The sequence below is a fragment of the Coturnix japonica genome, chromosome 14 (assembly GCF_001577835.2).
Source record: "Coturnix japonica isolate 7356 chromosome 14, Coturnix japonica 2.1, whole genome shotgun sequence".
In the NCBI taxonomy this organism is placed as follows: domain Eukaryota; kingdom Metazoa; phylum Chordata; class Aves; order Galliformes; family Phasianidae; genus Coturnix; species Coturnix japonica.
The window spans coordinates 9,016,484-9,157,554 of record NC_029529.1 but is presented as its reverse complement, the minus strand read 5'-3'; the positions used below and the strand labels follow the sequence as shown (position 1 = coordinate 9,157,554).

General features: G+C 39.6%; 2 long non-coding RNA genes across 3 annotated transcripts; one reads left to right on the top strand and one right to left on the bottom strand.

Moving 5' to 3' along the window:
* The first annotated feature begins 52,497 nt into the window (after positions 1-52,497).
* Positions 52,498-102,733, top strand: LOC107320872. Its single transcript, XR_004308975.1, has 5 exons — positions 52,498-52,634; positions 90,646-90,750; positions 97,324-97,430; positions 97,538-98,499; positions 99,807-102,733. It is a non-coding gene; the product is annotated as an uncharacterized LOC107320872 (long non-coding RNA).
* On the bottom strand, positions 102,269-138,799 carry LOC107320873. Of its 2 annotated transcripts, none has more exons than XR_004308976.1 (8): positions 138,467-138,799; positions 121,808-121,876; positions 120,404-121,483; positions 117,732-118,002; positions 109,784-109,858; positions 107,266-107,349; positions 102,706-103,003; positions 102,269-102,364 (listed from the first exon to the last, which is right to left on the bottom strand). It is a non-coding gene; the product is annotated as an uncharacterized LOC107320873 (long non-coding RNA). The 2 variants fall into 2 exon arrangements; XR_001558409.2 differs by having other exon boundaries at positions 120,404-120,953; positions 138,467-138,798.
* Positions 138,800-141,071: the final 2,272 nt, after the last annotated feature.

Here is a 141,071-nt window from a genome sequence, read left to right as displayed (position 1 = left end):
AAAGAGACCATCCTACAGTAAAGCTTAATGACATGGGTGAAGTTGCTATTTGTGTTCTTCCTTTCATACTTGATAAGAAAATGGAGGCTTTTATTATTTTTTTTTAAGCGCTAAGGACCTCTCAGTCAAGATAAATGAAAGGTGGTCTTTAATGCTGTAACCACCAGCTGTGTTCAGAGCTGAACAACGGGAGTTCTAAATATTCTTGGACTCCTACACAAATGTTTGAGGGCTTAATCTTGTAATATAAATGTATATAAGCTATTACACACAAATCACTCTTTTTTTTTATCTCTTGTTTAAACATTTTTTCACATTTTTTTTTTCCACATTTATTGTCTACCTTATGTCAGTTTCCTCCATTCTTTTCACGATCCTGTAAGACTCCATCCAAGGCACCCTGACTCTCTCTTTTTTGAGAGGATAAGGGAAGTCACCATGTGCCCCCAGATCCACGTTTCCACCTGCTGAAGACAGATAGATTCTTGATTTAATTCAAGTGACTTCAGAAGAGTAAAAATAGATGTATCCAGATTTATTCCACCTCTGAGTACAATAAGCTTGCAAGTATACTGTACATAAACCATTACACCAAGGTATCCCCATGTCATGTCAAACATGATGGGATAAAGCTTTGCCTTGTAGTAAGAACTCCATACAAAATGTTTAGAATCCCCAGATTTCTGGCTTGTTGGTTTCAGTGCACTTCTCCATGTCCCAGTTATGTATGAAAAGTATTCGGAGATGGTTTCTCGTACCTGTTTCTCCTCTTTTTCATGTATTGATTGCTTTACACTTGCTTCAAAGAATCAATATTCCATTAGGGAGCAGAGGAATAGCACTATGGCAGAAAAGAGCCTCGCTGCTGCCAAAATGGAAAGCTCAGTGTCTAAAGACAAAAGTTTTTTCAAAAACAGAATAAAAATCTTTTGGTAACTGAGCAAGTGACAGTATAATTCTACAGACCTACTGGCAGGTTGCAGCTGTTATTGTCAAGAGAAATTGTCTCTACCAAATCTTCATTAATTCAAGAATGTATCTGATAAACGTGCTAAAGGAAACAATTTAGGAAGGTATTACCATGTAAGCATGTAATAGAATAGAATACAACAATGTTCTGTTCAACTTTGCTGGTACGTAGCACTTACAGAGGCGCAGGAGCTGGAGATCCCGTCTCACCTGATGCCTGTTTTATCCTGAAGCTTGCATTTCTCTGCTGTGAGATTCCTATAAGACCAGCACAATTAAGCTTTCTGAGTAGCTTAACTGTGTGGGGACAGACATGAAATCCTCTGCTTGTGTTTTTTATATAGCTGAAAGTGAGCCATGCCCTATGAATATGGCTTCTTAAGGCACTGTGACCAGGCTGCTTTGCTGTCTCACTTAAAAACCTAAAGAATTTTTCCAGGCACATATTCTTCCTTTGGTAAAGTCAAGGAAAGACGATGTCTACTTTGGTGTAAATGGCTTTCCTTAAGCTCTTATTCCAGCTGACCTTACAGGAGTGTCTTTGGGGACTAGTTTTGAGGCTGTATTATGTGAAGGTGGTTAGGCCCAGATGGGTAGCAGCTGATTCTAAGTGTGGGCAATATGATGCTTTCTCAGGAAAAGGATCTTGTGATGGAGCTTAAATGTATGATTCCAGCACTTGCACATCAAGACTCAACCCACCTGAAGTGGCATTGCAGGATTTTTTTTTTCCTTAAACTTAATATTTGTGTATGAAAAATGCAAAGCTAATATCCAGAGATTAAGCTGTGTATGGGCATTATTTTTATACGCATCTGGCAAAGTATTTCCAGAAGGAGTATAATTAATAATGTTTTGGTTCCACCTTGAGCCATTTTTCTAACTACATTATCATTAAAGTAATTCTCAGTGCTCCACTGCTTAGGAGTTAGCAAGATCCAATTAAAATTATTCAAATGGGCTATAAATCACTAGAAATCCATTGTCTTGCATTATTTGAAAGCTGGTGTTTATTTTCTACTAATGAAGTGACCACTGATCCTGTAATGCCGCTGGGCAGCAATGGTTTGGGTTCCTCTAGAGCAAAATTCATCATGAAAGCAACCTCTTGAAAAAAGAGGCTTTGACACTCTGCAAAACTTGTGACTCTGCCTGGAAGCAGGGAACAGCACTTATTACATTCATACTTTGCCAAGGCATTTGTTTCTTCCACCATGTTAAATGCTTCACAAAAAATCCAGCTGCACAACATAAATGAAGTTTAAGTAGAAACTGTGCACTTATCTAGGACAAAAGCTGCCCTTAATTATATAAGCTTTTAGTTCTAAAAGTAGGCTTCCCATGGCTGGTAAATGCTGGGGTTTTCTTAGCATTTCAAAAAGTTTATATTTTATATTCCTCTCTGTTGAAGAAGTGAAAAATATGGAACCTGTGCAACAAGGTAGAAGGTTGCTCCCAAAAGAACTGGGAAGCTGCTGATGCTTTTTAACTAAAACACTGGAAAGGGAGAAGAGATGCAAGAAAAAGAAGAGGGGTTTTGTAATGGCAAATGGAGCAACTTTTATTGTATAATGACGTAATTATGCATAATGTAATTATGTGTAATTAGTAATGATGATTCTTCTCAGTGCAGCTGCTGTATGCATGGGGAGATGGGTCGGATTTTATGTAGCTTTTGAAAACACTGAAGAAAAGTGGTGGAAGTACTTCTGCAAACTCAGCTGCATAGTGATGCACTAGCAGGTACCTGTGCCAGTAGAGTTTGGCTACAGAGCTTCTCCTTTCCTAGCAAGAAAAGAGAGCATTAGAGTTTTTTGGAAGCAACTTGTATTGCTGAGTCTGTTTTTCATATGTATTACTGCTTATAAATGTGTTTAATTGAATGTAATTTAGCTTGTAAACTCTCTGGTACTGGGGCTGCCTTTGGTACAATGCTTGTGTGGTGTTAGCCATTCTGTAATGTATCTGCCCAGATGGGAACGCAGATGTGAAGAGAGGAATACGTTCTAGCCCAGGAAACTTCAACCTGCTCTTAAAAGCGATGATTGTGGTCTCTTGCCTAAAAATGGCTGTGAATGAAAAACAGATTTTAGATTAGTTTTTCTAATTGGTGCTATTTAAGATTATCAGAATTTGAAATAAACTAATACTTTAGTTTGTCACTCTGGTGAATAACTTTTCCTTTAAAAACGTTTCCACTTTTCATCTTTTATTGTGAAATAAAATACATGAAACAGAACAAGTGTCTGTGATCTGATCACTCCTTGCCTCCCTCTCTACAGGGGGGAGACTCACCTGCAAGTGAGTGCAAGGTTTTGAATTAAAATATCCAGAATTAAATGCCTGCCTATTCTTTAAAATGGACATAATGTGTATCACATGACTTCAGATGATGTCAAATTGTAGTTTAGGAAGACAGGGGGAGAGCATCAGGAAGATATTTTGTCCAGAAGGTAGCGATTGATGAAATACGGAGCTCACAAACTTCATCCCCATTTGAATTGCTCAAATCTTGCTGAAATTTCATGGATTTTTTTTTTTTTCAATAAGTTATACAGTTACTTGTAATTACAGAACCTCTCAACGTCTGAAAAAGAGGAGCTAGGGGAAGGAACTGACTTAATTAACTATTATTCTTTGTTTTGATATGTTATCTTCTGTATTTCTATCATAGAAACGTTTTGTCTTATCCAGCATAAAATCAATGCTAGTTCTAAATCCCTTCATCATAGGTCTGCCAAATGCACGGAGGAATAGTTATCATTTCCTAAATAACCCAAAGGAAACGGAATTTTCCTATTGTTCATAGTCTTTCCAAAGTCATTAAAAAAAGCATCTCTCTCTAGCCATAGAAATTGTTCTCTTTTCTTTGTTTTTAATAAAAATGATAGGTTGGAGAATACATTTTCTTATCTGTTTGCTTTGTGTCTTAAGCACTGTCTCTTTTTAATAAAGTGTTGGAGATAGGCAAATAAAATACCCCATGAGAGATTTCTTCCAAGGATAACTGAGAAATTAAACATTTTCTATCATTCACACATATTCCTAGCTGACTATCCTTAAAGTTATGCAAAAATGCCTGAAAGCTTATGTGCATGTGTTACTTCTTTTTGTTTGTTTGTTTGTTAAAGATGCCTACAGACTCGAGGATCTTTCTTCCAGCTCTGCACTTGAAGGTTTGTTTCTCTTAGCTTGTATTCAGCATGCAGAACCCCCACCAAAGAGGCAGAACGGCTTCATTAGAAAATGGATGAATGCAATCCACAGACCAAATAAAGTGTCCCTGCTCCTTTTGACCTCTTTCCCAAAGAACAGTCCTTCTGCATCACTTTTCCTGTCTTGCTACTACCTGTGTAAGACTCTGTCACACCTTCTCTCTGGCAGGTGGTTGGATTGCTGTAGATGTTGGACATCCACTTTAGTTCTTGCTTAATGCCATTGTTCTAGCATAGAAGACCTGAGTGGAATCACATTTGAGAAATAAACATTCTGGCTTTAGGCACAAAGTATGTGATTTTTCCACCTGTTAGCACCCATATCATAGTGTTTTGCATAGAAACTATGCCATTAGCCTGTACAGACTACTGCCAAGTGTCTATAAACTGTGGCACAGGGTGATTTAACTTTCCATTGCAAAGAACCATCGCTGTTTTCTGTGGTGCCTGCACAGGGAGAGTTACTGGGGAATCTTTGTGTCCTGCACTGAGACAGGCCTTCCCATTAGTGCCCTCCCTCCATAACACCCTTATCTGCAGCCAGACAGATGCTACACTGGAGATTACTAGAAGTTAGGAATAGCTCATGTGGTAGTACTTGAGAGACAGTCTCTCCTGTGCCTGAAGTGTTCCAAAAGAGTTTAGGGACTTTAGTAATGTTAGGGTAGCACAGTGGCATAAAGGAGATATGGTGGAAGAGCTTCTGGCCATTTGGGGTTTCCATGGTGAATGCCACTCTGTCTACCACTGCATCTGCATCATGATGTGCTGTGTGTACCCAGTAAGAGAACTGTTTCTGTTTGGAGTTTCATTGTACCCTTTGTGTATTCTCAGACCTCTTATTCATTGTCTCATGTTGCCTAAAATATTTCTTTCTTTTTTTAATTACTAAGTTATCATACATTTTGTGAGCATCAGTTCTTTCCAAGGCAGTGCCTTATATTCATCTTGCCCATTGTACTGCAGCTGTAAATACTCATGTGTTATTATTATTTCCCTAGACCTTACACTGAAAGAGATGGAGTGGTTTCATTTCCTGTTTGCTTTCACCTTGACTCCCCTCTGAATGCTATTGGTAGATGTAATCATTAAGGATGCACTTGTAGGCAAATCTAAATAAATGATATGGAAAGAGACATCCATTCCCTGCTTCCAGAGAACAGCATTTCATATTCAGTGGCTGACCTCGCAGGACACTGAAAACCATTTTTTTTCTTACAAGTTTTAAATAAAATACCAAAACACAGAAAACCTGATTTGTTGGTAAGAGTTGTGAAAGCAGTTTATTCATTTTGCTGAATGCTGATGTCTTAATGTGCTCACTTTCAGAAGTGTTTGTGGATCCATTAAAACCTTCTCTCTCTTTTAGTTACTTAACAGTATCCTCAGTGAGGCACTTTCAAAGTGATAGGGAAAAAAGTTTATGAATAATAGTAAGGAAAACCATTGAGACTCTTGGTAGTAAAACAGTAATTGTTTTCAATGCTCTTTCATTCTGTGTCATCATCACACACATTTGCAGAAAAAAGATCATGTCAAAAACTTAAAAAATCCCCCACACAAAATCACATGAAATTCCAGCTGAGAAATCCTGTCTTATCTTTTAATAGCAGATTATGAAGATGATTGGATGATTAGCCATTTTCTAATTAGCATACTGAAGATAGTGTAAGTGTCTAGATATCAAAATATTTTATTTATTCTTTTACAACATAACCCACCATAAACAGCTTTCTTGAGTCCCAAAATCACATCCATTAACTCTAATATGATAAAAATGTTTATTGAGAACATAAACATGAAGCACAAAGCATGAAAACATTTCAGAGGGCTTTGTTGCAAGGACTAAACTGAGGTTCAACAGAGAAGTCCTAGCTACACAGACTTTATTGTGCGAGTTGGACTGTATACCAATGGACTTACACATCTGATATACACAAGTACACGACCTTTAAACTACTTCTCCAAGTTTACGCATATTGCCGAGCTGAGTAAAGAAAGGATGATATTTACACTCAGCAATTTTTTTGAAGAGACTTCTATTCTTCTCAAATCTCAATGACATGCATCTTTTTAGATGAATTAATTTCTGCAACTTTTATTGTCTAGCCTATTCCTGGCTGCAGAATGAAAGCACTGACCTTGACTGAAGAAATCCATAAAGATAGAAGGAATCAATTTAAAAAATAAAGTGCTTGTGAAGGAGGTAACTCTGCTCTGGCACTTTGAACTAGGTGGGCTTGCAGACCATTACTGCAAATACTGCAGTGCTTACTAACTCTGCAGGCACCTCTGCAGCGTTGACATTTTCATGATGAACTAAATCTATACAAAAAGAAGACTTGCTTGTTATTATCCATTAAAGACTGGTGCAATATGGCTGTGAAGTGGAAAGTCATCAGCCCTGCAAATAACTGTAATTTTTCTTGACTAATCAAAAGGCATATATCAGTCACAACTTCATCGGCGCTTCTTTTTCATTGTATTTCCATCCTCCTTTAACCTGTACTTCCCTGTTTCACTGTCAATTTTGCTTTAAAAGTGTGAGTTAATGAGGGAAAACTTTAATTTTAAAATAAGCCTGATGGATTAACCAAATAAAATAATCATTTAGGATTTTGTTGCATCAGAGCATTAGTTGGTAAATGTTGCCAGAGCACTCTTAGGACTTCCACAGAACTATAATGCATATGTTTCCAGAGAAATGATGTTAACAACCCAATGTCCTAGTGTTATAGGGACAGCTTGTATAGTGCCCTGAATTATTCAAAGTATAAATGTGTAAAAGTGCTTTTTCAGACTCCCCACAGGCTCAAATTTGGTGTTATTGCTACTGTTGCTGCTTCTCTTGTGTGTGTGTTTCTGCTTTGGTTTTGTTCTTCCCAGCAGAAACTGAATTTGTATTAACTTCATAGATCTCTCAGTGTATGCAGGAGCTGCATTTTGAGGTTGCACTGTATGTGCGGAAGATTTGGGGCACATAGACATTACTGGCTTGACCCTCTGGAGTAAATTCTGGGAAGTGAAATTGGCATCATATCCTAAAGGGAGATTGAATGTACACACTTAAGGATTGTTGCCTTGCATCCAAGTACCTGGGCCATAAACAGGTGATGGGAGGAGAGAGGACCACCAGATCCCCGAGGGTGTTGCATTTGCCATATCTTCTATATTAAGCCATACCAGGGAATCTTTCTTCCTTCTCTTGGCTCAGTCTGTTCTGTAATTAACCAAGCAACATCTCTTCTGTACGTGAATAATCACAAAGATCATGGAAGGATGAAGGCCACTGTGCTGGTGTCAAGCTCTTGATGGCAAGCAATTGTGGAGTGCTTGCCAGAACTGTAATCGTCTCAGTCATTTCAAAAGAGTTTAAAGTAGTTGTTAAAAGCAAAGCACCTCATCATCCCTGGAAGCAGAAGCATTCTTGGCCTTCAGTCAGGCATTCTTCTTCACAGCTAGCGACACATTTATGTGATTATAACACCAAATGACTTTTCTGTCCTTCTCTGTTTGTATAATAGATGAGATGTGTGAGTTTTTGAGGATGGAAGCCATAAGGGAGGATGGGACATTTACATGTCAAATACAGGAAATGGTACAACTCCTTCATTACTTAAAAAAATAAATAAATAAATAATCCGTGCCTAAAATGTGATTTTAATGCTAAATGTGTAAGTCTAAGACAGGTCATTGCATCAGAATTGGGTAGATGTATCTATCTGGTTTCTAAGTCCACCTGGAATATACCACTTCTATTGCTTGTGGCTAACAGAATTATGATTGAGTTGATGTTGCTACCAGAGTTGGTCATCCTGAATTGAGGCCCCAGATTTATCCAAAGTACTTTCATGAGAAGGAAAAAAAAAAAAAAAAAAAAAAAAAAAAAAAAAGAAGTGAAATACCATTGAAATACCATGATTCTGCAGTATGTATGTTTGTTAAGTGCTGAAACTTTTCAGTCAGTATCTGCCATCTGAAAACCTGCATAGGTTTTTGTCTTCTTGAAATGCCAACCGTGCGATTGTTTTTATTTAATTCATATTGTACAAGTTGTACTATTCTTGGCTACTCATTTGAAGATCAGATGGTCTGAAATGGAGAGGTCTTGTGTTGTAGTGATTTGAATAAGCATGCCAGCCTTGATGCATGGGCATGGGCAACCTGCTTTCACTGATCTTGCTTGGGCAGGATGGGACCCAATCTCCAGAGGAGCCTGCCAGCTTCAGCTGCTCTGTGATTCTCTGCATTTTGACAAGATTTACACCCTGTTTGTGCTTGGCCAGTGGACCAAATCAAATGAATACTCTAGCATAACGGTGTCCTTAACTGTATATTACAGGTTTATGAGTTAATATAAATACTTGCAAGGAAGAGAACAATTCATCTTCACCCCTTGCAAAAATGCAATATGCTAGAAATATGGTCGGTGTAGAATTAAGTTATTTCACAAATTGATACATAATTCATAGCATATATATTTTTTTCATCTTAAGATTGATTTCAGTGAGTTATGTTCAAATAGCTTTGTTTTTCAATTAATTCATAATTTATAGTACTTTTTATTTACTATTAAGGTCTCCTGGATTTTTATATACTAGGACTTCTGTGATCATGTTCAGTTGATACTGGATGATCATTTGGTCAATCCAGTTATCACAGGGCAGCATAAAACTAAAGAAGAAATAAGGGTCCATCCTTATGGTAGATTATATCAATTGTATTTAAGCAGTAGTAGTGACAAAGCAATACAACAATTAGAAGATCAAAAGGCAATGCTAACATCTGTTGTATTTGTATAAAAATGTATGTATATATTCATACAAAATGTTCTCCCAATGAATTTATCTTTCTCTGCTGAACTAATGACATTAAACAATCTTGATTACCAGTCTTGACTTGTAGCCAAACTACATACGTTGATCTTAGAGTCATAAAAAGTATTGGTATGGAAAATTACATGCATATGGGGAAGGACAAGGCCTCTTGCCTTCTAATTTTTCTACTTTATAACTTCTTACAGTGGATGTTATTCTTGTGTTCTTTCCAGTTTCTAACATAAAGAACCCCTTCTGTTATAGCAATGTATTAGTAATGTAGAATAACCTCTCCTTTCCCTGTCAGAAAAGAAATGCTAATTATAATTGCATCCATGCATTGATTTGTCATTGCTTTTTCAGTTATTCTAGCTGATAATAGGTCAAGTCTATGTTCTTTAATATGGAGGATGTATGGGAAAAGGCTGCAAAGATTGCTTCACTGCTTTTTATCAGTACAGCAATAAGCATTTGAGTAAAACCATCACGATGTATATTTTTTCCTGGACTGTGGGATGGCAGCAATCTGTGATGGATCCAGTGCCCTCAAATAATCTATTACCTTACAGATGAATACTCTAAGAGGTGGAGAGAAAGAACAGAGAAAAGCATATGTGACATGATATAAAGCAGCTTCCTGGATTAGAAAAATCCTACCTAGAGAGTTTCCTGAACAAAAGGAAACTTTCAAATATACTTGAAATCACTGATGAATTGTTCTGATATTCTACAAATGTTCCATCGTTTTCTGCAGAAGCATGCCTAAGGCTCCAGTAAAATGGAGTTATGCTGAGAGAGATTAAAAAAACAACAAAAAACGGTAGTTTTCCTTCTTGGTTTTGACTTATTCTATGTCTTGAGATAAAAAAAAATATATCAAGCTTTGCTATTAATACCATGAACAAAATCAGTAGGATTTTATGAATTTGTCATAGGAAAACATGTAGAATTAATGGTCGAAGTTTTCCTTAGCAAGACATAATTTGTATAACAGTTCAGGAATATTTTCAGAAACACTCATTTTATGAGTTCAAGGAAACATTAAGGAGACATGAACTGCAATTTCTTCCTTTATTGTATCATAGCTCAGCAAGGCAGGAAGAGACCTGCAGCTTTCCTTCTTTCAGTTACAAGGCCTTAGAAATGGTGAAACACCAAGGAAAATGGTGTTCATGCTTGGATTAGCAGTTCACAATGTCTGTGGAACACACACTTTCTTTTATCATGATTTAGATATAAAACTAGATAAAACAGATAAATGAACTGAAAACTGCAGAGTAAATATCAATTTAGAAACATAGAGATTGTGTTACATATATACTTCATTTATTTATTTATTTATTTATTTTCCCAGCCTTTTTAATCAGATAGTATCAGTTGAGGTCAAAAAAGTACTACTCCAAACAGTATATTGTTTTCAAACTGGCTTTGATTACAGAAGTTTAGCTTAGGTTTGACTGGTTTGTGTTTCATGTAGTTTCATGTGATTTCTGAAGTTAGGTGGTCTAAGGATCTATTTGTGAGCTGCATTTCAGACCTAGCTGGAATATTTTAAGAGTTTCTCTTATGAGAATTTAACTCAAAATGGTGGAAGAATTATGGCAGAGGCTGATCTCTTGCAAAACCAAGTATGATATGTTAAAGTCTTTAGAGCTTTTTGGTATTATTCATTCTGAATCCCAACCTAAATTTGGCTAATCTCTATTGTGATAATCATAATGCAAATTAGTGAATTAACAGAAGCATTGTTATATATCTGAGATAAGCATAATACCAATCCTGTATTTTTATATCTGTCTCAGAAAGGCTCCATAAATGTAGGAGTTGAAAGCATTAGGGATCATGAAGCTCTCAATTGAGCATAAGAATTCTTCTCAGTTGTAGTAGCTGCTGGAAGAAATTGTTCTGCATGGAAGAAAGGTAAACCGGCCTGCGGGAACATGAATTCATACCCTGACCAGCAGAGACTGCTCAGATTAAACAGGAATATTAACAAACTATTATATAAAGTATAGATCACACAGAATTAACTTCCACATTCATGAGTCCATTGCAATTTTCCTTTAGTGTTAATCGACTGCTTTGACCATGCATCAGTTGTAACTCTCCAGAACATTTATGATCTATAGTGTATTTACACAATGTCTACTGTAGTTTATCCCACCGAATGATGAGACCTTCAGCACTTCTGAATTGTGATACTGACTGGCAACTCCAGCAACCTAGTTTTTCAGGCTTTTTTAAATTTCAAACTATTTTTGTCTACAGAGACTAAAATTACTCCTGTGGAAATTTTCAAATTCAGTTAAGGAATAGCCTGCCAAAAATTATTTATTCATCTCATGATAGATGTGAACGTCTTGTGGGATTTCAGAAGGTGCCTGAGCAAGTTGGAACTAATGAGGTTTAAACATCTAATATGTTTAGGTTATCTTGAAAACTTTGTGCAGTGTTGGTGCAAATACAAACACACACACACACACGCAGACACATATATACACACACATTTAAACAGATTGAAGTAAATGATTTAGATCTCACCCTGTTTTCAAAACTGCCTTAGCAACATTTAACTGATAAAGTCAGAGAAAAGCATAACCTAATGTTCAAAACATGGAGTATAAATACACAGGAAAGTATTGTTCCATTTGTGAGTATTTAAGTTTACAAAAGAAAAAAAGTATGTAGGAAGACGTTGCTCATACATTTGAAAACTGGACAATTTTCCCCATCTTTTGATTGTTTCCCTTTTGTGCTCATGACAGCCCATTTCCTTTTCTCCGGTGGTAACAGGTAGTTTATTAAGATGTATTGCTTCGCCCAGGAAACGGTGCTTTTGAACACTAGTATTAATCTGTTAGTTATTAAAACAAAAGAGTCCTCGGTTTTGTGCTTTAGGAAAAAAGCTTAAAGCATGAAAAAAAGAGGAGTTTACCTCAGCTTTAAGGACAGTGGCAGTAACAATACAGGCTTCTTTAAGAACTGTTGCACCTTCCAAAGAACCAACTCTTTGTGGTCTGAAGGAGAGGAATAGCCAAACCAAAACTCTACTTACCGTTCTTCACAGATAGAAATCACAGCTCTTCACTATTCATGGGGCCAAAGCCCCTTGGGTATTTTGAGAATGATACTCTGTGCAGGAAATGCAGGAGGTTCATTTGTTGGAGGAATATGAAAACTTGTCCTGAGTTGGCTTTTGTGAGTGTTCTAGGCCTACTTAAAGGAGCTAGTAGTTAGCTATATCTCTCCTTTGCTTTGTCACCATCTCTTCAGGCCCTATTCATACTGGCTGAAAAGCCTGTTTGTTTCAGGTTTGGAATATTTCAGAATATGTTCTGAAGGAGAATTTGCCAGTTATGTCATTTCAATAAATTGTACATGCTTTGCTGTATTTTTACCTTCTGTTCAGTTTGCTTTTAAAGGCTTAGATGGAGAGTGAGGGCTGCCAAAATTGCAGCTGTGCGGTATTTCCTGGCCTGGCAAGACTGATATTTCTCCCTGACTGACAATGCCATGAATAGCTGCACAGTAATGTGGTTGTTGCTTTTTAAACCTTTCCCACACCTGATTTTGTTCATCTGAAGAGAATTTTTGTTCTCTCTAAATGACCAAAATGGGTGCATTTCCAAAATAATAGAAGGAAAATGTGTTCACAAAACTCTGACCTTTTCCTTTGTGCTTTGGATGAAGTACGGGACAATTAAAAGTAGTTTCTGCTTGAATTGTTCACAGCTCTTTAACAAAGGAAATGAATAATAATTTGTGTGTATAGGCAAGAGCTGAGATTAGGCTTGAGTTAGTGTAAAAGCTACAGGAAAACAGAAAAAATGTGGCAGTTCTGATACAGTGTTAGACGGGGAAGACACTTTGAAAACCGTGCAGTTCAATCATGTAATCATACAGTTGAAGCACTATGGCTCCATGCTATGCTCCTATCTCCCGAAGAATTTAATGGCAAACAAATATTTTGCCAGATGTGAACATTTTTTCCACCTTCTGAACTTAATGAGGAAGAGCACTGTGGCTTGTTTGAATACTAAGGTAAATAGACAAGAGGCTATTATAGATTGAGAAGATGTTGATGCCATTTCAGTGTTTCTGTATTGTCCCATTCGTTCATTGCGTAACTAGAGAAAAACACTGATAATAGTACTTGCACTTGTAAGTCCCCAGAGTGCCTTGCAGAGGGAGCAAATATCTCCCATGGAGAGCTCTGCACCTTGAAATATATGGTAGTAATTAAGCTGAGTTCAGTAATGCAAAGGCTCAAGCAGTAACCAGCTAAAGCAGGAAATAAGAAAAAGGGAAATGCCTTTTCTGAAACTTTTTATGTTCCTCGTCTCATAATTGCCTAACCTGTGCTGAGAATTGCTGTCACATCTCCCATCTCATTTGAATTTGTTATTCTCGGATTTCTTTTCCCTGGGGGCAATTTTGTTTGTAGATGCTGTTTGCTTACAGGATTGGGGAAAAAAAAATCACTGCCTGTCATAAAACAATTTACCTAAGAGAAAACAATAACACCACCAAGGAGATTGCACTGTTACATTTCTTGGTAAATACATACTTTTTAGTGATTGCTTTTATTTTCACAATGCCTCTCTCGCAGTCCTTGACAGCCTCTAATTCCAGAGAATAAATTCTCTCCTGCTCCAAAGCAAGTTACATCAGTTAGACTGATAAAGCCTGTTCTCATAGCAGTGAGTGATATCATAGAAGAGAGACAAATGAAGAATCAATAATAGTAATAATCCATCATCAATAAAATAATACTAAGACGGCAACAAATTTGTTCTTTTGCATTGTTTCCTTGGAGTCTTGAAACCATGATGTATTGGGTTTGTATGGTGAGCTCTCTTTATATGGTAACGTCTCTGAGGGCTGCAGGGGTGGCCTCTGTGAGTAGAGCCCAGTAGCTCTTGAAGAGCTGCAGCCTGCAGAAAACCCATGCAGAATCAGTTGGGGAAGAATGGCATCTTGTGGGAGGGACCCCATGCTGGAGCAGGGGCAGAGAGTGACCATGAAGGAGCAGCAGAGATGAAGTGCTATGGACTGACCAAACCCCCATTCCATGTTCTGTGCTGCTTGGATGAAGGAGGTGGAGAAGAGCAGATGATGAGAAAGGTGGTTTTTTGTTTGCTTTTAGTTCATACTGCCCCGCTGTGTAAGCAATGGACAACACATTCCATTAATCTCCCTTACTGCAGTCTGTTTGCCTGTGACGGTAATTGGTGACTGATCTCCCTCTCCTTATCTTCACCCACAAGCTGTTCTTCCTTCTTATTTTCTCCCTTCTGAGGAGAGGGAATGAGAGAGCAGCTGTGTGTTGCTCGGCTGCCCATTGTTAAAGCACCACAACTGGTTATGAGTTTTAAAAGCAAGCAGCTGAACTTGGTGTGTGTGTGGCACGTTTTAAAGACACATAGGAAAGTAGGGATGAAGAGAAGAATCTTATATCTCTAGGCACATAATTCTTTTGGAATACTGCAGAAGCTGTCCTCGATCAGCAGAACTAATGACGTTACTTTCAGAAGTGTTGAATATTCACCTGCTCCCTAAGTGCAGAACTAACAACTAAAACACTGAATTCAGTCCCTTAAATAAATAAAGACAAATTTGAACAAAGACTTAGTTCTTTTAGAAGTGATTTACATTCAACACATTTAAGTAAAAGACATCATTGTTTTTTGTTGCTCTGTATGTTTCTAAAAGCTCCTATTATTCTTAACTGTGTTTAACTGTCCCTCTCTCCCTTTTCTACTGCTTAATTTATATGTTCTACTATATATTTGTAATTTGTTGCATATTCGATTCATATTCCTGCACGGTTTCTTTCATCTCTACAATGACTCTTAAAATTGGTATGTTTCCTTGATTACTGTTTTGTAGCTCTTGGATAAATAATAACACTATAGGCTGTTCTTACTCAAGCTTTTATGCTAAATTCTTTCCAGCAATCAATCTTCTTTGTAATTGTTTTTAGCTTTATTTAATTGGTTCTTTAAAAGCACAGTGGTTCAGACTTTATATTGCTTGCACATAAAAATGCAGCAGGATGATTGGTTTTAACTCAGCTATCACAATTTTTAAGCTGAAGGGGGAATTAGTCTTTATCTCTCAAGGTAACGCTTAATATAGATTTCCTAAAACATCGATGCAAACCTTTTTGTGTAGGAAATTGTCCTCCAGAATAACACCAGTCTTTTAAGGCACACCTTTCATATTGTAGCCCTGAATGTTAACACAATATTTTTCCATCAGTAGAAACTATAAATTGATATTAAGAACACAGGCATCCTCTTCATTCTCTGACTTTGTGGTCTGAAAAAAAAAAGGACATTTATGCTCTCTTGCATGACATATCTGTTATCATACTGACTGTGACCACTCAAGATTACTTTCATACCTTTCTCCGATTGACTGAAAAATAGTATTTTGACTTTCAGTAGTTTTCACAAATGCAAGTAACGTGTTTCGAAAGCCTCTAATTTCTGCTTGTGAAATGGATGTGGAATGGAATCTGTCTCTGTGGTTGTTCTGTAATGCAATATCTTTCTCATATTGAAAGTTTTACCACAATACCTCTTGGACTTGATGAGGATGAGAAACAGTAGCTTACATCTAATAAATGTCAGGCAGAAGATAAGCCAGATTTTCAGTAGCAGACTACAGTGAAGTACACAGCCTAAAACCTGCAGTACACTGTTAGCATTTCACAGCTGGGGAGGACTGTTGGATGTGTTTTGATCCTTTTAAGGCAACAGTTCTGGAAGAAATCAAACTCTTCAGGTTAAACCAGGTAGCAGCCTGGTCAGCCATTCTCAGACACAGGCTGGTGTTTAAAAATTTATTTACAGTGCCCTTAGAATTATGAAATTTGAGCTTTGAGAGCTCTCTCCTGCTGCTCTGACAAAGGAAAACCAGTACAGACAAGAAATATTGTTTACTTATAGAGAAAATAAGAATTCATATCCCCTGAAAATAATATCCCTTTGTAGCCAAGAAATGGTGCTATCTATCTTCCAATGCAGGAGAAACATTGGAAGCTCAGAAACACGTATTTCTCATTTCTCTCCATATCAAAGCCAGAATGCCATGGTTTACATATGGGAACACATTTAGTGTGACACTGCTCAGGCCATTAAAGAATGGGGATGGAATTCAGGGTTGCCAGAAGGATATCTGAGGTGGCTTTGAGGAACTGCTCAGTTCAGCACTGCTCCTACTGTAGTTCCTATTTTTTTTCTCTTCGTGTTTTCATTTTAAAAGGCATCCTGGTCTGAAAATAACAATTTATTTTTCTTCGTTCCAAATCTGGACAGGGTTTTTTTTTTGTTATTTTTTTGGGTTTTTTTTGGCAGTTAGTGGGCTGCTTGATTTGATCAGATCCTGACTGCTTTTATTCTTTGCAGTAGACGATTTAAAAATGCAACTTAAAATCTGCCTGCACTTGGGAGAGATTATCAGACGTTAATTTGCTATGCTTGCTCTGCAGTGTTTAGTTGTTTTATTGCTTTTCACAACCTTTTTTAAATTCCAGAATTCGTAACACATTTCAGGAATGATCATCAGACGATATTAGTCCTTCCCATGAAGGACAGATGATACACAGTTTTTCATGGCTTATTAGGCTCCTAGATTTACCATAAATGCTGCTTAAAATACCATCCTCCTACACAGCTACACTGACATTGCTGGGTAGATGGTCCCACTGGGGTTCCTGTTTTGTACCCTGCGACTATTGAGATTCCGAGTGCCAATGAGGATCTTAATGATAGCTAAAATTCCTGAAACTTTTGGTTTTCATGGCAACCACGAAGCCTGTTGTACAAAACCTGCTTCTCTGTCACTTGTTTCAAGTTGAGTGTTGAAAACAATTGGCAGTTGAAAAGCACCCTTTGATGTCGTCTCTTGGAAGAGCCTGATATTTTGGGCTGGTGCATTTTGTTAGCACACAAGATACATCTCTTTCCATGAAATTAATTGGCAGGGGGCTTTCAGTGATATTAATGGCTATGCGATTAGCTTGCTGTTCTTAGCGCAATGCTAATGAGAGCTTCCTTCAGGGGAACACTCAGCTGATCCTCAACTTACGTGCTTTTCACCTCAGAGGCTTCAGTTGAAGATTATGAAGGTTATAGTTTTAGCGAGAGATGGAGAAGTGTAATGTCAGCAAGAAAAATACTCATTAGCTGCAAATATCCAATTAGGTACCAGCTAGGCAGGACTGAACAGTCATTTGTAGGGAATATTAGGAGGAGGAGAGATGTACAGATATACAGATATACTCTTCTCAAAGGTCTGCTGTTGCTCACAATTGCTCTGGACTGCGGTCCCAAAATGGTGCTGATGGCATAAACCAAACTCTGTGCCACCAATAGCCATCAGCTCAAATGAGACATTAGCTCAATTATAGTTCTGTTACCGCTCCACCACTCCTTGAATCTGGCTGCACGTTGCAGTGGGAACTCTTCCTTGGAGCTGCCTTTGAATGGTGCCCTTTTGCTTCTTGCAGTTGAGCTGACCTACACGTTTTCTTCTGTTTTGCTAAATGTAGGCGGTCTAAAGCTTTCAGCGAAATGAAGTAACTTATTCAGAGGCAAACTGCAGTGTAAAAGGGTGCATTTGCCTTTTAGCAAACATAAAAAGCATCAAATCAATTATCTCAACAAAGGCTAGATAGGATTTTACCCTACTGGCCAGGGAGCTGCAAGCTTCTATTGTCTCATGTAACTTTTTGTTGTTCTGAGAATGGCTTTTTGCATAACAGAATAGAGCGCTGATTGGGAGTTGTTTAGAATTAAAGCACTCAGCCAGGCTGGTGTTTTGGATGTCAAGTGCATTGAAGAAACAAGAGTAATCGGAACAGGAAAACTAATTTCAATCTTCGAAGTCTAATTTGAGCAATTAGGAAAGAATTAGACTGGCACGGACATAACCAAGAAATGTCAATAGGTAACAAATGTCAAGTAAAACAGTGTCATTTGGGCTAGTCTCTGTATGTGCCTGTGCTGTCCTCAGCTTCTTCAGGCATAAGCTACAGCATTGGTGGGATAAGGAGACACTGAGGCCGAGAGAGCTGGGGCTGAGAAGGGTGGAAGCCCCATCCCCGGAGATGCTCAAGGTCAGGCTGGACCAGGCTGTAAGCAACCTAATGGAGCTGTAGGTGTCCCTGTTCACTGCAGGGGAGTTGGGCTAAATGGCCTTTACAGTTCTATGATTCTGTGATGCAGACAAACTTTAGAAAAATAGGTTTGAATGACAAACTAGTCCAAGTATCTTTGTGATTCAGGAGGCCGGGTCCTGTTTGTTCTCCAGTGTCGTACACAATCACTGCTTCTGCTCTAGAAGATACACAGCCTTTATTGATGTGAAGGAAGTGGGAGGGAGGGAGCCAGGCGGTGTGTAGGAGTTAAAAGGGGATCGGAGCAGAAGCAGAAATAGATCTCATTTCTAGACAGTGTTATCTTTCAAGCCATAAGTTACAAGAGGAACTAAGAGGAGATCCAGATCCTCTTTTCAGTCTGAGTTTTTAGACCTGCTACTATCTGGGGTATTGCTTCCAAGGTTTGAATTCCTTAGAGGGGGCCATCTGGGTACTCATATCAGTTATTGTTTATTGTATATATTTGTCACGCATTTGCTTTGCACTTATCTTTCTAAATAGAAGAAATCCCATCCTTCATCCCCTTTCCATTCCAAGCCATAATTGTGCCACACTCATCATTTCAGATCAGTTCCAGTGTCATGATCAGCTTCAAACATGAGGTGAGCAGAGAAAAAGCATGCAGCTCAGTAGCTGTATGTGACATTTTCATTATGCTTCAAAACTTTAAAATATTCTACCCTGCCATACCCAGATATTTTCATTCAGAAAGAAGCTGATTTTACCAGATGGCTGTGACTGGATGGCCCAATATCCTCTAAAATAAGGCATGCTTGGTGAATGTTTGTTTTTGTACAGAAATAAACTATAGAGTAAATCTCAAGGGAAACAGAAGATATTTATGGGAGAACTTGTCTATACATTCTTAACCTTAGGACTTCCCTTACTCACTCCTGTGTGCACTGCATAGCAGGGCTTCAAAATAAAAATGTGCAGTGTCCCAGATTTCCTTTGGAATACAAGTCTAACTTAATTGCCTACAGAACTATCTCAAAGTCAGTGCAAGAAAGCAGAGAAAAATCTGCAGGATGTTTGTCTTATAGCTGTTTATTATTATTATTTTTTCCCATTAAAAGCAGTCTGCAATACTCTAGAACTTGGCTTAGGTCACGAGCAGGCAGTCCATTTATTTTAGACTGTCAAGATCAGTTTAACCTCAAGATGGTGCTAGATGGTTAAGTTGGCTGTCACAACAACTCTCATTTGTCATTTCAGTTTTCTGCAGATTGAAGAAGCGTCAATAATGAATAATTGGTTAACAACCAATAAGGAAGCATTCAGGATTTTTATTAATGTGGGTCACATGTTTAGATTAATATGTTTATCTACCTGAGCAGGGAATGAATTGATTTGAAAAGATACTGACTCTATCAGCATCTATGATAAATAGTGCTTGTAAAGAAGCAGATATGTATGAAGGTATTGAAATAAAGGGGATAGGAGATATACAGTATGCAGTGTGATATCTCACCAAGTTATGAGAACCAAACAGTAGCCCAGGAACAGTGGAAGTGTTATTTTGGCAAGTTGAATTAATTGAAATATATAGATAAGTGGTAAATAGTTAAAGCTGTATGTTTTGAAGAATTACATTCAAAACAAATGAAAAGCAGAAATGCATTAATTATGCCAGATGAAGTTGTTTTCCTCCTAGAAGATGGTTACCCAAATCATGGCCATAGTATTTCAGATACAACAGTGCTATGAAAGCGCTAAGACCCTGCTGGTGCAAACACAGGGTGCTTAATGTAATGTATCAGTGTGCTCATTCTCGGATCAACAGGGAAACGAGCTGCATTATTCTAATGACTTTCTTAGCTCAAGCTGTCATATAGATGATGTTACAGCAGAGCAGAAATTGCAGACTGCTGTTGGGGGCTTTCCCTTCACTTGCAGCACTGGGTCTGATCTTGTAGTGCAGTGGTCAGATAACCAGAAATTCATATTGCAGCTTCATTTCTTGTGAAAGAGTTAAGGCAAAGATTTTCAAAGCAGCTCTTGTCCATTGTTCTGTTACTGCTTATTGCAAAAACAAACAAACAAACAAACAAATAAACACAACAACCCAGGACGCTACTTTTGCATAAGCTGCTCATAAATCAATGTGTTGTCGCTGCTGTGGATCTGCTCACAGAAAGAGTGTTTTTCCAGCTTGAAATGTGAATGTACTTGAAGATCCCAGTTCCTGGGCAGACCCGTGGGTGTTGGAAAGCAGCAAGTCTGTCTCCTCACTCCCTCACTCGGTTATTTTTGTTGTTGTTTCCTTTTCTTTTGTCTTTTTTAATGCTCGCTATTTTGGCAACAAGATTTAATCTCTCAGAAAAGCCGCAAAATGGGAACAATTTATGTGTCAAGTCAATTCATTTTGCACTAGAAAGGCCTTTCAAGAAGATGTTTGTTTAATGTATAACCTGATAAATGAATCAGCAAAATAACATGGGCGCTTGGGGATGCGCAGTGACAGCTGGCTTTTTATTTCATTTTATTTTTAATTTTGAAATGTTTATTTTGACAGGCATTTGTCTTGATATCTTCCAATGTTTTGGTAATTGTTTAATGCAAGCAATTACTAATGAGGATGCTGAATCAGCCAAGACAACATTACAGAAATCTGAAAAGCTCTGGGATTGAAAAGAGCTGCTTGATCTCCTGAAATCCCTGGAAATTTGCCACCATGCCTTTGTATTTAAAAGAGAAGATTTTGCTGTCCCTCTCATTTATAAACCCGGAATGACACAAATGAACACACTGATGCCTATACTGCTCAAAAGGCTTAGGTCCTCTAAGGTTTATATAATGCATTTCTTGGAGAGAAAGAGTCAGCTAAGTGTAGTTGTTTGGTGTTCTTTATAAAGCAGATAAATGGAAGCTGAGTTGTGTCCTACCCTCAGATTCTTATCAGATACAGATAAAAGTATAAATAGCCCAGGAGACAGCGTTCTCTTAAATGACCATCCTAAGGTTGCTGGGGCTTTTGGAGAAGATTTTTCTTCCCTAGACAGTTATAAAGACCCTGAAAGTTGATTTAAGTTTATAACATAGGGAAATGTAATTCTACCTCTTACGTTCAGTATTAAAGCAGGGCAAATGTCTTATGTATAATATCAGAAAACTATTCAGAAGGAAATAACACACCGGGCATCTCAGTTATCCAAAAATTTATTATAAAAACTATGTCAAAAAGGAAATAAATGGCATTTTTTAGAGCAGCGGGGCAATGAACATACTATGATTTTATTTTCATTATATTCCAGCATGACATTCCAGCTGACAGAAGGAGAGAGCCAGTAATAAAATTCATGCTTACATGGTTCAGGATTAATCAAGGGGAGAGCGAGGGTAAGAGTATTTAGCTAAAAGTCATTTTAAGTCACAAGTGCATAAGGATAGATGATTAATTATGTTGTCCACTTTGGGCAATGACTGTGCAGGACAAATTGCATTTGAACTTGGCCATAAGACAGTTTAAAAACCAAAAGCACTGAGTGGCAGTTAAAAAGAAGATGTTATTTTTAATTCCTCGTAAGGAATTGTGTATTGATACAGAGAAATGTTTCCTTTTTGGTTTCATAGAGGAATTAAGCTGAAAGTTGTTTATAGATATTGATCCTGACACAGGATCCTCCCAGCAGCAGTATCAGAGGTGCATCTTGCTGAGAGATGGATGCTGAGTGTTTGCACCGACCTCTGCTGCACAAAGATGAGAGTCAGCATCTGGATCTCCATATGGAGGATAAAGGTTTTTACATTAAAAAAGGAAATCTTTCCAGCAACTCTTTTGGCAGGTACAATCATAAAGACAGTCTTTGAGCATCTTATTACACTGTTAATGTATTCCCATTGGGAAGTTAAACTAATTAACTTCTCTCTTATGCATACCTTGGTGATATTTTTACATTTCCCAGGGTACAAAACCAATCACAAGAACAGGAAAGTGTCACCTTCCAATAGATACTCCATGGCAGGCACTGGAGGTCGTTTTTCAAGGAAAATGTTTTGTTTGCTCTCCGGTTTCTTAACAATGTAGAGCAAGAAATTATATGGCCTTACCTGATAGCATTGCTTCAGCTTGGTGGCTTTCTCTTCTTTCTCTGTTTTTTAACTTTTCTTTGTGCTCTTAGTATCATCAGTGCCTATTCTTGTGTTCTGTGATATCCAGAAAAAGGAAAAAAAGAATGATGACAGCATTGAGAAATACAGGGCTACTGGAGAGACTACAACTAAGGACCCACTGAGATGCTTGAGGGGCTTGGAGCACCTTTCCTATGAAGAGAGGCTGAGAAAGGCAGGGCTGTTCAGCTGGAGAAGGCTCAGGGTGGTCTCATCCATGTCTGAAGGGAGGGGCAGAGAGGACACAGCCACTTGCAGAGGTGCCCATTGCCAGGAGCAGAGGCAGTGGGCATAGCCCAGAGCTCAGCAGTTCCTCCTGCCCATCAGGCAGCACTGCTGTGCTGTGCAGTGCTGGGCCCTGCTCTGGGTGGCTCTGCTGGGGGAATGCTGAGGCAGATGGAACCTGAGGTGCCTCCAACCTAAGCTGTAACTCTGTATGATTGCCATTCAGTGTTCTGATGTCATCTGTGTGTGTAATGTAACGATGTGAGAATAGCAGCCCTAGATCTCTTCAGTCCTGATCTAAACCTACTAACCTGATTACTTACCTTTTGTTAAGGTTTCATTGCTTTAATCTAAGTGGAAAACAAGGTCTTTGGAACATCCTTTAGAACAAAACAAATTTCAGCAGCAAATAGTGGTCAAGTGGAGCAGAACCTAATTTAGGTGAATAATGAAGGACAGACAGAACACAATACCAGTGCCTGTATGCAAACTCAGCCTCTGATGGAAACTTCTGTCATTCATAGTGTTCTTCCAACTACAAGGGAGTATATTCCTCTAAAAGCATTGTTGTCATGTGTTGTGGAAAACCACAGTAACACAGGACAAGGATCATTGTCTGCATCTGCCTAGTACTTCTAAATGGGATATTTTTAGTAGTTTGGAATTTAGAAGGGCTTTTGTGTCAGTCAAGGTCATTTTTTTTTTGAGCTTGTGTGAAGCAAAGCAGTGAGTATAAACTGCAATTCAGCATCATACCCCTAATTTAGAATGTAGACAATTATGACAGATTAACCAGAGATAATAGCTGTGAACTTTATTCGTTATTACCTGGATCAGCAATGTTGGAAAAATAAGTGGAAGGCATAAATGAAATAATTTGTTCCTGGGCAGCTGAAGAACACACTAAATCACCTTGTAGCTAAGAATGAAGACCATGTTCTTGAACAGACAAAAAAATCATGGTTAAGGTCACTCTAGATTTATTATCCCAAGGAATATTATTTTAAAAAAGGGTTTTCTTGACATTAAAATTAGCTTAAAGAAGCCACCATCTTCAGCTGGTTTGCTGTTGCAGGCCTAAGAGTTTGTTCAAGAATTCATTAGATGACAATGTTGTGTGAACAAATTGAGGGAAGTCTATTGAACTGCATGAAAATACATGTTTTCAAAAGCATGAGCAGCAGAGATGAGGTTGGCATCATTTTCTTGTATGGCTCTTAGGAAATTGCATAGTTGCACAGCTTTGTATTCCACAGGCACAATGAGCACAAGTTTTGTTACTTTTTTTTTCCCTAAAGCACATTTTGTGATGAGGAAAAGGGATCATGGGCAACTTAAATATAATCTCCTTTCTATTATAAAATGTCTAAAATGGAAAATAGATACTAACTTCAATGAACATTAGCATATATTTCATGAAATAAAAAAAAGATACATATTCTGAAATATATTTAAACCATTATCAGACCATTGTCATTTGTAAATGTGCTTTAATCAAAACCTACACTTAAAAGAAATTTCAATTCTTGGGAAGAAACAATTGCTACGGGAAAAGTTGGGATGAAAAAAATGCTGTCAGTCCTATTCAGAATTATTTGTCCCTTGAACATGATCATCCTGTGGGAAGCCACTTAGCAGAACATAGGCCTAGATTCATCCCATCTAACTTCATCTGTTTCCTTAACATGCTGAGCAAGGAGGCTCTTTGCTGAGATGGCCGATGTGGAAAGATGCTCAGCTGCATCCCAAATAGCAGTGCCTTTCCTCTCCATTAATGGAAGCAACAAGGCATTAAGGCTTCCAAGTGCTGAGAAGATACAGAAACCAGAGGTATTTGGGTTTTACACTGCAAAATTGTGTGGCATGAAACTGAATGCCTCTGGTTCAGCCTCTCCTCTGTGGATCCCTGGCAGCTGTAGAAACAACACAGAAGAAAAGGATTTCATACCAAATCCTTATACGTTCGGGATTACAGGGTAATAATTCCAAGCAGATTGAGGAGCTTCATGGATGTTATGAAGTTTAAATATATTGCCCACAGACTTTCAGCTCAGTGAATCTGAGTGTGTAATAGCCTGTGATGAAGCATGCAGGCCTATCAGTGCCCCTGGAGGAGACTCTGAAGTCATTTCACACCCTGTGCTGAGCGGAATCTATTAAGAGGACAACCTGCCAAGCCAAATCCAAACGAGTTAAATTCCCAACCAGGCTCTGAAGCTATTCAGGGTGTTACTAATAATGGAAACATCATTATCTGCAGCCAAACTCATTTACATGATATATTTTGAAAGAAGGGAATTGGGATTAGTGAGGAGAGGAGAGGACTGCTCTTCCTGCCAGCCAAAGGAGTAAGCACTGGTGTTACCCAGGAGACTTTTTGATTTGTTGTCCTCATGTTTATTGATTGTCAGCATACATGGTTGACATGAAGTTACAGACCTTTCCTTGAGATAAAGCTCTCCTTGAGAGTTTTGACAGCCTTGCATGTGTCGTGTTTAAATGTTAATAGTTTATTAGCCTTTTTCTGTGACCACAAGACAAAGATCAATGAGCATCAAGAAGGTAAGTGGTGAAGTTAGAACTGTGGCAACTAATCGGATACTCAAATGATATAGTAACATGCCATAACGGTCAGATGAACTGTACCTGTTAGGTATTTCTAGAACCAAGCCCATAGATGTTTCTAAAGGAGCTGACCTACTTTGAGTGGAGGTTATTGGGCTCAAAGTACATTGATTGGGTATGGTTTTGAGGTTTATATAATACTTAAGCTCACACTAGATGGCAATAACTGTCCCCTGAAGGCTTACAATAGGACCTACAGAAAATGGTTGTACATTTTCTACTCTGTAAAGTGAGAACCACCTTTTAATGTTCAACTCAGCTTTTCTCGCGGAAGTGAGTTTTGCCTCCTCCCCATCTTTTGTTAAGGGATGAATCCAAAGGCAGTGGTTTCATTTTCTCCAGGAGCACTGCTGAACGTGTTTTCTTCAAAGCACTGATGGGCGAACCAGCAGCCCTGTTAAATTCTTCTTCACATGCACTCCTCTCCTATCAGCGGAAATTAAGTCTTATTCTTGGGAAATATTTCAGTGGCCACTACTGTTCTGTCTGCTTTTGATGCCCCAGAGTGCCGGAATGATTTCAAATGCCATCCACAGTGGGCTAATAATGCCAAAGAGATTTCAAGTACCAGCCAGCCTTTGCTATTCACACCCGAGTAGTTTAAAATATCAGCACTGGAGTAGCCTCATAAATTAGCAGCGCATTACGTCTTTTCATTACAGATGTGGCAATGTCATCCAAGAAAGTTAATGACTCAGGCACCAGGAAATGGTCTTCTAGGTAGCAAATGTTCAGCAGATCACGGTATTCCATTTATAGCACAGAAGATGATCTAAATATCACCATTGCTCTGGAGAAAACAAACTACTTCATCCAAACACGCTGTGGGCTCTGTCCATAAGAAGTATTTCTCTTACTAGCTCAAGTAGTTAAGTCATGCTAATCTATCACACTACCTGTTGTCTTCAGTAATCTATGCCTCTGTGCAATAGTAATATATGGCAATATTCTCATGTTGGATATTGGTAGTCAGGACTAGATAAGTGCTTTATTTCTGATGTTCCAAAACACACTACCAATACTAGTAATTCTCACTGCTTCTCTGTGATACTGATTATTTCAGAGATACTTACACTGAGATAAAGAAAGAAGCCAACTGTCCAATGGTATCTCCATGGCAAACAGACAGGAGTGCCTCAGTTCTCAGCTCACTGACCTTGTTCCTACAAGGTAGGGCTCCATTTTGAACTAAATGATTTTACACACATCCCCATTTCTCTCACTAATGGAAGCTTCCCAGGAGTTAATTCTAAGTTGAGTTCTGGATGGAAATGACAAATTTTTACTTTTTTGGTTACTTAAATCCAGTTTTTAAAATGGTGAGGAAATATTTTTTTAGACTTAGTAAGGCAATTTCTTAGTAATTATTTATACTTAGTGTCCCCTTTCACCTGCTTACTTCAAATATATCATCAGTACACTTTCCACCTGGAGCAAAGGGAGAGGAAGAAAGGGAATATAATTCCTGAAGTCTCTTGAGTTGCTCTTACTAGTTTGGGCAATTCCCAAGAAGTACTTGGGACTCAAAGCCTGTCAGCAGCCACGGCTCATCCAACCTGCCTAAGAATTCTGCTTGCAGAGCCAGCGCACTTTGTGGCCAAAATTCAGTCTTTCCAGGACACCCGATAGATGCTGTAGCACATAATTTGCATGGGCAAAAGCAAAATGTCTAAAATGTTCCCAAAATTGCCCATAGAGAGTGTTGTCCAGCTGCCTCAATTCCCTTTGTGTCTCAGCCTCACACAGAATGTTCCTGGGCGCAGAAAAACGCAGACAGACAGACTTGAAAAAAGGGGTAGGAAAGGGGGGAATGCATTAGTCAGACTTTAACAGTTGCTTTCCAGGAATATGCCATGTTTTTTGCATGCTTGAAAGTTTTCCCTGGATACTGAGTCATTTCTGCACAGAGCTATTCTGGGCCATCCAGCCTATGATACTGTGTTGTATTCTTCACACAGTTGCATAACAAAAATAAGTCGATCCGAGTTCGTTCAGCATCTTGTGGATGATTTGGGAAAGCATTTGACAATAGCCAGGGGTCAGAATAGTTGAGAGTCAGATTACATTATTACCACTTGCCAGAAACCAGGCCAGGGGGTAACATTCAGCACAGCAAAATCCATTCCAGAGACTTTTTCATCACAGGTTTGTGTACCTGGTGTAGCAGCTGTTCTCACTTTTGTGGGGCACAGAAGAGAAATTGTTCTGGACAAGTTAAAATCAAAGACTTGAACTGTGAATAATCTTTTTGTTGGTAGCAGATTGGAGAGAATGGTTTAGATACATGGATATTATTGCACCTGCAGAGGGGAAGCAGCCTTGTTTCCAGCATGTGTAAATCCGCTTTGGTCTTTGTAGTGTGATGGTAGAATTGCAGAATGGAGAATCAGGTGTATGTGGCCTATAATTTTAGCAGAAAGTCACCCTCTCAGAAGAATAGCTTGGAGAATTCATGTCTTTGTATGAGGAGGGAAATGAAATCCCTGCACAGGGATACTCCCAGGTTGAGTGGTTTAGAAGCAGCTTTCTCACGTTTTCTGCAAAACTCACTGTATGAGCTTGCATTGTAAATGGCACCCAAGGATTCCCCAAATTATGCTGGGTGGATGTTGTTACCTTCTGTAGAAACTGTTATTCTATGTCAGTGCCTCAACGAACAAAGCAGATCTCCATCCTGCTGCCTCAGGAAAACAGCATTTAGGAAATGATAGAGGGGTGAGGAATGAAGGTGGAGAAGGTTTGGTGCCACCTCCTTGTGTTATGTCCTGCAGACAATTTCCTTCTTGTTTTGTCAATGACTCACAGGCAGTAGCCCATAAAGGGGGATTTATTAGGAGTCAGAAGGGAAGGTAACTCTGTCCTTCAGTATGTGATGTATTCATTTTGGGTCTTGTGATAAGAAAGCAGCTGTGCTCACACGCATTATATAACAAAACTGTTCTGGCATCCACAGTCAGATGATCTCAGTCACATCCAAATTTCCCCTTCCACTGCGTTAGAATGGGGCTGATATCTTGATTTGTAGAGATTTAAACTAGCCAGGGAGGCCTTTTCCTAGTGCAATTTTACACCCATTCAGTTTACTTGACGTCATGGAAGTGTACTACACTACTTTATGCGATGGAGGATATAAACCTTCTATTTTAGTGTTGAAAAACAGATAAAAGTTCGTAAGTAAATGTCATCTTGTTGTGTGGAAGTAACACATCAGGCGGTTCAATGGCAGCAGCTGCCATTCCCAGCGAGCTCTCAAGGTGTTTGTCAGAGTTTTTGAGAAACTTTTACTCCTCCCGAATTTCATTCTTGACAATTGTTCTCAAATGTGTGTACTGCTTAAATAACACCTATTGAATAAGGTGTGGCTGTGAAGTGAAGGTTATTTCTCTCTGCTAAGAGAGGTGTTGTGGAAGTCTGGTAAAGAGACACGATCAGATTGTAGCATTGAATGTCTGACTGAAGATCTACACATGCAGGGGATGTATTTGTATCGACTGGAAATGGTGCCACAGACATAAATTGATGGCAGTCTTGAAACTTATTCTCAAACTCCTTTATCAATCTGGAAAGCACCGCCGCATGTTCTACTTATTAAAACCTTGTTGTTTTGCTTTGCAGAGCATCCCTCCCTTGTGAGAGCCTTTCACGTGTGCTGTATTGATTGTGGTATCTGCACCAAGTGAAACGTTGTTATTAAACTTGTTTTCCCTAAACCTTTTGCAATGAAAAGTCAAATTACTTAATTCTGAGGAGAGGGACGTGCCAATGAGTGGCTCACACTCTTGCCCTTATATCATGTACTTTTTCCCTGACTAATCTACCTGTTCAGTGAATTGAAAATAATTAATGGAAGTGGTATGCCAAGTTTCAGTCAAATGCATTGGTTGCAAGTATTTTGGCACGATGTACAGGAGGGAGAATTGCAGTAACTGTAAGAAATTATATCAAATGTCAGTTTGCTTCTGTGAGGCTTCACACCAAATAGATGCTGTTCTCAGTAACAAAAGCCCTTAATCCTGTCCAGGGCAGAGATGCAGCTGGATGTGTTTGCGTGTGGGAGTGCACAGAGGCCACCAATGGGCTCACTCCTTTTTCAACAAGATGTAGTGCAGCAGCTGGATGTGGGGACCATCTTTTCACAGGGGAAGAAAAGAAAGATGCTGGGCAGTCCCCACTGGACTGTATTTCATGGCAGCCCATAAAATGCAGTGCCAACCCAAGTAGTGCTCTTTTTCTCCCATACTTCATGTTTCCAAGCATGAGAACACACTGACCCTGAGCTAAAAAACAAAAGTTTTGCTCAACGCTTCTTTAGTCTTCTGTTTTGTTTATGAGTGAGTATGATTTAGATCTGAAGGAATAATGGGTAATATTATTTCCCAAATAGTTTAGGCTTAAAATCATAAAATTTAACAAATGAATAATTCACTGTATATATTTGTGAATTATTTATCCGCTTCTGACTGCTGAATAAATGTAACCTGATGCAAAGCTTAGAAGAATCTGTGCCTTTCTAATGACATCAGCATATTCTGGATCAAGCCTTAAAAGGAAAAAGAAAATTAACAAATAATTTATGTGAAAGCAATTCCATAAAACCTCGACAAATTGTTCTCAAGTCGTGAGTTGTATAAATTGCATTCCAGCAGTGCCAAGTACGTTCTGAAAAGTGTGCTCTGTTCAAATGCAGTTTGTAAACAGAAAATTTCGGCCTCTCCACCCACCTGTATGTAGGTGTCACTTTTGGGCAATTCACACCATGGAGAAAATCAACATTTTTAAGTAATTGATTTAAATAGAAAAGGTGTGTTTCAGCAGAAAGACATTGATCTACTTTGTGTGCAATCTAGCCACGTTGTTATATTTTGGACGTTGTTTTTCTTGGCCTTGCTAATCATGTCTTCTGTACATAGACTGCATTTTAGCAAACACTGCCTTTACACAAAGAGGTGAATTGTTTTCGTCCCTGCGGAGCTATTCTGAGTATGGCTTTCTGCAGCACTGTTGGTGACAGTGCATGAGAGAGGTTCTGTTTGCACCTAATTAGGTCCATGTGGGACTTGCTTAGTGCTGGTTTTGCCATTGCATCTTGGGCACTTGCAATCAGAGTAAATTGTTCCAGAGTGCAGGAATACACAGTAATGCATCTGCAGAAGATGTAAAAATGCTGCTGCTGGCATGAATGCATGGCACGAAGTAAAGGGAATATATTTTGTAGGTATGCAAGTGAAAGAAAGGCAGCTACACAAGCAACATGTTGCTTGGAATACTGAAATAGCAATGACATTGGTGTTTTATCTAACATTATGACTTCCCATTACTGTGACTAATTAATTACATTTGATGACAAACAATAATTGCTTACTGTTGTGCTTCTATTTCTATGCATATCATTCCCTATTTAAAAATGTGGTTAATCCAACTGCTCTGAACAGCTAAGTATCAGTGTTTCCCATACTGACATTCCATTCCTCACATCCATCTTGGTCTCCAGCCTCCTTCCTCAATAAAACGTACCTGTTTCAGTACTGAAGGCAGTGCTGCTGCTGCATGCAGCCACTGAGCAAGGTGACTTTTGTGTCCTCTCAGCTTGCCTTTCTCACTTATATAAGGAAGACAAATCTGGCAGCTTTGCAGTGTGGTTTACTGCAGGCATCACTCGCTCTGGGTTCCTTCCTGAGAAAGTTTATTTAATGAATTCTATAGTTAATAGCAATCGCTATGGCATTGTAGAGAAGGTGGCTTGTTGAAATAACTTTCTTTTTTTTTTGGAAGAGTGCAAATTTGGCTGATACAGCAGAAAAGGTGACATCAAATGGGAGCCTGACTGATGGCCCACATTTCGCAGGTTTAAAAAGTAGACAGACACAAGGTCAGATAGACAGAAAGAAGGTTAAACATCTTCGGAATCGGGCGTTTTTCACCAAGCTCTGCAGTTCAAAGAGAAAAGAATGAAGGGCATTTCTGTCACCTTTTGTCATAAAAACGCCTGAATGGTTGATCACACTTCCTTGTGCCATCCTAACTGATGAATCTGATGGTAAAATCAAAAATAACTACCATCTGTGATGTCATTGACAATGTACTTAAGAGCTACCACTTTGAGTGCTTCTTTCCTGAGAGGGCTCTGTCTAATGACTGAGCAGTCATGGATAGAACTGGGATTTTAGAATTACTCTGAGGTTTTTGGGTGCCTTGTGTAGGAAACACATATTTTTGCCCTTATGCTTAATGAGAATGTTTTTGAGCTTTTGAGTGGCTAATTTACTACATCCAGATCAAAGGACATCTTTATTTTAAGGAAAGCCAGATTCTCAGCTGATGCAGTGGCACTGTTTTATTGGTTTCAGTGGGACTGTATTGATTACTGTAGGTCATATAACAGCCCCAGGACTGTGTGCTTTTTGTGAAGAGATGTTCACAAATAAGGTATTCTGAATTATATTCTCTCACATCAATTAATTTGTTTACAAGAGGCAGTAATTACATTTGTCCATGGAACCATACGGATCAGAGCACAATTTCATGCAATTAAGTTCTATTTTTGAAAATCACTGAATTATGGAACCTGAAGGTTCTTTCTTTTCTGATTTTGATGGATTAATTGGTTTGCCCTATTTTAATATTTATGTAAAACTATATTGATATTTACAGCTTTTTTGGTTGTGCTTTGATTACTCATCTAAGTATTCGTTCTGGTAAGTTGGAATCTGTTGCATTGAGATGAATGATTAGTTGTTATACCTATAGTTTACCTCTTGCCTTTGACATCAGATGCATCAGTTTTATCACAAGTGATGATGGTAAAATATCAAATCTAGAATTTCGACTTTTGAATTTACTGAATCTCAAAACTGCTGGTTATAATCCATTCAGAGGCTCAGCTGTGTCCATCAATACTGTTATTTGTTGATAGTAGCTATTTAGGACCTTTCAGATTGACTTCTCATCATAGGAAACACCATCCTCAGGCTCCCGTTCAACCCTACATGTGTTGAATAATACAACTAGGCAGGTATGTTAAAATTCTGATGCATCTGGTGCACCACAGTTTGATAGGAAAAACCCAGTCTTCCAAAGACAACAAATCATAAAATGTGACGCGCTTTCAGTGTGACTGAGTTCAAACCAGAAGCCCTTGAAGAGCTACGAGGACAACAGCTTGTTCACATTATTGCGTGACTCAGAGCTGGATGTCAATGTCAGTGTTCCTGTGTTTTGGCATGAAGAGGTGAAGGAAATATTTTGACAATGCAGTTGGCATGCCACTGTCTTTGTCCACTGTTGTAAGAGCTTTAAATAGCTGTTTTCATCCTCTGTCTCTTTGCAATTTAGCAAAGCAGAGAATACTAAACCCCAGCAAAGGTGGTTCGGTTGGCTGTGTCTTAAATTGTGTATTAGTGTGAATAGAATCAGTAAGAAGAAACAAAGTTTACTGTTGAATTCTAAAGTGGAGAAAGCAGGGAAAAGAACGGGCTAGGTCTGAATTGTATCTATGCTCAGAGAGTAATGCAGGCCACTTTATTGACTTGTGCACTCTCATAGAATCATAGAATGGCTTAGGTTGGAGAGGATCTTAAAGATCATCCAGTTCCAATCCCCCTGCCATTGACAGGGTTGCCAACCCTGCCCAGAGACTACCCTGATTTTCTGTCACACAAAATCAAACAAAAGTGTATTTAACACAATATTTTCTCTCTGCTGAAGACGAGCTGCTGATACCTTCATCAGAGGTCAGAAAGATCTCTCGGTTGTGAGGCTCACACTCACATATGGTATTTGAAAGGTCATGATGCCTGAAGAGGACAAAACTGTTTTGATAAATCTCAGGACTACCATCCCATTAGCACAGCCCTGTCACTAGCAGGATTAGTGAGATGAGCTAAGACCCACTATGCATCAGGGACTGTGTCTTTCTTAGCTGTGTCTGGGATTGTGCCAGCTATGCAACATGGAAGAGACTCTGTTATCCTACACATTATTTTCATTGCTTAATCAGCTGTAAAACCAAGCTGGCTTCAGATGGGGCTGGAATGACAGGACAGCCTCATATAAGCCCTTGGTGTGATAAATAAGGTTTTCACAAGGACAACACTGTCCAAACTGGAAAATACCCCCCAATGCTACTCATCTACAAATGAACATAAGACTGTGGAAGTGTTTTTAATGACAGTGGGCCATTTTGCCTGCACATGACTAGAAGTAGGACTGGAATGAACGGCCAACATTTGTAATGACTGTCAGAGTTCATTTAACTTATTTATCTGGGAAATGAGAGGTGACACCAACTATTTCAGCTTTTGTTGTTACTTCAGGAAAACACCATCTCTCCCCTGATTGCACTAGGGATGCTATTATCCATAAGGCATTTGTGCGTAATCCTGCCTCAAGGACAAAGTTGCATTTCTTGGAGGAAGAATATGTTGCCATGTGAAGTATCACAAGTTTTCTGTGTTTTCCTTTGTTTTTTTTTATGGTTCCATTTCACTTTCTCACTCATCTTATTCTCATTCAGCCTCAGGAGAGGCATGGTGTTGTATTTAGAGTGCAGATTTACATAGCAGCAATTTGTCAGTTAACCTAAACGAAGCAGGTGCTATGCTTCAGCTTACAATAAGAATGTGATTCCTAGCTGAACAAAGCCTGACACACTTTTAACTGGCTTGTTTACACCACCAGCACTGCTGTTTCAACAGCCGTGCTCTCCAGTATCTCATATTAATTGGGTACTGCAGCCAGAAGGTATCATGTGTCACTGTAAATTGTCAGTTGTTGAGTGATGCATGTGGAACTGAATCACTACCTTAAACGTGGCATAGTGACAAACAGCACTTAGCACTCAAACCTGTAATCCCTGCAACTCCAGCTATGAAGGGAAGACTATCGCCCATAAAACAGTGCACTTCTCTGCTTTCCCTGGGGATTTCTAAAGAGAAGCTGGGGATGTCGTGATTGAGTGGGTAATGGAAATGCACACTCCATTAAATACAGCACTACCAGCTGGTTACCATTTCTGTGTACTGCTTAACTAATAACTGTAGTGTTGCAAATTACCAACCCTTAGTTAATGGAAGCTCCTTGTGTACCTGATTAAAGGATTTGCTCCCTCCACTTCAGTTTGCTCCTTGTTGTCTTTCCCTTATTTTGCTCTCTACCTCTGGCTGCCTCTAATACCTGTCCTTTTCAGACATGGTAAATGCTACATCAGCATCAAACTCAGTTTCTCGAGCACTGTCCTTCATGCTTTCACTTCCTTAATTTTGAATACGATGCCAGTCTTTGGTTTCCTGTTTGATACTGATTTACTGATCACTCTGAGACTCTTCTTGCTTTCCTCCAAATGTTGCAGCCTTCCTGTACTTAAACTTGGGCCTATAGGAAAGCTGGGGAAGAACACTATCTGGTGCAGTGAGTGGACAAGGTAATGGTTTTAAACTAAAATACATTTAGGTTGGATATTCTTCACTTTGAGGGTGGTGAGGCAGTGGCACAGTCTGCTCAGAAGAGCTGTGGGTGCCCCATCCCTGGCTGCATGGAGCTATGGACAACCAGGTCTAGTGGGAGGTGTCCCAAGTTCCAAGGGTGTTTAGAACTAGATGATCTTTAAGGTCCCTTCCAACCAAACCATTCTATGCTTTTTTGATTCTACCTTCCTAAAAAAACAACATGAAAACCCTCTTACAAACCCTGTATTCCAAATTTAATCATTCTTGAATATTTTTGCTTTCATTGAAGTTAATATGAGGTCCACTACAGTTTTTCACACTATCATTGGACATTCATTGTTACAGTGGCCTTACTCCCTTAAACCTATTTTGCCAATTGCTCCACTTTTTTTTCAGGCTTGCATCAAACTGCACTGCTCATTTTACAGTGTTCCTTCCTGTCTGCACCCCTTTTCCAGGCTGTTGGAAATGTCACATCTGCATTTTCTCTGTCTTATACAATAAGGAGAAGGAGTGCATCCCTTTGTGTTTGTAAAGTCTTGTGCATTGTTCCAAACTATACAAGAAAATTTTGTATTTATCTATTATTAATAAGACTGAATCTCCAATCCCCTTGGCTCACCTCGATGTAAATGCAACAGAAAATGCTCAATGTATTTGCTTTTCTGAGATGAAAAATTAATATTTTATTTCCTTTATTAAATAAAACATGTTTTGCTGGACTACCATTCTTTGAGGTATAAAGATACTGCATTAATTACCACCACAGCCCTACTTCCTTCAACCCTTCCAATGAACTAAAGAAGAATCACTGAAGCACTTCTGCTGTTTCTAATTAAAAAGATACTTTGAGAATTTAACTCAACCTCAACTATGGAATTTATGTAGTCTGTGATTCATTATAAGCTTGGATAAATGAGTGTTCCAATCTTGCACACTTGTAGCCAGAGATAAAGCAGAGGCTTGAAAATAATAAGAGAGTTGTTGTAAGTCTCCAGCTGTTGCTATTTTATCCTCTGTCTTTTTAAACCTCTTTAATAGGCATTGTTAGCATCTTTATCAGATCAAGGTTGTCATTCCAATAAGTAATCCACATGTTCCTCTCCTGGCTACTCTGCCATGTTAATCTGCTTTCTGTAATGAATATGACTGGAAGCCATCTATTCACTCTGTGCAGCACTCCAGGGTCTTGCAAAACACATTGGGGAGCATATTTGTTTATACATTACTAGAAATGCACAATGAATGTCATACTTTTCACTGAATAGCCTTGAGTAAGTTCATTTTATGAAAAGCTTTCTGTTTGTGCAATCTTGCTACTCAATAAGAGAATGTTTTCTGGGAAAAATAAATGGGGTATAAGTAGTTACCATAGTACGAAATGAACGGTAGCTGGATGATCCTAGCTAAACAAATTCAAAGACATTACTGCTCTTGCAGAATATGTTCAGCTGTAAGTACTATGTGTAAATTAAGAGGTGCCTGCCTTCACACTGGCTTTATAGAGGTTGAGGATTTGGTGGACAAATAGTGACACTGCATTGCTCAGAAAGCTGAGCCCTGCACCACCCTTCTCTGTGAGAAGTTAAGAGACTTTCTTATGACCTTGGGTTCTGGAGGAGGTAGAAACATGGGACAATGCAGCTCGGAGTGCTTAAAGAAAATAAATCCATTGGGATGGTGTTAAGCATGCTTCTAACTTTAAATGTATGAATCTGTCCCATTTAAATCAAAGTTAATCAGAAGCCAAGAATTTCTGTGGCTGAGGAAATATTAAGCATGCAGTTGAGAGTCTTCCTAAATTAGGACATTGGCTAGATTTTTCTTTAGTTAAGGATGGATCTCTTGGAGCAAGCCAAATGTTAGATTATTCATAGTGGAACACTTAATGTGCTAATGTATAAACATATGTCCTCACACATGAAACAACAGACATTAGGAAGAGAGGCAAAATTGGGCATGTAACAATCCTCTTGTACCATAGTTACACTTCGCTCTTATGAAAAACCAAATTGTGGTAGTATTTTCTAATAGCCATGACTAATTGTTAATATAGCAGCAGTAATCAGCCTGCATGTAAGGTACCATCATTCATAATAAGACATGATTGTAATGAGTTTTTCTACCCATTTTCATTGTGGTATGATTTGGTAACTGCTCAATATGAGTTACTTTCTGAATTGTATGTATTAAGTCTTATCACTGAAACAAATGAAAATTATAAAAGGGAGACTTAACACTGTTTCTTAGCCAGGAGTTCTATAGCACTTGTGAAAGATTCTTTATGACAGTTATAAAGACATGTTACTAAAATACTTTGTGTTTCTGGAAGCCTATCACAGTCTATAAATGTCTCCCAAAAGCATGCTAAGAGCATTCTGATATTGCCATCCGAAATATACACATTTTTCCCTTGTCTTGAAACAAGCTATAGCAAATCTTTGATTTGGACTGTCAGGAATAACAGTCATCCCTAAAGGGAGATGTTTGACTTCCATCTGTTTGGGGGTTGTTTTTTATTTGTTTATTTTTTGTATGCTTCTCATCTGCTAATTTTTTTCACTTCTTTTTTCTTTTGAAGAAACCTTATTTAGTTTTGAGTATTCAAGCAAACTGCAAAAAACTAAGAAAAGTACCAGCAAAAGGATTAGTAAAATTTAGAAATAGAATTTCACCCTAACGAACATTCCCTCTAATGAAAAATCTGCTAGCAACAATTTGATGTCTTCATATTGTGTTATCCTCCCACGCCACTGTTAATGTACCCTGTGAAGAAGCACAAACTTTCTATTGTTGCCCTGCATGGGATTTCTGCAGCACAGTCTCTGCTGCTGCTGTCTGTTGCTCGTACATGTGGAGGGTTGCTTTCCTTTGTGATCAAGTTGTTCATTCATTCTGCTTAATATCACTTCATTTTCTGGTAATATATAGTGACTCAAGTTCACAAGCAGAGAGCCTCTGTGGGAAGTTGTTTGCTGCTATTTCTATTCAACACCTCAAGCTGCTTGCATATTTTATTGTTTACTTTCCCTCTATGGCTTCGTTTTACAAAAAATAGGGTTCTTTTCCACCATGGGAATCAATAACATGCAAATTTTCCATTAATTCTCTGAAGGTTTTTGTTGTTGCTGTTGTTAATAACAGAGTACACATTGGCAATTGAGTTGACTAATACACACATAAAGATCCTGTCAGTGTAGAATCAGTAACAGATAACGCTGGTTTTAACATAAGGGAACAGTAATTTTGAGAACCCAGCATAATAAATACCAAAGATTCCAAATTTCAGCAGGCACTGCATGCTGGAAAACACAATTTGATGTTGAGCGATTCAGAATCCAAATGCCTAAATCAACTTTTACACTTTGAGCTTATAAGGTGATCCAGCAAACCAGAACAGGTCCAGCCCACAGTGCTCTCTCCTGCCTACAACCAGGGCAAGAAAGAACTTCACATAGCAGCCATCTCTGACCCCAGGTTCAATTTACAGATTGTTTTCAACTGTAGATGCGTTGCTAATGTTTAAAAGAGAATCCTTTTCTTACAAAAAGGTGTTTGTGTTTGGGGATTAGATATTGCAGGATAGATCACCATTTTAAGGAACACAGAGCATGGAAGTCACTGTCTGGGAATTCCTGACCTTGGGGTTTTACACTTGAGCAAGAACATGAAAAACACCAACTTTTCCACTGCACAGATTACTGGCTTTCTTATCAATTCTGTTTTTTAAAACAAAGAAAAGAAGAAAGGCTTGAAACAATGAAGGTGGGGGATAGAAGGTGAATTATGAAAGAAAGGGTCAAGAACAGAAACCTGGAGAAACAGCATTCTAATATACCATAACTAATTAAAACTAGGGGAAGAACAATCACATGAAAAGGTCTTTGTGAAAGGGCGTCGAATTTCAACACCTGTGGTTTGCTCAGAAAGGCCCCCCAGCAAGCACAGGTGAATCCACTACAAATTAGTTCTCCAGAGTTCTCTCTCCAGGAGGTCCAGGAGAGTGAAAGCCAATCAGAGCCAAGTTGGCCAAATTAAAAGACTTATCAGCTGTGATTAATTTGAATGGGGCTGTGGAAGAAGGTACAGAATTTATAAATGCTTTTAGACCAGTTTTCTGGTAGTGAAATGCAGGTCCTGGGGAATGGCATTCTACTTTAAGGTAAGGTTATGAAATTCTGTTTTGGCTTAACTTCTTAGTTTGTTGTTGTTCTTGTGATGAACTGTTTTCCTAGCTCTTTTTAATTCTATGTGAGTTATGATTTTTGCAATACTGAAGGTTAAGGAGAGTAGTTTTAGGCTGGATATAAGGGAAATAATATTTCATGATGATAGCATTGAGGTGTTGATGTAGGTTGCCCAAAGATTATGTTGTTCATGGATATTTTCAAGGCAAAATGGATAGAGCCCTGGGCAACCTTACCTAGCTGTGTGTGTCTCTGTTTGCTGTAGGGGAGTTGGGCTAGATGGCCTTTAAAGGTCTTTTCCAACTCTGAGGATTCTCTACTGAAGTTGCAGAAGTGGTTTTTCACTGTGGCTATTTTGAATAGGCAATATGTGGTTATGCTTATGTAAGCATGCTGATGTTAGTAATGGGTAACTAAGTTATGCTGCTAAGAAAGTTATTTCAGTATTTTTTGCTGCTATTTTTTTCTAGCTTCTTGTGTTTTGTTTTTAGAACCTTCTTTTAAATTTTGGGGATGAAAATGGTGGGGAGTCTCAGAAACAAAGAAGCAAAGGTGGGGTTTGATAATATCTGTTGGTGTTATTTTTTTGGTCAAATTTCAGTCAAATCCTGGGCTTGTTTTTTTTTTTGATGGTGTGTGCTGTTAAGAAAAGCTTTGCTATAGGAACAGTGGCTACTCTTGAGGCTAAGTTGTGTGCTGGTCTTCCAAGTTTCTTTCTTTTTAGCTTATTGACTTAAAAAAAAAAAAACAACCTGGAAGTGAGTGTACTCTTACTTATGTTTTCCCTTAAGTATTATGATATCTCTGGCTTGGTGCTGAATTTAGGCTGTAATCATGGAGTCATCTCCTATAATGTCTTGTAAACTGTATTGGATTCAGCTTTTAACTGTGCTGGATTGACTTCCTTTTGTGTAGGAAGAGAGTGATACTTGTCTGATGGCTAATTTAACTGGCTGCAGTGCTGTGAAAAGTGTTTTGATATCATTAATATCTGCATTTGGAAACTTGGACTGTATTTGCTTTTGACTATGGTGGGTGCTCAGTTTTGAAATATTGTTTGAAGTCTCTTTAAAAAAGCAAATAACAAAACAAACCACTTCTCAGACGTAGAATAAATGCAGGGACTTTAACTAGAAGCTTGTCCCTTTTATTACTGGAGATGTGGCTCAGGGGAATCAAGGCTGATAAAGTCACTTAAAGCCTAAGACTAAAAACAGATGTTCTTGCTTCTGAACCTGACACCTTTTCCTCAATATTGCTCATTACATTTCCTTTCATTGAAGACATTCATCAGGGTTCTGCCTTCTGCCATTGCTCTACACTGCTACCTTGCCTGTTTTCATGCTATCAGTTTCTTCCCTGTTTCTTTCCTTGTTTGCTGTACAGTTGTCTTGCAGCCAGAATAAAGTTGTGCAACCTATTAAATAAATGCATTTGAGATTCCCTTACAATTATTTGATCTGTCAGTTGGTTCAAGATGCTGTACAGTTACTGGAATGAGTGTTTCTTCTTGGAGGCTCTCGTATTATAGACTGCTGTAAAATTATCAGGTTAGTCAATATGAAGTGGCTATCAATGTTTTCATCACTTTCCAGGGTTATTTCAAGCCTGTTTAAAAAAAAAACAACAAAAAACCAAAACAAAACCAAAAAAACAAAACTCCTTATTTTCCTGGCTTCATTTTACTGCATTCAATGATCGGAGTACACATAAGACCTAAAGAAAAATGTGGCTTCCTTTAGGAAGTTAACTGCCTCTGCACAGTGATGCATTTGTGCTGGGTAATTTTAGCATGATGCCTAAAACCTTACACTTCACTAGCAGCATGACTGCTATTGAAGATGATGAAGGGTGGGGAAGAAGTGAATGAATTGCTAAAAAGGGTGATGCATTTATATTTGGAACCAGCATTGCTGTGCCATTATCAGCATGTCTTCAAGCAAATTTCAGGATTTAACATCCATCAACTGCCTGACAACACTAAGCCTGCATTTGTGAAACGTCTCATGGGACAGAGGCATAAATTTGAGTTATTTCCATAACAAGGATATTGAGTTATGTTACACAGGAGAGGTCATAAACATAGCTCTTCTGGAAAGCATGTCTAAGAGTAGAGACCTAAAGCGCAACTCATTGTATTACAGTAACACAGTATTTTTTATTGTAGCTTTGAGTTTAAAGAAAAACAGAAGGAAAAACTAATTTTAGGTTTTAGCTTTGAGGCTGGCTGGTTACACCACTTGCTTATGTGACACTTTGCAACTATCAAACAAAACTGAAATAGTCACTTCTGTCATTCTTACTTGGAGGATGGCTTATTCAAATATCTGTTAACTATGAATATAAAATTCATTGAGTAGAAGGTGGAAAGAAAGCTCCAGCATAGCATATCTGCTACTGATTCAAATAACTGTATGCTTAAGGTGAACTTAAGACCAGGTCATTAGTCAAAATTACCTTATCTCTAAGGAAGAAAATGACATGTCAGGTGTATTACAGCAGATGGACTTTCTTTGTTAGTACAGTGATTCTCATTTCTACTGCTTCTATACAGCAATACCATCTGGAAACTAATGTCACTTCACCAGATTGATTTCAATCTGATGACAGGGAATCAAGGCTATTGCTGGGTCTGCTTTCTTTCAGTTGTCACTGTTGTGAATTGAATAAAATATTTGTCTGTATTTAATGTAAAATACCAAAGTTTCTGCTCTTGTATGGTAGCATCAAACCATCTGTATTTTGCATAACGTATGTGAAAATTCATTAATAGAATAGAAAATATGATCAGGTGGTGCTTAATGACTTTAAAGGAAATGTAAATCATTGCCTCTTTGATAGTGAAGCACAATGGTGAGCTCAGACACTTCTGATATGGCTTCCTGTGGCACCATTTGTTTCTACATGTTCTGAGTTAATGGTTCTTCATTGACACTGCAACCCATTTAGAATGAATGAAGCTGAACAACCCAGAGAAGCTCAGTGTTTTGCCACATTGAAGACATCTGGTTTAACTCAGATTTAAGCTATGGGGGTGTTCGAGGAACGATTGGATGTTGTGTTGAGGGACATGGTGTCACTGTCAGTATGGTGTTCCTCCAGGAAATCCCCACACATGAGAGCTGTCCCAGTGACATGGTTTCCTTTGACTCCAGAAAGTACAAACTGTTAGAGATGCAAACTGGAGCATCCCTGCGGCATTTGCTCTCTTCTGCCTTTATATCCCGTTGGGGCCCAGATGTTGCACTCGAAGAACACTTGCTCTGACAAAAAAAATCCTCAAACCAGCTGTGTCATCCTGCACTGGGCCATAATAAGTGGGCTGCTGCACTTCAAACTTCTCAAAGTCCCAGTAGAGCCTTAAATTGCTCTCACAGGAAGATATCACATTGTTAGGGAGTATAAAATCCTGTGCCAGCTCAGGGCTGCTATGAGCAGGAAGCCTCAATGAATAGAGTGCTTTTACATCTGTGTCTGCACAGAGAGCAGCCTTTACCTGCTGCATTGTTCTAATCCTATCTAGTTGTCATATGAAGTGGCTGAGTCAGAGCAGACACCTAAACTGTCTTTCTCCAAGAACTGTGGGAGTAATATCACAGCAAAATAAAGCATCTTCAATTATCAATGTTATTCATATACTAATTCTTCTATCATCCTTTTCCTTCCCAATTCTTCTTCCACTTGTAGGTTTCTTTATGGTGGCAAGGATTAATTTAGCAGTGGGATAGAAGTGGTGCATGTGGAAAACAGGTGGCACCAATCGTTACCAACTGCTGTATGATGTGTGTGAAATTGAAGGTGTCATGGGAGCTAGCTGGCATGCTGGGAAGGATTTCTTATTTTAGTAATAAAATGGCTGTGACTTAAAAGGGATCATCTTCTGCATGTACTAAGAAATGTTGACATGTAGCCAGGTCAGCACGGATAAGTCTAGTCAGTACATTAATGGAAATAAACAGCTTCATTGCCAAGCATGGAAGGAGTGTTTTTTTTAAGAAGCTTAAAAGATCAATCGTCCTACAAAGCAGTTTAACAATGAAATAAACCAACTACATGAATATGTTCAGAGTACTAAAAAGCACATATTAGTACTTCTACACACAGTGACCATGGAATGCTACCTAAAGTCTTGGTTTTTTACAGCATTTATTTCACAAATAAAGAGCAGTGGGATTTGTAGAGAAGTAGATGCTTCTGTGGATTGATGAGAGGCTGCTTTTGTGTGTGTGAAAACTGGGGGAGTGGGGAGGAACTGTTGATGAATTGGGGCAGTCTTTAAAGGCAATAAGGCTGTGAAACTGGGTGTATGCAGTGGTACTCCTCAGTAACACCTGCAAGCTAAGTGTTACAGGAGATTGTAGGATTAAAACTAAACCAAAAGTATGTAAACTTCATTTTTTGTTTTTTGCCATTCTCCTTTCATGGAGTTTAATTTAGCTACTCAAAAGTCAATGATGACTCCTGGCCATAACTGCTAAATAATCAATGGCATCATCAAAACCAGAGGCTGCAAACTGGGCATATTTTAACAAGGCTTCTAATCTGTGTTTGTGCCAACGCTGAGTCCTGTGCTGCTTTTGAAACAGGTCTTAGAAAACACTGCTGGCATCTGTAGGGTTTAGCAATGCAAGTCAGGAACACAGCTGTAGTATGCTGGGGTGAGGGAAGTTACTGTTGTATGGAGTAAATTTTCCTGGTGGAAGAGGTGAATGCAGCAGTTAACACTGAACAGGTGAAGCTGTAAGGTAGCAATACTGAAATGTCAGTGTGTTAATAATCATGCTGAATTATGACATGACAACTGAAGTAAAAATTTTTAAATAAGGTAAAAGGAAAGATCATTTGAAGTGGAGCTATTATTTAAAAGTACTTCTAAAGTGATAAAGTCATGATCCATCAAAGAAAGATCATTAAAGAGGAGAATAGCGAAAGTTATACTTCAAATATAATTCCATATTATTCAGTATAATGATTTGTGCTTTATGCTGTATTATGCTGAGCTTGAAGCATGGTTAGAGAAACTTTTGATTCTGATATGTTGAATGGATCCAGTCTTGAGAGATGAGTACAAAGTGGGTGTTTGTGTGTAGCCAGGCGACTTCCAAGTTTTATGGGATAGATCTACTGCAGTAAGTTCATTGAAGAGAAGCTACAACACAACTTATTTTATTATCTGGTAGCATATGCCATGCTTACTTGCAGGGTTAAAAGGATTGGTGATAGGAATGAGAAGGAATAGCTCACATCTCAAATGTTAGCTCACTTAATCAACTATTTTTCCCAAAATACCCATATTCATTAAAAGCAAATGAAGTTCCAGTAATAAAACTTGATCCTTGCTTACATAAATTTATTCTGACACAACCTTTAATAAATTGGAAGGAGAAAGTGCCAAAAAACCTCAGTTGTGCACATCTCTAGTATACGATACTGATATACTTTGACACCTGCACATTTTAGTTTGCATCAAAGGTCACTTTAAACTGGGGGGAAAAGTGAGTTTAGCATAAAGTCAGCAAATCTACTTTAATTTTTTGCAATAAAAATGCTGCTTAAATTAAGAAACTTTTTCTTAAACTGTTACACAGTAAGTTATGTGCTCTGTACAAAGAACTGAAAAATGCTTTTTGAGGGAATATTCTTCTATTGGGTTGCTCTACCCAGTTTGACCTTAGGGTAATTGTCCTGGTGGTATCATTAACCTATTGACTATTGTAGGGCCACTACTTCAGTTGAAGTCTTATATCCATGTTTAAAAGCTTGTTTAAATACCAAACATATAAAAGAAGAATGTCATAGTGAGGCTTTTGGCCCACCATAATGAAAATAAGTTGCACAATTCATTAGTAATTTTAGGTTTGTGGCACTAGGAAAACAAGCAGGTTCATATGATTCTTGGTTGGTTTTACTGACTTTACATGAGAGAGAGTAAAAAGTGTTGACTCTGTATGTTTTATTGTGATAGTAGCACTTCTGGTTTATTGGCCAACCTGAAACTGCATTTACTATGGAGAGAGTTTGAAGTTTTTATCTGAGTCCACCAAAGTCTTCTCTACTTAAAACAAATGTTTAAATGTCCAATGAAGATGATGTCTAGTAAAAGAGATGTACTGAAGTTTCTAAGATTTCTCCTGCAGTTTAAGAGAAGAAGATAATTTTGACTAATATGTTAAGGCAGATTACATTCAGCTTTCACTGAAGGAAGGGAACTTGACTATGTCTTTTGGAAAGAAGTAGGGAGAAACAATGAGGCTTATGTGTACATGAAAATACGTATCTAATGATAATCCATGGAGCCTACAAGAAAAGATTATATTTCCATTATGTTTATTGTACCATATCCTCTAACAGGTCAAGAAAAGACCCTGATCCCATAAGAGTTTCTAGAATCCTTCACGTCATGAAATCAAAGCAGAAAATTGCTCTGTGGGAAACACATGACCTGAGGAATAGACTCCATTCCCCTTAATCTTTGCTTACATGTGGAAAATCATATACAGCTACAGACACCATTGAAAACTCCTGAGCTTGAGTTTTTTTTTTTTCCTGTCACCCTAATGGTTAATCAGAAGTGCTACCTATAATTGAGAAACATTATTTTCCTTAAGCAAAATAAATATTATGTTCAGAAAAGAAATGGGGTTTAATTCTCCTCACTGGTTACCAAGGAGAGCTATAAAGGGCAAATTCGTCTTGTCAGCTCTCTGTGTGCTTATCTCTGAGAAGAGATGAGTGAAGTCTCTTGTGGGATGAACTATTTTACTGTTGCTTCTCAGATTTCCTCTCTAGTCCCAAAGTATTTGACTCTAGATTGTGTAGTCTATTACATTATATGGCAGGGACTTTTGATATAAAGGAGGGTGACTGGGTTCAAAGACTACGCTGCAAATGCTTCTCAGCTTCCAGCAGCTGAGATCTGTAAATACAAATTCCATTCTCTGGACACAGACTGCTTTGAGCTTTTCCTCCAGCACAGCCATCTCATTATTCTGTCCTGGAGCCTCCTTGCTGCCTGAAGGAGAGCTGCAAACTTCAGCTTTCCTCCTCAGACCTCCCAGAGGAGGCTCAGAGGTTGTCTTCTTGTGCCCGAAGTCTCTGCTTATCCCAAAGCAATAGGATTAGGCAGTTGCTGTTGGCATGGCATTGGCTTTCACTGTGGACAGATAACGTGTTAGCTTACTGGGATGGAAATGACTGTGGAAGTTCCGTGCTGGGGTGAGTGCTCAGAAAGGTGAGGTGCTGCAGTGACTGCACCAATGTCCTGACAGACCCTTCATTTATCCAGTGGAAGGGCTAATCTGCCTTTCCTGAGATAGCCAAAGTAGTATGTATTAAGAAAAATACTCTATCCAACTTGATATACCTACTGGTTAAATTTGAAATAACCTCTCCACAACTCTGCTATACGTAGGAGAGAAGGCAGGAGGATGGTTCAGTTTCCAGTCTTTTCAGGTATTGAATCTTTATACTTTTAAGAAGGCTGAAGAAGGCTTTGCTTTTGAGAAAGGTGCTCATGAAGTTCCTCGTTCAGAGTCCTTCTGTCCCTCTAAGCTACTAACAGAGTCCTCATGCTTCCTTCCATGCACAGTATTCATTTTTTACACAGTTAAATGAGGATTTCCAACAGCTACTGAGGGAAATACAGCTTAATTTTTGCATTTTGTTGATCACCAAGTATTTAACTAAATTAACAGCATATCTTCCACAGTACCTTTGATTCCATTGTTTGAGTCCTCTTCCTGTTAAAAATGAAGGGGAAGTTGCACCAGTGGTGGGAGTCAAGGTGCTGTTTAATAAGTTATCTGGTTGCAGAGCTGAAATCCAGGCTCCTGTGTCCTCTGTGAATTTATGAAGCATGGAAGGTCTCTGAGTGAATAGAGCCCTAAGCCTTTACATGTTAAACACATTAAATGTTTCCAGTTAATTTCATCTGACATCAATCAAAGCTCCACTAAAATTACTCTTGGGGAAGCTGGTGAGGAGGGAGGGGAACAGCAATAGTTCTTAGTTGATTTGCTGTCCTTTACATTAAGAAAAATTGCTGAGCACTTTTAGGAGCAGGGGAAGATGTGTTAAAAAAAGAGTCTTTCTGAAAACTGCTGCCTCCTTGGCTTTCCTTGGGAAAGAGTAGGAGAACAGAAAGAATTCTCTCGACAATCCTATAACAGGAAGGGTTTTTAAAAATTCTTGCTGTTTTGTTTTTTTTTTTTTCCTGGGTAGACTCAAATTCTTCTTGTGAACTGACTAACATCTTCAATCTGAAGAACTGTTAAAATGAACAGTCCCTTGTTGCTGAAGTAAATGGCAGCAAGTTCACTCATTCAGAAAACAACTAAAGCAAGGTGCGTAGAGTACCAAGAGCTGTCACGCTACTAGTTGGGCATTGAGGAGGAAGATATGATTCTTTTTATAAGGACTGAGGAATTCTAAAATGGTTGTGTTGGAAGAGACGTTAAAGGTAATCCAGTTCCAACCCTCTATCAAGGTCTGCATAACACCTACCAGATCACACTGCTCCATCCAGCCTATCCTTGAGCATCTTTAGCTTTGTGTCAGGACCTCACCACTCTAAGAAAACAAAATTTCCTTCTACTTTCTAACATCTATTCCAACCCTCTTTTAGCTTAAAACTATTCCTCCATCACTATTTGCCTGCGTAAAACGTTGGTTGAAGAAAGCTGTCAATTAATTTTTGGTAGTTTATGTGGAACAAACACAACTATAATTTAGGTGTTTGGAAAATGTTTGACCTATAGCATCAGATGGGAAACGAAACTTCTGATATGTCTGTGTTGTGAAAATAACACTGAAGGGTTTGTGGAGGTCAGCTTTTTATGTATCTGTGGGAGCTATAATTGTGAGTTACACCAGCTTCCCTATCTGATCTCCTTCAGAGAATGAATCTAGACTTTTTAGTGGTCTGTGGAGAGAGATATTTCCTCTATGGCCACAACTTCATGAATTTTGAGTTTCCCAGTTCTCTTATGTTCCTAGATGAAATGTTGCTTTGCCCATGAAAATCTCCTTCAAGTTCATCAACTGAGTTAGCCTGCTGTGGCTTTTCACTCCATGGTCCTCTTGTGTTCCTTTTCTGTAATCAGACGTGGTGCCCTATGCTGTTTAACCTATCTTGTACCCCTTCACTTTTAAATCTCTCCCTTAAGAGTAGGGGCTAGCACAAGGAGACTGCATTTTAGTACCAAGAGAAGAAAACATGCTGCAAGAAGAGACCTGAGGGGGAAGGTTCAGCTCCTTGCTCTGTTTGCTGGCTCATGTTTCTTCCCACTGTTTCCCCAGTCAGATTACCTCTGACTCTGACCTCAGATTGTCTCTACAGGTGCCAGTTCACACTTGACTGTGCCTATATATGATCTGTGTACTGCATTCACTGGCGCTGACAGCCATCCTGTCTTGTTGATGCCTCATAGATCATTTTTAAGTGTTAAATGAGGTATGTAATTCTATTATGATTATTCCTGCCTTCCCTCATTTTTTTCCCCCCTTGAATTAAAAACTGTTTAACAACTTTAATCAAACTCAACCAAGCTCTTGACTAAACTAGGAAATGTTGAGAACATCTCATTGCATTTCGATTTAGAGTATTTTAATGGGAAGTAGGAGGTACAGATGCTATTGAAAAGCACGAATAAGCCCTGAGAGACTTGGCAGAATACTAACATGAGAATGAAAGAGTTGAATACACAATTCTGTAATCTATGCATTGCCAGAAGCAATGGCCATGTGCCATAAGCAATCGTGTGCAGCCAAATTCTATCAGCTATGCTAACTGCTATAAGTTATCCTATTTACTGTCATCATTGACCCTTATAAAAAATAAAGTAAAACTGGGAGACTGCAAGGTTTGGGGTTCAAATTGCCTATATTTCTTGCCCTGTATTTTGCTTTTTCAATGTGATTAAGTAGCCGAGTGCTGAATTGCTCTTAAGTATACTAGAAAATTCATTTGAGAGGGAATTACTGGCCAGTCATTCTGGAGGAAAACATCAGCTCACTGATCAGCACTAAGAGAGGGGTCATGTGTAGGAATATGTAATGCACAGGCAGAAATAACTGGAAGCTCCTAAGGAGCTATGAAGACTAAGCAAAACTAACTACTTTTCCTTTCAAGAGAACTGCTGACACTGTTAATCTTGAAGAGTGAACCAATGTCACCTGAGTCAGCTCATAAATGTTTGAAAAGCAGGAAGCTTTCTAGTTATTAAACTGAGGCTATAATACTAGGCGTTTGTAAAAGGAAAAAGAAATCCTCTGTGGTAAAGAGAGGAGGCAGCTTAATGTTAATCCTGCTAAAAGTTAGACTAGAACTATTAGATTGTGGCAGAACATACACTAATGCAGCCAAAAATGAACAGCAGTTTGACTTTGTTGTGAATTACTGGAGGATCTGTGGCATTAACAGACCTTGAATGATCAAATGATCAGTAGGTCAGCAGTATGACTTGAAGAGAAGCTGGGAAAGCTAATATAAATGGGTAGTAAAGAACAGATGGACGTGGTCAAACCTAACTAGAGGTAGTATATTGAGGAACTGTTTAGAAGAATGTACCCTGAGAGTGGTGATCAATGGCTCAATGTTTGGATGGAGATCAGTGACAAGTGTTGTCCCTTGGGGTCAGTGATGGGATCTGTGCACTTTAACAGCTTTGTCAGTAACTTAACAGTGGGATCGAGTGCACTCTTAGCAGGTTTACAAATGACACTGAGCTGTGTAATGTAGTTAACACTTCTGGAGTTGGGATGCCATCCAGGGAGACTTAGATAAGCTTGAACAGTGGGCCTGGGAGAACTTCATGAGGGTCAACAAATTCAAGTGCAAGATGTACTTGGGTCATGGCAACCCCTACTATCAGTATTGTCACCATGCATTAGCAATCTCTACTTCAGCATCATGTGGAAAAGTCTCCTGGGCTCCCTTTGTGTAGGCAGTGTTGTGAATGACTGAGAACAAGGGGAGAGTGTTATGGTCACACTGTGTCCTCACAGTCTGCTCTTAAAAGGGTGATTTGGTAAGGATTCAATCCTCTCCTGAATGCGTGTCCTATCCAAGGCTACACTGCCCTAACAAATTGCTAGCAATTAAATTAATAACGTATTGTCTCACTAGCACTACAGCGATCATTTCTAAAGGACTGGGTCAGCCGGGGACTAATGCCTGGTCCTCAGAGTCCTTACTGGTTAGTAAGGGAGGACAATAAGTAGCAGCCCCAAGAACAAATCAGAGAGTGAGTTATAATTTTGCAGTCAGCTCCCTCACTGTGTTTCTGCTTCAGTGATCAGTTATGACCAGTGTTCTAATGCAGCGTACTCCATTCTGAGCTGCAATGTATTGAGTGTATCCTATGGAAATTGATGGAAAAATGTTTTTTGTTTTAAATCCTACAAGCTTTTAGGGAAAGAGACTGGCTAAATAATTAAAAATAACTAGATAGTAAATAAAAGCAACATGTGGATTTATACTGTCTTGGCAAAAAAAAAAAAAAAGGGAGAACTTTCTAATAAAAGGTTGGCCATTTCCAGGTGGTTTTGATCACTTCAGTTTGTCATGTCTGTGTTTGGAGTGACTGCAGTGGCAGTGAGGCTGACCGTCCTGATGGGCCATTGTCATTCAGCAAGCCTTCAGTCTGTCTTTCTGTCTTCTAGTAAATGTCTTAATAAGTGAAAGTGTTCTTGTTGCCAAGATTCAAAGCATGTTTGCTTTGTATATTGAGCCATAGTCCTTATGTGCTGATCTGCTGTTCTGGCTCATCTCATTTAAATTGCATCTGAGCTCAGCTTATTCAGAAGGAAAATGAGTTCTGACAATTGGTATCTCTTCTTCATTATTGTGATTGGTATAAATCTAAAATATATGCTTTGAATCTCAGCAGAAGTTTTGGACTCAAGCTGCCTTGTCTTTCCATCTAATAGAAAGTGTTTTAAGTGAGAATTAAAATAATTGCCTTTTTTTTCCTGTTTACCTTTGACTTTCTCCATTCAAAATAGTGCTAAATAATCTGTTTGTGCAGTCTGAGTTAAGCTGCTGAAGATACTTGTCTCTTAATAGAAGTGAGAAAATGTGCAAGAAGACAAGGTTTCTGAGTACTAAATGGGCCATGTGATAGGAAATGGGGGGGGGGGGAAGGGAAAAGTTGAAGGGGAAAGAATTAAGACTGTAGAAGAAAGTGGGAAAGATGTGGAGAGAACCTTTGTAAGTACTACGGATATATGGGAGGAAGAAAGGAAAGGGCATTTTTAGCACCTTTTAGTTTCTCCAGATTTCAGTGTCTGACCTGGGCAGTTTGGAAGAAGTACCAGGAACTGCACTCATTGAACATCTGTGTGCACAATATCTGTAAATCGAAGTTAAAGCTGTGTTGATCCCTTTGTTCTGATAGCAGTATGTCTCAGCGTGACATTTAAAGGCATCTAATTACACAAAATAAGAACAGCTTCCAGTAAGAATCTTTTGCATTTATTTTAAAGATGTTTCTAAAGGAAATTGGAAACTTAATGAGATAGAAAAATTCTCCATGTTTTATTTAAAGCCTACTCCTCTGCCATCATAACGGTTCACAATACCCATCTGTTCTGCAGTGTGCAAGTTTTACTCTGAATGCAACATGAGCTGCTCTGATGCATTCATTAACTTAATGAAAGATACTTCTTTAGATACTACCCCCTGGTGTAAAGAACAAGAAAACCAGAACTTCTATTTTATTTTTATATATCTTTTTGTTATACAAGCACTGCATTGACACAGGTTTGAATTAAATTGACTAAGATAATTCATGCATGAAAAAAGCAACACGTTCGTTCTTATTTTCCAACAGATCAATAGAAGGGCACAATCCCTGTGTAAGTAGAAAAAGAATTGACAACACTGCTAGTGCTAGGAATAAGCAAGGAAGATTGGGATCTTAATACTATCTGTAGTGTTACACACAGTCTAGTGTTAACTACTTAGATAATTGGTGCTTGCTTTAGAAGCTTTGAACTTAGGAGGGATTAATTTATAGCATATTCTTTATATCTTGAAGTTCCTTGAAAATTGTAGTAGGATTATTTGAAGGAACCACTGCTGGGACAAAATAAGGAACCAGAACTTGGTAGCTCACTGGCTTTTGCATGCTCATAAAGCATCACTGCTTCTGATGGATTTTGGCTTAAGCTTTAAACTCATATGAAAGTTCTTACGTGGATTAGAATAAATGCATTTTAGGACTCTTGCAGCACAAAATCATGTAACTTAAATAGGAAAGACTCTAAAGTTACAGTAAAATGATGTATATCCTGTGACCGTATCTTGTCTCTAGCCAGCTATTCAACTGGGGACCTTTACAAAAGATGCTTTTTCTCCCTCTGTGCTGCAAGGACCCTGGGCTGAGAAATCATCTCGCATTCGGGAGCAGTGACAGAAGATGTGAATGCAGTGACTGTCTAATAGAATATGTATGAATGTGTGTGACAAATCCTTGAATGCATCCTGTGTTGATGAGTTATAATAGAAGAAATACAGTTCTGGCTCTGATGCGAGAGGTCATACAGATTTCATTTTACAATCATAGTGAAGACTGAGAAAATGGCTGCAGAACAGCCACCTGTGTAAAGGCAACTTTACTTTGCACATTATATTTATAATGAACTGAATTAGTGTCATGAGTAGTGGACAGGCAAGACAGTGGCTGCTGGTACAGCAGTGGCAGGGAAGAGGCCTTGTCTCCTCATAGAATGAGAACTGTTGGCATCACAATGCCAGAACTCCACACAGTTGTGTTCTGGGTTCAGATGCAGCCTGTGATGGAGTGGAGAAGGGGAAGGAAGAGCAGACTCCTTACTGTACAGTAGCCCAGGGGACTGTCAACTGCATCTTAGTACAGGTATCATAAATCATTGCCTTTGCATTTGCCAGAGATGATGTGTGCAGGTGTCACTGCCTCTGGTTGTGGGTGCTCAGTGTAAGTGCTACCTTGGGGAAGGGAATGCTGCATGGGGCACCTGGATGGGGTGGGCCTGGTGCCATGTCAGGCTGCAGGGCTGTGGTATGGTGAAAAGCTGTTCAGTTTATACAGGTTGCATCAGGAGCAGTGTGGCTTACTGGCTTATCAGTGGTACAAAATACACAATCAGTGATCTAAATACTCAGGATCAATATCAGCAGTGCAGGAGATAATACTGTCCACTGCTGTGTTTTAGTAAAGAGTTTAGCATTCCACAGTACCCTGAATGTTTTATCTCCTGCCTCATGTATGCAACCTCTATACCCCTTCTCTCAGATATGGGTTTCCCTTGCTTGTGCACCCATCACATGGGAGCCGTGGGGCTCTGGCTCAGTGTGTGCCTGTGCTCCCTGCAACATACTCACCCATGCAGGGGAGGAGGTGTCCCACAAGTTCATTTGAACACCTGAGCTGAGGGTCTGTAATGTGAGCAGGACAGATGGATTTGGTGTTCCCTTGAAACGCTGACTGTTAATTCCTTTACCAGCCACTCTGTGACACATCATTCTTTACTTGCGTGGTGCATTTTACTACCTCTCAAATTTACCAAGATTAATGCTTTAAAGTTCAACTTTGTGCAACCCGTTAGTGAGACAAATTTTTCATTAGTCAACCATCAAATTATACTGAGTAATTATGTAGTGCAGCGATGATTTTAATTAGAGATAACCCATTCACTGATGCAAACTAAACAGATCTTAAAATTAAAAGGTCAGAATCTCAACTGGTATTTTAAAAAAAAAAATAAAAGATTAATGTAGTTCTACAGAAGGCAACATAGCTAACGTCAATGGAGCAGTGCTAGCTCATGCCAGACAAGTCCATGGCACAAGGACTCCCATTTGGCTGTGTTGTAAAGCTCGTATAGTGGTTGGACTTCTTCAATGGAATTGAAGCTGGAATTAAATTATCTATCCTAGAGTGGTAGACAAAAAGCTACCAGCTGCAGCTTAGAGAACATGCTTAAATGTGACTGTGGTGTGTTATTCTGCAGGTTGTCTTTGTCCCCTTACTCTGTCCAGCTTCTATAGCTTCAGAGCACTTTTCTTCTGCACAGGAGTGATGTTTGTCCTTATCCTACTTCAATTAACAGAATTTGCTGTGGGTTTCAATGATTCAGGCAGAGTCACTGTTACACCTGTTGGGATGGTGGCTTGTTCCACAAAGAGCTGTTTTCTAAATAATAACACTATTTAGGGATTTAAACATGTAAATAAGGATAAGAGTGATTTAGTTCAATTTTGTCAATCCTAACACCTGCTAAGCCTGTGGAACAAGGAACATTTGCTTCAAGTACCAGATCCTGCTGGTAGATATTAGCTGTAAATCGTTACCCACAGAAGGCTATATCTTGATCCCGACTCCTTTCCTTTGGCTTGTGTTTCTCAAATAGAGAATCCATCTTTTGATGGAGTTTCTACAGCAAACAGTACCCTGCCTGCATTTTTGATTACTTTTTGTGAAAAATCAAGAACTAATATTTGTTGCCTTGAGAGGCCAGGCCTTTCCCACTGGTGGAGAGTTTTGGTAGCTCTGAGCCTGATCCTAATGGTAACTTTGAGGGAATTTGGATTAGGTCTCCATCCTACCACTGCAAATAAAGAGAATAAAATATTGCTTCTCCTTTGATATTTTACTGTCTTGACAGGAATGTTCTCTTTGATAAAGAAGTATGAGGCTGAGTTTCATCTCTGACCCTCCCAGTTGTTTCTTCTAGTAGAGTATCTCTAATAAATGCTTTTAAAGCAGAGCATCCTTGGACTTTTCTGAAACTTTTGCTGACAGATTAATGTTTATATAATGACAGCAGAATTTCTTGGGAACATATATTAAGAGCATTGAAACAGCATTCAATGTTGCTGAAATCTTGTACAAAACAAAATACAACTTCCTTTCTTTGTTTGTTATACTTTGTAGTACAAAATCAGTGCATGTTTGTGAGTTGACACCAATGTGAGTAAAAGCAAAGGCAGCTGTTGTGGGCTCTGCACAGCTCTGGATGATTCGCAGTTATTCCAGGACAGCACTTGAGCATCTGCTTGGTCTATGGGATTGAAACTTGTCTTATCCTTTTTCTCAAGTATGTGTTGAAGTACTTTACTAAATGAGATTTATTAGCAATCCTTTCATCTGCTTTTTATTGTCATGTGGCTTTATTACAGGGCTCAATTAAAACAGTGAGATTGTTAAGCGTATTACAATGTCAGGGTTTAGATGTCTGCATGTGGAAAAACACTTTGATGCTTTTCCATGTCCTGAACATCCTCTGCATTTTCAAAGCCTTACATTCTGCATTCACAGCAGTGTATGCTTATGCTGTATCCTTTCTCAGTTGCAACAAAAACACAAATTTTACAGGACAAAATCTGGTATAAATATTAGAAGTATCTCAGTCTGGCTGAAACAAATGATACCACATTGCTATTTCACATGCTGATAATTCAAAGAAGTGTATATTTTCTTATCTGTATTAAAGCTTTGATTAAGACATTGGAATAAGAAGACTGTAACATTTTGTTCTGGTTATATTTTAAAAGCATAATCATACTCAAATTGGAATATCTGTGTATGAATTCACACCAAATAGGTAATTAATCTCAGTCCTCTAAATATTTCAAATCTCCTTGTCCTTGAGAATTTACTGATGGCACATAAACTATTTACATCTTTTCTGAATAATTTATCCTGTCCTTCCATTATGCCAAATGAATTTATAATCTTGGATAATGAAGCATTCCTGAGTGAAAGTTAATATAGAGCTGCATCTCTTCTTCAGTAGAAGCCTGTGAAAATACTTTATTTTTTTTCCATGGAGCTTTATGAATTCTTTAAGTATTCTTATCCTAGCAATTCTAGTTTGATTTTTGCACTGCTTTTGCTCATATAAAGCAAGGTAATTCCATGTTATATATACATACATGAAAAAGCCATTTCTGGTTTATTTATTATTATTTTTTTCTTGGGCTTATGTCTGAATTAAGCTGAGAATATTTAAGTGTATCATGGACATTTAAGTCTTAACTTCATTCTATACCAGTATTAGCCTTCATTTCATGACATTTAATTAAGAAAAGTCATTTTTCATTTTTTCAGTATGCTGGTAAATATTAAGCTGTTTCCCTTATGTACAATTTCTTCTGCACAAAGGCATTACCATCAGCCCAGTTAAGGTCACTTGAGCTAATTCTGTGCTGAAGGAAAAAAAAAAGGTTAGAGTAGATTTCCTAGAATTATACTGTCCCTTGCAGATGCAGGTTGGGCTTTGTGACTGTGCTGGATGACTTAAGGGAATTCAAATACCCATGTATGTCTATCTAGGAGGCGAAAATATGTGTGTAATAACTTCCGTAAATGACTGTAAGCCACAAAACAAGCAACCCACTTCTGTTATGTCTGCTATTGTTTGCAGCAGTTTGATAAGATTATGGGGAAAATATTCTGCTAATTTTATATTACTTCTAATAAAACTATCTAATACAATATTGGGCTTACTTAGAATACTATAAGTTAAAAAATAATAATAATAGACTTTTGCAACAGATGGTCAAATACTGAACTCCTTGAATTCATTGAATAGTTTTTTTCCTCGCTCACCACTGAATTTCTGGAATGTTGTATTTTTCACTTAACTACAAAAACTGGCAGAAATGAGAAATGTAATGGAAAAGTAATGAAGCCAAATAGAAACCTACATATCTAGTAGCTGATGGAAACTATCACAAGAGGGAAATGTTGGATGGGAAAGAGCTGATTCCCCATAGAAGAGCAGCTGTCCCACTGGAGCAGTGCTTCTGTGCCTGGATTCTTTCAGAGCTGCTAGTTGTAGGCTGGTTAGTTGGGTGAAGCTTCCAATAAGTGACCTAGAAACTTGATGTAGGGCTAAATAAATGATAGCTCCTTTTTAGCACTCAAATTTGGCTTCCTGGGCAACTTAGAGAGGGAAAAAAATTGTTTTTCTCCACTTCTGAAGCTTTTCACAATTGCCTGCCCTAAATGGGAGGAAATTACTGGCTGTTTAATGATTCTGCAGCACGTTAGTTTAACAGTGTTATTTCAGGGGTTTAAATTGGCAGATGGATGGAATGGAAGATAAAATGAAAGCTGCTTCTATCAAGAAAAGAGTATCCAGCAGGTTTTACATTTTGGTATCGTTTATTGTCAAAAAGCCATTTTGAATAGATCATGAAGATTTTTCTATGTTGCAAAATCACTTCACTTATCTAATAATGAAAATGCACCTGTGAGATTTTCTTCTGGGTGAGTCTGTCCTGCAAGAAAAGGTTTTTGCTGGAAGCTGTAGATGCCCTGGGCCATAAGTGTACTTTGCTATTTTCCATGAAATTTAAGATTGCAGTCAGCTGTCAGACTTCTGTTTCCTATTTTACCAGAAGACATAATTCATTCTGTGAGCTGACTTAAAAATGGAATTTCAGCAAAACTGGACAACTTGGATTTGAGGACATACGTTTTTCCTTTTGAAAAGGTCACTCTGTGCTGAGAACAAAATCTGCTTTCTGTTCTTGTTCTTCTGTGGCTTTGGAAAGTGACATATTCCACAGAACTGGTGGGAATAGGGCGAAGAGATGCATGTGACTAATAGTCATGATAATTATACTCCCTCTGAGTGAACCTCCTGACAAAAGTGTTTCCTGTGTACCTGTTATTTCCACTTGCTCTTTGGTCCAGTGTATTCATTCATTTACTATTAATATGCACCATGAATAAGCCCAGGTGCTCTAAGTGCCTTAGGGTCAGTAAAAGGAGCAGACTGACCCTGACTCAGAGCTTAAGGTATTTTACTCCAGAGAAAACAGGTCGACTCTGTTTGTTATCTTTTGTTATGCTGCTGGAATGGTCTCTTTTTCTTTTGTCTACATTAATGGTAAGAGAGAACAAAAGTTTTCAGTGTACCTGCGTCATGACTGAATGTGAAGGGGCTTAACCAGGTGGATGGTAGCTCCTTTTGTGGCTAGCAGTAGGAGCAGGTGGGTAGAATTGTTGGTGATGTGAAAAGGAATGATTTTTCTTGCTGTTTGGGTCATGAAGATCCTTTGGATGCAAAGGATTTCTGAAGAGAACAGAAACTTTGAATCGTGCTAAGTCTTCTGGTATTGATGATGGTAACCGTTTGTTGGTATGAATGATCTTGCTGATGGGGGCAAGGCAACTTGCAGCACACCTTGTTCATTGACTGGCACTTCAGAGCTGTCATATGGGAGCATCTTTTCCTGGGCCTATAATAATCTACAGCTGCTCTGGCTGCAGTGTGATGGCTGGGGAGCCAGGGCATGTGTGCCACCTCCCATGAGTAAGGTGAGCATCACAGTATGGTCCCAGTAGTAGGAAACAGCTCAAATCCAGCCTTGGTGCAGAGAGTGGGGGGCCCACAAGCAGAGCTTTGTGAGGCCTTCTGCCTTCCACCTTTGTGGAAGCCCCAGGGATGGCCTAAAATTCTCCTATAGCTCCACTTGTAGGGCTGTTCTTGGGCATCTTTGGTAGGGTCACCTGGATATTTGCCAGTATTTATGCCCTTAATAAAAATAAAACAACAAAGTACACCATTAATTACGACTTATTCACAGAGGAACAAAGCAGCCAGTCTGGTGATACACAATAAAAATAACTGAAAAAGGTCAGAGTTCCAAAGTAATTTTTACAAAGGCAAGAGATCAAGTGACACAGTCTTTCCAGCCACTTCAATAAATACAGGGTAGTGATTAGCAAATAAAACCAAGTAATTGTAGTTTTCTGTTCTACTCGGTATAATTTAAGTATCTGTGTCAATCAAAGTTATATTTAGATTGACATTGTAGGGATATGCAAAGCCTATTTGTTTCTGAATAAATATTTCAGGAGTTTATATAAGCAGTAATGTCCAAATCTCAGATTTTTCTTGAAAAACTAAGGTTCATTATTGATAATGGCCTGATATGAACTTATTCATTTGGCCATCTTGGATGGTCTAAGCATTAATAGTTCTATCCATAGGACTCAGAAGCAGAACCAAAAACTTCAAAAATATATATATATTCCCAATAAATGTTGAAGTAGTAATGAAGCATCTAATGCATGGAGCGAGTTTGTCTGGGGTTATTCATTTTCTTCAACTGTTTTGGAAGGGAAAGTATAGATGCATGAAAATGCATCATTTAATTAAGAAGCATATTGCGTGCAAAACTTGGCTTTGAGTAAAGTATGTCAAGTAGGTCACTCTAATCATTAACTTGGATTTTCTTCAGCTGCTTTGAAGTCTTTGTCAAAATGTTAGGAGCTTTGTAACAAATGAAGGACGTGCAAGTTTTCTATTGCAGAATTGTTACGTTTTTATTTCTCCCTGAACAATATCACATGGGAACACCTCATTTTTTGGTCCTAATTATATAGAAGTACCAAATTAAGGCTATTTACTGTTCTGGATGAGCTAAATGCCAAATTTCCAAAGCTCTCAAGTACTCTGGATGGTCAGTTCCTGTTGAAATTAATATTCATTGCTCCTCATCTACTCTTGGAATCCAGGACCCATCTCTGAAGCTGTCCTGTGAGTGCTCTCGGCAGTTTCCTGTGTTTCTGTTTCCTTCCTGAATATCAGTTGAGTCTTGGCTAGCTGCAGTGTTGTGCAGATTCCATTTTTCTTTCCTTCTGATCTTTAATTTCTTCCTCAGGACTCCACTTTTTCATGACTATGTTCCCATTCCCCTTCAGGAAGGTGTGATACAAATTCAGTTCTTATCTTTGAGTAGAGTACAGAGCAATAAAACGCCTTTTAACTGCTTTTTAAGCTCTACCTTTATCAGCCCAGCTCCCTTTGGTGGCCTACGCTTTACCTGAAAAGTGCACAAAACCACGTGGGAAGAATGAAGTAACTCGTGATCTTTCTGTAATACTTCTTATTTCCAACTGGAATAAAAGCTAACTTTAAATACCTCTGAATTATAATTATTTTCCCTGAATTTAATTACAGAGCGGATGTGTATAGGGAAAGAGATGTATATCTAGTTTAATTTGATTTTGCCATTGTTTCACATTGTCTTTTCTGTTGCTTTTTGAGTCACAGATGGAGGATCATTAGTCTAGAAGTTGTATATCTGTCCTTTTGCTACTCTGCCGCATACCCGCGTGTCTGTAAAATCAGAAAACAGCTTGCTTACTTATGGGCCCTTGAGGTGCTATTTTATCATTGAAAGTTGAAATTACTTGTAATTTTTAGCGGCATTCAATTGTGTTGTTCCCAAATGACTTGTTTAAAATGAGACTGTTTTTATTTTACTTTTTTTACTTTTTTTGACCTGAATTATACCTTTTCAGCACAGTGATCTTCTGTCTTGGAAGCTTACTTCCAAAAGGGCCCATCCTCAGCCCACAAGCTTTCTGGGTTTTCCTGTGCAGGACTACTGGTTTGTCCTTGCTGAACCTCATGACACTCATGTCAGCCCATCACCCAAGTCACAGCTTAAGACCTGAGGCAGCTCTGTCCCTAATACCGCCCTAGAGGAACTCTGCTTCTGAACAGGAAGCAGCTGGATTATAACTGATGACCACCATTGCTTGAGCCCAATAGATCCACCAGTTTTCAGTCCTAGCCAGTCTACCTTATAGCCAAACTAATTACGTCTCTGTCACAGGGAACTTCTGGCAGACTTCATCAGAAGCCTTGCTAATGAGAAACAAAATGACTGCTGCTACCTCCTCCTCTGTGGGGACAGTTGTTTTCCAGCAGTTGTTGGCTGGTGAACTGCTCCATCTTGTTAAATCCATTTTGCTCCTTCTCAACGTCGTCTTCTTCAGAAGCCTGGAAGCTTCTGAAGTCCTTTTGTGAGGACTGCCACTTTCTCAGAGATGCAAGGTTAGGCTGAACTGCCTGTAATTTCCACATCTTTTTTTTCCCTGCTTTTAATTTAAGTTATATTGCCACAGCTTTTCAAAAGTGATAGACGTAGCACAGTCTTGGATGCATCCTATCCAGTTGTATACTTGTATACATCCAGCTTGCTTCTAGAAGCGCCTGACTTGATCCTTGCTGATCATACAGTATTTCTCCTCCCCAGACATCCCTAGTGTGTCTCAGCAAAAGGTTGCATATAAGTACTTCACAGTGCTGCTGCCACTGATGAATGCCAAGGTTGGAAATAAGTGGTGGGAATGAACAGCTGGGAGGAGGCAGATGGAGGAAGTAGTAGTAAATGGCTGACAGCCATATCAACAAACAAAAGATGTGCGTTATTTGTTTTGAGCTGTTGATGCTGAAGACAAAGCAGATCTAAGTATTTGAGAATGAGGCAGATGGGATGGAAATGGCTTCCAGAAGCATAGGGAGAAGACAACATTTTAACCAAATGCGTATGTCAAGTCCTATGCCAACGCAGACAAAAAAAACAGATATTTACATTTGAAGTAAGTCTGCAGCAGCTTTCTATGAGGTGGAAAGCATAGTGTTTTTTTTTTTTTCATTAAGTACTGATGGATGAATACACTCCACATTTTACAGTGGTCTGTAGTTTAGAATAGCATATTTGATCTTAGACAGTAGCCTAGAGCATATAGAGTAGCATAGAGTAATTCTAGTAATTCTAGCATATAGAGTAGCATAGAGCTAGTTCTTCAGAACTGATCTGTTTGAATCAAACAATCAGTGAATGTTTGCTTTAAAATTATAGTGATTTGGGCTGCACACAAATGTTTTAATGGCCTGAGATGAAAAATGGGAAGAAATTGGCAGGTTAACCGTATGTAATGAGGTTAGGAGAGAAGCATATGATTAGATTCAATATACATAAAACTAGCTCTGTAAAAACCTGCTCATTATGGTTTTAATAGTTGGAGTGTGTTTGCTGTGGTTGTACACAGCTACTGCTAAATTACTGCTATGGCAGGGCTTTCATTCAAATCCTTAAGTTCTGTACTTGCCCGTTTTCCTTTTTGTTTTGTCTGTTTAAAATATTTTCTTTAAAGAACAAAGGATATATATATATATATACACACACACACACACATAACCTATATATACACACGTGTGTATATATATAACCTATATATACATTTATATATATATATATAAAACACCTATATATATATATACACATATATAACCTTGTTTTCCTTAGACTTATTACTGTCTTAGAATTGTTATGATATTTTTGTGAGAAGTTAAAAATGTTGCTAGATTGGTATGGGCTTGTAAAAGGGTGGTACAGAAGAAACTTTAAAAAGTGCTATGAAAACTGCTTGTTAACCATGACCATCAGAAACTTGTAAGGCTCTTAATGAGGCTTCATACTGAGCAGTACATTTTCCACTTAAATTAATGCAGTGTTTGTCAGAGAAAGCTATTTTCCTGTCTATTTGTATTCTCTGTGATTACATTTGCTATGTCTTATGCTCTTGCATTATAAAGAGTTGTATTTTCCCCTAGGTATCCCATACACAAATAGCATACAGGAAAAACAATCAATTCTCCCTGTAGCTTTTTTTGATGAATCACAGTCTTACAGAAGCAGTTTGATCTGTGCTATACTGCCATCAGAAAACAATATTTGAGTGACTTCTGAGAAGCCAGGAGATGCATTTGTTTATGTTACTCAAAAGCTGTCTGAAGTTCAACCACTTTGTCAGTTCTGGCCAGTTCAAGGAAGTTTTGCCAACTTTGTGAGTAGTCATTTTGTGTTGATTATCTCAATATTTTCTAAGAATCAGGAGGGTTGGAATGGTCCTCTGGAGATCCTCCAGAGACTGAGATTCCACCATGTCTCCGGGCACCTGTTTCAGTGCTCTGTCACCCTCAAAGTCAGACGAGTTTTCTTCATGTTCAGATGGAACTTCCTGTGTTCCAGTTTGTGCCCATTGCTCCTTGTCTTGTTGCTTGATGCTGCCAAAAAGAGCCTGGCCACATCCACTTGATTCCTGCCCTTTAGATATTTAATAAGCTTTGACAAGATCCTTTCTCAGTCCTCTTCAGGCTGAATATGCCCAGGACTCTCTGCCTTTCCTCTTAAGGGTGATGCTCCAGGCCCCAGTCATCTTTGTTGTCTTGTGCTGAACTCTGTTTAGAGAATTCCTCTCTTTCTTGAACTGAGGAGCCCAGAACTGGATACAGCACTTCAGATGTGGTCTCCACAGAGCAGAGGGGGAGGATAACCTGCCTTGACAAAGGAAATTTACACTGTTTCACCAAAAGCACTTTCCAATGCTTTGAGGTTTAATTGCAGTCAGTAAAGCGTAGATGTTTGCTGAGTGAATCTCCTGACATGGCATCGATCTTCTTCCACCCCTATGGGATGTAGTGGCCATGACTATAGGAAGATGGAGTGGGGCTCCATCTTTCTTAGAAAGGCACCACTTCAAAAGGGAAAAACAAAAAGTTCTCTCCTCCGGCTCTCAAACAAGCACATATCTTAAGATAATAAAGTGTCTAAATCATTGCATTATTAATGATGTACTAAAAAGCCCTCTCCAATTGCGATGCTCAATCATTTAAACTTTTTACTCTGAAATGATGAGGGGCCGTTTTCCTGGTGCAGCTGACTCCAAGCAGAGGCAGGCTGCCCATGGCAATGTCGGGCAGGATTGTGCTGTGCTGAAGGCCCAGGCAATAATTAGGGCTGACAGCATCCTCCATTACTGCTTTTTCCTCACTGCTCTGCGGCACACAGCGAGATGTGAACAGACAGGAGTGCAGCCTGTGTATTGGTGTGGGGTGTGTCCAGCCTGAGCTCCCTGAAATACATTCTTCTATACTTTTCAACTTTTTCCTCATCAGTCTCAAGAGCTTTACTACTGATGTTTATTTGCTTTGATAATCCTGACTGTTAAAGTCCACTGATTTATTGAAAACACTACATTAATCAAGAGCAAAATAGCAAATTTGTCTTTGCCATGTTCAGATGCCACTTGATATTAACATCTGTAATGAATTTGATGGTAAGCATTAAATTCTGAATACGTTTTTCAAGAAACAAATAATCTTAGTAATATGTGGAGTAAATTTCCATTTCTCCCTGGGAGAAACTATGTGACTTTGTATATCAGTGATATATGTGAGCTTTTTGTATATCAGTGGTATTAAGTTCCAGATCAGAAGGGTAGAGGTTAAAATATCTTAGTTGTTTTCCTTTTAACTTCTCCTTCCACGTATGTATTTGAAGAAGGAAGATCTCAAAGCAGTGTGTTTATTTAAATGTGTGTGGGATGCAGTGTGTTTGTGATGTTGAGCCTTGGCCATGCACCTAACACTTCTCTTAAACTCAGTGTAGTCCCTGATAGCAGTGATTTTTCACTCTTGGAGCCCTCAGGAGAGAAAAGCTTTATTAAGTCAAGTGAGAGGTGCTTTTTGCTTTGTGGTGTTGACTTGCTGCAAAAAGAGGAATGTAATACAACTGAGCCATGGTCAGAAGGGTATCTCTGTGTTGACCCCTGGTGGTCTTGGGCCAGGCCTGCTCAGCAGACTGATGAAATGTCCTTTTCTGAACATATCACTGTTCACTGAGCACAACGCTTAGCACCTGCAGCTCAGTGAGGGTGGGAGATGTGTGATACAAAGCCATGTGCTGTGCATCCCATTCACCATGGACTTGTGGGGCAGGGTGGGACTGGGAGCCCTGGGGAGGGCGTGCAATTCTTGGGGTATTGTGCCTTTGGGAGCTGAATGTCTGCTTGGAAAAGCAGCACGCTGAGTATTTTATTGAAAGCTAGAATTCAAAATAAAACTCTTTTAATAGACCTGGTTGGATGGTACATTTGCATTTGACAGTCTTTCCTGCATCTCCAGAAATAGTCCATTTGCAAGAACAGTGCAGAAACACATTCACAATTCTCTCTTTATGCAGCTTTCCTGTCTTCCCTTTCCCCTGTCCTTGTCTTTTGGGGGTTTTGAGGGTTAAGTTCAACTCAATGTTTACTGTGTCCTTGTATGCATGGAAAGGTTGTTCCTTTTTCAAGCTTCAGCCGTCGATCTAGTAAGATGTCACCTCTCGCTATCTCTCCCGTTGCCTTTATAAATTCAATGTCACTTTATATCGTGTTGTAGTCTTTCATGTGGGTTGTGTATTCCTACACCCTTACTCTTTGCAGTGCACACATACAATTTTGTGTCTATATCATATGAAAAGTAGTTGCTCTTAAAATATTGATAAAATAAAGTATATGGACAAATTACTTAGCAAGTAAATACATAAATACTCAAATAGTCTGGAAAGGTGGAAGTGTTGTGGAAGCTGAGTAATGGCATGTGCTGGCACTTAAGGCAGGGTGGAGGAGACTCTGAAAGACTAATGAGGAAGAGTTGCTATTGTACATTAAAATGTTTGGGTGAACTCAAGGGTTTTCAAGTCCACTCCTAAATATGCTGACACTTGTTTAAGGAAACCATGAAAGGACTGCACACTGGAAGATGTGCAATGTGACACTGCCACAGGCTGCTGTGAGATGTCCAGGTATGAGCTAGAGTAAACTAAAAACCTTCAGTGGTTTTAGTTTTATTTTAACTTCCCGCTGTGTAAATTGGTAGTGAAAAGTCTTGTAGCTTGTGAGAAAGTGCATGGAACCCGCAGAGACAAGGCAGTCACACCTCCGCCTCCTATCAATGGGATATGAAAGGAATCTGCATCTTTTACCTGCTTCTATCCAGACTGAAAATGAAGCAGTCCATCTAAGAAAAATAACCTCTCAACATCTCTACTTTATTTTTCTGAAAGTACAAAACACTTGAATTCAAAGCAAATCAGTATTGTAATATTTTAATGTATGAGAAAACATTTGAATTTAAAAAAACCTGCCTGCACTTCACTTGGAGAAAACATTGAATGTCATCTTAATTCTCTGGAGCACTGAGGCTCCTGCCATCCCTATCATCAGTCTCCATTTCTGCAGGTTTGAGACTGCATTTTTGTCACAGCTATTGCCAGCATAATCCTACAGTGTGAACAGAGATAAGAATTAAATTAGTGAGGAAGTTACTATAAGTGCAAAATGGGCTTGTAGCATTCTGCATGAAGACTGGGCCTGCTAGTTCTAGGTACAGTAAGCTGGTGTGTTGCAAGATGAAGGGGATAGAGCTGATGACTGTAAGGAGGTTTCAGTTTCCTTTAATAAGTTCATTTTCCCTGCCTCGTATCTAATTGAGAAACCCATGAAGTACTAATCAGTAGTTGCCTTTCAGCTTCATTGCTTAAATACTGGAATGCCTGAAATAAAAGCTAAGTCTTTCCACTACCAGCACTTAATCATCCTTTAGTTCTGTGTAACAAGCCAGACTCTTCATGTTGTTCTCTCTTTTAAAAGTAATACTACCTAATGACCAAAGATGATCTCCAACAAGTATTTAATAATACAGCAGCACTACAGCTGGGGATTGAAATTGTGTAAGCTTCACATGAGCTCATCTGTTCCCATATGGCACCCAAAATAGAGTAAACAATTTGGAGCTCTCAGACTGTGGTTGTTATCACTTGTAAGCTAGGATGTAATTCTACAAAAGTCAAATGTAATTGTACCATTTTTAAATGGAAATCTTCTATCACTGTGAACTTTGGTTAGATGTCTTTGTTACAACCGTGTGTGTAACTCCTGTTCTGTTTAGGAACTTGATTTTGTTAGGCTACTGTTTTTGTAGCTGAAGGTAACATTCAACATCAGTTTTCAGAGTAGTCAAAATATTTCTGTATTCTGTAGTATTATAAAAGTTACTTCAAGAAATGTCAATTAAAGGGAAGTAGCCATACTAGAAGAAAATAACTTATTTTTTATTTAAATAGGAGCAGCATGAACTGACCCTTTTTTGCCATTTTTCTTCTTAGGAGGTTGCTAGAAATCTGACTGCCTTTACAAGTCGTAACAATCAGATCTGTAGCAAGAACATAGTCTGCACAGCAAACTCTACTGAGAGCATTGAAATATTAAAGTGGCACTTTCCTTTAAGGGAAAATGCTGTACATGGTGCAACATGGGGAGTTGGAATCTATTCTATATGATCACATAGCAGAAGGTCTTCAGTGCCAGTAACAAAATGCTGCCCCCTCTGTGAATCTTACAGCTGTGAATGTTTCCCTAAATAGCATTAAACCAGACTGGGATATTAAATACAGGCTTATTCTTCCATAGCCTTAGGGGTCATCTCTATGTCCTTGAATTTATTCTGGGGGTATTTCCTCTGTGCTCTGACCTCCCTGCCCTGTTGTGTCACAGAATTGTGAACAGCAGTCAGAGAACAGGCTCTGCTGCATCTGAAGTCCATCTAACCAGGCTTTCTAAGTGGAAAATACCCAAATAATCCTGCTGAACTGCATTGGTTATAATGTTATCTGAACAGGCTTTTGTAACAGCACGGGAGAGATGATAAAATTAATCCATGAACTTCTCTATGATTGAAATAACTGATGCCAGGATTCTAGATCAGCGACTGCAGCTGCAGTGGGACACATGGAGCAGAATGTGTTAGCAACTCCTCTCAGATTAACGTGTTTTAACCGAATAACCAAATAAGCACATAAGAAATACATGTGCAGAACCTGTCTTCTAGGTGAATTAAGAATGGGCATGGGAGCATTTTAGCATTTCCAGCTGTCAAAAGAGTTGAACTGCTTCATAAAGAATTGCTTGATGGTAGGTCATGCCACATGCAGTTTGGAAATGCTGTCCTGGTATTTCCTGCTTGATAGTATTTTAGATCATAATCAATCAGACCCACTGGAAACGGTCGTAAGTTTTTTCACTCCTAAAAGTTGAGCTTCTGAAAGTTCATATTAAGCGTATCCTAAATTCATGGGTTTGCAGATTCGGGCTGAGCAGATACTGTGATGCTTGAACTGAGTATGATTCAAGATGTTCATAGTATGAGCTCTCAAGAGTCTTAAAAAGTGCAGCATGTCTAACTTGAGCCTACAGAGAGCCTTTTAAAGTACCTACCTCCAGTCACTGCCTATTCCCGCTGGTTTGCTAGATCTTGTTATTTTTTGTTATCCTAACTTGGGATTTTCCTCTGCCTGACTTCATAGAGATCTCATTTGCACATGGCAGAGAAGAGAAATGCAGAGTGTGGTGACCTCTGCTTTGATTCTGAGTCAGGCTTCTGTCACTACATTTCAGTGTAGGGCATCACATTGCTAGTCAGGCTGCCCATTGGTTATGGGGTCTCCTCCTTGCAGCTGATCCAAAGTCTGTGGGGCTGGGCCCTGCTCTGGGTGGCTCTGCTGGGGTGGAGGCACTGAATTAGAGCTAACCAACAAAGGGAACCTCAACCAACTATAGGACACAGAATGCCTACTGAAATCCTCAGTTTTTAGATCAAGCTGCTTTGAAGACCGGGGAATGAAAAAATGAGAGATGCCATTTTTTTCACAGAGCTGCAGGGAAACATAAAGAGAACCATTCCAGTTCTCTACAGCAACAGTGAATCTTTTTCATGTGAAATGGTCCCTTTAGCATAGTGCAGGAATGCTCTTTGTTGGAGATGATCTCAACCCTCAAACACATTGTGAGTACACTGAGAAATACTCAGAATCTGGTTTGCTCACAAATACCTGCAGTAATGACCATTCCCCTATCACAGTGTTTGATTTCCATGTTTTCTGCTTAGGGACACTGCTATGCTGAGGTTTTTACGCTTTGGACATATGACATTGATCACAGGTTTTAGTTTTCCTGTGGATTTGATTACAAGTAAGATCTAAATACTTTGCATTCATGAGACCCCATTCATGGGCTAAGTTCAGAAAACAGTTTTTGCCTTTAAACCTCCCATTCCTGAACTGATGGCTGCTAGGGCTGTAGATCGTGGCTGCAGGAAGGAAACAGTCTCCTTTCTTCATAATGGAATGAGACAGGGTTGGTATATGAGTGAGGGGCAGGGACTCAGATGTACTGCAGTGTGAGTGGTTCCCTTTTATTTGTCTTCTTGAGGAAGCTGTGCCCCCAAGAGAATGGGGAATCCATAGCAGAACACAGTTTCTATTTTACTGGATCAACAAAGAACAGAATAGATTTTTTCTTTGCATACAAATCACTCTGACTTACTGCAAGCAAGTGCTGATGCAGTAGATGTATCTGTAAGAAAGGGAATTGAAAACTGTTAATCCCTCTGTATCACGGCTTTCCCACAAGACAACATTTTTATGAGGTGCAGTTTATTCTGAAACTTGACCCGTCTTCCTAAAAAAAGGAGTTCAGTCAGTTACTGCCCTCCTCTTAGGGACCAAGGGAAACCAGCAGGACCTGCAAAGCTGCTTTGGAATTGATTTCAGTGAGGTGAAAGCTCATCTTAAAATTGAAATCTCTCATTATTGCTGCTGGTAGAAGATTAAAAATCTCTTACAGTACAATTGCAGGAGCTCATCACTGCAAAGAGTCTAATGACATTATTTTATTCTCCTTGCTGCGTTAGTTTCCATTAAAGTGTTAGTGCTTTAATCATGAATAGATGCACTCTAAGAGTTAATTGAAATCTGAATTATGTTTGTGTACAGAGAAGCTCACTCTGAAGTGACCCTAGCTCTTGACACTGATGCAGAATGCTGAAAGAATGCTCCCTTTTCAATTTTTTCTCCATAGACATCATTTGAGAATTTCCTTTCCTCCCTCAACTTCAGCTGGACCAGGTAATCTCAAGGCAGAGGTCCATGATTGCCTGTGGGTCCCTATAGCTGTGCAGGGGACTGGTTTGTGTGCAAGCAGCGTATCCCTTCAGTGTCTGTGAGGAGACACTGTGTGACCTGGGGATCTGTCTTTCAGTGATGAGTAAGTGGTTCTGATCCCCTGTCATAGTATCATAGAATGGCTTGGGTTGGAAGGGACCTCAAGAATCATCAGGCTCCAACCCACCCCATGCTGCAGGCACGGTGTATCCGTGTAAGTTGTAGTTGCTCATGCATGGCATGAATGTCAAGGAATCTGTATGGCCTCCTGGTAGAATCTCTCAACCATTGTAGGATTTGCTTAGATAACAGACTTTATGTGAATGGAAGATATTAAATTTATGCTTCAGCATAGATAAGTGCTTTGTAAAGAGGAAGTGGTGAAGCATGTTGGATTATTTACCAAATTACTGTAAATATCATAGGCCGCAATTATGCGAGTGCAGAAGGGGAAAATGCATTAGTGCTGTCTTCTTAGCCATAGTCTCTCATTCCCAGCTGTATTCCATGCACTTAGTATGGAGCTCATTTAACACATTTAATAATTGAATCATGACCTCACTTCCAAAATTATGGAACAGAGTCTGGAGTGTGATAGCAGAATGAAGGAGTATCCCTCTCTGTCCCTACTGTCTCCAATTCTTCAGTCTTTGCATTTGTTCCCTGGCTCCCAGTCATGCCTTCACCAAGTGGCACTGGTTTGGTGTTGTAACACATATGTGTGCTGGGGGGATCATGCAAGTGATGTGGTTGTTACAGAGCAGGAATGAGCCTGAAACAGATTTTTTTTAAACATACAAAATTCCAATTAAAAAAAAAAAATCCAAATTGAGAAACACACAAAAGAGCTGAAAAACAGGAGGTGTTCTCAGTGCCTTCCCCAGGCCACAAACAGGTGAACCCTTTTGGGGGGGGGTAGATGGTTTTTTGATGCTGGGATGTTTAGTGCTTGTACCTGACAGACTGGGGGATGCAGCCATCTCTCCTGAGGTGCTCTGAGGGCATTTCACCCAGAAGGTGCTCCATCAGCGCCCTTATTAATAGATGTTTCTAAAACTAGCGATGATTTGGAGAAGGAGGAACGTAACTTATTCTGTTTTATAACAGGATCTTGCCAAATAACACATAGCAATGAACAAACAGGGAGACTTGAGATCCCTATACGTTCCCATCACTGTCTGAGGTGCCCTAAATGTGCATCGTCTGAGTCCATAAACATCTCAGAATCATCAGAGAGAATGCACTTAAAGTGCTGATGGATTTTCTTTTGATTCTTTAATGAAACTAATAGACTTGTAAAAAGCATTTACTAAGGTTGCGGAGGGAGGGAGGGAGATTTTTAAAGTCTTTTTAAAATCTACCATCTTTCAAGCTCTTCCCTGAGGTGTTCGGAGCTTTTCCTCTGTTTAAAATCACATTCTGGAAAGGGCATCAACAAATTAAGGAGCATCAGTAAGTAAACAAAGTAAAAGCAGCACACAAAGTACTGTCAGCGCAACTTAAAGGCATTTCTGGGTCTCAGTTCACATCTACAGCACCATGCAGCATCTTCAGAGCTTCCTTTATCTGTGGTGGTTGCACATATGATGCTTCTTTGTGGACAAACCTGAAGTGGTTAGGAAGGATACGCACAATGGTTCACCTCAGCTCTGTTTTATCAATTCCAAATCAAGCTATAGTGGTCCAAGTAGTGAACATTCAGCCTCTCCTTCTCCTTTCTGCCTTCCTCCCTTGCCATTAGGTGTGATTGATGTTGCTGTACTGCCAATTACGTTGCTGCTGGCTGCACAGTTCCTGCAAAGTTACTTGGTTCCATTTCTGCATACTACTCTGTTTAATTGCCCCTCGTGTTGATGGGGTATAGCTGTAGGAGTTAACAGGTTTTCATACCTCTCTAGTTGCTTTTGACTGCAGTCTGAAGCCTTGTAATTGGTTATTTTCTTCCCCATGCTCTTTATTTTTATTATTTACTTTTTCTAAAAAGAAACAAAAGCAAATAGCCCCAGTGTGAGGGTTTTCAGTTATTTGTGACAGTAATCTCTGCTCCAAGTATCCTAGCAGTTGGTTTCCATTTGCTCTGTGTCCGTCTGTAAGTATGGCCAACCTCCCTATCCCAGTATTCAGCTCCACAAATATGGCAGAAGATCAATTTGGCCACAAGTCTTGTTTTTGCTGTTATTCGATCCCTGAACTTACACTGATAAGAGGAACTGGAAAGATAAGGGGTACTTAAAATTTTCTAATCTAAATACATCTGACAAGCTTCCACACAGGAAATAAATGACTGTGAAGCAAATAGTTGTGAATGATAACATGACTTTTAACAGGATGCTGACCTGGGATGAGAAATCTGGGTGTTAGAAGAGAGGAATTGCCAGAGGATTTTCATTTAAAAAGTAGGAAACTTCCAAGGCTATGAGAAGGTGATGAGGAAGGGACAAAACTCTCTTGAAATGTTCTCGGAAAGGAGTTTGCATGTTTTCAGTCAGACCTACGTGTGCTTCTTAGTGGGGTGTGCTTAAGATGCACATGCAGCATGGAGCTTAGACTCCTTATTTACAGAGTAGTAACCTATTCAAATCCTCTGTTGTGTCGATGCATAATAGTTTAATTTTAAAAAGCCTTTTGTCTTGAAAATAACACCAGCACGCATTAATTTCCCTTGGGCTGTGAGCAGGATGCATATTGGGTTATGTAAACTTCCCTTCATCAAGTAAAAACATCTTTTGCACTGTCTGTAATTACCTTTTCTGGACATGTTCAGAGCCACATTACTAAGGATTACTTTATGTAATAGCCCTTAAAGATCGATTTATATTGAAGTAGTATGAAATGAACTTTCTGCTCTTGCGATATGAGCAGTGTTCAGTTCAGTGGTGAACGATAAGTCAACTGCTCTTTGACATTTCAATAGAAGAGCTGCCTGACTTTGCAACCTCTTTATCTATTCAGGTAAAAGGTGCATTTATTGTAACCTGCTGTTCATTACGGTACTTTGTGTTTACTTAAATCATCTGAGCTTGACGTATTGAACCAGATTTCTAAACATGACTTTGATTTATTCAAAATGTGGTCTCCTATGACAGTAAAAAAAGCAGAGGCATTTGTCTTTTGGTATGAATTTCCTGAACCTGTAGCATTTTCTTTCCAGATAATACAGAATGTTCCTCTGTTGGCACTGTGGATAGCTCTGAACATCTAAACCTCTACTTTTTAGTCTACTGCAATTTATTCATTTTTTTCTGGAAGTTATACAGAAATTGCTTTAATAGCAATTTAGCTGTTGAGATTGAATAGGGAAAAATCCCATTAACCTAATGAGATTTTTCTGAGGGTAAAAGCACAAAGTTGGGACACTGCAAAGTTACCCCATGCGTCATTGTTCACATTTGAAATTACTTCACACCCACAGAATAGTGCATGGCAACTTGTACCATCACTACATGTTGTCATTAATTCATGGGCCTTTAAAATGTTATATGTGAAGGTCTTTAAATGTGCCTCCGAGAAAGCAGGGCTTGCTCTCAAACCAGCAACCTTCCGGAAGTGTTGTGATGTGGAGGATAGAAGGTTTCATAGGCACTGCAGTGCGTACCAGTGGTCCATCATCGTGAATTCCTAGTCAGGTGACTAGTTATAGCGAATCTCATTTCTAGTCAGGTGTCTAGTCATAGCTAATCTCATGTCTTATAGAATGGTTTCTCCATTTCTTTATCAATGTTGCACAATTTAGCTAAGCCTAAGGGATGGATCTTCAGGGATTCTTGATAATGGCCTAAAAGAAAACTGTTTTGGCAACTATCTCCTTGAAATCAGCTTATGTGGAGAACTATGAACTTTAGCCACCTGCCTCAAACAATTTTAGAGTTGTCTAAGATGTGTGGTGTGTTGTTGAACCTTAACTCTGAAATTAGGACTTCACTGAACTCAGTGCTAAGTGCCTTCCAATCACTTGTTCTGAGTTCTTTGATATTTTTATTGTAATTACATTTTGATTCATAATATCAGTTGGTGCATAACACCTTCCAGAAGCTAGATGACTGAAGATTTATATATATATATATGTGAATAATATTTATCTAGGAATTCCTCTGGATTTCTGCTTTGTTTGTTTCCATATTATTTTCTACTCATCTTTCCAAATATACATTTGGAGTAAGATTCTGCCAAAGCATCTATTTTCTGACCTGAGAAGGCCAGACACGTTATCTGGGATCTCTGTTTCTGAGCAATCACCACAGTCCCCAGAAACCTCCTCATCAGAAACTTTAAATCGATATTCTCCTTTGAAACAGTTTGGATTCAGCAAAGCAATTTATTTCTCTGAAGAAGCCCACAGCACTGGAAACATTGCAGCCAGCTGTATTCAGAACTTCAGCTGACGATTTGCACAACACAGAATGGCCAGTGAATGCAAATTGGCTTTTATATGATGATGTGCTGGAATGATCGTCTGACTCCATTCAATGAGGACCTTTCCCTGCTCGGAAGGGGTGCAGGGCTTTGCGGGCCCAGCATTCCAGTGGAGGGGGGACTACAGGCAGCAGCCTGTGCAGGAGGTTTGGGAAAATCCCAGGCTGGGCTTTGGGTGGTTGTTTCTGCTCTAATGACTTGGAAGGGACATTTTGTTGTTCCTGAATCTCCTGTCCCAATGTTGTGCAAATGTCACCAGCTGTCTCCCAAAGAGCAAACACCAACAGCTCTGTAAGCCTGGAGTTTTCTGAAGATGATTTCAGACTGGTTAAAACCCTTAAAAAAAGAGAACAAAAAGATAAAACCAAATCAAATTGATCTTGAGCTACAGCTGTCACCCAGTCAACCACTGCTGTATTTTCAGGTGTCCTCAAAACAGGACTTTACTTTACAAAGGCTTCCATAGATATTTCAGGGACTAATGCACACAGAGTTCAGAACAGAACAAAAAAATGTCTGATAAGTGGCTTGTCAGTAAAATTAGGAGTTAGGAAAACAGTTGGGTATGGTCAATTTCTGTCAGTCTTAGATTAATGTTTTAGTGGCCTGACACATGTATTAAAAACTGTTTAAAGCTTTACCTGAGAGCTGCAGGCCTGATGTGTATTTATATGCTTGACCGCAGGATGCCCAGCATGGGCATGGATGGAAAGGAAAGTTGCAAAGCCCTGATCTGAGGGGATGTCTGGAGCAATCCCCAGTGGCTCCATAAATGCCATGCATGGAAAGGGGGTTGCTTGAGTATCGCTGGTGTTGAGATTAAAATATTGGATGGGCTGAGAAGTTCTGAGTTAATTTTCTGCATCTGTCAGAAAACAGTCTATGGGAGTTAGTTAAATCATTTAATCTTTGCGCCTCGCTTCCTTATCATCTGACAATTTGGTATCTCATAGGGCTGTTATGAAATGCAGTGCATTAATGTGAGTCATTCCCATTCTGCGACGATGGTTACCGTGCACATGGGGAGATTGAGGCTTCCTATTTGCATGGAAGCTGTTGTTTGCACATGAAGTGTTAGTCACAAAACAGCACTACGGCAAAGCTGCCTGTCATTCAGCAAGCTGTGACTAATGTTGTTTCCACATCTGTATCTACAGTAATACACGTGGAAATGATTTTCCATTTAAAATGCATTGATTTTTATTTGTGGCGATAAATGCAGCCACACAGCCCCTTTGCTAGCAGGGCAAGAGCTCAGACAGATGGGTCTGTTCAGCCCTGGTTGTTCAGGTCAGACAGGAGTGAAATTACAAAGCCCCCAGGATATCATCTAAAGGTGGCCATCCGGGCAGAAGCACAGAGCACTTAAATTTGAAAGATTTTTCTCATGGGTTGTACACTGAGATTCTCACAAACTTGGGCTGATGATGGCTCTACCTGTACGTTTTCACTTATTTGTTTGAAATCACTGTCCTCAAATCCTTGATATCAAAATTATGCTTGATATAATAGCTTTCTAAGCACATTCTTTAAGACTGTTTATAACATAAAAAAAAAATAATCGTCATCATTTGGAGCTGTACAAGTTTGAAATCTATTGGTCCTGATTTGCACGTAAAGCTTTATCCTCTTAGCTCCTTTGACTCCCTGGTTGCTGGGAACCCAACCCAGGCACTGGGAATAGTTTGTCTCAGAGGTCCCCAATACTCCCTGGTCTGCAGCCTAAGACAGATCCCTTTGGACATGGCAGCCCCAGCACACCCCCTGCACCCAGCACCCACCTGTAATTGAAACACTGTGCACTCCATATACACACGGAGAAAGGTGCTGTTTGTTTAGAAAAGCAAAGCCCAGTCTGAAAAAAGAAATGTTCACTGGAGGTTAATACCATACTTGAAAGAACATTAATGAAGGAAAACAAGAAACAGACTGTGTAGCAATTTCTGACTGAAACAAAATAACCTCCAAAATAAATACCCTTTTCTTTCTTTGTTCTCAAAGCTTACAGCTCCTGTACTGTAATTATTACTTTGATGATTTCTGAAGGGGATTCTATTTTTCTCTAAAAATGTTTATGGCCCCATCAGATCTAATTATTCCTGGCTTTTTCTTTAGCAGTTTTTCAAAGAGATTGAGCAGAACAGCATTTATCTTTCCAAGATAGGGTGAGGAGGGAAAAATAGTTAGGAACCTCTCCTCCTGGTATCCAGGCTCTTGCATATCTAGATAAATGAATGCATTTAACTAGGTCACAATGAGTAATAGGGAAAAAAACTTGCATTCCATCACTTTGAAATAGAGCATTTTGGTCACCCATTACCATTTATTATTTATTTTAATTAGTCTTAATTGCTGTGACGATTTGCATTTTAATAGATACTTGGATGATGAAGGAGAAAACTTCCCTAGAATGGTAGGGGCTGGAGCACAGCCCAGCACAGCTCAGCCCTGAGCACTGCACTGCTGTCCCCATCACCTGCCCTGCTGTGGGTGCAGGAAGGCCAGCACAGACAGCTGAAGGCTTTTATTAACATTGCATCTAAATGCTCTCTGTTCATTGTGTGAGTCGAGCTGTTCTATGAGCAGTCTTCCTAGCATCCCTGTTGGCTGCTCGTGCCCCTGGTGACTGTCAGATAAGTCTCACTTTATGCATCAGTGCCAGAGGATAAGAGCTGCTTGTGCTGTGAGTGAAGGAGCTCAGTAGCAGCTTTGGGGCCACTTGTGTGTGGCTGCGTGTGCTGAGTGGTGGTTCAACCTTGGGGCCACTGCTGAACATCAGCCCTTGCCCAGCTCCTGGGGGCTGAGAAGATGATGTGTCCTGCCTCAACCAGCACTGAATGTGGGTTATTCAATAGTTTTTCAAGAGGGTTTTTCCATAGGAAGAGGTGGTACCATTCTACAGTAACGCTTCTATCATAATTACATACCCTATCATTTCTCTAGTACTAAGTTAATCTGACTGTAAAAGTCAACAGGGTATGAAAACTAATAGTGCTTCTTATTTAAAAAAGTAATGAGTAGTGCAGTGATTTCTTGCTAAGTGACTTAGTCCAGATTCAGAAGCTTTTCTTTGCTGAAAAGGAAAGGTCCTGCTGAGGACCGGACCTGCTCCCATGATGCCCTCCAGAGTCCATTTTCTTCCTTGTTGGTAACCAGAACTGAAACTAGGGCTGCTGGAAGCTGCTGTCCTTCTTTGTGTGTCCGGCCGTCAGTTCAGACTGTGACCTACATTCTCTGAAGTTATTTATAATGCTGTTAATACCTCTGAAGCACAGTATTAGCATGCCTCTTTAAAGAGAATTCTGTAAGATTTAGCATTAAAATGGAGGGTTTTTTTTTTCTTTAACGATCCCTTACTGTGCCCAGCAAAGCTCCCTCCAATGGCCATTTCTTTCCAATGGAAAGAAACCAACATCTAGATGTTTCTTCTTGTTTCATGATATCTTGATTACAAATCCAAAGGCCCTTTTTGATCCCACAGTAGTTGCACTGAGGTGCAGCCAGAAACTGGGACTAATGCAAGGTCTTGGTGAGGCAAACTTCACAAAAGTCTTGCTCAGAAATTCCTGTTTTTGAAACATATTCATATATGATCCTTGATCTCAAGGCTAAAATTCACCTTGAATTCACAGAGAAATGTAGCATGAAGAAACTGGCAAGTTTCAACCTTAATCATACCTTCTTCAACGGGGAGAAATACGAGCAAATTCTTCTTTTGGATAAGCTGTTATTGTGGAGGACCCCCTTGTATAGAATAATTCATCAAGATTAACCACTGCATCTAGTTTCAGTCACAAGGTTCTCAATCACCAGTTTACGGATTAAATGAACTCATCTAAGATTTGACACACTGATTCAATTACTTCAACTTGTGCTTCAAACACCACTGAAGTGTTGATTCTTTTTCCTTAATTCTTTTGAAAGGCTAATTCAGGCCGAATCATTAACTAGAGATGATTGCAAATTTGGATAATGCGTTTACGTGAAGAGCCTTGATCCATCTAGATTAAAAGATTTTTTTGTAGCTAATGTTTAACCTCTGAAGTTCATAAACTGAGCTACAGCTAATGAATGTGTTTCATTTTCAAACATTTAAGCATCCTCCCACTACTTTTTGCCCCCTGAAATTAAAAGGGATGAACCCAGCGCCGCAAAACGCAACACTTAGGCTAATATGGTATCATTATAATTATTTCACAGTAACCAACAAACCTATGTGCACACAGTTATGTAAGTGACATGAATAAATACAGAAGCAGACTGTTTGCTTCACTAAGCAAATCAGAACATTAGGAGGATAAACTATTATATTACCTCATTAGCTGCTATCCAGGAAGGGTGTTTCCATGCGTGGGAAGCCAGATGGGTGAAAGCTGTCTTGAATCACTTGTTTGGAAAACTACATTGCAAGAAAAGCTGATCAGCACTCAGCACAGATAACTTTCTTGGTAGCTGGGGCAGGTGGAGGTGTGGAAAAGCAATAATAATGCAGGACTTCAAGAAAAGGGATTCTTTCTGCTTTGTTGTCTGCGTAATTAAAAGAATTTATGCATAAAAACATACAGTTTTAGAGGCTGTGTTACAGGTACAAACATCTGAAAATGTGGTCTGCGATGTTGGGAATGCTATAAATTTTGCTTGTTTGCAGCAAAAAGGGTTTTATGTGTAGAATGGGGTTCATTTACTATCAGTCTAAAAAAATGTATTTTATAGCATCCTTTTTATGCCAACATACTTATTTACTGTAAGAAAGTAAATAGTTTACTGTAAAACAGGCTGCTGACTGTACTGATCTCATGAGATGTTGACAGTGAAAAAAAGGTCTGTAAATAATAATTCTTTTCAGAGATTTGGCACATGCAGGAAATGTTTACAAATTCAAATGTATAACTTCAGGCAGAGGAGAAATGAAACTGGGCTATGATTCAAAGCTTCCAAAGGATAGCAGCTCTCCCAGAGGTGTAAGATGGGGCACCTTCAAGGCAGGGGTCTCCATCCTGGGCATTTTTTTGGGTGGTCCTGTGTGCAGCCAGGAATTGGACTTGATGACCCTTATAGGTGCTTTCCAATTTGGGATATTCCATGGTTCCATGATGTAAGCTTCCATGGAAAATGTGAAAGGAATTTAAATGCCCACCTCCCACATCAGTCATCAGGCTGAGGAGCCCTTCTCTCCACTTGACTTTGTCTTATTCAGAAGTTAAGATTTCACTAGTCTCTCTCGTCCCACCTCTGCCCTCTGTGTGCAGCTCAGTATGACTTTTCTTTTTGCCCTGAATTTGTCCAGATTCTAATTCCATAACTACCATGTTTAAAATCTGTGTCATAAAATCTGGCCAAGCAGTGAACGATTTATCTCTTGCCCACAAATGATTGCCATGCTCTGGTGTGGATGCTTTGGTCCAGAAATTTCTTATTTACATCTTAGCAGTTAATGCTCAAAAGAAAACAATATCTTTTCACAGTGAGTCATTGGAAATAAAACTATGGGAGAAAGCTTGTGTTTGTGTTAAGACAGTCTTGTTTGCTCTTTGGTGCGTATAATGAAGTTTCAACAATTCACATTCAGGCTGCATTGAGGCTGTCCTAAAAGTAGTCATCGTAAGGATGCAAGTTATTTCATCCTACAGGAAAGACTTAAACACAACTTCTGATTTGTCTTTGTTGGCTTAAGGGAGCACAAGTACAAGTAAATATCTGTATTTTAGCTGTTGAAAACAAAACAAAGTCTCTGGACTTAGCTGAAATGACTTCTTATTTTGCACATTCTCCTGTACATGTTGTATCAACTGCATATCAAGTTTTTATTCGTTTTATAGGTTTGTGAGCTTCTCTGCATGGAATTTACTGAAATGTAAGGACTTGATTATCCCCTTATTTGATTCGATGGGAGTTCTGCCATTGACTTAAATGGGAGCAGAGCTGTGAAAAGGGATTTGCATGCATTGATTTAGTATGGTGCAAGTGAAGATTGAATGCGTGAACTTGGAGGGGAGGCAGGTTCAATATCTCAATAGTCCTGACATCCCCCTGAGATCAGTTGTTTCCTGTAAAGGTATGGAACATGTAAATAGGGTATACATTTTGTTTTAGATTCAGAAATATTAATGGGAATTTTTGGCTTCCGTGTGTGTGCTGGTTTCAGTTGGGGAATTACAGAGCTGAATAAAACCTCTGTATTTATTTCAACCAAAACTCTGCATTTCAGTGTTAGTTTCCCTTACATCTATTGACGTCATCCTTGACCTTGCTTTAAAATAGGCATGCTTTAAAATGTATATGTAGATACCTGTGTAGAGCTCTGAAATAATTCACTTAAGGCTGTAGGATTTCCTGTTGCGAAGGATGCTGAGATAAAGGACGAGAAGCTGAAGCTGTGGGGCGCTCAGCAGCACTTGGCGTGCCAGGAGCCCTGGCTCCAACTGTCCTCCTGGGATGTGATAGGGTTCACTGATGATGTGCCTGGAGGCTGTGCAGGTGCTGCCGGCTACAGTGGGGACTTCAGGTGGGGGTGCCGAGTCCCCTGGCACACAGGTGCCTGCCACCCACTGTTGGTGCCTGCGGTAGCTTCTGTGCTGATGTTTAACCCTGAGTCCTGTTGCATCTGAACTTTGAAGCAGGTTGGGCAGTGGGCTGCAGCCAGGGCAGTGTAGCTTCCCCAGGTTCTGTTATAGACAGTACCTGAAAATAGATGGGCAGAGGGGGAGAGATGGGTATGATTACACCAGAGGGTGGTGGTAACCCAGTCCTGATGTGGAGCACACTCCTCCATTGGCCCATGTGAACCAGCTGATGCAGCCCCTTGGGCGTGCAGCAGGACCTGCACAGATACACTGCTGTAAGTGCACTCCTCACCCACTTATCTATGTATGATTGGCAAGTGCATATTCCTGAAGCCTTTAAATACTGCCAGCTTCTTATCAAGTGTTTAAGAATCACACATGCTGCTGGAGATAGCCTGTTGTATCATCCGACTTCATCTCGCAGATTACCAGATGTTTGTTATTTGTTCATCTCTCTTGGCAAGTTCAGCTTTCCTTTTCTCCTTGCATTTTGAATAGTTTTGCTTATCTGGCTTTTCTCCTTGCATCTTCAGAAGTCCTTTGTACGTGTCCTAACATCTGTATTGACTTTCTCAAAAATCTCTAATTCCTGCTTTTGCATATTCCATGTAACACGTTGGCATTATTCACTGGAACAGTCTTCTGCTTTCTGCTTTACAATGGGGGCTTATGGGAACCTCAGCAATGTGAATACGGCTGCCTTGGCTTTAGGCAGGGCTTCAGCAAAGTGAGGCAGCTTCCACAGAACTCGCTGGGAGCAGGATTAGGCCATTGAGCAGCTGTAACTTCAGGGACACGTTAATCTCTCCTAAGGGTTACCCTTACTGTGGCAGACAGCTGGGTCTTTGCTGCTTAACCACCGAGGATGGAGTGACAAGGATAAATGGCACCACAGGACCTGGCTACAACTGCTGCCCATCCGTGCTTTGTATCAGCCCAAAGTCACGTCCACATTTATGGGCAAAAAGCTGCTGAAAATCGCGCATTACTGCTGTCACTGTGCCGACAAGAAGAGGCCCTGTGGGGACAGCCTTCTGACAGCTGTATTTATAGTCATTCTCCAAACAGATTTCTGCACAGCTCTGTGTGGGGTTACATATAGGACACGAGTAATACTGGGCTTCTTGTCATAAATGGAGAAAATTCAAAGCTACAATTTTCATCTATTTAAACCACAGTGACGCTCATTAGTGGCGTTTTCTGGGTGATGAGTGTTCTTTAATACACTTACCTGTAGCAGTAGAAGTTACACCAGCCCTGCACATTCACACTCATGCACTGCTTTGCCTTCAGCTCAGTGGCAATTGCTCAGCACTGGTAATTTCGCTACACCGGAAGATCTGTGGTCACAGAACCTGATAATCTTAGCAGTCTTTCCAACCCGTGATTCTGTGGTTATCACTTCTCCTATTGATCTTTTTTAGTTTTACTGCTCAGCTTTCCTTCTTAAACTGCCAGTGTTTTTGCTATAATAACCCAGCTGTATTTGGAGTCAGGAACTGGCCACTGGACATGAAAAGAGATGCAGGAAATGGTCTTTATAGCTATATTTCAGCAGATATTTGCTCTTTACCAAGAAAATAACAGTCTCAAAATGAATGGTCTTTTTACACATTTAAGGTTAGGCTCTATCTGTTGTTTAAATTGGGTCTGGAAGGTCAAATAACTGAGAGGGTTACTCATAACGCAAGGGAAAGCAAAACAGGGGTTTTTCTATCTGCGTGCAGGCTTCTTGCTGACAAAACATTTAAAAGCATCTGTGAAACAGGCTGTGAATCAAATAAATATTCATCTGGAGAAACAAATTAGGAACAGGCAGTTCCAGGCTTAACCAAGCATGCAAAGCCCTCTGCTGATGTAGAAATTAGAGATTTCCATAGTCCTCTGAACATTTACCCAAGAGTATCTAAATGCTCCCCGAGGTTAATTTGAGAATAGAAATGATCTATAATCATTATGATCTGGTGGATGGCTAAATTAGATAAAGATAGTGGGATTTTTAAACTACTATTTAAGATACCGAAGGCTGCATGCTGGGTAAGACCATGTAAACCCTTGTTTATAAAGACATCTGTAACTCCGATGGAAAACAGTAATGAAAGTAATTTCTTTTTTTGGGTAGGGAGAGAGGAGCAGGGAGATGGGGGAAGTGGCTTTTTACGTGTTTTTGTGTCTTTAATTCAGGTCTCTCTTGTAGTAAGTAATACAAATAATACAGGGAAAAGGATGTGCAGTCACAGAACAACATCAGTTCCCAACAAGGCAGGTCCCAGTTGAGCTGTTGGGCTTTGACATGGAAAAGTTACCTTTCTTACGTGGTGTTTCCTTTATTCCTTTCAAATAAATGTAAAAGCCTCCTTCTCCAGAACCTGCTGATGTTAGTCTAGAAAGTCTTTTAGTAAGATGGTTCTTTTAACTTAAATCCACAGTGGTTGCTCTAATTAACGCTCTCAATAGGTAGTTCCCAGCTGTGACTGATATGGAGGGTGTGCACAGCAGTGACTGCCATTCCTGTGGGGAAAATAAGATGTCCGTGGTGTGAGCTATAAGAGCTCAGGGGGAGCTGAGCCAGCTAGTTCATAACTTTGCAGACTGATCTGTATGCAGGTTCTCACTTACACAGAAGAATCCCTTGGCCGCCTCAATCTCATCACAGTGTTCGTGTTCTTTGTATTTATTCATAAATTACTGCAGGTCCATCAAGTTCTCCCACACCGCAGTACTGGTGTGATTTATGTTTTAACTGTAACAGCAGTTCACCAATTGACTGAAATCCTTCTTGCCATGAATATTTTAATGAGAGCTATAGACTTAATATCTATTGAAAGAATATAATTACCAGCCGTCTGACGTAGCTGGCTGACATAGTGGAATGGAGGTATGAGCTGCTCAAAATGACTAAATGTCTAATAGACTGATCAGAAAATTACACTGCAGCCGCTTCATTTTTATATTTCTTTATTGCTAGACACTCTCTCAGCTGATGATCTGAGTGACAAGCAACATGCAGGTGCATTCATGGGTTTCAATGAGCAAAGATCGGGGAAATAAAACAGTGAAAACAAACATATTCACCACTAGCAGGAAATGGACAACATGCATGTTCTTCAAAAGGTGCTTTTTCCCCTGGCAAAGGTCAAAGGGAGTGAAAGGGTCTGAATATCCTCTGTGATTATGAAAAAGGCAGGCGGTAAAAGCGTGCTGGAAGATGGATAACTATCACTGTGGAGTGTTATCCTATAAGAATGACGCAGGCATATGAGGAAAAGAGAGAGGACAGAATTATCTCTTTAGTTTTGACTGAATGGTTGAGAGTGCCCTCAAGGGAGAAGGTGGTTACTGCCAGCCAGCAGAACACCCATCCACTGGTGAGTCCAAAGAGAAGCAGCAGTCATTGAGACAGACAGACAAGCAGGTAATTGCCACGAGATTACCACCTGTAACTGTAGGTCAGTCTGGCTGTTGCAGATGCAAACAAGTGATCAGAGTGTGGAATGCTGTGTTTCATTACCAGCCCTCTGACCCTCAGTGCAGCACAGTGATGCATGTCCTGCCCTTGGCAGTGGCTGACAGCTTGCTTTTGTCCGTTTGTTGTCAGCAGTGCCAACAGGAATTATTTACGACTCAGAAAGAGCTTTTAAAATATTGGAGTAAGATTACACAGAAAAGTTAAGGGGAATGAAGAAGGACTGATTTACACATGAATGTGCTTTTTAAAGATCAGTTTTTAGTGTTATTGGATGATGGTATGAAAGATTAAAAAATCCTTTTACTCAGTGAGTGCAAAATTTGTTTTATTAATGCTGATAAGCTTAATTGAAGTCAGATGTCAGACATTTTAAAAATATGGAGATGTTCTGGCTTGTGCTGAGCAGCCAAAATTCAATGTGTTCGCAATCAACTTGATAGTCCTAAGGCAGGAGAGGCTGGGAGATGTGTTCCCAAACTTCCTGCTCGTTACAGGGAGGGTGAAGACACAGTTATGTCCTCCTTGGAGGCTGGCTGGGCACCTGAGCTTGTTTTCTTGCCATCTCAAAGTCTCACCTGCATGATCTGTCTCCATGTCTGAGTAATATGAGATGCTGAGTTGTCATGGTCTTGGGAGGTAGACAGTGATTAAATGTGGCTAGATATTCAAGTTTAAAGGTGATAGTAAGTGATTTAATGTAAGGTAGGCAGAAAAAAAATCAGCAAAAGCAGGTCTTATTTTTTAACTTATCCAACCCCTTTGATGAGACTTGGGTTTTGGGGGAAATATATTCATTTTTTTCCTGAGACAAATGGGTTAGCCATGAGAAGTCAGGGCAAAGACCATCTGGTTACCACTGTTTTGACAGGCCTCTCACCATCAGGCTGGATTATCCTCCTTTAAACTGTCTATGAAAGTCAGTGTAAACAGCCTTTCTCCTCATTAACATGGTGTTCTCAGGAGAGGTTTGTGCTCTTGAGAGTTTGTTTAAATAAGGAGAAACCTGGACAGAGGTATTTAGATCTGAAATCTTGCAGCCAAAAGTTCATTAAACAAGTTTTATTTTATTTTTTTTTGTTATAAGTGGGCGGATTCCAAAATGGAAATTCTGTTTCTCCTCCTCCTTAGGCTGCACTGGGGCTCTCTTTTACATCCTGTGACTTTATGATGCAGTTGCTTGAGCTGTACTGTTGGTAACAGTAGTGACAGAGGACTTTGTTGATTTCTCCTAGGTAGAGGGGCTTCATGGTGCTGGGAGTTGCCTATGAGCTCTAGGTCTTGACTGACCTCCTGCTGGTAGGATTGGGTAGGGTATTTATGCTGCTGAACAGGGAACCCATTGCTAGAATTTACTGGTTACATCTGCAATTATCATCAGCACTTCAGTTTGGCATGTTACCTTTCAGACAGCCCTCCAAAAACCCTTCTGATTTCAGCCAGCTTCGTGTCCTGGTTTTATTATTGATGGGTCTCAGGCTGGCATGAGTCTGAGATGGCTGCAGCCCCCGGCCCCTTACCTGAGCATCAGGCAGCTTGACAAGAGCTTGAAGCACAGTGCAATCAAAAGCCTTTCTGAAATCAGTCAGAGACTTCACGTGGGCATCAGGACAGTTCAGATGTGTCACATTTGTGTCTCAGATACGCTTTGGATTTGAAGAGAAAAATGGACTCCAGCCTTTGGAGCTTGCATTCCTTTCAGTCAAAAGCGTTTCTGTGGATAAAAGACATCATGCTGCTTTGATACGGTACTCTTTTTTCCTCTCTTTTGTTTTCCTGTGTTGCTTTCTTTTCTTTAAACAGAACCAGGACAAGTTCCTTTTATCCCCAATGATTAATATCTCCTGGTTTGAAACTGGTCCTGTAATCTGTTTAAAATATATCATTATGATTTTACCTTGTTATTTTTATGGGCTATATTAACATTTGAAAGGCTACATACACTGGATAGATTGTAAAGTATTTGCTTTTCCCTCCATTAACTCTTCCACAGCACTGAGTGGCATGGTGTTACAGTTGCTTGAATAGCTGAGCCTCCGCTTGGGCTTAACTCTGTCTTCAATGGGAACTGAATTCGGCTTCAGATTCCTCCTTTATTTTGATGTACTGTCGTTCAAAATGATGCATTTTTCTAAAGACAGTAATTGCTTGTACCTTCCTTTTTACCATTTTGAGTACCCTGTGATTTTAACTGAGCAGCCACAAGGCAATGTTTTCTATGAACACTGCCATATTGAAGTTGCTTTACTTAAGACTCTATCAGCAATTAAACCATAAGTCCATGACTAGAGCATTTTTGTGGCATCTTGAGGCCATGCACTTCATTCTGTTCATGCTTGGGATGAGGCACATCTCTTGTGTTTTTAAAGCAATGTGTAGTTTAATCAGCAATACAGAAAACTACTGCGTGACAAAGTGGGTTATGATCATCATACTTTACAAAGGTGTGGGAGCTTTCATGTCAGAAAATACCAAAGGTAAAGGGAGAATATTGTTCATTATTGCCCAGTTCATGGGGGAATTGAAGAAGATAAAAGTAAATTGACTTAGCTTGATAAAAGCTAAGTCAAGATTCTTGTGTCAGGGCTTGAAAACAAATTACTATTATTTGATGCCAGCTAAGATCTGTTTTTCTTCCTTTTCCTAATTTTTTGTAACGCTTATGTAAGCATGTTATTGCCCCTTTCTTCACTGCTTTTATTACAGCAGCATACCAGCTCTTGTGTGGTTATAGCTGGTCACAGCTTTCTCATTGGCAACATTTTTAAGTGCTCACGGCTCTCGCACAGTTCCATTCTTTCATTCCTGGTATTTCAATGTTTAAGTTTTGTTAAGTTCAGTATCCTGGAAGGGCAGGAAGCAGGTCTGGGCTGCCAGAACATTCTACAGAATAGGCCTATGCTCCAAACCAGAAACTCTTGCCACTTATGGAACATCAGGTCCTGAAAGAAATGCAGCAGAAACCACCATTCCTGACACCTCACTGTGATTTCAAGTGATGGTGGTGGTGGCTGGGGGGCAGCAGGAAGGGAGATTTGAATGGGTCATGGTCACATTCAGTACTGTGGGCATAGAGGGAAATTTGTGACTTTACCACCTAGCTCAGAGAAGAAGCTGCACCAAAACTTATAAGCAATCTTGGTGTATAAATTGAGATTAGGGCTCATATCACTAATACCAGTCAACAGTAGGAAACAGGGAGAGAGTGTGGCATATATTATTAACAAATACATATGTTATATATATATATATCTATGACAAATATTGTTTCAGCAGTCTTTGAATGCTTACAATTGCTGCTGTTCCTTCTGCATAGAAGAGGTTTCTCTGAACTGTGAAAGTTGAAGCAATCAATAGCTTCAGGACAAGAACTCAGGCAGCTAAAACAGGAAATTGGGTGCAATTTGTAACCTTCAGAATGCAGATAGTGCAGTGCCAGAAAACATTTTTCAGAGAACATTTATGTCTATTTAGGTCACATTCCACAGCCTGGGACTCCATTGGAAGACTCGGTGTCGTTTATGCAACATGACAAACCCTGGTATCAGCAAGGCACAGTCAATCTCCACTTATAATGAATTGTTGAGAGACAAAAGGCAGACTTGGGGCATTTCAGGGGAGGGATGCTGTGACATCTGCACCCTCACCAGTATTCAGAGCCCTCTGTGAGTGGAAAAGGCATTGTACATCCTGGAAGAGGCTTTTAGCCAGCAATACCTTTTCTAATCCACTTTCTCTCCCTGCTGTCACGTTGCATTGACTCCTTGCCAGCAGCTGCAACACGATGGGCTCTGCCTGTAGCACCCACATGAGCGCTGCACCGGCACCAATGTGCAGAAGCAGTTTCCAGGAGAGTTTTAAGTGGCCACTTGCCATGGGCATTGTACAGCAGTGCAAAAAAATAATGGGAAACAGTAACACATTTTTTTCCATTAAATCCTGGCAAATCATTTTATTACCTGTGGTGCAGAAGACAAATAACCTGGGTTAGAGTCTGTCAGGAAACAGGGCAGGTACATTTCAGGGAAGAACAAAAACAGGAAAAACAGTCCCCCTTTTTTTAAAAAATTTGTATTATTTTTTTCCCCAATGCAAAGCAAATGACTGCCGAGGGTGTTTCTTTCAGGAGCATTTCTGTGCTGAGCTGTTCAGAGGGAGTGAGGCACAATGCAGCAGTGTCATCCCACCGTGTTGATGTGCCAGTACACCTAGTGAAGTGACCCAATTACAGAGTTATTATGCTTAAAGCAATGTTTGTGTCTGCAAGCCCCAGAAGTGAATCTGGATCCACAAATACAACCTGCTGATAGCACCACTTAGTATACATCACAGAAACATGGAAGTTGGAAGGGGTCCTTAAAGATCATCTTATCCAGCCCCCTGCAGTGAACAGGGACACTTGCAGCTCCATCTGGCTGCTCAGAGCCTGCTGCAGCGTGACTTTGAATGTCTCAGAGCATGTTCCTTCCATCTGTAACACCCACTGTGGCAGCACCGTGAGCCCACTAGGTCTGCTGAAGGGCCACAGCTCATCAGCAGGGGCAAAGGGAGCTCAGGGAGTTTAACACTTCTGTTAACCTGTGTTCTGATTCCAGAAGCAAGCTGTGCTCCTTAGGCCTGATCGCAGCAATGTCACGTTTTACAATTTTTTGTTGCTGTTAATGTTTTGTTGCTGCTAAAAGGACTTCACATGGCAGTTTTCTTTGGAGAAGAAAGCTAGTTAAGCTGCTTGTGCTGCATCTCGGTGCCCACCTGGAAAAACACTGTTATGCTACAAAATTGGAATGCTTTCCTTTTGTTCATATATAAAGCACAGACATATTCTAGTAGCAATATTTTGTTAGTTAGGGGCAAAGGAAACTTCCTATAATTCTACTAGTTACAGGCAGTAGCAGTTTATGCTCTGATTCTGAAACATATATACAGAAAGTTTGTGCAATCAGATTTGCAGCTGATTCTCAGGATACAAGAAGTTCCAAATAATCTATGTATTTCATTTATTTATTCTGAGAAAATAGATCCAATTTCTTTTGTCACTGCAGACTATTTTTTTCCCAAAAGCATTGGCTTCATTGAAATCATGGGCATCCATTTGAAAATTCTTCATTAATTAGCATGATCTGCTAGGCTGAAAAATTCAATATCATATAGTAAATGCCCCATACCTGGCCTTGGGATTTGATCTTACAGTTGCTGTTGGGTCTGTATTGAATTCACAGGGAAAGGAAACAGATATTGGTCCTTCCTTGGTAATTGTAATGAATGTGCTCAATTAAACTGTGAGACATCCTCCCCAGTTCATGCAGATAGTATTTAGCACATTAATGTTGCACAAAGTCCTTGAAGATTGTTCTGTGGAAGGCATGTGAGCACCCCCAGCTCATGCTGGGGAAACGCAGGAAGGCTCTTCAGCTATTTCAGAGCAGGACAGCCATGCCACAGTATGCATTTACACCTCTTCAAGAATCCTGTTATTTTCTGCAATTGAGACTGTATCTGAAATGGTTTGGGTGGAACAAAATGGTTGGAAAAGCAGTACCAGATACAAGGAAGAGAACACAACGCTGGCTTTGGGTCGCGTAATAATATATCATTAGCTATCCTAAATGACATAAATGAGAGACTAAAAATGCTATGTCCCTGTAATATTTGAATAGAAAATAGCAGTTTTCCAGGAGCTTCTTTACCTTAAGGCAAATGAGCTTTAAATGTTCTCCTTGGATTTCATATTAATTTTTTCCCCACTACGTGACTTAATAAAACCAAGGTGCACATGCCACCTAGTAGTACTGTTCCAATATGCCCTTTTGTCCAGTAAATGAATACCTTTTAAGATCCCCATCATGTATCTTAATGAGCAGCATCTTCCCTGCAAATGACCCACAAGTGTACAAGCAAACTGGGAAATCCTAACTGAGCAAGGCAAGCACCTGGAAGTCAGAGGTACAGTCAAAGCTTAGAAAAGAGCTGAGGCTTGAGAAACAGCAAGGTGAAATTAATTCTCAAGCTGCTATGATGTTTAATGAACATTTAATTAGTGAGCACACCACCTCAAAAAGACTTTTCAATGAGCCTTTGTAAGCTGTGGCTTCAGACAGGACATGGGTCTAGGTAGGACAGCCAGAAAATGATCCATGCTTCTGGGAAAATCATTGGCCAGAAGAAATGGATGATATTTCTCAGTAATATCAACAGCAGAATGCAATAGAGATTTCAGTAATTTTCTGTGTTTGGTTTTTGCTGATCATTCTCCAAATGGCTCCCAAAAGGGACTTAGTTAATTTAATATTGAGAGAGGTATAAATGGGTGAGTGGTAGAGGAACTGCTTATTTCTGCAGTTACAACAGTTAAGAAATTTAACAGAGGAACTCCAAGTCTTGCAGCAGCACATTGATCACTGAGACCTCCTTGTTTCTGAAGCACATTACAGAAGTACATGTTTCAGAAAAGCTGAAGCATTTCTATTTATCTTTGTTCCGTTTTCCAAGGCACTGTTTAAGACTTTGGATAACCAAAATGATACAAATGAAACAAGTACTTTTTTAAAAGCAAATATTCTGCAGTGATGCCAGTTTTTCTATTCCTAAAGCTTTCAGTAGGATGAAGAAGTAGAATCTAGAATACTGTTGCCCAATACCATGAATTCAGGTTGTCAGCTCTTCCTATTTCCCTGCTTAATATAAGGAAGATCTGGTGAACTGCACTGAAGTTAGTGGTGAATTCAGTGGGCTTTTGGTCTGACCACAGTAATATCAACTAGATGCAGGTGAGGAATCTTAGGAAGTCAGTAAATGTCACTCAGAGCCTTTTCTTCTTATTTGTGTGACAGTTATATGGATGGCCCCCCTGAGTGTATGGAAACAAAATCAATGGCAAACTTCAATCCGCACAATCACTCCTTATCTGAGACAGAGCATTGGATATTACCTTACAGGTCAGTCAATAACCTATTATCTCACAAGCTAAGAAATAAATGCTGCCTTGGGCCAGTATTAATTAGAATGGCCAGGGAGGTATAGACCAGAAGACAGGTGATGCTGTTGTTTCTCACTATTTGAAACACAGATGAACGACAAACCAATAGGATTTGGTTTGCTGTTCATTTTTGCAGGGTTGTTTGGTTTTTGGAGTCAGGGCCACAAGGCTTTTTTTTTTTTTTGGCTATGATTCATCACTCTACTTTTCAAAGATAAAAATGTTGACAGTACAGAATTAGTTTACCTTCCTTGTCACTTGAAGCAAAGAGGTCTGTGATTCCTTTGCATTACAAAAGCAAGGGAAATACACCTTTCTGAAAATACTGTTTTAGGGGGTAGATCCAGGAGTAGATCTGCAATAGATATAAGGATTGTTTTACTCTTTTCAGACTAATGTAAATCACTGACAACTGAGGACTGCTCCTCGCTTAAATAGGCCACCCTTTAATGCCTGTCAAGTCTTGCTAGGGTCACTTCCTACCATAGCATTAGAATTAGGAAATGGTTTGCTGAGTATCCAGGATTTAAATTCCATTGAGATCCCAGAGTTGAATAGTCCCTGTGCTCTACAGACTTACAGCAGGTTGATAAGAAATCCAGAGCACAGTGATTCAGGTGGAATTTAGGCTGCCTGAATATGACTCATGTTATTCTTCAGATGCTTTGAATAGCTGACCCTTATCCTTTGGCAAATCCAAGCTGGATTTTTTGAAGTGCATTTAGTCCAGAAAATTAAATTAATTCTGAGATGAAATATGGTTTTAATTTAAAGCAGTAAGAGCTGGCCTGACATAATTGGCACTGCATTCAAGAGAGCTAAGAACGATTTTCTTTGACATATGTTTTATCCCCATACAGTCGTCTGTGGGGCTTGCTGCCCAAGGCAGAAAAGTCAAATTCATGACATTGTATTTATAAGGCAAGAAAAAATGTACTTGTTTACATTTAGATATACAAACACATAGACATGGTGATAAGCCAGTCATGCCAATCAGTAAGAAAATGAAGTTCAACTTAACATGTGTGAATTGTATGGTTTAAAATCCATTCTGATTATCTGTGGCATTGAATAAGTCTCAGTCAGAGGATTTTGAGCATCTCCTCCACTACTTTTTGTAAAACTGGTTTTAAGAATTTTGTATTTCATTTCCTAATTAAGGAAAATTAGGTTATCACTGGAAGTTCTCTATTCTCATTATTTGATTCCAATGAATAACTTAAAATTGAAACAAATAATTATATAAGTACAGTTACATTCTTGTCAGTTAAACACAGGAAGCTGCTCTGTGCTGTTTAGGTGTTTCCAGCTGCTAACGACTGCTTCTGTAGCAGCACTTAGCTAAGGCAAAGGGTAGATTTTGCACAGCGAATATCACTGCAAAACTTTGGCCAAAGATAAGCAAGGTGAACTCCCACTCAGTAAGAAGTGTGATATGATGTACAGTAACATTTCTGTTGGAGGCACTCACACAGTAAATTACACAGCACTTATATCTCTTCACCAACGTGTATTTTTCAGTACTCAGGAATTTCACAGTGGATACATAAATTCAAGCAACCTTTAAATTTCTTCTTCCTGTACCCATGTGGGTGTGAAAAGTCAGGATGGAAATTTCTTTTGCAATCATGTCAAGTGAGGAAAGAAAGTTGATACATATGCATACACATGCATAAACACAGTTTAGCTGCTTCAATTTTCACTTCAGTAAAAAATACTCTGACTATGTAAATTTTGTGTTCACTGCTTCAGAATGAAATGTGTCTCAGGACACCATCGATCTGTGGGGATTCAGCTGCCATTTATCTCTCAAGGCTCCTCAGTGTAGATTTATCTACACTGAACCCCATCCTCCTGTTTCTCTAGACAGGCCTACTGCTCAGAACCAGTTACTGGTAAAGCAGGCAATGCTTTTCTTGTAGCCTTCAGCACCTTTCCTTCCCACTTAACGCTTCATTTATTACCGTAATTAAAAATGGTCAGGATTTCTACTGAATGCTACAGAGTTTCCTCAGTTGTTCTCTTCTGCAAACTGTCAAATTGCTGGTCTTATCCAAGCCATGAGGGGACCTGCTGTTGTTCATAACACTGTAATTGGCTCTTCTGGTGCTGCTTGGCATCTCTTGTCTTTGTCCTTAGTGATGAAAGAAAACCCTGAGGGCCTGCAGCTCTTCTCTCAAGTGTAGGCATTCCAAACATGGGCTCTGGAGACAGGGCCATGAGGGATGCTTGACTTGAAATATTCCCTGCCAAGGAGTAATCCTGAATGCAGTTGTCTTCAGGCAATCTTGAAATGCCTTCTAACCATCCTGCCACCGAGGACACGAAGCTTTTAGTCACAGGATGAATTAAAAATCTGAATCAACTCCATGTGAGGTCAAGACAACGAGGGACCAAAAGAGGTGCTCTAAATTGCCTGAATCACAAACACAAAGAATTGGAACTGCTTGGTTATGAACACATACTTGACCTTTCTGCCACTGAAACCCAAAAGCTTCATATAACCTGTAAGTTAGTGCTACAGCTTCTACAGCTTAAGGACTGACCACATGCCTGGGAGTTAAGAATACTTAAGGTGCAAAAGAGCATGACTGGATTACACTCATTATATACCATGAGGAAAAAATCCCAATCAATTTTCTCTGTACCTCTGAAGTCAACCAAACTGAAAGCTGTTATGAATTGAATCATCTGAGAGAAGCAACAGAAATAGGGTGAAATGTGGTTAAGAACTGTTTAGAGGTTTTTTTAATTTGATGTCTAAAAATCCAAAAGCTCACAGCGAGGATGGAAAAGTGTATAACTTCAACAAAAGCAAGCTGAGATCATAGAGGAAGTCAGACTAAAAAACATCAGTGAAACTATAACAGATGGAAAGCAGGCGACTGTGAAAATTGCTGTTATATGTTAGCAGCTAGAAGGAGCCAATGAAAAGGAGAGAGCCTAAATGACACTAGTAGGAAGTTTTGAGGAGCTGAGTGATGGGAACTGATGAAAATGACAGATATCCTGGCAAGGGCACCTGACTGCACAGAGACAGGAGAGCTATCAGTGATGATGCAGGGAAGATGAAGCTGAGCATAGGGCTGGCAAGAGAAACTTCAGGTCCTGCCTCTTGTATTATGTATTATTTTATATTATTTGCTGGTGGTCTTCATGTGCTCATTTTGGTTGCACACAGTTATAGGAATGTATATGCATATATATGTGCACGTGGGAGTAGCTTCAGAAAAGCATGAACATACACATCTCACAAGCATATAAACACACAAAATCATCCTAGGTTCTTTCATGCTCAATAAAGAAAGCATACAAAAGCAGCATTCAAGTAATTGGAATCTTCAGTGTGCAATAGAAGTAGGAACTGGAGAAACTGAAATCCACATGGAAAACCACAAAATAATCACACACTGATTATCATGTCAAGGAAGCCAGATCAACCCCTTAAATACATATGACTGGCACTAAGTTGGTGGTAGCAGTAGAAATAGAGAAGATGCAGGGTTGGTGTAAGGGAGAGTGAACACAGCAGACTGCTGTTTGGAGGCGCTATCCAGCCCTATCAGCAGTCATAGGGTTAGTGGCATTTTCTATTTTAAGCATAGAGAGAATCTCACAAGAGAGAGCATAATCAGATGAAAGTGTAAGCCCTCTGGACAAAAATACAAGGTAAAGATATAAATCTGGTCATGCCGTCCTACTGAGGCAAAGATGTCACAGGCAAATCTTTTTCTTCCAGTTTAAATTGGTCTAAGTGGAGCAGCATTACTCAAGAATTACCATGGAGAAGAAGCTATTTCCAATCTGCAAAAACTCCAATTCAATAGGGAGGGCTAACTCAATATCTGCCTTAACTCCAAAATCTTCTTACAGCATTGTGCCTCCCATGGAAGAAAGTGAGGTCTGTGTGCCTGAGAGCATAACACCACGGCTGTATCTGAGGGCATCACTATCAATGCTAAATAATCCTCTCTTCATAGCATGGCTACATTAAGATCCCTCAGTGTAGTTTAGCTCATTGGTTGATTATTTTCTGTGTATGTATCAGCAGTCTCCACTTTAGGACCTTCTTATGATCTCCCAGGTCCTGGAGAGCTGGGTACCTCCAGTTGTCCTCCCTCACTGGATACCTGCAGCACCGATTGCTGTTTGCTCTGACTTGCTCAGAAGACCTGCCCTCGCAAATAGTGCATAAGATAATAAAAAATTCAGTAAGCTTTCAGAAAGAGAACATTATTCATCTGCTCAGAAACATCTGGACATTTCAGGAGTCCTGCTATATTTATGGAGTCTACTCAACAAATAGAAGTTTTTACTCGAGGGTAACTAAGCCATTCTGGGGGCTTTGCCAGGCATCTTCTCTCTATTTTGTCTATGTACTGTATGAATAATGCATCTTCTCTGAGCACAAACCAGCAGCATTGGTGCCTTGTTTCTTTCTGTGTATTTTTAGGAGCTCCCACTAACTGTTCCCACTTACAAGGGGCCAATGTCGGTGTGGCTGCAGGCCCAGCAGCCCTGGAAAGGACCCTGGGCCTCGGGCTGCCAAAATCACAGACCGCCTTATAGGAGAGCAGTTGAGCCAAATCTCCTGTAAAGGGGTCAGTGGAAATGTCTGTCAGGATCTCATGTGTTTTTATAAACAATCCCTTGCAGGAAAAGAGAAGAAAGAGAAAAGGAAAAGAATAAAGGTAGTTCTAATCTTTGAAAGTCATTCAAACTTCTTTTGTTAAGTATTTTTCATCAAGAATTTGCATATAAAAAAAGTGAAAATGTCCTAACTTATACCCCAATTCTTTTCTCCAGCCCTTTCATGCCCAGTCTCATTTTAAGTCCTTGGCTGTCTTTACCAGACCCAGGATATTTTGATATTGTCTGTTCTTTGAGAATAAGTAATACCATTGTGAAGTTATTTCTTGAACTATCTTTTCTCCAATTATGTTCTTCATCACGTTTTCATGCAGGAAAACTAATAGAAAATCCATTGCAGTTTGAAGAAGTGCTCAGAATTGGCTTCACTTTATTAACTTTGGTAGGAATAAAGATGTTTAATGTGCTCTGCTTCTGAAAAAAAAATCTTCCTCCACCTTATATACAGTATAAGTGACCCAAGTCTTACTCTCCCTTCTTACAAAAGCAGCCCTTGAAAAGAGTAAAGCAGCGTGGATTTCACAAAGAAGGAATTTTCTTACCATTTTTTATTACAGTAATGAGACACAGGGTGCAAACAGGTTAATGTATTTTTGTTGCTGGCAATTAGGGACCAAATCATAGACAGTAATATACCATCATACTGACTTTTCTTTGCTGGAGATACCATCTGAACCTCATAATGATTAAAAGAATATAAATTCATAGTCTTAACCTGATAATTATCAATGTGATTTACATATCACACTTCAGCCCGTGTTTATCTTTCTTGCCTTTAATATTTACTTCAAGTAGAAACGGTAGTTAATTAGTCTCATATAAATTCTCTGTCTAGCAGATTCAATTATAATTGACCCAAAATGCTGAATTCAGCTTTGAGATGAATTATTTTTAAAGCAAAACTATGACAAATCTTTTAAGAACCAGCTGCTCTGATTTTTTTTGCTCATCACAAATGATGGTGCTCCCAGTGGTATGAAGCTTGGAGAGTCTCGCACAGAAAGCAAGGTCAAAGCATCAAGCATCACATCATTCTGGCATTAGCTTATGCCCTGCTCTATGCAGTTATGGAGAGGATTTGTTTCCTGAGTCCTGATCCAGTCTAGGACATGGTTTTTCTAAAGTGCCAAGTGTCAGGTCAGTCACATCTCGGACCTAGAGAGCACAGACATGTGAAACAAGAGAAGCTTTCTGATTTTCAGTTAGGATTGCAGGTAGTGAAGTACTGGTCGACCTAATTAATCCCTCTTCTGCAGCAGGAATGATTTCATTGTGACAGGATGAGATTGGAATGTTTACAGGGAAGCAGGAGTCTGGAAGCACTGGGAGACCTTCCAGCAGGGCAGCACAGAGCCAACAGGTTCTTGCACTAGCTGAGCTCAAGCTCTCTGCTAGCAGGTGGCAGATTTGTACAGGTCACCTTACAGCTGCCCATTTGTGTTGCTGCACCTCACCTATGATCTCGTTCCATGCTGGATCTTTCAGTTCAGTACGTTTTTCCTTTTTGATAGGTGAGACTTGTGCTGGATGACAGCATGCCCTCTGTACAGACACAAAACAGAGTCATGTTACAGTTAGCAAGGAGCTGATTTGAAAGAAACAGACTAAAATGAAGCAAAGGAGACCCCCTCCTGCTAGAGATGGCATGATGGTTTTATACCTGAAAGAATTCAGACACACAAAATTTGGTTTAGGTATCATGCTGTTCTGTTTGCTTCCTGGAAGGCTTGGAATAAGTCAACAGTGAAGGGGCTGATTGTCCTTGAATCTGCACATAGGTGTAGCTGTTTGCCATTCCTGGAGGGGAGCATGCTGCACTTCTGATTGAAACTGCCTTAGAAACTGGGACATCTGCAAGAATGTGATAATTTTCTCTTTTCAGGAGGAAAGAAGAAAAACAAAAGTGAAAAAGAGGATGGCTGGTATTTACCTGAGCCCTGTGTTCGTGACTCGATTCCTACTCTGTGCACATTGCTCTTTTTCCAACAGGTAGAGCTATTAGAAAGTAAGAAAAATCTGCTGCAATCCAAATGAAGTCTACTTAGATTCTCTTTCCTATTTGAATGGAAAAGTCATGCTTTTTTTCTCTTTTGCAGGAAATGGAATTCTAATACTTTCATAAGCAATGGATATACTTACCCCCTTTTCTCTTCTGGATGGTTAGACAAATAGGCAGATGTTTATGAACAGTTCTTTGCCGCGTGGGATTATATATATTCCCTTCTGGGAAGGGAAAAAGGTATTTCAGCTGCAGTGAAGATTGATAGCAATTCCCTGGGAGAGGTCAGCTCTGACTTTTACTAAACTCCTGTTCCCAGTTCTCTCCCATGGCAGCTGCTGACAGCCAAGCAGCTCCTGCTGCTAGGATCAGATAGTCTTTAAGGGACTGCCTTCTCATGGCTGGAAATCTGTGGACACTGTGCTAGCTCCAAGTCACTGTGACTCTTATGTTGTGTGCTGCACATCAGTTGCATAAATGTTGTCTGCGTTCCTTGTGGCAAACTTCAGAAATTCATTACTTATCTCTGGGGTTAAAAAAAAAAAAAGGAGGGAGAGAGAGAGAAGCAGGTACTAGTTTTCTACTGCTCGTACAATGTCATTCTGTTTCCTTGCTTGATTTGTGTTGGTTTTATTTCATCTTGCAAGGCTGGAGTTTTCTCTTGCTCAGTAGTGGGTTGTTCTGGTGAGGGGAGATGTAGGTGCACTAATGTACCTGTGTTTCTATAGAAGAAACAGGAAGGAAGGGGCTGTAACAAACCCAAATCAGAACACATCCTCATTGTAAAACCATTAGAATATAAGTGGCCTGAAGTTTAAGAGAGTTTACACAGCCAGTTGTCCACTTAGGAAAGTGTATACAATGTCAGTCTGAATGGCAGTAAAGTCATGCTAGGTGGGGAACCAGTGAGAGAATTAAACGTATTCTCAGAGATGTCATGACTGAGTGGATCATAAAGTTTCAGAAGTTCAATTTCACTGTTAAGACCAAGAGAAAGATGTCATCAGAAGCAAAGGGACTGGATTCTTATAACTGGCCTGCCTGTTCCAGAAGATAAGGGTAAGCTTATTTCATAAACATTTGCCCTAGGAAAGAAGGTGCAGTGGAGTAAAGTCGTGGGATGATAAGGGACTGCAGATTTTATGCATGCCAGTCATCAAAATTGAAAATAGTTTTTGGGTCTTGTTATTCCAGAAAGAATTTGATGCTCATAAATACGAGGGTTATCAGGATTTTTTGAAAAATCCCTGTGTACACAAGAGGGGATTTATTTTCCTACTCATAACACAGACACAAAGATAGCACAGGAGTAATAGCCTTGAGAAATTACTTTGCGGGGAAGTAAATAAGAAGAGCCTTTCTGGACTTTGCCATGAGTTAGACAGATGTACTTGGAGAGGAGTGGTAGGGAGAGTAGAAACTTTTACCTTCCCTACATTATTCACTTTTGTTGTTCCCCTTCTGTTTACAATGTGTCATACTTGGAAGTATTCCATCTAAAGCTCAGGTTTCTACTGTGCCTCTTGGAAGGAAGAAGATGGAAAAGTTCACTGTGTTTCATATCTAAATGGTCCACTGACCTACATTTATTTCATCTTACTCCCATTTAACGTTTTACGTGGCTTTTTTGGTGTGCCACAGCAAAGATTTTCAATGGTCCAAAAAACCATGCTGGGAAAGCATTCTAATACTATGCTGCCCTTGATAGGATAGCGACTGGCAGTGCATAAATACACTCAATGGAATGACAGAAAACTCTCTTCTATATTTATGAGGAGCCCTGGGCCAACACACACAGTGGTGGGAGCCCATCTGCTCCATTGCAATCATTTTATTGACACACTGCTATTTAACAGCTGAGGCTTTTGCAATTTTTTTTTTAAAGCTTGGTGTGTGTAGTGAGCAGGAGGTCTTTTAATGGCGATACGACAAAGCCAAAATAGACCTAAAAGGTGAATTTAAAAGTCTAGTTATTTATCTGAAGAAGCATTTGAAGGATGGACGGAATTTAGGTATTTCTTGACCTCCTGGGGCTCCTGCTACAACTCTGACATGAGCCACATGCTAACAAGTCCTTTCTTGCAATGAGAGCAGCAAGGAAAATAAAGGGGATCTGAGCAGTTTGTGATATGGGGGGCGTGTGGGTCTCCCAAAGGCAGGGGAGGGGTTTGGTCACATGCAGTGCAGATCCATTTCAGATTATTTCTTATAATGTTATTTTACTCTTAAAATAATACTGTTATTACACACTGCTGAGCAGCTACATTTTCCATTTCCATTCAGCTTTGTTTCATACTATACTGTTATTTTTTTGTTTGTTTTTGTCTTTTATATATGCTCACATAAACATTTCTCCTCATTTCTAGAAGTGTGACTGCTTAAGCTCATGTTCAATACTGGCTACCAATGCACCACAGCCAATGAACTTATTTCCACCAGAAACATCAAGGCCTGAATTTGGATAAAACCACCTTGCCCCAATATTTTAAATTCAGTTCAAACATCAGAGCTTGTTTCTGTTTAACACTTCACCTAATGTCTGTGCCTGCAAAAATGCAGATTTACCTCTCACTTTCACACCCTACTCTTCATGTTTCATTGCTCCATATGCTTTTGCCTATCAGGACCTCCATGCAGAACTCACGTAAGTACTTAATTTTAAGCGTACGTCTAAGTCTACTGGTATCTATTAAAGAATTTTAAGTTTGGTCCCATTAATCTCCATAATTAAAAATCACGTTGATTTGACTCCAGGCATCAGTGTTCTAGACTCTGTCCAGCTGTGTAAGAGTCTGCAAGTATATTTTCTGCAGAGTACCAAGATGGGTGGATAGCAGAAATGAAAGCTTTCATCCTCTCCATAAAGGGAGTAGTATCTCCCTCCTCCAAGTTTTATGAATTCAATCTGAAAAAAGAAGTCATAAACACGCTGTTAAAAGACTGCTGTTTTAAAAGGCTGTTTCCCCAGAGACAGTCTGTGAAGCATCTTGATGTGAATTCATAATGTCTGAGCAGTCTCAGTTGAATTAAAGACTGAAAAGAGGACAAGAGCAGCAAAACATGACTTCAGAATTCAAGTTAGCCAAATGAGGCAATTCAAGGCTTAAGTGGCACTTCACGTTCTTAACTTTGGCCATAGAAACTTTCAAAAATGCAAAGGTAAGGTAATTTCTGTTGCAGAACAACCAATTTCTCTTAGGAAAACTTTCCTTCTGTGCAGAGGCCAAAGGCATGCTGCTCTCCTCTCTGAGCCTCCTGCAGTTGAAATACCAATGGCATCTGCCCACCACTATGGCTGGGCAGAAGCTGAAACCCAACCAGTGGAGCCACGAACTTCATGGGCAGATGTGTGAACCCAAACAGCCCTCCTGAGGAGTGAAAAAGCTGTTCAGATCTTTGGCTGTGGAGAACTCCAGAATCTGGAAGTGCTCTTAGAGCCTGAAGGCCAGAAGTCATAGAATCTTAGAATGCGTTAAGTTGGCGTGGACCTTAAAGACAATGTAGTTTTAAGCCCCTGCCATGGGCTGGTTCATGTCTCTGCCTGGGCCCAGTCCTTGCTCAGAAGCCCACCAGAAGTCAACAGAGAGCCCAGAAAGATGGGCAGCCCACAGGTGGGAAGCAGAGCTGGCCTGCACTTGACTTGAGGAGATGAGATAAGAGAAGAGAGGGCCCAGGTCACTGCCTGCTCCAGGCCTGGTGGCATCAGCGTACCCATCACTTCTTCTAGCTCATTCATATTTGCTTGCAAATAAAATAAGCACTACCCAAGCAGAACAGAGATTTATTTTCAAGCATATGAGCTTGAAAATAAATTTAAGGTCGTTTACTTAAAATTACATTCTAGAAACAATGGTGATGCTTCTGCATTACTCTGTCTTTTTTTAATGCCACTCTGTATTTAATCCGTCTTACTGCTCAATAGGAATAGCTTACTCCTACATTTGAGTAACTGATTGGGTGAGAGCCTGCATCTCAAACACCATCTTGTCACTAGCAATGAATGCCATTTTTAGATCTTTCATTCCAAAGAAAGGTCGGTCACTATTTTAAATGATGATAGAAGGAAAAAGCACTCAGTGCAATGTTCACCTTCCCCAGTTTTTAAAGGGGAAAAAAATAATCACCCTTGCTAAGGTAATTTCTAATATTTTGTATAGATTTAACTCAATCAGGAAAAAGATTTTATTCTCAAGGTGTTTTTATACATTTCTGATAATGTCACAGTTGTCCTGTGGAAGGACATCAGATAAGACACACGGTTGGTTGAAATCTTCAAATTCTTTGTGGTATTTTTCAAATGAAAAACATTCTGTCTTCAGAAAATAACATTAAAGAAACATCAGACTATTAATTCAAGGTTACCAAATATAGTTGGCCTTGACTTTACAGGGATTTGTCTAGTTTATGGGCAAATGGTCTCAAATGTCTATTATATTTAATTATAAAAGTCAAGTCCTTTGTAAAGTTGCTTCCACAATATCTGGACCACTATTTTTGGTTCCTTACCTGTAAGAAGCCAATGGAGACTAACCTTTCAGCCTATCCAGGTAAAGCAGATAGAACTCCTTTGATGCCAACTGCTGTGACGGAAACATCTCTGTCATATCTTTAGCCCAGGTGAGGTACGTCAGCATCAAAACAATTCCTTTTGGCAAGCTGTATGTTGTTTGAAAATACAGCCTGGATAAATCTTATGAACACACCTTATTTTCTCTTTGAATTGAATACAGCAGTTGAGGACATCTCTAAGAGGAAACATCAGCTCTGCAGGACAGTGAGCAACCTCCATTGGGAAAATAGCTCTCCTCATTGCTTCAGTGTTTCATCACTTGTTAATTAGATGCTTTCCCCTCTTCAGTTCTTAAACAGAGCTCAGCTAGTGCAGATGCAAGTTCCTCATGAGCGCTGTTCAACTACATTACTCCTGAGGATGAAAAGAGGATTGCTGCAGGGAAATTTTGCACATTTGGGAGAATACTTAAGCTCTGGTTAAAATCTAACTTTTCTTAAGTATTTCACGCCTCTTTCCCCTACAGTATATTCAGACCATCACATTTATCTTTTTCCTTACATTTTTCAAACCTTTTTTTTTTTTCTTTTCATTTTTTAGATCTAAATAAAAAGCTTCTCAACATAATAGATATTTTAGCATATATTGAGATCTGATTCTTGCTTTATTTGAAATACTTATTCAGCTATCATGATTACAACAATTTAGCAAATAAACAGTGTTAAACGTGTGTGTGGGAACTGTTGAGTCCTCACCTGAAGCACTGATTGAGCTCCTGGAGAAGGACCCAGTCAGCCCTGGGAGCACAGGTGAAGGCAATTCAGCTGTGTGATTGGAATGGGTGGAGTATCGCTGTACCTCTCTTAGACCTCATTTAAAGGCTGGCTGCTGCTGGGGAAGGACCTCTGGTTGGAGATCCCTCTGTTGTGGAGTTTCCGTTGTGGGCTGACATCTTCAGAGTCAGGTGAGCCCTTTTCTTTGTAGCACCTTTCTATTGTGCTGGTTCCCTTGTCATTACACCTGCTGTGTAGCCATTCCATCATGTTGATTTTTCTGTTACAATAGGAAAAAAAAACCAGAACTCACTCAGACGGGATCAGTGTCAGCTTAAAATTGCCTTTTCTCTGGAGTCAAATTAGCAGGTCACACCCAGGTGTATAAGGGTCACAGTACACCCTCAAGACCAGAAAACTCTGCCTGTCAATGTTGACCAACTTGGGCAGTGACTACTATAAACTACAGTAAAATCATTTCATGTTGAAAAGCCTGATTACCATGATTTCTTCAAAAGGCTTTATTGAAAATGAGATTAAGAAAAAAACCCAAACAACCCAACACCAAAACATCATAGTAAAAACACGAAAAAGAGTACATTCATATCCTGACTGATAGCATGCTCCCACAGACTATTGCCATCAGTTGAGATTATGTGCCAATATTTTTAATGAATTATCATTACAAAACATAACTTAAGCAGTCTGGAAAAAAACAGCAACCTAGAAGTGGTGTTCAAGAAAGCTGTGGGAAAGGGGGAAAAAAAATAGAAGAAAGCTGCTGAGCTGAATCGGCATGTGGGCTGAAGCTGGAACAAAAGGATTCTTCAGTTCATGCCAAAAAAACTCATCAGTGCATCTGGTTTTTAAGCTTAACTTTCATAGGTGACTTTTCTTGTCTCTAAACAATCTTGTGGGAATCCACATGGGCTCTACTATGGGTGACTATCAACTTGGGAGACAAGTTTTCTCAGTAGGCAGAGCAATGTTGTACTCCCTAAATTTCTGTCCTGCTCCAGAACCTCCCTGGAGGTATATGACTCTTCGCAGCTTAAATGGTAAGCTTAAATGGCTTTTTCTTCCTCCTTCCTCTACCTTCTCAGTGCTCAAAAGGTCCAGTAGAGAAGTTCATAGTAAGCAAATGAAGGCAAACAGGCACAAAGTGCAGGAAGTCTACATGCAAGTCTTATAGTTTTTCTGACTTTGGCTACTCATTTCAGATGGAAAATAGCACCTGCTAACCTTCTACTGCTTTATGGTAATGACCTGGACAATATTTTTGCAATTGTCAATGTAATGCACAGCCAAATCCCTTTATGCCTTCAGTCAGCATCAAATCATTGATGTAAATCAAACATCCACACAGAACCATAGCCGTCCATCAGCACTGTTTGCTGACTGTAAATGACAGGTTTTCCTGAGAAAATCACTCTTTAGAAATGATCCTGCTCCTAAATATTATATAGGTGACTCCATTACAAGTTTGTGCTTTTCTTAGCAGATATAAGCACAACTTGTTTGTAAAGCTCCAGTTAAGTACTTAAAAAAGCACCACCAATAACAACTTTTTAGAACCTGGATATGTTTGATATCTTGCTAATCCTAAAGCAAATAGATCTAAAGAACTGTGCAAAGAATACAGCATGTATGCTTGCAGAAAGCAAGACAACCTTTTATTCTTCAGCTTGAAAACAAGTTTTTGTATCTGAGGAAAGTACTACTAATAAATCACCAATTTTAGCCTCAAAATATATTCACTTACTTAAAAAAAATAATAAAAAATGAGATTAGATTATTAAAGTAACACAGTTCCCTGGGAGCAGGAACGGTCTTTGTTATTAAAAAGGCATTTACATAAAAAGTTTCCACATTTAGGGGCATTTAATTAACTCAGGAGTAAAAAACATAAAAATTAATATATCCCATACAGAAAAGCTGACAGCAAATTTGTCCTTTACTCCATGGTTTTACTGATTATGGGTTGGTAGCAAATTAGAATTAGATTGGTTCAGCTGGAAGGGTCCTTTGGAGATCATCAAGTCCAACTGCCTGACAGAAAGAGTAAGATATTATTAATGCAGTCACAGCTTAAAAGAAACCATCCCTAAAGGAAGATGCTGAAATGAATTCTTCGTGTAGTAACAAAGGAAGCCAGAAGACTCCCTTACAATGAGTCAAGTCTGCAATAAAGACAAGCCTGACATTTCATAAGCTTTTAAATAAGTATGCTGTAAATATTACAGATTCTATTTCTAACACTTGTAAAGGCTCCAAAACCATTCATCATCACTAAATGAATGTATTAAATTTGGTATGACACAAAGTTGCAAATACAAACGGAGAAAGCATCAACCTGTAAATTATTTCATAATCCATCCACTGCTCAGGCAGTTACATACTTTTCCATCTTAATTAATAGTCAACACATTGTGAAAGGCCTTAAGGAAATATTTTTTCCTAACCAAAGCATAAAGTTAATCCCCGTGTCACGCTACCACATGATAAAATGGTGATCCTTTCAGAAGAAAACATGGAAAGAGTCTGAAAAACAACAGTTTAGCGCTTCTCTCCTTCTCTCAGATGTTTTTTTACTATCAGTCCCACTTCCAAAGGCAGAGGAGAGTAGCACATCTCTCAGCAATAGCCATCAGATTTGTACAAATGCTGCCAGGCTCTCCTTTTATTCACTGCAGTGCTTTCCAAACCTAATCAATTCACAAAGGCTGTAATGAAGTGATTACAGAAATAATAGACAGTGGTGGAAAAGAGGCCTGTGAGAGCCACGGAATGACTGTCTATCCTCCTCACCACAAAGAAACTCAGCCTCTGCTCTGCCTGGGCTCATGGGGATTCAAGAACCAGTCTGGGAAGTGACAGGGACACAAGCTTACATTAGTGTTTGTATACCATATTCTGTCAGGTTTTGAGACTGCAGCATCATGATTTATATGCAAGGTTGTTTAGGTCATAATTAAGATTTCTAAAGTGTACTTGTTGTCATTTATTTTCCTCCTGCTGCTTGATCTGTTGAGCTGGACTCTAGGCATTACGAACACGATTTTTATCATCAAACAACAGGAAAAGTCTGTTCAATAGAATAATTTGATCCGCATTTATTCCTTAAAAACACGAGGAGTTCTGTAGTGATAGGACAGGCTCCTTCTGAGAGAAGTTAAATATGATACATATTTGTTAAGGACTTCCTTGAAATAAAATATGATTTCTTTTTCCTCTTAATTTATAATAATTTAAAATGGCTAAGTTCCTAACTTGTTTTGTCTGCTGAACCACTGAAAGTGATTAGAGCATAAATATATATGACATGCACGTTATTACCAAATACATTCATTAGCAGCAATGCTACCACAGTGAATACCAAATGGAATTAACAGTGACAGAGCAATAAATTAAAATGTTCATACATTTCTTTCTCACGGCTTACAAACTCAGGATTTATTCCTGACCTTTGGTGTGAAACTTGACAATTGCTGGTAAATCATATATAATACTGCTAGTATTCAGTGCCACAACTCAGACCTTTTCACCCTGGAGATGTAACAGATAATTTTCTAAGAATTTATTTGCGGATTAACATTCATTATCATGCACACTTCATGAAGAATTAATGTCAGTAGAAAATAAGCTTATCTCCAGTCAGGACACTTTCCAGTTTATTCTTGCCATCTCTGTGATGATGTGTTTATGTAACACAAGATCACAGCACAGCTGAGGTTGGAGGCACCTCGGGGTCCCTCACTGCCCAAGCAGAGCCATGCAGAGCAGGGCCCAGCCCCACAGGCAGGCGGCTTTGGGAGAGCTCCAAGGAGGAGACCCCACAGCCTCTGGACAGCCTGTGCCAGGGCTCCTGACAGGCAGGGGAACTGCTGTGCTCCAGGCTGTGCCCACTGCCTCTGCTCCTGGCACTGGGCACCGCTGAATGGAGCCCTGGCTGTGCCCCCTTTGCACCTCCCTTCAGGTATTTATCCACATGGATGAGATCCCCCTGAGCCTCCTCCAGGCTCAGAGGGGAATCTATGAGAGATGCTCTGCTTCTCTCAGCCTCTCCACAGGGCAGAGATGCTCTAATCTCTTCATCATCTTTATGGCCCTTCATTGGACTCTCTTGCATGTGTCCAGGTCAAGGTCTCCTTTACAGGGGGACCAGCAGTGGACACATGGCTCCTTGTGCCTCCCCACCAGTTCTGAGCAGAGGGGAAGGACCACCTCTCTCTATCTGCAGGCAATACTTTGCCTATTGCAGTCCAGAATACTGTTAGCCTTCTTTGGAGCAACCTGGTATCAATCAAGACTCTCAAGAACTTTCCATTCAGGTGCCCCTCCCAGCTTGTGCTGATGCTTGGGTTATTTATTTCCCAGGTACAGGACTTTGCAACACTCTTTGCTGCACTTCAGGAGGTTCTTTACAAAGCCCATTTTTCCAGCCTGTCAACATCCCTCTGGATGGCAGCACAACCCACAGGTCTGTCAGACAACCCTCCCAGTTGTGTGTATCTGAGTGAGCTGTATGCTCAAAAAACTCACCACATTCTCCTTTTATGTGAAGTTGAAACAACTGTCTCCTCTGGGCTTTGGGTCCTCAAGCAGGCTTTTCTGAGTTGGAGACACCTGAAGGAGAGGTTTAGAGGTTAGGTAGGAACTTATTTTCAGCTTTTATACGTTTTGTGCATTGTACCTGGCAGAGGGAAAGAAGTCATGCACACCAGTCAGATTGCAGACTTGGTCCACTTCATTTTGTTAGCTGAACTTACTGTCTTGCTCTGAGTCAGTAAGGAATTATTTTTCTAAAAGACAGCAGTTCCAGCCTTTTTCTGATAGAAAATCCACAACTGCAGGTGCTAACCTCTATCTAACAGTTCTGATACTCTGAAAATAGGCTTCCTTCACTTCGTTAGCTGTCATATACCTTATAAGTCCATACAGACCTTGGGGGTAAAAAGCAGAGCGGGAGCTGATTAAGGTTTCCAGTTTTGGGACACAAAAATAAAAATGTTGGCTAATTATAACCATGAGATCATTAGTGAAATACATAGATGTGGGAATTGTTTCACATCAGATAGACACTAAAGAAAATGGAGATTTGGGGGAACACATGCAGTGGGGGAGAGAGAGGGGAAGGGAATGCACAGTGAGACTCAGGAGCTTACACCTCACCTGCAGCAGAGGTGAGCTCTTCATCCTGACAAGAGCCCAACAACATGGCTTCCAGTGCTGCCATTAAGGCTTAAGCCAAGCAGCAACACAAAGTCACCCCAAAGCTCACCTCTCATACAGAGCTCTGCCTCTAATAGCTGCAGGTAGAGAAGCGAGGATGTGTGGCTGTGGGAGACATTTCTCTTCCTCTCTCTTTCTTCTCCTTGCATGTTTTCGTTCTTGTGCTTTCCCACTGTGCTGAATGGAAATCAGATCTCAGTCGTGCCCAGGAAACTCATTCAAATGGTAAACCCCCAGCAGCAGTGTGTGTGGGCAGCATGTAGGCCGACTGATTTGCCTGCCTTCGTGCAGTGCTGTTTGTCCCCTGCCTCCCTCACCTGTTCAGGCATTTGGACTGTATTTAATAGCAGCACTAAAACATCACAGCACTGTGTAGGCCACCTCTTTACCTGGCATTCATATGCCCTTTCTTACCAGAGAGAAATATCCTTCACTTCACAGACACACCTTAATCACATCATCACTATTTTGGCAGCATACACATTGGTGAACAACTGTTTACAAGGATGAAGTATGGGAAGAATAATTTCATCAAAAATGAATGAAATTCTCCTGTACCCGAGTCCTTCAGACAGAACCCCCTACCTGCTGTACTGGTGTTTTCCCTCCTAGTATAAAAAATGGTGGAGGCAGGCAGAACACCATTTGCCACTCAGATTTTATGTACTTGTACACATGGCAATGACCGCTGGCTACTGAGGGTTAATTTGATTCCAACCAGTGCTCCTACCTATTATCTCACAGACTGTGTTGGGTTCAGCTCAAATTCTAAGTACTGTTTTCATTCAGGTTTTCCTTTTTTTTCTTAGCTAGCTGGCACAGCCTTAGGAATAAAACATTTTCAGAGACCCTGAACAACAACCCACCTGTGTTTTGTTTGCTCCTCCATCAGGACTGTGGATACAGATGGAAGGCGATCTGCAGAAATCTCCTGGAAATACTTAATAGCTCTATTTGCCAAAGCCATCCCAAACTTACTCAGGTGATTTTGCATTGATGTTTTTCTTATCTCTCTTGGCTTCGAATGAAATGTCAGCTCATGAGCTACAATGATAGCCTTTCCCTTCAGATTTCATCCCCTCCCTCCCCCTCCAAGTTTTGATCTAGAATATTCCAGTACTCAATAGGAAATTTCTCATGGGAGAACTACAAACACTCGGGATGCCTCTCTAGCACAGTGCCTGCAGCAGGGAACCGCTGCAGCTCTCAGCAGCATTTCCAGGGCTTGCAGAGCAGCTGCAATGGTCCCTCCCGTATTTTGTGTTGCAGAATTGAGCCTGATGATGGCAGAGTCGCTTAGCTCCAGGCTGGCTTACTGTAAAGCCTCACTTAAAGAACTGGTTACAGACAAATTGATAGCACTGATGCCATTTGAGCCCCCCTCTCCTTTACATCAGAGGCTTTCTAATCCACATCAGTATTAAATACACTGAAAAAGAGAGGGAGAAAAAAAAAAAAGGCGAGAGAAAATTAAAAAGTCCTTCAGTTCAATGTTCAATGTCAGTTCAGTCAACCAAGGTTACATTGGTTGCAGCTCAGCTCAAGGGAGCAAAGGTCTCTGAGGGCTGATTGAAAACAGCTCTGGCTGCTCTAATCTCTGTGGGCTGCTAATAAAAGGCAAAATCACTTCTGGGGACACTTCCAGGGCTGGGACAGAAAAACAGTGTTTTTTCCTTCATAGCCTTCACATTCTCAGCGCAGGGAGCGTTCTCCTGTCCCATGTCTTTCCCAGGGGGAGGTTTGTGGGATTTTTGTTTTTTTTTTTCCAATGAATAACATAAATCTATCAGTTGAATAGAAATGTTGGCAAAAGATGATAATACCATACCTTTAAAAGGAGTTTGAAGGTGAGGAACTGCTCGGGAGCTTCCTGCTGACAGTAAGAGCCTTGAGAGCTGGAGTCCTACAGCAGGGGTACAATAAGCAGCAGTCAGTTATGGACATCCAGCTCACTATAATTCCCTTTAGTTAAATCTCATTGCAGTTTTGCCTTGTTCTCCAAAGGCTGCTTCTTATTTTTTTCTTTCTCCTGCATTGTTTCAAGTTTAATTTAATTTCCCTGTTAAGTGACAGCCTTTTGCAGGGCCCAGATGACGAGGGTCACAGCATTTCAAGTAATTGCTTCACAGATTTGCAACCACTTGAACAAAAGAGGCAGATGTAGCCACTGAGATAAATCTCACTGAAATGCCATTGCAGTCCTCTGCCTGCACAGAAACCTGTTTAGCACTGTATAGGGAGTTTGTGAAAAGCTTTGTATGGGGACCTCTCAGGTGTCTTCTTTTTTTACTGCTAATAGTATTGCTAAGTGCTATGGAGAAAACAGATTTATCTCTAGCACTTCTTCTTTATTATGTCCATTTTCCAAATATCACAAGTAAATTACTCAGCAGGAAAAAAATAATAATCCTGTAGTGAAAGGTGATAATCAGAAATCATATGAGGATAAGGAAGGTCTTACAGAGGTGCTGTTGCAAACACAGACCTGAACTGTGATACATGGCTCAGGGGGAAAGAAAAGAATAAACAAGAAAGGAAAAGAGAAAGGAAAAACAGGCATAAATGAGAAGAGAATGGAATGACATAAACTTCTGCTAGCCACAGTGCATGGCAACTGAAGGATCCAAGTTGCACAAACCTCTTCTAACTGCAGAAGGAGTAGATACATTGGGGGCTATTTTAATGTCATTGAGAAAGCTCCTGCAAGGTTTTAGGGTCTCCCCTCTCCAGGGAGGAAAAAGGGGAGGCAAGGTAAGTTAAAACACTCTTGCAAGAGTCTGGTCCTGCTGTGAAGGAGCACTGTCAGGACAATCCAGATGCAGATGGCCACAAGTGTGTCAGCTGGCAGCCAGCTCACCAAGCAGATTTAGCCAGTTACTGGAATCCCTATTTGGATGCTGGATTTGCTGCCTCTGTCTTGTGTGCTGCATGGCCAAGACACATCAGGTCAACCGTGGGCTGAAGGTAGCTGGGAAGGCAGAGAAGGAGGAGAGGCTTTGTCAGCCAGGCAGCCTGGTTGGTCTGCTTTTGGCAGCTCTTCAGTGCTCTTTCTAGGTGAACTGAACACAGCTAAACATCAAAGTAGCTTTAGGAATGAAGCTTCCAATTCTGTTCTGATGGTGTCTTGCATCCAGTTTAGGGTGAATAGTTTAGTATCAGTATGTTCCATATAGAAATCCCAGAGGGTACATGGATTGGTGCCTACATCAAAGACTTGCAGAAGCCAGTGCTGATTTCAGATGCTTCCAGGTTTTGCTTGATGATGAAAGAGGATAAGGAAGAAGGAAGGACTGTAAGACAAATGCCCACGCTGCAAAATCATACCTTTGTTGGCACTGGACTTCACTCTTCTTGCCAAGGTCAATGGTATCAGTTGCCTGTTCGCGTGCTACAACATGCAGTCTATTCCAAGAGGTAAACTGATTAGTCTTTGGCCAGATACATCTTCTGCGGCATTTCTATGGTCTTGATCAGGTGCTCAATGCCAAAAGCAGGAACTGGATAGAGAGAGCCATGGTTTTTTGAGCTAGAATTAGGACCTGGGCCAGGTAGCATATCTAGGTCTGCACTACACAGCACCCATTGGGGCTTGGGATCTCCATCATGTGAAAACAGTTATCTGTGATCCCAGTCTCACTTCCGAGAGGAGCTATTGTCATAGAAATCTATTGCCAGCTTGAGATGCAGCTGAATCTCAACCTATGCATCCTTTCCTAGGCTGTGTACTTGGCTTTCCAGCCCTCACAGATACTAAAGAGCAAATGCAAACATTGCAAGTAAAGGAAGGAGTAAAACAAAGAGTAAATAATAAATTCCCCCTCTCTAAGGAGAAGGGATTCTTTTTTTCACTCTTTAAAAAGGCAGTTCGTTTAAACAATATACAGTTGTAGTCATGAATGACTAGAACCCGTTTTATAGTATATGTTTCCTAGTCAGAAATGAAATTGGCACTGCAATCTCTCCACCCCCAAAATTACTTGGTTTAGTAGCCAGCTGAGTAAGCAAAAAAGCACAAAAGGATTAAGCCAAAGATGCAGCACAAACAGTAGCTGAATCCTCAAGCATTTCAACACACAGCTGAATCAGCAAAACAGATACGCATTCAAATAAAGAATATGATGAAACTGAAAAACAGGCAGCTTAATCAATAAAGTGTTCAGACTCTCCTGGTAAAGCAAAAGCAGCAGCTTAAAAAGTTTTCATTGGCAATGTTAGTGAAGAATCTCCTTGAAGCTGATGAGACAAAGAGCATGCTGCAAGTTTTACAATCAGCCCAGCAGTGCCATGAATGAAGAGGCCAATCCTTACATAGCAGCTTTGGGAGCAATAGGCAGAAAAACTGTTTCTAGCAAAGGCAAAGCAAATGATAGAATCATAGAATATCCCAAGCTGGAAAGGACCCACAGGGATCATCGAGTCTAACTGAGTTAGTAACTTGAACGTGTCAGAAGAACTGCTTCCATGAGAAAAAAATACTCACTCACAGGAGTTAAAACTTTCAGGATCTGTTAAAAAATCATAGTGTGAAAATGAACAGAATAAGCACTGCCTCCTAACGCCTGATGGGCATTAGAGCTGTGGTTCAGATGTAATAAAGTATATAATTTCAAGCACATGAATAATCCCCTTTTTAAGAGGATTTACATTTCACCTGTGTTTCGGTGCTTCAATGGGCTGATGATATTATAGCAGGAAACAGATTAAATGACTGCTATCATTTCACTGTATGTATTTATTTGGCTTTGATGTTTAAAAGTCTGTGCTTTTCATTGCATTTATCCAGCTAAACTCTTATTTTTTCTGCATTTCTGATTGGGGGTGAGTGCTTACTTTCAGCAGGACCAAAAGAGCAGAACATTATTAACATTTTACAGTACTGCATCTTGCCTCTATTCTGCATAAACAATGTTGGAATGTGAGATAATATGCACTTTATGCCCAAGACCATATCCCCATCCTTTCTGAAATCAGATCTATTAATTTTCCTCTTTCTGTAAACTTCAGACTGGCCATTAAATATATTCTCTATGTGACTTTCTCAACTGACAGGAATTTGGCCAGTGTGTGTGTATTATGCATAAAATCCACAGCAAGATAGATGCCTAAAACTGCAGTATAACAAATAAACATCGAGCAAACTTTGTTTAGTCACCGAGCCAATTTTTATACCTTTGTTGACTGACTGATGTTTTTAAAGTATCACTGACTCTTTTTATAATGTCTACCCTTGTTATTTAACAAATATTTGACACCCTAATCCAATGTTTAAATATCCTCTGTTGTAATTCAGTGCTAATGGCAACGCTGAGATGACAGAACTATTAAGCTGGATACAGAATTGTCAAATTTTAAGGCAGTAAAATACTCACCTGTGACATGCAGCATATGGCAGCAATCTGAGAAAATCATCAGCAGAGTTAAGAATAAACAGAAGCTGCACTTCCCCGGAAATATAGTCTGACATGCAAACAGGGATAATCTTGNTCTGTGATTTGAGTCAATAGATTATAAAATCAGAGGTATGCAGTGCCTTCAAATAATAACTTACAGTGTAGCTCTTAATGCTGAGCTCATTAAACAAGCTGCTTTTTCTACATATTCTATAGAGTTTGTTAAAATAGTACCAGCTGATTGTGCTTCAAATATTTCTATTTTCATGTTGTTATCCAATTCTAATTTTTTTCATTGTCTCTCTCATACATAAGCAACAATGATTTGCAGTGTTAAAAACGACAGCATTTTCAGAAACATTATGGAAGTTGTACAGAAACAGTTGCTCTCTCTCAGCAAATAAGTCATCAGGAGCTGCATCATATTTCCCAGCTTGTGATGTGTGTGCATCATAGTTATCTATTCTGGTGATCCCCTGGGGTTAGAAAGGCTCCATAAGGCGACAGGCTAACAATAAGCATCTTAAATATATCATCAGATTTTCTGTTATTACTTAAATCCATTTCATTCCTCATCTTGCATACAGGTCAGAGACGGGGTCCCAGTATATCACATATAAAAAATCAGTGTCGCTGTCTGTCTGGGAAATACCATTATCATCATCTAACCTGGCTGCTCCTCAAGAAGATGATGGGTTATTTTCAGCAGTTCATTCAGTCACTTTTAAGAAGACAGGATTTACAGTTTCATTATCTGACATTTCATTTAACATCAAATTTCAGGACTCATCATAGCAATACACGTTATCTGAGAGTTATGTAGTTTTCTACACAGAGTCAAAGCAAAGAAGGATTTGGAAGAATTTACCAGAAAGCTGATTATATAGTTTCTTGCCAAGAAGAATCACAAGAGCAACCAGGGAGCAGATGCTCATTCCAGCTGAGACTCCCAGTGCTCTGCTAAGGGCTTCCTCCCTGCCTCATCCAACTGTGCTGGCTCTGAGCAGACCTAGCAAATCCTGTTGGCCAACGACTATGTGATGAAGGCAGCAGATCTATTCTGGTGCCTTTATTCTATATTTTAGATGCAGTCTAATCATGCAGTATTCCTTTTTGCATTCCTTATTATTGCAGTGAATGCTGCAAGATGGATATAGATATGCACAATGCACTGCTCTCTACTCGAGGGAAGACATTTCACTATTGTTTAATCCAATATAAATTGGACCCACTTCAATATCAATTAATTATTTAACTGGAGACTCTTCAACATGAGAAAGAAATATTCTGCCTCCCATTACGCACTTATTAGCAAACAGATTAGAAATGTGATCTTCCTAGAGACAACTGTGCACATTGGTGCTGCTGAAAGACTGCAAGTATGACCAAAGAAAGAGTCCTTTGAGCAGAAGGTTCCCAAAGGACCAAGAAGCAAAGAAACAAAATTACTGTTGCTTCCCCAGGTGCTGAGCAGTACCCAGGCATCAGAGTACTGGTGCTCTTTCTGATGCAGGAAGGGAGCAGTGGGGTTCAAAGCTATGTAACCAAGGGAAGGGAGGGCTGTGCTGGTGCTGGGACCTGCTGCCTTTCTCTGCTTTCTATGCAGGGAATGTTATTCACACATATGTTATAGATTTTACCACTGCTCAGGGAGCCTAAGACCATCTTAAAGAGAGTGGATATCACTGTTCCACCAATTTAAAGTTATTTTTGATTGCCACAGTGGTATGAAAGAGTTTAAGTGTAAATAAAGTGTGGTAGTAATTTGATCTCGCATCCATAGGGGGCCTGATTCACTTCTCATTTAAGATCAGTTTTACTTTCACATAACTCCATTAGTTTCAGCGTTTATTCTTGCATGAGTGACAGCAGAATTATGCCTACCATAATCATAATCATACATTAAGTGAAAAAATCCAACTTGACTGATGTCTAAGTATTAGCCACAAATACTAGAAGCCAAAGGAGAATCTCAATGATAGTAGCCCAACAAGTCTGCCCTTACTCTTCAGATCCTTCCACATCCAAGACAGACATGCCTCTGAGTTACAGAGGGAAGAACAAACAGAAAGTCAAGGAAAAGCAGTTAAGACAGTCTGGCTTCCCTCGAATTTGGGGTTCAAATAAAGCTAGATTTAAAGAAACCACTTGGCCTTGTTCAAAAGGAGAGGGAATAAAGTCATCACTGAGAAGACACTGGTAAGGCAAGGCACTAAAAAGGCACAGCTTTTCAAGTGATGAAACACTGATAGGCAGTGCTTCACTCTTCTCTGGTTGATGCTCATGAAGAAAGCTCAGGAAGGGATGAAGTTTCAGAGAAACCTCTCCAGGCTCTGATACGATCTATGACATCAAACGCCCATGGCCAGGAATAAGAGAGAAGGCCACAGACAACAAGAGGCTACTGCTCCTGGGAACAAGAGGGAACTGGGAATTGTGGTGTTTCACCCAAGGCAAGGTTTTGATGTCTCTTCACAGACCACAGCTTTGTAAATACCAGCTTAAGTCCAACCAGCAGAAGCAGCAATCTCTTATTATTCACTAACTGTCCCTATTACATGCAATTTTGGAAAGCAGATAAATATGGAAAAAGTTGACTGATATCATACAAGTAACCTTGCACAACCGGATCATGCAATGCCAGCTATTTTTCTCACTTTTACTTCTGAAACAGCTGTGCCACCACCATGGTATGTCTGATCCTGTACACATCTGAACCATGCTGTCTGACAAGGTTCCCAGCAGTCTTTATGTCTAACAGTGATCAATGCTTTCAAAAGCCTGACGTGCTAAACACTAGATAAAAGGGATGGAAGCATGGTCTGATTCTAGTTTTGAGAATTTGATATGTGGGAGTGATAATTATTCTGTTTCCAGTGGTATCAAAAAAAAAAGCAGGGAAAAGAGGAAGACATGAATGGAGGAAAGAGGCAAGATGAGGAGACAAGATGGGAAATAGCCTGTCTGAACAGAGAGCACAGACTGGAAATGTTGGAAAGGATTATGTTGCAGTGGTGCTCCCTGATGTCTTGATAAATAAGAGATGTTTCTGTGATGACTGCAGAATCCCAGTGACTAACCTCACAGGAATAACCGAATCCTTCTTCCCTCTGCCTATCTTAGCAATTCATTCCAGCTCCCATTTATATTCCTTCTAAGTGCAATCACTGGACTTCCTTGAAGTGTTACAAATTACCTGGCACTTCTTAAATCAATCCATTAGGATATTAGCATTTTCCCTGCCAAGTCAGTAACAGGCACTGCACTGCCTAGCCATCTTGGTGAAATTTGCCTAATAAATGCCGTGTAGCACTTACAGCTATTTCAAAATTTGTCATCATCTTTTTATAACAAAAACCAACTGTTTCTCTAAAATTTGGTTTTTAATTAAACATCAATTTTTTGATAGTCAAGGCAGGGGGTTGAAGGCAGAACATTCTCTTTCATTTTTCATCATTTTCATTTTAGTCACTTTCCCCATTTTAATCACAATCAGAAAGTGTTAAGATTTCTAAAATCAAACATAATGAAAAAATATTACTGGAAAACACATTTGATTACAAACATGGAAAATCCCTGTAGCTGTTCTATGGATTTTTAGGTCTATGTTAAACATCAGAATGTATACTGACATTTAAATTTGCACTTCTTTTTTTCTTTGCATCCTAATGTATTTTCCTCTCATATTCACAATCTTTTTATATGCATATACAGAGAGATACTTATATGTGAAGAGATGCATCTGAGCATGAGGAACCATTTCAGAAAGATTAGAGAAGCACAACTATATTCTAAGAGTCCTTCCAACATCTCAATGTTTCAGTTTTTGGTTTTCCTGTTCTTTCCTGCCCTTCCTACCTCATCTTTTGTTTCTGACAGCAGTAACAAAAACAGAGTAATTCTTTAATCACATGCAGCTATTTTTAATGTTTCATTAATATTTACCAACTGTAGCTGATAAATATTAATAAAAAAATAATAAAAAGTAGTTTCAGCCATCAGATTTGTCAAGATTGCTCCATATATCTCAATTGGCAGGCATTCATTTCTCCAGTGTGCTGTTCAGTTGGTTACCAAAAGGGAAAAGCCTTTATGATGCCCATGACAGATTCAGAATAGTAAAATTATCAGTCTTTGAAACCAAATACATGCAAAATGCCACAATAACTAGGAGAACAAAGGCTCATTTTTGTTTAGATAAGGGATTTCAATTTTTGCTTTTAGACAACATTGCATGAAGTAACTGGGTCAGAGCTATGCTAAAACCGCGCTTCGTGTATCTGGTGTGTGCACTACATAACAGCTCTGTTTAGTAGATGAGATTTGACCTGAATTAAATATGAAGCTCAAAAATACAGTAAACCAATATTGAGAGATCTCACTTACCATTAGTCAAAGCTTCCATGCTATGTGTGCGGCCATCTCCTCCTCCTTGCTCCATTCAGCACTACTTATGGCACTCCATGCCCTGCGGTGGTGGCAAAGCCTTGACCCTGGAGGTGGTGGACTGTGGCTCCTTCACTGTGAACAGGAATGGTGTTTTTTCCTCTCAGGAATCACAAAGAATCATAAAGGTTGGAAAAGACCACCAAGATCTTCCATTTCCACCATCAAGCCATCCACACTATGCCCACCAAGACTTTCAGTGCTATGAAATCTAAATGCAAAAGCACAGGGAAATGAAAACAGTGAGTCTCAGCATTAGCTTCATTTCTACAAGACTCGTATCTACCATCCTCTCCTGCACTGTATTAATAACATCTAAGCAGGAATCGCTACAGCATGGGCTGAGTAGCCCTGTAGCACCGATATAACCCAGAGAGAATACATAAAGGAAAATAAAAAATCCTTTAGATGTTAATTTGGAAATCTTTAGCAAAAAATTCAAAATGTTCACCTATATATGGAGATCTGAAAACAAAACACAACAACACAATAAATGTGTGTAAATAGTTGATGTCATTAGTTACAGTATATTCTATAGTAGGATGTTACATGGTTCCTAGGTTTGGCAGTTGCAATAAAACTTGTTTGTGCATTTTAAGTGGTTCATTTCCATGCAGCTCCTTACAAGGTGGCACCTTCCCAGCCTCTCTCATTAATCTACTGCTTCAGTTCCAGATAGTGAAAGGGAAACTCTGCAAATGAGACTGAGGATGCTCTTTGTAATTAATACCCCTGTGTAAGAGGATAAACTATTTCAACTTTTAACTATTAATCTGGATTTTCTGCAACTCTCTTCTATTGCTTTTTAAACTTTGTCTGCATTTTAAGGATATTCCAGAGATGTGCAAATCATGAACCAGGTAGATGAATGCTCTGACTGCTTCCATTAATGTGTATCTACTATGCAAAAGCAGTAACCGTGAGAGGAGCTTTGCTGGCTCAGCAGGAGGGGATGTGCATCAGAATGCCTTTGGATTCGAGGCATATGCAAACATCTCTACTTTAATCAAGACAAAGCACGTGCATAAAATTGGCATTGGTGCCAACCAGGCTTCTTACATGCCATCTTTATTTTGTGTTTGGCCACACTACCCAAGCTATCGCAATGGCCTCCAATTTGCTTTTTGAAAATCACAGAGATCTCTACGCATGCACTGTGGACACAAATCTGCTTTATGTAAGAAGAAAATGGCAGTAGTGGCATTCTCACTTTTAATGCATCACCTCCAAAATAAGGAAATAACACAAGTTGCTAATGTCTGTATAAATGATATATGGGTACATGTTATATAATGCATAAGCATTTTAGAAGTACTTTCTTCCCCCATTTTGAGGGAGGCTGACAGTTTTGCTTGTAATTCAGGCAAGTTTAAGGTTTCTTCTTTAACATGAGGAGTAGGAATCTGGAGCTGAGAGGAGGTAAAAACGTTCTTCATGTTCTGTTTTAAGACATTTCTGAATTAGTCCCCACTGTGGTTTTTCAGGATTGGTTTCCTGCTTTGTTGACTACAAGTACATGCAAGTCTGCCAATTAATCTTCTGAGTCCTAATCTACCATTTGCCCCAAAGGACACTAATAAAATATTTGGGAAGTCCCCCTTGGGGACTTCTTATTTAACTATTTAATCTATGGGTATCTCCTTTCAGTGGCAGGACAGAAGAGTTATAAGACTGATGGGTTGTTTAGACTTAAAAGACAAAAAATAGCCTCAAACAAACAAATCAGACAAAAAAGAAAAGAAAAAAACCAACCAAAATAACAATTTCCACCAGAGTTTAGTTTCCAGGAAACAGAGCAAACTCCAGGAAAGAAGAACTCTGACATAAGCCAAGAGGTTCCCTGTCATAATCAAACACAAGATATTTTACTAAATGCACAAGTGCTGAGATGATCATAAAATCCTGCAGTCCGCTCTAGCTATAAATGTAATTCATTTTCTTATATAAGATTTATCTGTGGCATCACCCTAGAAAAATACGTCACTTTCAAATTAGCCAGGTTCAGCACCAGAATTTAATATTCTCATCCACAGTATCAGTGTGATTCTCAACATGTAGGAGTGCTCCAGAAATTCCTATATCAGTGCCTGAGTGACAAAAATGATGAACACTTATATATAGATTTTTCAACAGGATATACCACATGGCTTCATGAAGGAAACATGTAGTTATCTCCATTTAATACTGGAGGAAAAGGAGGCCCAGAAAAATGCAGTGAATTTTTAATGGTTACCCCATCCCACGAGAGCTACTAACAGCCTCCACTGTATGTCTGGTGGATTTCAGTCTCAGAAGAACATTCTTTAAAATCTCAGTATCATAAGAACAGTCGTTGCCCAGTGGTGGAAAAAGACACCATAAAAGCACAGTAAAATTATGGAATCATAAAGGCTGGAAAAGACTATGAACATCCAGTCCAACCACCAAACCATTCCCATTGTGTCCACTAACCCACGTCCCTCAGTGCCACGTCTACACTTCTCTTGAACACCTCCAGGGACAGTGACTCCTCCAGTTCCCTGGGCAGCCTGTAGCAATACTTCATTGCTCTGAGAAGAAATTTTTCCCAATATCCAACCTGAACCTCCCCAAGGGCAATTTAAGGCCATTACCTCTTATCCTTGAAAGGCCAGTGCAGCTTTCTCATACTATTTTTGCCAAGAAAATCAGCCGTCTACTGTCTCAGTCCTTAAATCACATGCTACTTGTTCCCAGCTCAGATATCTTCCAGGATGTTCAATTCAAACAAAGCTGGCTTGCTGCTCCATTGTGTGAGGCACATTTACTTTCCAGCCTCTGTTCTTAAGCTTCCTTCTTTGAAAGTGAAATTTATTACCAAGACACACCGAGGTTTACCATTCTTCTTGCGTAATCATTCTGCTCTAAGATGAGTGGTTAGAACACTGGACACTTCGAGGGTTTCTCTGCCTTATACTGTAAGTCAAATGGAAAGAGAGCAGATCTCTATTGTACATTCTGATAGCTGAAATTAAAAGCTAGCATCTTTCTTTGGTAGAAGTTGGCAGCTCCCCACATCTGTTTACTCACATCCTGCTCAATGTTGGTGTAACTGAGATGAGTTGACCAGCATAAGGGAGAGAAGTTCCCAAAGCAGGGAAGAATAAACTGTAATAAAGCAGAATGGGGTCTCCAGCTGGGAAGCTGTGTATGTGAAAGACAGGGAAAGAGAGACATACAACAAAACAGCAATTTATCCACAATAAAAATATGTTAAAAACATCAATTAGAGCTTGTCATTACAGAACTGCTGTATCAGGTATATTTCAGGCAACTAATGATTATTAAAAACCTCCTTATTGAGTTAAGTTACATTTCATTATAATGTTCTCACCTATTGGGCTTTTAATTAGCACACAATAAATTATCCATTTAAATAGCAATTACTTTCTCTAGTCAAGTGCATTAGAAGCACTTATTTATGGACTCTTAATTATAGTAGAAGCAAGGAACTCAACAGAACTACAGCACGTGCACGCATACGTGCATCATGACTGCTGCTAAAGTAGTTGCAATGACAGGAGGTCAGTCAGCAAAATTCAAAGCAAGACTGAAGTTCCCCAGAAGATCGATAGCTCCAAGAGCCTTTTTGGTGGCATGCTGTGTCATGGAGCTCTGCTAAGCCAACATTTCGCTCTTGTATTCATAGCATTGTCATCCTCTTCTGCAACCCTCTGCAATAAAGAATCATAGAATGGCCTGGGTTGAGAAGAACCTCAAAGATCATCTAGTTTCAACCTCCCTGCCATAGGCAGGGTTGCCAACCACCAGACCAGGCTGCCCAGAGCCAAAGAACCTCCACTCTTTTGAAACTAAACTAAGCTCAGTAAACAACCTGTTTATATATACCCTACATTACCTACGTACTAATATTCCATATAAACTGCACATAGAGTAGCAAGTGCACATCATGTCTCTTCCTTTTATCTAACACTCTCCCGGCTTCCCATGAGCTGTCATTTCCCAATAGCTGGTAACAGATGTGGATCCATACTCACATATGCCTGCAGGAAGCATGGGTGAAAAAGCAGATGGTGTTAGCTGTGTCCAGAACTTCCTTTCACCCCCTAGATAGGAACATCTTATCTTAGTTGTCTGTCCACAAAGTTGTAAAATTTGATCAAACTGAAACAGCCCTCAGGAACAAATGCAAAGTACAAAAGGATACAATTGCAAAGTGACATATAAACAGTGAACAAATAGATTCAGATGTAAACAATTTGATAAAGGAAAGGATTTGGAGATCTATAAAAATAAACAGCCCCAGAACAGGCTGCAGACATAATTAAATCAGTGAAATGAAATATCAAATGCTGGCAGCCCACAGACACTTTGATGATAATAATAGTAAAGACTCGGTGGATGAAAAGCAAGAGAGAAAATTGGTCTATTAAAAATAATGGTGAACAGAATGAGGATCGTGTAATGGGAAGAAGGGCATGTTACACAATAATTTCACAATTCTGCCATTATGTGAAAGGGAGAGAGAAATTCTAAAGCAGTCATTTCTTCTGCATCAGTTAATGGTGAAGCACCAGCCTTGGGAACTTCAGCACCTCTAGACATTAAGCTGGGCTCAGCCAGGCTCTGAATTTGGCACAGCTGCTTCATTCACTCTCAGAGAGGTAAATGAATTTGAAACAGCTGAGGAATTGGAACGATATATAAAAATACAAAATGTGGACCACGTACAACAGTTCATCTATGGAACAAGCAGATCTGCTTCCTCACAGTTCATGAGCATTTTTCCCAACCAGGGAACAAGCATGAATTCAAGTATAAATTTTATTCCCACGATAGTTATAGTGAGATTATATATAAATGTGTAAAACACAGGTTAGGGGTAGGAACAGTGCATTTCCCAGCAGGGCAGATTTATTCCTTCTAAAGATCAGAAAGTTCAAAATTATCAAGTTTGCCTGAAATTGCTCTGAGTGAAGTACACAAATGGAAATATCAATGTGTGGAAGATACAGACCTTAGGAAATCAGTGGTTGATGGACAGCGCTGATAAAGGAGTCAGGCTGTCTTACTTCAGCAGCCCACAATATGTAACCTTGGAACAGTCTGGCTGCCACTTCCTGTTGTTGATCATATTTCTCCTATTCTCGTACTCTTAGCAGCTGCTTAACACCCTGCCCCAACTTCAGCAGCAGACAGGGAGACCACAAACAGGGCAGGACAGAAGGGCTTCTACCTCTGCCCTTTCCATGGCTCGGCACACATATACCACTCTTACATCCAGCACAATACACAGCGTAAAATCACAATGCACAAACACCTTCCTAAATTGATAAGTAACGTACATCGTTTAACCTGATACTTTGTTTTATTCACCTAATCTGCCTTTTAGGAATTGCTTTGTGTCTGATAACGCAGAAGATAAACACAGAAAAGAATCTAGTTCCTCTGCTAACACACTCAAAAGGCCACAAGATATCATCAGAAGCGAATCTTGTTGTTAAGAGGGGTGGATGGAGATGAATAACTCAGATTGCCATTGTTCAGCTGCAGGAAAAAAGCAAATGGCAAGTTCCAACTTCTGCATCCCTGCTCATTTCTGCTCCTCTTGTTACTTCATCCTCCCACTCACTGCCATTGGTATGTAAATCATGGCATCTCGTCTGACATCTGCAAGGGAAATGTCAGCCAGCCTGAACTGCTGTTGTTCCCCTGGACTCAGTGGAGACACGCTGATTGGCACTCACTTAGGATCTCTTCTGTGCTTACTGCCTGTGCAGAACCTCTCATAATGGGGCACGGTGCTTTGATCTTTGGTTAGGAACACATCAAAATATTAAAAAATCTGAGTAAAGTTATGCATATCGTGGGATGTTTGAACTCAGCAACAAGACAAAACATCTGCTTATTGAAGAATGGAGGAGCTCTGTGCTAAGCAGCTGTTTAATTATCCAGCACTCTGTGCTGTAACAATTTACACACCGTGCTTATAAATCTGGAATCAGCTCAGGGAGATGGGTTTCTGTTAGGAACTAAGGAATAAAACTACCACGGACATGTCTTGAATTGTCAGCTTTAACACACACAAATCCAGAGAACATCAACATTTTCTCCCTACCTTCCAAGTAAGACACTCATCCCGAGAGCTCAAACATAAAGCATTTTTTCCTCAAGCTAGTCCAACCAAAACAGCATCATCTTTGGGATGCAAACTTCCAAGGAATGTATTTAGCATAACATAATGAAGGCTATGGCATTAAACAATCACTCTCAAAGTTCATAAAAGTAATTGCACCAGGTCTGATGCTTCTGAACTGACGATAAGAAGGATTGAAGAAGCCTATCTTTAAAACGCTCTCAGAAGTTTTTAATTAGTCTTTTGATTATTGATAAATGATCCACTGAATTTCCAAGAAGAAACAAATAATAGAAATCATAGTATTTTTCCTCGTTTTTTGAAATACCTTCTTGAATTTCAGTGATAGTAAATAGTAAATAAGTGGAAATTTTCTACTGAATTCCTGTCTACACAGCATTCTTTATGGAGCTGCTGCAAATGCAAAATAGGTACCTCCCGTGCTTTAAAATACGACATGTGGTCAGTTAGAAAAGGTCAGAAACAACTGATGAAATAATTTTGTTGGCTGTCGTCATTCAGCAAATCCAAAATATCAAATATCAAAATAGAGGTCTGCAGCTCTACGGAAAAAGGCTCATTTTGGCAGTGCAGCTACACAGACAGACAGCTCGGGTTCAGTTCCAGGGAACATTCCTTGGCACCATTTAACTTATTAGTAGAGACAGTCTCTGAGTCCCAGAACCATACAAGTCTGGTTTCCCAGGTTATTCATGAACACTTAGAGGCCACCATCCATCCTGTACTTGACACGAGGTAGTTGAAAACTGTCCTGTGGGATAAACCATGTAGGAAGCTGAAACACAGCTGCTTTTAGTTTTTGTAAAGTCATATTTGCTTCCTGAAATGAAGCAGCAGTCCATCAGAAAACCTACCGCAGCTCTTTGCAGACTTCTTGGCCTGTATAAATTGAGACACTTTATGATCAGAACTGGGTTTACAAAGCTAAGCCAGACTGCAGACCCTGACTGCTACATCAAGATGCTGACTGAGATGGGGGCTCAAACTTCTAGAGTCTGGCCAGAGAAGCTGACATTTATCTCACCATACCAGCTTGAAGACCATGGAACACATTGCCAGTCTTGGCTGGACCAACCCACCACATCCACCATATAGCTGGAATTGGTGCCTTCTGACTTCCACCTGTTCAGATCTAGACTGCATAGGCAACATTTTTCCTAGCGGTGATGCCACTGTAACAGCTGTTAAACAGTGGGTCAAATCTGCTTGTGCAGAATTTTCTGTGCACAGCATGCAGACTCCTGTTCAAAATAGGCAAAATACACAGCTAATGGTGGTGACTGCATTGAAAAAAGTGTTTCGTAGCTGAAAATGTGTTCTATTGGTGTTATTGCACTCTTTGCATCCATTGTAGCTTCCACAGATAGAAAGAGGCATTTCTTTCAGAGCAACCTATGTATTTATCAGAAGTTTTGCAAAAGGATCATATTCCCTGCTCTGTCTGTTCCCTTGAGGAAATGTACTCATTAGTTCGATTTCCAGCTTTTTTTGTTGTTTGTTTTAACAGGCAACAAATGACAATTATTGTTTACTTTGAAGAGTGATCTTTAGCATGAATAATTGCCCCAAAAGAAACATCTGCTTCGCAGATGAGTTGTGACAGCAGACAATATGCTCCTGTATTTTGCATTCATACTTGAGTGGCAAAAGCTGGAATAGGAACCGAGCGTCCAGCATCACGGTTGCTGTCCTGAGAGGCCAAGATTACTTCTCAAGAGTGTTTTTGACTTCTGAGAGCATTTTGTAGCATTTTCTGATGTTTAAGTTTGAAAAGCCTTGATGCAATTTCTTTGTGCCTCACAGAATGCCTGCATATGACAGCTACCAGACATTTCCTGGCATTCTGGGGGTGCCTGGCCCCCCGACAAGCTGCATGAGAAGCTGGTAATCTTGGACATTAACGTTGGGATTTTGTCTCTGGCTCTATTACATAGCTTATATCCAACTCATGAAACAGGTTTCTTCCAGTACTTAAAAGAGCCTGGCTAGCAGCCCATCAGCCCAGCTTGTTATGGCTTCTATCTCTGCATCAAGTGGATTTGTAAGCCATGCTGGATCACAGCCAAAATACACCATCTAAACTCATCTGAACTACAAACTTTAGGTCTTTTAGCATCCACAGCTGACGTTTGACAGTGCAGTAGAGTCAGGCACTGTTTTCAGATCTGAACTCCCATTACTGCAGTTAATGGTACACAACACTCATTGAAAAGTGAAAAAATGCAAAATAAAAGCAACAACAACAACCAACAAGAAAAATCCATCAGGTGTGCTGATTTACAAACTCTTATGAAGAAAGAAAAAAGCTTTTTCTTTTGATGTTCTCAGTGACTAGGCCAGGTAGTAGCTACACATTCAAGACACATACAGAGAACAATCTCTCATGAAAAGTGATGTGGAAGACAGATCGCCTGGAGGCAGAATGATCTCCATCAATGGTGATCTTTGAATATGGGCTAGACAAACGGCTGTCAGGACTAGAGCAGATATTCTGCTTGGAAGAGGAGGAAGACTGGGTGACCCATTGAGAGCCTGAAATTTTGAACTTATCTTCTCAAGGGGCACTGGGTAGACAAGTTCACATTGGAAATCTGCAGGAAACTCCTCATCTTTTCTTGCCTTTTGCTTTACCACAGATCTGTTGCTCATCCTTGAAAGCCTTTGCTGTCTGATGACTGAATAGCCAAAGAAGAGTTGTATCACCTAGCACAGAAATGAGATTTTATCCCTAGGCCCTCAGGTAACCCACCAGCCTCCCACAGTCCTGGTACCCTTCAGTCTTCATTCTGTTCCCTGAAAGAGGCCTGGCATGCAACCACAGTCACCAATTTCAATACAAAATTTCAATTTACATATATATACATACATACATATATATATACACATGTATATACATATATATGTATGTATACATTGAAGGGAAAATATGGAAGAGGGGAGAGCAAGGGGGAGAGAAAGAGAGAACAGATGGCACCTATCATATGCTCTTTTCTTTCCATTCATCTTCTTCTTCCACAAGAGAAAGATGGATATTTTAGCTTTAATATAAAAGTTGAACAAGGCAAGCCTGAGAGGAGTATTTTAGGCCACATTTATGCAATTGTAAAGTCCTAACTATGAGTACAATACATTTCTTATAAAGTTATTTTCCTTGAAATCTTCCAGCACTTCAAATACAACTGTCAGTAGCTGTAGGACATCCCCAGGACTGAGCAGAGCAGGAAACAGCGAGCCCTACGGTCTGTGTTGAGAATGTGAGATCTGGGAAGTCCTCAGCTCTCACTGGAATTTGAATGATAGTTTCTAACACAATCTGCTTCTCCAGCAAATGCTCAATATTTTTTCATGTTGTTTTAGTGCTCTGTAGTTTTCCCTTCAGTTCTACTGATACTTAGAAGTTGCTACATCTACAACGTATTACTGAAGAAAAATAGCTACATTTGAAAGTAGAAAATAAAAGTGAAGGCAAACAGTGTACACGTGAACATTCGTATCCTTTAACAACAGATAAAAAATGTGCACAATGAAGTATTCTCCAATAATGGAGTGCACATTTTTTGGCTGCATTTCAATTATTTTTGTATGAGACACCAGGAAATCTGAATAATGCAATACAAGGCATTGCAAAGTTATCTGAAATACACACGAGCCAATTAGAAAGCATCTGAACATACAGATAAGAAAATGTTTTCTTTTTAGTGCTCCTCATGATTCATAGAAGTCCATTATCAATACAAAGCTGCCATTAATTAGGTATTGCAGTGCGCTTGTGGCGTCGTTAGAAGGTACCTCAGGGAGCTGGCTATTCTTTCTTAAGGTATAAAAATGGCCCCTCTCTGCAAACAAGCAGCACATGAACACCACAAAAACCATTTGCAATCACAGCACTACTCATCTTTACAAGATTTGGATATTCCAGTGCTAAAATCTTGAATTATCTGAATCTTTGATATTCAAGACACACTGTAGGAACAGATTCATTGTCTTACATAGCTGCTATAACTCTAGAGGCAATAAGGTCCTTAGTAACTGAATTATTTCCCTACACATTGAGAGAAAGATTTCAGAAACTGGTGCATAGACCAACTTGCACTGCTCCCTTTAAAACTAAGTGAGTCTTCTATTTATTCTCTGAGAAATGGATCAGAAAAAAAACAGTTTAGTTCCATGGCAAATATCTCTGTTCATCTTCTTACCTCTACAAGTTCACTGTCCTGGTTGTATGTTTCTTGTATTTTGTTAAGGTTATTTTGCATAAGTTCTAACAAGTCATTTAGTGGAAGAAGTACACATTCAAAATAGAATTGAAACTACACTGAAAATTTTCAGCATCTGGAACTATACATAGGAGTTCTGCACATAGATGAAGTATTCCTAACTGATGTTTTCCTGACAACAAAGATCTGGTCTGAGACGCAGAGAAATCACTGGAAATTTTCCTACCATCTTCTGCAAGACTCAGATCTGGCCCTGTAGGGACTTCATTATCCACCGTGTCTTATCGCATTTTGATCACAAGAGAAAGAAAAGAAAAATCTGAGCTGATTGGAACATGTTTGTTTAAATATGTACATTTGTATCCATATGTTCTTTTTAAAAACCTTATGTTCTTCACTTTTATGTGTAACAGGAACTTAACTTCAATTTTTCTACTCGCTTTGATGAAATCTAAGTTGGAAGACCGCTGAGAATTAGGCTTCCTACAGGAATATTTGCAATTGTACAAGATCACTGAATCACAGAATGGCTTGGTTTGGAAGAGAGCTTAAATATCACCTACTTATAACCCTCCTGCAGGGATGAAGCATCAGCATTGTCTCTGGGCACAGAGATATAGAAAAACTGCTTTTGCAAAGTGACTAAGAAAAAGGTTTTGAGAAAATTATAAGTTCTGGAATGGCCTCCCAGGATCAAATGACTGCAGAAATGTTTATGAAAAAAGACAAAAGTATTTACAGTTCTAGCAGAAAGCACTGGGTCATGTTGTGCCTCTAAGAAAAGTAATAACTTAAATCTGCAATGGGATTGGTAATCATGTCTTTGCCTGTGATAAATCTAGCAAGGATCAGACTATCTTTCGAGGTGAGCTCGACTCAGTGCACTACTGCCATGTCACTGTGATGAGCCTCATGCCTGAACTTACAAACTCATTGTTTTATCTCCCCACTGTGAAAACCTAACAGGGCTCTGTCAGAGGATAAATGCTGACAGTGATCAAAGAAACGCTCTGCAAAAGGGCAGGAAAGCATGAGGGTCAAATGGATAAACTTGTGCGGACCAGAATTGAACTTTATAAATGATAGCAACACAAAAATGTAGATCTAGAGTGATTCATTTTACATTTCTGTGTTTCAGTTTCTGATCTGTAAAACTGAAGGTAGTGATACTTCCTGTTCCTTCAAGTTCTCTAAGGCCATGTTTAAAAGCATTAAAGACAAACTGACCAGTTGGTAAATGGGGCTTTCTAAGATGTATGAGGCTGAAGCTCAGCTGAAATTGTCTAAGTCATTGGTTACTGGCCTTGAATTCATTCTCACAGAGTTGCTCTCAGCAGCAACACATCTGGAAATGCAGAGATGACTTAAGAAAAGGGTTATAAAAGACTTCACTATTGAATATGTGTCACAACTGCTTTGACTCTTGTTTCCATAGCATACTTCCAACAAAATCAAACGTAGATTCCTAAGGGCATAAGTTGGAAGTCATTCTGCCTCAAAGAGCTTGGACCTCTCTCTTAAGTAGGACAGAACTCCACTGAGACCTCACAGAAGTATTGCCTGCAAATGACTGTGGGCAACAATTTCAAAGAACCTTTAGAGATTTACTTGTATAGTTATTGTCTCTTAAGAGAGAGAAAGTTAATAGGTACAGTTGCTTTATTCATGAATCTCAATTAACTTTAATCCTGCATTCTAACAATATGTTCAAGGCTTTTTACTTAATCATTTTCAGGTCTTGTCCACTAGACAAAAAGATCTATTTATAACTTGTACCACTTCAGTCAAGTTACAACCTGAAACATTCTTGAGCAAGTGACACTGTTTAGAGTACAGGACAGGTGTGTCCCAACTGCAGTATTTTGTGTTATTATGAAATTTATGTTCATTGATCCCCTAGAGATATCACACCAGCAACCTACTCTATGCCCAGTCTCCAGTCTTAAGCCTTTCAATACTTTATTCTAATCATTTTGCAACCCACGGAGGGCATTTACGGATTTATAGACACCTACAAAATAAGTGTCCTTGCAAATGGATATATTTTTTACACACACATCTATCAAAGAAATTAACTGTGATGCTTTGGATAACACAGCAGAGAATCTCTAATCTAAAGAAATAATGGAGAAGAGAATAAAAAACCCACTTACCAGGCAGCTCAGACGTGCAAAAGGTTTTCTTCTGCAGAGTATAAATATAATCTATATAAATATAGATGAAACTGAGGTCTAGGCTGTCTTTCTACCCTATAAGATCTTGTGATATTAACACACAGGGTAAACATACTACACAATATACATGATAAAAAAAAATACTTTTAAAAATCTTTCATGAGCTGTGACTCCATAGAGGGAGCTTATTAATTCATTTAATTAAGGTCTCACTGAATTGGGCAGGGTGATTCTAGGAGCGCCACTGTTTTCTACAAAGATGAAAAACAGAGAAATGCCAAAATGACTGCAGTTTTAGAAACATGACTACCATAACATCACTGAGTTTCTCATGAATGACAGCACTACAGGTCTGACATTTCATGTGTTTCTGCAGTGTATGCTCCTTTTCTATTTAGAGCCCTCGTAGAAGTTAGTGATGGAGGAAATGATCCAGAAACTATTCCCACTCCCCCATCATTCTTTTCAGGTTTAATATAACAGAGCATAGAATCAAGTGCTAGAAATGAGTTGAAGTGAATAAGATTGCATGGGCAGAATGTCAAAATGTTTTAATGATTCACTGGCTAACATTGCATATAGAAGGGAGTTCAAGCTACAACACTCAGATCCACACTCAGATTTTCCCCAAAGTTTGAGAAGCAGTTTCTGCCAACTCCAGTTTACAATCTGACATTCACTTCCCTCTAGCAGACTGCAATACAGCGTTAATTTGTAGAGAGCATAATCACTGAAAGCACCTTCCTCCTTGCTACATTGCCTTAGTCTCCCAGCCCCTTTCTTAATTCACAAACACGTATCAGTGATTGCTTTATACACTGGGTGTAGAACCGGCCCCAAATGTAGCTTTTGTAGTCTGAATGCATTACTCTGTCTTGAGGTCATTTATCAATCTGACACATGGCCAAGTGCTAGGAGAGAAGGAAAGAAGATTTCACTGCCTAGAAGTATGAAGAGACCTTGGTCACTGTTTTTCACTAATATCCTCTATACTGGTAGGCAAAGAAGAAACAGGAGAAGTCCAAAGACAGGACAGCCCTTCTGAGGCTATCCATGACCAGTCATATTCTGGACTGGAAAAAACCTAAGGTACACAAGAAGTGGCATGGTTAGCATGCAGCATGCTGGAACACATCTGTTCTTGTGCAGAGAATCCATAGTAACCGCTTCCCTCTCTCAGTAGGAGATGGGAAGGCTGAGCATTTTTGGAAGTCAAGCATCTGCTTTAAAGAATCTGATCTATATTGGGAGTGAGGAATGAGAATGGAGAGAAGCCATCCAAGATGAAAAGAGCTATTGCTTGGTTTTGCCTCAGAAGTAGCCCCCTGCAGCATTAACTCCATGACCCAAGTTATAAGGGCTGGCCTTTCTGAAAGCAAAGGTGCCTGAAAGCAAAGTGCCTGATAATGACATCACCCTTCCTAAAACAAAGAGATAAATGCACATAGATCTCACTCTGTACATTGGGACATACACCAAGAGGTATATCATGTGTGCAAGGGCTTTACTTGGGCTCCCTTTTTAGTTAGGTTTTATAATAGACGTTGTTATTCAGCCTACAGGTCCCTGGACAGTCATTTCCTGATGCTGTTCCAGGCTGGCTCATTTTCCAGACTTTATCTTCCAAGACTGCTCTAAAGAAAACTTGAGACAGTAGGTTTCTATTAAAAGCAACTCTTTCCAGCTCAGTTTAAGGATCTATTATAATTTATTTTGCTAAGAAATCGTTTTGAGTAATCAAGAAGTCTGCTGTAGCTTCATTTCAGAAGATACTTTTTAAAATAAAGTCCCTCTGAAAGATAAGATTAAAACACCAAAATATTCAAATATTTATGTGTTTTAGTAATGAACATGTTTTAAATTCTGCTCAGATGATAGCTGAGCCAATAGAAGAGATTAAACAGAAACCAGACAGAGATTAAACCAGCTATGAAATCATCCATCAAGTCTCATATCAAATAGATATTCGCTCATTTTTCCATATGGATGGACTACGTATTAATTATTCACTCTAATCAGTTCTTGGTGGATAAAAGCTACAATTTCTACTACATCAGTAATACCTAACAAAAAGATACATAAACTTCAAGTTACATGTTACTGCTTGGATAACTGTGCCTTCAAGAGCCTACTAATACAGAAACTCAGGCACAGTTATTTCTAACTACTGAAAGATAGGCAGAGACAGAATGAAGTGTTTTGGGTCCCTTGTTACAAGAAAGACATTGAGGCCCTGGAGCACGTCCAGAGAAAGGCAACAGGGCTGAGAAGGATCTGGAACACAAACCTTATGGGGATAGGCTGATAATTGGATAGTAAACCAAATACTGGCTTTAAATGGGTATAATGCATCTTGGTCCATCCTTTAACTTTTCAAGGAACAAAGTGGAGACACATTGAAGAACCATGTTTCTTGTACTCCTTGGCAAAGATATACTTGAATATGTTCTGTTTGAGAGGGTTGGGTAGAAGCTTTCCAGTAGAGCAAGTGTCTTGAAGTATAATCACCCTGGTACTTATTCAGTAACAAAGAATTGTTATTCACTCCTTCATCTTGAATCTATTTATTTAATGATAGTTTTGATAAGAATCGGGATCTGACAGCTTAACTTAATTGCAGGTTGGGTACCTCAGAAAAAATAGCAACCCCTGACTGACTTGCAAGCTTGCAAAATTTATGTTCAAAATAGCTCTAAAAGCTTGTAAGTTCAGGCAGACATAATTAATGCAGGAACTTAAGCTGGAGCATCAGAGCTGTTGCATAGATAAGTTGATTGTTTGGGACAAGCGAGCAGGACACAATGTTGGGTCTGCCACCTGCTTCACATGGAAGGGCTGCAACCCCTACAGCACACATAGGCTGTTATGAAATCACAGTGTGCAGCTTGTGCTGATTACATCAACTAGGGTTCAATAGGTTCATGCTGAATCGCAATGTATCTGTGGCTCTGGCATAAGACATATGCTACTGAATATTTACCATAGTTTGACCCCAGAAATACTTAGAGAACAGCTTTTGATAACCTTTAGAGCTCAAATTCATAGCACAGTACAGAAGTACTAAAGTATAACACGTACAGTCAGATAACACTGGGGTAGAGCTTCAGGAAAATCACGATTTCCCTGAAAATCTCAAGGAACAGGACATGCACACTACCAATCAGAAGAAAGGCTGATCTTACAAAAGCCTCGTCTTTTTTATACTCATGTCATTTGCTTTAACCTGTTCTTAGAGCAAATGCAGCAGAATGGTCCTCAGACCACACACTGAGCCAATACAGCAGACAACATCTGGCTCAGCTCCCAGCAACAGAAGACTGTTCCAACTCAGAAGGAAAAACGAAAGGATAGTGAACAATAGAAAAATATGCATTTAAACAAAGAGTAGAAGTAGAGAGTAGAAGTAGAAGTAAGTAGAAGTACAAACATCTGTACGTATGCAAAACCTCCTTACCGGAGGTCCCCATAATAGTACTGAACAGCCAAAATAACAGCATCTCATTTAGTCCCAAACTGGCCTATAGCCTGTAACTTTCAATTCAAACACATCAACAGAAGCATGTGATTTTCCATTCCAAAGAAATCAGAGCACTACAAAGAAACCATCTCTATTCTGTACAACAAGTGAGTATAAAATGGAGGGGGAAAAAAAAGCAAAAACATGCGCAAACCAACAACAGGATAAAAACCACCATTTGAAACAACACAACTGATATTGATTTAAAGAACAAAAGAAAAAAGAAAAAAAGATTTGAACTCAGATTTGGCTGATTTAAGTGAAGATAACTCCAACCCACCATCTCCTTACACATACATCCAACTAGTGCACCAAATAATTGCAGCTTTTGCAGTAAAAGCCAATCCTTCTCAAAATCCCTCGGTACCATGAGTTAGTGGCTGTGACTTTCTCTGTTTTTTAGACAGAAATTGAATTAGAGTGGAAATTAATATGCACTTTCTTTTTTGGTTATATGTTTCTGTTGATATCACAGATGAGTGTTTTGAATAAACACTCAGAGTTGTTCATTTGCATACTTAATTAGCAATCTTCAATCCTTCCACCCCACCCACCATGTCTAACACAACCTCCTCCCTTGTTTTAGATTTCCATTGCCTCTTACTTCTGTTGTTTATTCAAGAAACATCATATCCAAGTGATCCACAATAGTATGATGCATTTTGTTAAGGTCTGCAATAGTTTTCAGCATTTCCCTATGCAAAAGCATTTTAAAATTCTTTCTTCCTAATATGCACTGCTTTGGATTTGCCTACCAAATATTTCATTGTAGCATCAAAAAAAGACAGTTCTCCTGCATAACTCGAACACTCCACATTTAAGTTCATTCTAGCCTCATTAAGTTTGTCTGTTTTTTCACAGAATGGCCTGGGTTAAAAGAGATCACAGTGACCATCTGGTTTCAACCCCCTACTATATACAGGGTCACCAACCACCAGACCATGCTGCCCAGAGCCACATCCAGCCTGGCCTTCAATACCTCCAGGGATGAGGCATCCACAGCCTCCTTGGGCAACCTGTTCCAGTGTGTGCAGAATCACAGAATGAGTTATCCATACTCAGTGAACAGCAGCAGAGCATACATAGTATTTCTGTTCCCTATAAATTGTTTTCTAATTTGACCCACTAACAGTTTTTGTCCTTTTACAGCCTGTGTTTTCTAAAGAACAAGTCCTTCATTAGGACTGAATACTTGAACTAACAAAAGCTAGGACCTATCAAACCATTTCACACTGGCATATTTAAAACATTAAACCCAAATGTAATTTCCTTCACACTCTTCATCCTTCTAGTGTCATTTCATCCAGGATAATCCTTAACACATAATATGATCAAAATCCAAATCTAAAATAAATACAGGCACTAGAAAAAATTCAATTGATCCATTCCATAAACATTATTGAGTTTACAAAAGCATTCATGATTTACATTCTCAGATGTTAAAAGAAATAAATCAGAATATGTTAATCTTTCTTTCTACTCTTCACCGGTCCTCTGCTTAGAGTTTCTTTAATGTTTCCACACATCTTCATTGTACTCCTGCATGTTCAGAGCAGGTTGCAGTTACAGTTTCTCACCAGTCACCTGGATCTCACTTGATGGCTGACATTTTCAGGCTTTCACACTACGTTAGTGCGTTGGCTATAAATCCATCTATCAATGTAAGGTTTCCAGAGACATTTTCCACCCCTCTGGAGACCTGCATGACATGCAGCTCACAGGAAACTGTCAGGTTTATATTTTAGCAGCTTTCAGTAGGACTTAAAGGTTTTGATAGACTAAAAATGTGAAGTATAGAATACAGAATGACATTTTGGAGGTGCCTCCATTCTTGACAAGGGCCTTCCCAAACTCACCAAAATCAGCAGCACACAGACATTCCCAATTGCCATTTTTCTACTTTCCAGGGAAAAACCTGTAATTTTCTTCCACTGTAATATAGTCCAAATTTCTGTATTTTCACTCGAAGAAAGCCTACCTTGCTATCCAAACTGAATTTTCAATGAGAAAAATAAATGGTCCAGGAAAATATATGATCTAACCACTGCTTTGGAACAATTCTTCAGCAGGTTGGATGAGGCTCTGGGCAGCCTGACCTGGTGAGAGGAAACCCTGCCCATGGAAAGGAGGTGGGAACTGGCTTAGAACAGGACCTTGAAGATTATCCATTTTATCCTAATTCATGGAAACATACCGAATGCAAAGACTAAAGTCTGCCATGACAAACATATCAAAGTAGGTTGATGAAAAGAAAATGATCCAACTGCCGTGCCCGTGCTAAATGGCTATGATTCTTCTTTAGGCTTCTGGCAGACTGAGCAGTTTCATACCCATCTCTATCAAATAAGAACTTGGAAAACAAAGTCTGAACCTGTCAGCAATGCGATGCTTCAGTGAACAATCTTCTATGAACTACTCTATGTTATTTTTTCAAAGCCATGTGATCTCACTCTAGATTAGTTGCTTTTTAAAAAAATAAATTCTATTTAGTATTTCTAATGTAGAACTGAATACACAAGCAGAACGTCCTACAGTTATTTCAAATCCTCAAAGTTTCCTTGACTCAACTCCCAAGTTTGATTGCTCAGCACTTGCCATTTACCTACAAGCTACAAAAATATTTACTCTAACTAGAGCCCATTGAACTGTTTTTGCTTTTACTCATGTTTCCATTCATCCCCAGCACAAGCTCAAATGGGTACAATTGTGGCAACTCCTGAATTATATTACATTTGAGATACAAGGGTTTTCTTAGACCTAGAGGAGCTTTAAAGAGGAGACTGTCTTGTCCTATTTAGGAATGGCCTCGAAGAATGGGAAATCCCTTCACAAACAGAGTGAGGGGAGGGCAAAAGAGTTTGGGGAACACAACTAGTAGTTTCTTGAATATTTGAGGGTTTTTCCCTTTATTTTTTATTGGTTGATGCATGTTATTTGGAAGAGTTGCAACAGAAGCTGGTAGTGTCCTGTACCAGCGACGAACAGATTGCCCAGAGAAAAGGTGGCCATACAACCCCTAAATAATGCCCACAGAGTCCAGCTGCATGCAGCTAAGCCTGCTTGAACCAGAGTTTATGTCCTTAAAGGAACAGCAATTAAGAGGAAAGTGGTGAAATAAGATTATTTTTTCCTAATCAATTTTGAAATGCATGTAAAATATTAGTGTCAAAGCATAAAAGTGTAAATGTGGAAGGTTTAAGAAAATAAATAGTTGAAGTCTCACAAATACTGTTAAATGACCTCTAATGCTGAATTTAAATGCCCAAACAGGATTTTTTTTTTTAATTGCAGCAATTTAATGACTGAAGCAATAAGCAGAGAAATTAAACCCAGCAGAATGCCAAGTTCCATATGAAATGACAGCAGAAATACCAAGATAACATCCTTTTAAAACCACTGTATTCTCATTATTTATGCTATCCAGCCTGCTTGACCCAACCTACAAAAATCTACCCAAAATATCCATACACATTTACATATAAAAAGTTAAGAGTTAGCACAAGTAAAACCAAAATGACTCGCAGGTGGTATTTCTAACTCTCCAACTGCAGCCAGTGCTTTTTGATAGAAGGAAAAAAATCTAAAGACAATAAGGTCAATTCCAAACTTTATCCCCTCCTGCGTAGGGCACAAGCAGAGCTAATAAGGTTACATTTCCTATAGGTTTTTCCCTCTTTCAACTAATTTTACCAGCTCTGCACTACATTTTTTTGCAGTTCCTGATACTTACGATGTTTCTCTGTTGTTCTTACCCTTGCAACACTACATTCATTTGTCTAGCACATCCCTGAGCTACCGTGTGGCCAAATGCCATATAAATCTGCTCCAGACTGATTCACCAGTGGTGCTGAAGATGGAAGATGCCTACAATAAACACCTGACTCATTGGTAGTGTTTATAATATAAGCATGATTTGAAGTCTTTGTCTTGTCAAGTTGCTTTAAAAAGTGGAACAGAAAAGGTGAGGGTAATTGAAAGGTGGTGCTGGGGGAATGGATACATGCAGGAGATGTAACTGGTATTTGCTGCAACAGCAACAGAAAAAAAACCAGACAAAAATAGTAGTTCAAATTCTGCTTTTCCTAACAAAGCAGTTACAACACCACTTGTAAAATATAAGCGCACATTAGTCCTTCTTACAACTCGTAATACTTTTCCATGACGAGAACATAAAAAACATAGCCCATGAGCCACACTGATCCTTCCAAGTACTCTAATCTGGCCTGCAAAGTCCACAGCACATTGTAATCCGGATCTGGTCTGCCAGTCAGCTGCAGGACTGCTTCCTCTCCCTCTCTCACAGCAGAGGAGCAAGACTGAAGGAAGCAGCTGTGCTGACAATAAGGCTGAATCAAAGGGATTTTACCCCACAGTTGCCACTTCAAAGGACAGACAAGCACAGAAACTGAAAAGCTTAAACTGTATCGAATCTGGAACAGCATCTGAATGGTTTGTTTGCCCCAAGGTGCCTTGCACAAGTAAGCTGGCTTCTCTTACTTGCCCAAGTTACTACACAGAAATTACCAAGCAAGAGACATGGGAGACTGGAGGGAGCTACATCGTCTCCAGCAGCAAAGGACAAAGAAGAGTCCTGACACAGTTCTTGACCAGTAGTAGAGTTTGGTACTGACCTTGTCTCCATATTTGCGCAGCTTCATCTGGAGTAAAACAAATGTGGACATGGAGAGAACCAAGGGTGTGTGTGAAGCTAGTGAGAACTTGGGGGAACAGCACAAAGAACATTGTGACATCAGCTCTGCACACACTTGCATGCTGTGTGAGGGTGGCATTCCAAGAGGGGCCTTCTGCCCTACATCCTCAATTCCCTGGTGAGGAATAGGGTACAGCCTTCCTGTATTATATAGCAGCCAGGCCTCCTTCCCCACACAGCTTTACTGTGGAACAGATGACAATCAAACCATTTAAAAATATATTAAAACTAAAAAAGATCCAATGCCTTAATAGAACTCCTCACTCGATAGGAATTTCACAGCCCCTGATTAAGTGCAACGCTGCATGAACAAACATACAGCAAAAGCTGTGCTAAGCAATAACATAATTGCTGTGGGAATAAGCACTTCCATCCTTGAAAGGGTGCCACTACACAATGTTAATTGCCACTGGTACTTCTCTAAATTAGCAGCCTATTAATAGATAGCTGCTGAAGATAGTCACACTGGAAAAGCTTTGAAAGGAATCCTTGTGCTTAGTGGCTATTTAGAGAGTCAGCATTCCCACTTCAGACACCTACATTTGTGATTTTTCACTTGGTCTCAACAGATTAAGACCGCAGTGCTGATGCAAGAGCAGAGCCACCCTTCTGCAGCACAGAAGGAACCTGCGGGTTCTCACCTCTACTTTTGCATGGGGGTAACCCAACAATTACCTGAAAATAAACCCAAAGCACAAGTCTATTTTCAGCCAGATCAGTGAGCTTCCCTGCCCCACTTCAGAATAATCTTGCCACTAAAGCAATATGGATGAGGCTAAATTACACTCTAAGGCAGAAGCTGAAGTGGGACCTCCCTGAGTTAACAGTTTTGATGGAAGCAGAAACCCAAACAATTGTTCTTACTGAAGGTCAAGGATCAACACGAAGGTCTTAAACACAGCAGAAACTTTCAGTGCCATATTTCTACTTCCTAAGTACTTAAATGATTTTCAGCCCTTCTCCTCAACACCACCATTTAAGCATATAGAGCTGAGACTGAAAAAACAGGAGTGAGTGAAGTCATCTGACTATATCAGTCCTTGATTTCATAAAATATGTCAGAGAGAGAGTGGGTTATAACTAACAATGGATCTTTTTTTTCCTCTCCCATCTCTCTCCAAGATGCCTCCAGAGACGTCATTTGGATGTGGTTAAAAGAAATAAAATAGGTTGTCTCTCCACGGGCAAAGTAGGAAAAGTAGGTTTTCCTGTGTGGGTACTGCAAAAAGAACAAAGGCAGAATATCTGCTGAATCACCAGAGTCTATCCACTACGCTTAAGCAGCTCTAATTCTCCTGAATTTGCAGTACCAAGCAATCAAGCAATACTGGGGTGCTGAGAGTAATTTTAACTAACACTGCAGCAATCAAACAAAAGCAGCAGCACTGCAAACTGGCTCTTCCGGATGACATCTATGGATTTCATTCAGCCTCAAATGAGCTTGTTGGCATGCAATAGCAGCCATGAGACATATCACCTGGAAGTCAGCACAGGGGTCTTCCTGCTGATGGAGTCAAAAGACTAATTTCATGATAATCACAGTGTGGAGTCACTTTAGAAACATATCAATCAATAGAAAGACCCTTGGTCTGCATTTTTAAAATCAGAAATGAATACAAATAACTCATGTAGTCAAGAAAACAACTGATGGGGAAAGCAGAAAACAGTGGAAAGACAGAACAATAAAAATATCTGCCATTACTCAAGACTCCTGCATCTCTGTCCCAGTTTGGTCATTAAGAGCTCTGTTCTTAACTTTGCGTGCTTTCAGGGCTGTTACTATTACCAGTGTCAAACCACATCCATGCAGAAATGAAGATGTAAATACTTGCTTTCTCCACACTGGAATCAGGGCTGATTTTAGATTAACTTTTATAAGTACATTGAGCACTTAAATTTGGATTAATTCTTCCAACATTATACATCTGAGCAGAAAACCTAATTTGGGAGAACAGTCACTTTGCACACCCTCAACAGTAAATGCAGATAAGCAGACACCTCCAGAAAATTAGCAGATTGAGACTGAGTCATACTCTGGGGGTGTGTGTCTCTCTCCAATGACATAAAGAAATCCAAGGGTTTTAGTCCCAACTGGCACCTCAGTTACTACCTGAGTTACACCTGCAGTAAGGCAAGACAATTGTAGGCTCCAGTGCACAGCGTGGAGATGAGCTCACCCAGTAGCAGAGAAAGGCTGAACTCTTCTCTTTATTTAACTGATAATGACATCTGAGCATCCAGTTCAGGCTGACCTGGATGTAGCTGCTACTGGGGTCTCAATTAGGAGATGAATTCTCTAAGATGAACAACACAAAAAAAGCCATATTGTTGTTATGTCCTTAAAACAGAGTTTGCAAGAAGCATCAAAATATGCAGATTGCAAGACAAAGAAATCATTTTGTGAGAAATTCTTCATTATTCTTATTTGCTACCGTCAGCAACTGCTCTGTACATGTTCTTAGTATCATAATTGCCTGCTTAATAGGATTGTGCAAAAAAAAATGAGAACTATCATGTGGAAAATG